Raw genomic sequence first — 115220 nt, forward strand, 5'->3', positions numbered from 1 at the left:
TCATCACGGTTTAATGATTCTAAAAATTTTTGAAAGATCTTGTAACTTTTTCACAGGTATTATTATGTCATTACTTTGTGCTTTGTAAAAAGCATTGCAGCGTCTCGCTTTAACAGATACCACAAAGGTTGCAGATTAGCATAACATTCGAACAAATCTTTTATAGGAGAGTCAGCTTGAAGTATTAAGCGACTAGTTTAGTAAATATTATGAAATTTCAAGTGTGCAAAAATTTCATCTGAAACTTATCTAAGGTCTGCAGCTGCCACGAAACACAGACCATTCTAGTACAAAAGTGCACAACTACATTTAAGTGACAACAATGTCACATTCACAACCAAGTAAAGCTAGGCTATTTTGGTAACAGGCGACTGGTAAAAAAATCAAATTTCACCGGCGTCCGGCAGATTTTCGCTGATGGGTTTATCACTCTCCTTTTGAATGAAGGAAGAAAGCAATGCAGCGGCAAAGTGATTAACGATGAAGCTCATATTCTAGAGGTCTAACTTGACTTGACTTCTATTTTTTGTCCAAATCAATCTATTTTTGATGTAATTTATTCATGAGAAGTGAGAGTTTGGATTGGAGGGGACTAGTTATAAATTAATTTAGATCACTTTAGTATTAACTTAAGGAAACAACGTTATTTTTATTTGAAAAATAACCTTTTTTTCAAATTCACAGTTTAGTTTACTAATTTAATCATGAGAAGGGAGAGTTTGGGTCATAGGGGTTAAGGCAACTGTACAGAAACAGTTTTACAACAAAATGTTTTAGTTTTAAACATACTGGTACTTAAATTGGCGTTTTTAAAATATAAACATGAAATATTTTCAGATTTAAGTTTTTGGACAATTTTTATTAGTAAATTCAGCTTGCTTCTGTAAAATTTTCTTCATGTGCATGTGCAAGCTGACTACACGAGCATGCTTTCTCTGCCTGTTTCCGTACAGACAATTAAATAGATTAACTTTAGATCATTGCATAGCTGGCTAGTCGTATACTGAAGTTGATTTTTCAAATTCAATAACCGCCTTAACCGGCAGTGGGTAGAATAGACTCTGCCCTGAACAAGCTAGTCTAGCTTAGTTTAAACTTAAAGATTAAACTTAAAGTTTCTTTAAAGTCTCTTTATTTAAACTTAAAGTTTCTTCAGGCTTAAGCTTTAACAACGAACTAAACCTATAGGCCTAAAACTAAATGCGTTAAGACAAAACAAACCATCCAAGGGTTAGCCTATCACTTAGGCTACTTGTAAGACTACTCCGGTAGGCTACTTTAAAAGCACAAAACGGATATTACACATGATTACACCACAGCAAACACCTTGGTAACCTTTGCCTACATTATTATCGATATTCGCCACATTAATAACATAACATGTGGCTACATCAAAACTGCTATTTGCATGACCACTGGGATGGAATAAAAAACGGAATTCAGGCAAACTTTTACCATAGTATACTAAAACCATTTCTTCTAGTGAACTAGTTTAATCTAGTATACTCTGCTTTTACAGACTTCTTAAAATACGTAAAAGATAAATATACACGGTTTACTGCAAATTTTTCTCACATTAATTTAGCGAAAAAATATACCATTGTTATTATATATTAGCAAATAAACCAGTTTCATTTCAAATGCTTACAATCTTTTTGTAAGGATAATTTAAATTAGCTGCGATTGCGGACTTTTTCATTTGTTCAACATCTTGTTTTTTTATAGCAATCAACATAAGGACCATTGATTATTTAGGGGTGGCCAACCAGTCAGAGACAAAGAGCCTCATTTCTTACTGTGTTAACCGCAAAGAACCACATCATAAACATTATGATTTATGACGTTTTTCTTATTACGTCATAATACTGCATCAGATATTGTTTCGTTTGTATAATCTTTATTCTGGGTCAAACTCTGATGTAATCAGTCATTATTTAGCAAATATCAGTTGAACATTTGCCAGAAGAGATTACTTTTCTGTATTATTTATCTGCTTAAAATGGGTAAAATGTGCTCTCTTTCGGAGGTTCAATATGAACGAAAGAGCCGCATAATACCGGGCAAAAATCGCGATCGCGAGCCGCGGGTTGGCCAGGCCTGGATTACAATTATTATTTCAGCGCGATTGTTTACAAATTTTTAAACAGTATCAAATAAGTAGTTCCGTTTTGAATCAAAACATTTTTGTTTTATTCAAAATGATTTACAAAAAAGTTTTCGTAGTTATTTCACTTAACTATGAAAAACTGTTTGTACTTTAATTTACCTCATTAATTCCATGTTAAGATCAAGCTTCCAATATACAGTTGTTTTGCACGTTTTTAGTCCGAGTGGTGTTTCCTGCTTTTTTTTAATTTGTAGAATGTAGAGATAACAACAAGACACCACTTTTATTGGCGGGAGGGTCATGATTTTATTTTTGCACAGTTCGTTGTTCGTAATAGTCGGGTTAAAAAACAGAGCTGGATACGTGTTCTAATTTTAATACTCGAGTAAAAGTATTTAGTTTAAAAACATACGAGTACAAGAAACCGGTCAGTTGGCAAGTACGAAATAGTCAGCATAGAACAGGTAATTGAGCAGGCTACTTTATTACATATTAGGCGAATGTTACGATCAAAATGGTAAAAAGCTTTGGATTGATAACAGGTCATTCTGTGTAGCTTAAGAGTATAAACTGATAAGCCTATTTAAGGAAGAGTAATAATATACAATAACAATAACAAAATTAACTATAAAAATTGACAAACAAATATTCTACCCATTCAATCGAGTTGATTATACCGTAACATGTCTCGACAAGCAGGTGTTTCATGGAATACATGGCAGATGTCCTGTTTATGGCAATTCATCAAAACATGAGCCACTGTAGTTTCATCACATTAATATAGTTTGTTAGTTTGATCACTACTACGCTATTAAAAGTGTATTGTTTGGTTTATCCCTTTTTTAAATACTTTGTGAAATAATTAGTTACCGGTTTGCCAATAATAAACTAAAATTATTTGAAAACAATATTTTTATTTTTATCATTGGAAACACTGCATATGTTCGCTGTTTAGATTTAGAATTCATTGCTCGTGCTGTGTTCCCGCGAAACGTGATTGTGTGAGTGCCGTGTTCTGCGTCTTGCGAATCTTGGCAGCAGAAGTTTGGTTGGCGGAAGCGGATAAAGACTTGGTGCAGCCCATATCTAGAACTGATTCAGGGCCCCCCCTAAGTAAAATCGGTTGCCGGTCAGCATATCCATAGTTATCAGCAGTATATAGGCTACTCAGTGATTTGATATTGGTATTTGATAGACCTGTTGCGTACAAAGCGATTTGGTATTACTGTATGATGTTTACGTACTTAAATTTAAGCTTAATCTCACGTAATGTATTTAATAATGCCAGAAGTTTGGAAATGCTTTTCGTGTTGAATTATCACAAAACACGCTATTCCTCCCTAAACCTTTAGCCTTAGGCTGCATTTTAAATTTAATGGATTCAACGTACAAACAGTGGAATGGTTGCAAATATGTTAGTGATTTTGTATAGGCAAACAAAACACTAATTATACACAAAACCCACTAATTATACACTTTTAAAAGCTATAACATTTATGAAGTAAGTTATCATTGCTTATAAAAACTGCAAAAAGTACAAAACCGGAGTCTAGTACACAAGTGCACAACCAGATGACGTCACAATTTGGGTAGTTGGGATCTAGTATTCAAAGGCATCCTGTAGTTGTGCACTTCTATAGTAGACCCCAAAACTGCTGCTTATGTTTTCACATGTACAACAAAATTAGTCAATTTTGTAAACCCCGATTTTAATCACAATGTAGCTATGATGTGTTAATGTGTTTAATTACTGATTCATTCATTTTATTTTTGTCATAAATTGTGTTTAATGCAAATGGAACAGTGACGATGATAGTTAATCACAAAGTAAATGGAAGTCATTTGGTGTTTAGGTAGCACTTAACCGCCGTTTTGATAGTGATTACCACATGTTTTACACATGACATGTTCTCATATTATAGAATAAATATGCAACAAGAGAAATAAAATGTATAATAAGTCTCCATGCAAGTTATGTTTTGAGCTTTGATTATTTGTTAATTTGAGTTGGCTCGGTAGCCTAGTGGTTTGAGTGCTGGCCTCACAACAAATGTGGTTTGTGTTCCATGTTCGATACCCAGTGGCGCTATGCATTTGTAGTGCCCATAGGCAAGGCATTAACAACCCTAGCTCCTGATCAGTGGACCTGGTAGAAAGTTCGAACATTACTATATAAAAAATCAAAAAACTAAAATAAGAATTGTGTGACAATCAGAACTTGCACAAAGACTAGCTCTGTAACCTGGCTTCGAGTGATGACATATCAATGCCAGATTTAATTCGTGCAAAGACTTTCCTCAGTCCGATGATAAAGATTGTCATACCATACCAATTTTTGCAAAAGCAATATTTGCAGGCCATGTTTACAAATGCGGATGACTGAAGTAAAAACTTATGGCAAATTCTTCAAGCTGTATTGATGATTTGATGGCCATATTTAATTTATGTTTCATTGGTTTATTTGGTATAGCTTAATTATAGATTATTTAATACTACTGTCGGATTAATTTGGTTTGGAAATTTACATCAATCTCAAGTCCTAACCATGACTAATGTAAAGCCGGAAGTGAAAATTTCATCGTTTTATGGCGCATCAAAGAAGGCAACTGAGAAGAAATATCTCACACCGCTGGATCGAAAGAATATTCGTGAGAAACTTGAATCTCTAGATATAAAGAAATCAACATTTCATCAGTTATCAGATAAAGAAAATTTGCAAAACAACAAAAACGTTTCTCGAACACGAGGTAATGAAACACCCCACAAGGCTAACCTTAAGCCTAGAAAATCTGTTGATTATTATTCTTCCAGGGACAGCAAAAGCCTTGAAAAAGAAAACTGCTTAAGAACTGGAAAGGGTGTTTTAAACTCTGGTACTTCAGGTGCTTGTGTGGTTTCTAGAAGGAAATCAAGTCAAAAAAACAATACAAAAGCATGTGCCAAGAGCTTATGCATGTCGCGATCACCAACCATAAACTGGGCTCCCTCATCTTTAGGGAAAAGATACCTTTTACCATCTACCTCAAATCGAGCATTGGCATTACCTCCCAAACAGCTAAAGTTAGCAGCAAAAGACTCACTTCATGAAGTTCTAGGCAACAAAACAGCATGTAAGAATGCGTTAGTGGAATCTGAAATCTATTTGAACAGTATATCAGCAAACAGGAAAGCCCTTGTTTCTTACAATATTTCTCATGCAGATGATAAAACAGGAGCTGCCAGAACTACTTGTGGTGAAGCCAGTTCAGTCAGACATATCAGCAACAACACTAAAAGTTTGCTTACGGAAAAGGGTAACCAATCAAATTCAACTAAGTTTATCAAGGAAGCACCTTGTCATTCGTTACGTGAACCTCTGTGTGTTGACCTTGACAACAGTGAATTGAATATTGCCAAAGACCCTGAAGTTTCAAGTACAGATAAAGGCTCACCAAAGTCAAATTACTTTCCAATCTTCAATGCAAAAGGTTCGCCGAAGCAAAATTCTTCATTGCTTAGCTCATTGAAACCAGCAAACTCACCAAGTAGCAGCTCTAGTGCGTCTTCTTCATTTTCAATTTCTCCACAGAATTTGCATTTATCCCTTCCAGGGACACCAAAGACACGAAAATGTGACACATCCAAGGAGAGCCCGAAGACAAAACAGATGATCATTGATGCAGGGCAGAAGAAATTTGGTCCAATCCAATGTAACATTTGTGGAATGGTGTACACCGTAAATCACCCCTATGATCAACAACAGCATGCTATTTACCACAAACGCTTTTTGTCATTACTGAAATTTACTGGATGGAAGCGAGAGAGAATGGTTGCAAGTTTTATGGATGGCAGGATCTTGAAAATCTTTCCAAATGATCCAAAATATGCCATGAAGAAAGTTGATGAAATCCAGTCCATAATCGACACCGACCTTGGCTTCAATGTTGAAAGTTCTGCTGAGAATAGGTCAACGAAAGTAACCTACCTCTATGTGTCTGAAAATAACCAAATTGTTGGTTGTCTTATCGCAGAATCAATTTCATATGCTTACCGCCTTTTGCCTTGTGAAGCTAGTGAAATGGCAGCAATGGCATGCTCGTCAAATGCGGAGAGAGTAGCCTGTGGTATTTCAAGACTATGGACATATTTGCCTTATCGCCATCGAGGGATTGCTACTCGGTTGCTAGATGCGTTAAGAAGCACATATACCCTTGGATTACTTTTAGAATGTGATCAGATTGCTTTTTCTGATCCTACAATGGATGGAAGAAAATTTGCTTCCAAATACTGCAAAACAAAACAGTTTCTCACTTACAATAAACTTGTTCGTTGAACTATGGTATTTTGACTCATGTGTTGGTATGTACTTGTTCTATTTCAAAATAGATTAAGTGGAATTAGGAGTTTGAGCCATTTGTGTGTTTTTATGTTGTTACATTTTGCTTGATTTTATTAATTTCAACGTTTGTTGTTGGTTACATTATAGCCTAAGCTAATTGTTTTACAGTTGTTTTGTTTATTGTTTTTCTGCTTCACAAACTTTTAATGCTGTCAGCACTGCCCCAAATACTACTACATAACAATCTTCGCTACCTTGTCACATCTTCATTCATTCATTCACGCCGTCAAAATTTCTATTCAGATCATCATTTTAGGGTTATGTAGTTTTCTTGTAATTTCAGAATTTCTTTCTTCGCATTTTCAAAAATATGACTTTTTGCTGCTGATGATATTCATGTTTTGACGTGTATTTTACAGCATAGACTGCATGGTAAAAATGAAGTTGTTAGTTAATAAATACTACCAAGAAGATATGTGAATAGTTGTATAAAATGCCAAATGAAATCATCACTCTACAGCTGGGTCACTACTCCAATTATGTCGGCGCCCATTGGTGGAATATGCAAGAGTCCTCCTTCAAATATGATGGCGAAACAGAAATTTCAGAGATCAATCATGACATTTTATTTCGAGAAGGTTGCAATTATCGTGGTGAGACAACTTTTACTCCAAGATTGGTTCTTGTTGATCTCAATGGAAGTTTAGGAACGTTGCCTGTACAAGGAACACTTTATGATTCTCCTAATTATGGAAAAGAAGAAGGTTTGTAGAATGATTTTGTGGTTGTAACTTAACTTTCTTTAACTGGTGGTAAGAGAATGTAAATTTAACATTTTTACTTGTCAAAAAATTATAGGCACCACAAAAGCCAGGATAGCATTGTCCATCATGTGTCTTAGTATAAAAAGACTAAAATAAATGGAAATTTAACGTTAAATCAAATATTTCATATATATAAATTAAAAAAGCAACAAGAAGTTTTTATGGATTGTATATATATAATAAAACATTACAGAAGTATGAATTAATGATCATTGAATTTTTATTGTGTGTCAAACTGTATTGTTAGGACATTTCATGTGGGATGAAAATGTTGATATGCACCAGTCAACATTGGTTCCTCGAAATCAGTTTCTTCGTGATTTGCATGATGAGGATGAACTTTATGAGCAACGGTACAGCACTGGTGCTACAAATGGTAACCATGATGAGTTAAAACCCTGTACGTCTAAATCTATACAAAATGGGGATTGTTCTCCGAGACTTTATGATTTAGACAAGGAGATCCAAACCTGGTCTGACTTTAAAAAGGTCCACTATCATCCGCGGAGTACCCTGCTGATCAAAAAGCACTACCAGAATACCGATGGCGACAGTTTTAACTCATGGACTGCTGGCATGAATGAAGCAAAATCGGGTGTTATATTGGGTCAAGTGGAAGAAGCTGTTAGATCTTACGCTGAAGAGTGTGACTGTATGCAAGGTTTCCATATTTTGACTGACGCCTATGATGGCTTTGGTGGCTTATCTAGTGTAGTAATGGAGTACATCAAGGATGAATTTTCAGGAAAATCAAGAGCATGTTTCCCTACTTTTCCTGTGTTTTCTGAAACATGCAAAGCAGCAAAACTTAGGAGCCGTACAATGTCATCAGTACTTACCATGTCTAGTTTACTGGAAACATCTAGTTTTGTGTGCCCGCTATCTCTAAGCCAAGCTCTTTTTCAAGGGTCTGCGAAGGGTAGGAGCTTTCCTCATCTAATTTATGATGCATCTTCTCAGTATCACACTAGTGCAATTATTGCTGCCAGTCTAGAAGCAGCAACATGTGCATATAGGCAGCGAAGCAATGCATTTTCTCTGTTGAACTTAGTGGAGAACTTAACAAGTGGGAGTAGAAGACTGCTGGAAATGCAATCAGCCCTACCTTTGCCTTACGATGTTGACCAATATTCCGGCTTTGCAGACATGCTTTGTAATTATGTCGATCAAAATCCTTGGCAGCCAATTACTCCAGGTACCAGCTTGAATTCTTGTCAATCCCAAACCACAGAACAAATTTTTTCGCAGGTTGTAAGCCTTAATGGACTTCCAAAATGGGCTGTGCAGCCACAAAGTACCAGTAATGCCTCGATGCAAACCGAGTTGCATAAATGTGTTGATTCAAATTCAATGCTGAAACTTTATATGGATGGCAGATTTCAGTCATCCAACAATATAGTTAATGTCATTTCAGATCCTGTAATGGTTACCACATCATTTCCTCAAATTTTCTCTAATAAAGTTGGTTGTGATGGCATGATTTCAACAAACAAAGTCACAATGAACTATTCAGATCCTTACACAGAACATCTGTTAAATGGTACAGAAAGCTCCAAAGTAAGTTCAAGACAAGACGGTGCCAAAAATAGCAGTTTGGACGCAGAAGTAATTGATTCGTTATCAAGAAAATTGAGAACCTCTTCCTGTACAGCTAAACGTACTCCTAGCATCAGTAAAAGAACGGAGAGTGTGCCAATGCTCACAAATTTCTCCACCTCGTCAAGGCTGTGTAAGTTGTTGGGGCAATGCCATAAGCAAGGAACTGTTATGATGCGTTGGGCTTCAAGATATCAACACAGTGAATCTGGTGTAGAAGAGGAATTACTTGAAGAAGCCATAGAGAAGTTCAAGACGTTAGAACAAGATTATGCATGAATTTGTTGCATGAGAATATTTACCTTTATTTTTTATTTTGTTGAATGAAGACCAGTGCACTGTTTATCTTTTTTTATGTAGTAGTACTGTGCTTGTTTTTGTCTTTCACCTATTCTTAGTTTCTGATGTCTTTGTACAAATTAAGTCATGAATCTGTCAATACATCTATGGTTTATATATGTATACTGTATAACCTTCTTTCCACTGAAGAAAAGAGCTGTGTACCTATTCTATTTTGGATTTAGATAAGGAATTTGTATCAGTGGAATTATCCTGGTGCTGGTTCTTATAAAACAACACAAATTTCGAATTTGGGTTAAAAAACATTTTCCGTAGTTTAATCTACGATAATAGAAAAAACATATGATTTCAAAATAGTAATACATTATTAGACTAAGCCATATGCAATAAGTAATTATAGTAGAACTTTAACAGCAACTGTAAGATAACAGATTTTAAAATTTTTATTACCACTCAAGAAATTACCGCTTTTATCAAAAGCTTAAAATGAAAACAGTAGTAACAGTATAGAAACTTCAAATAACGCAAAAAAGTGCTGAGTCATTGGTAGTGGTACAGTTAAGACATGATGGTGATTAACGCATCTAAAAACTTGCTGAGATCTTCGTTTTTCAAAGTGATTATGGAGGAATCAAAAGATTCATGGGATGTCCGAGATTTTGTTCTTTCAGCAGCATGAAGAAATGCATTCCCAAATAAACTACAGAAAACGTTTACCAATCGGAGATTGAAGAGACCTCAATAACAATGTTAGGCCGTCAAACCTTGAGTATTGTTATTTCCATGAAAAAAGTGAACTTCAAAGTCAGGCTTTAAAATAAGCTGTTAGATCAATGAAAGGGTAATGCGGCCGATATCTCTTTTTAACTTGGGAATTACCCTAGCCGATGGCGTTTTGAAAACTTCCAGGTCAATTACACAAGTCAGTTAAAATGTGACTTTTTAAACCAAAATTTAAGTCTAAAGTTTAGCAAGAGTTCAGGATGTTTGATTTTGTCGGGTTTTCATGAAGTTATAGCCCAAGGCATACTAAAGACATACAAGACATACTTTTAGCAACCTGTATGGGAGCCCAATGTGGTAGTTCTACAGTATCTGTGTTTTTTAGTAATTTCACTGCCAAATTAAACAAGCAAAAAAATATGCAATATATTGAAGGTTTGACGGGTCCTTAAGCATACTTACTTTTTCCGTGACTCATCGGCAAGAGGAGGAATCCCAATAATAATGGTTGTACCATCATCCACGTTAAATGGAGCACAAATGACAAGTGGAAGGTTTTTTGCCCTTTCACGTTTTGTCTTTGATGAAAAAGAAAACGTCATTTTAAACAATCAAGTGAGAAAGCATAACCACTGAATGATAACAATAGTGCCAACGATTGTGAAATATCAAGATGCCAAACAACATAATTTTTTTAAATCTCACATAAAAGTCATGCAATAAACCAACAAAGTTGTGTATTGTACCATGTTATTATTTACCAGTGCACATATATTAATCCACCAAGAGTAACAAATACATTCCTTGATAGAATATAATTAGGACTTACTTTGTTCAATGATCTCACATAAGAATTCAACAGAAAATGTGAAAATAGGTTTAGAAAGATTGGCTTTCCAAAATATTTATAGTCTGGCATTCCCTGCAAAAAATGCCAGCCTTCTAATTTACTTGTTGTTAAAAATAATACTTGATAGAATTTAGAACGATCTTAGAAGCAATGATTAATTGTTACCTCCCTCACAGCTGTATACAAAAAAGGTCCATAACTAAGGATCTGGCCAATGTCAATAAAAGAGCTCACGCTGCTTTTAATTGCTTGCAGCTGGAGCTTGGCAAGTTCTAAACCATCCTGCATTTTAGGAGCAGTAACTCTACAAACAGTAGAATTCAAAGGTTTAAGAAATTATAGTACACCCGGTCAAACCAGGCAGAAGAAGATTATATTTGACAAAGTTGACCGCTGATTGCAACACAACAAAAGGTTGATAAAAACTTATACCTTGACAAACTGTCCAGAGAATCAACAAAATTGGAGTTTTCACCTGCTGCTTGGCTATCCTTGCTATACTGTTACAATAAAGCAAACAATCTTGAACGCTTTCCTCTACTATCTAGCGCTAATAATGCAAACATCATACACCACTGACAGCTGCTTAGGTCATTTAGCATTTTTATACTAACCAGCTTTTCCAGTAGTGCTCCTACAGAATAGACAGCATCACTTGCACATAACTAGATACAGAAGTAAGAGATCAGTATGTTCAATACACGAAATTTTTACTGGAAAATGATATCTTGTAGATGAATGCGATAACACATACTGTGGTATATGATAATGTAGCAGTGAATTGGAGATTGGAGCTTACCCTATGATTATATCCACACTGTGCTGAAAATGACTGGTATTTGATGTTGCGCAAGCCAAATTTTTCTGCTGATTCCTCAACAAGGGACTGGAGGTTATCCCTCATTTTTGTCTCCATAAAGGAATAACTGAATTAAATATGACATGTTTTAGGCAGCGATATGTGATCAAATGTAGAAAAACTAACACAACTTACATTTGTGTCCACGAGAAGTTTAAACAAACATACAGAAAGTATTAAGATTGAATTCAAATGAGACACTTATTTAAGTGGTGAAGTCTTATTTTGTACAACTAAAACACATTGAAAATTCAGCCCAACTCCATTTACCACATACTTTTGTTTACATTGTGTCAGGGGTAGTCCCATTTCCGCAAGGAACTGATGTAAGCGTTTTATTCCCATGTTGGTCCAGACTTTAAATGCTGACGCTGTTGGTAACGAATGGCACAAGCTTTCAAATAAGGACCAATGTCGATAGAGGGCTAAATCTAGGCTGAGTTTATTAAGTTCAGAAAAACTTGGGTAAAGTGTAATAAAGGATGATTAAAACCAGGAAAACTTCTAACATGATGTTTCAACTTAAACATCTGAACACAGTTCCAAAATGTGCAGAATAACAAATTTACTATGCTATGTCTAAAATTACATTGCAAATATTGTTATTGTACAATGGAAGTATAACCCTAGCCTATTCCTTGTCATACAAATGGCTTGTTAATTGAAAGGATACTCATGTTCAAAACTTATTTTAACGGAGTTGACTGATTTAGTATTGTCGTCATCTTCATCTCTATGATTTAATCGTGACATGTGACCCTGCAGCTCAAGTACACTTGACACATACCTAAAACAAAAATATAATTACATATAACATCAGTCTTAGTGTTTTTTCCGTAAAAGTTGAAGTTGCTTACTTGTCTCTGCCAATTTTTTTGTTCTGAAACTGATCGGCAACTCCAGTAATTGCCCACCACAGTTGGTCGTTGTTGTCCTTTGACATTTTCCAAGCTAATTCGTAAACAAGCATGGCTGCCTGTACACAAACAAAGTTAATATACATCATTGACTTGTTGTTTTATAAATTATAAAAGAAGTTAGTTCATAAAGTTTTGGATCATGCCATACAGAGGGGCCATAAAACGAAAATTCTTCATAATCAAAAATTATTTCTTTTCTTTTTTCTTCCCATTTTTTTCTTTCCCTTCTTTTCTCGAGAGTCGCCTGAACAATAACATGCGTTGATAAGAATGCCGCCTGGTAATAAACATAGCATAAAATCAATGAAGTTGATTGAAGCCCACCTCATCAAATCTATGTCGCTTAGACACTTGCTCTGTTTCATCATTTTCACTATCTTCGTCGTCAGACTGCAGAAAACAAATATTAAGCAGAAGGTTCAAAATCAACATCAACACATTCATAATCACAAGCCATGGGTGTGGAAAAACAATTTATTTAAATAAATCATTTATGACAATAAAGTTAAAGCAACAAACTTTAAAGGTTGCATAGTATACAATGAGGACCTTTAACTTACATCATAGTCCCGGTAAATACTGTCATAATCTGGGATAGCAGCGATTTCATCCTCATCGTGTTTCAGAAGCATGTAGATTTGCTGTTCACAGAAAAAGTTGACCAGATCGATTGGCCGATGGCTGTAATGACCAAAGCATGTTAGTCTGTGAAACGTATGTCCTGCTATGTCATATCATTTGACAACATACATATCATTAACCTATCAATCACGTAAAAGGAGATGTCTTCTGATGGATCAAGAATATGCAGGAGATCAATGTTGCCACCACAGTTAAGTAGAACTATATGCTTATACTGTTCTTTGTGTTCTTCAAATTCTTTCTGCGTAATCAGAAATGCAATAGGAAATATAAAGGACAAACATCATGCAAAATAAAAACTATTTTTCAGTAATAGATCTATCAAAATTGCAATGAAGTCCCATTAATCTGTGAATATATTTTTAAACAACAATAAAAACTACTTTCATGCAATCTAAGTGTTATGCTTAACAACTCTGTCGGAAATAAATCTGTCTCACAATTAATTGACTTTTGTTTATCACTGGAACGAGAGTGTATTGGACATGATCACATTTGAATAAGGCTTGCAAAATTTTACATGCACAGAGAGCATCCACATCCAGTGCAACCATCACCAAAACACGCTAAAAAAAGAATAAACTGAAAAAATCCTGGTGTCCTGATATTTTTAATTTTTACAAAAATGAGCAGCATCTGCACATTTTCTTAGAAAAAAATTCTCAGCCTTTACAACACTACTCACAAGTTTAAAATGACTTAAACTTACCTCATGTTTGACTTTATTAAAAAAATCATTTACAGGATCCGTAATAAGCATCTTGCTGCTGTTAGTGCTGTATGGCGAAAAATCTATTTCAACCTCCTTCTAAGAGCTATTTGTTGGTAAATATAGGCATAAGCTAGCCAGCATTGGTATTACAAAATTGCACTAACGAAATTATAGGCTCGGTTGGCGATCGTGTAATTATCCAAGCACAGATACAAAGGTAGCCTGGCACTTTCTTTTATGTCAGGTTGTCAGACAGTAGCCACAAATCATCAATTACTGGTAGCGATTTCAAGTCACCTTAGACAGATAGAGCATTAGGCTACAACCTAGAGTCTTTTAAAAGAATAGTTTAGATAGTTATAAAACAATAAAATGTTGAGTACCGACACACATACCAACTCGGTGTTAATTGTTAGTAAGATTTTCTGGAGCGGTCAGTCAGAATCTGATTTAGGCTGGGTTACCTAAGACTAACATTCTAGCTTATTGTTTATGTTACTTTTTCAACAAAAGTGTTGAAGTTGGCGCGAGTTTCCTTTCATGGACATCTTATTACGTTCAATAATTAATCTTTTGAGCGCTTGTTCAACTAGTACTTGTAGCGCAAACAAATGTCGTAAACTGCTACGAAAAGCTTACAAATAACCTGTAGCAAGTCTGCAAATAAAAAAAATTTAGGAATAATTTAAAATGTACACTTACTACTGGTCAGCAAATCAGTTATGCAATCAACCATGAACCACCATTCCGTGTTGAAAATTGAATCATTTTCTACAGCTGTAATGATTCGACGTTTGTATTGACTTAATTTCAATCATGAGTGTCACGTACAGGTTGATATATTAAAATATAACAACAACAAAAATAGAACTTTGAGTTTTATGCAGGGTTGCAAGTCGTCATTTCTGACTCAAGTCAACTCAAGTCAACTCAAGTCAACTCAAGTCAATGCAGTTATCGTAACTTTGAATTCTGATGTCACACTGCTCGTTGTGGTAATCATAACGCCATGTCTGTCTTTAAATTAGTTTGGTTGATACTTTACAAAACAAAGAGTCAATCCGTATTACTATTTTATGAGCAATCAACACCTGTGCATAATGCAGTAACAAGTAATAACAATGGCTTTTGAGGTATTAGTATTAGTTTTGAGCGTCCCAAGGGTAAATGGCGTAGGACTGTCATCAAACAAAGTCATCACATAAGAAGTGTCGTGCAGAGGTTGAGGCGACGACCCTGTCATCCAATTAATGAGTGAACAAACTGCATTGGTTTTAACAGGAGTTTATCAAACAAGAAAAAAGGCGGTTGTGCCATTTTGAATACACGGCTTCAAACCAAACAACATATATTAACTTATATAAAATCAAAAAGTTTTACAAGTCAGTTTTACGCGAAATGAAAAACACTTTCTTTTTTAATTAATGTTTGGTTTAGTTACTTGCATGAAATATTCAAAATTCGAAATTGAAGCATACATACGGATTTAATTTTTTTCCTGTACATTTCGAACTTTTTATTTTCTTCTTATATTAGTTACTTGGCTTGAGAAATTTTTGTTTGACTTAGTTTTTTTGTTTTTTGTTTTGACATTTCTAATTCGCTAATCGTTTGATCACTGGTTTTTATTTTTATATTTCAGTTTAAAAAATTTCAATTTGTTCAAAATTCTTCCTGGACGTTTACGCATCATACCCGCAACATAATTGAAATTGCTACGGAAATGCCTAGATGCTATATAACAGGAATAAGTTTTTAGGCGATATATGTGTTGTTGTATTTTAACTTTTTGTTTTTAAAACGACTTGTCCGTTTCAACGGCGTCTAAATTGTTGAAATTGGTGAAGGATTTAATTCATAGTATTTTTTCAAATAGTTCCAAGATTTTCTAGGTTGTTTCAAAGCTGAAAACTATAACACAATGCTATATTAAAATTTTCAAATAATTGTGAACTTGTAATAAACTTGAGTTGCTGGTTACAAGTGTCCAGATAATCCAACCATTACCATGTTTATAAGCTTGGTAAGTAAATAAAACGACTGTATAATGAGTCTCGATTCTCCAGTCGTTAATATATTTTCACAGCCTGGTTCATCCGCTGTTGTAAGGATAGTAGATCAATTCCAACAATATTGAAACGTCGGCATCAACTTTCAATTGCGATCAGGTTGCGTCTTATGATAAGATGACTGATAGATCTTATTTCCACTCAGAAACTTTTCTTTCAATGGTTTTATTGATAAATATAGCTTACAGAAGTCTTGATAACTATAGACTTAGCGGAATCAGGACAACTACATGAATGAATATCTGAAAGAATGAATATACTGTCAGAATGTACAAATATATATATGCATACCACAGAAATAATCAGCAAGCGTTTCTCACGCACATCGGAAACTGGTCATAACAATTTGTTTATAAATTTGGTGCTAATTTCCTGACAATGATCGCAGAAAATATACTAAAGCTTGAGAGAGCGTGGGAGATTATAAATTGTTGGAAGTACTGTAGAAGGCTTTGCAATAGTATTTATACATCGATTATAAAAATCCATCAAAGTAAACAAAAGAACGGACCATTCTAATTGGGCCAATTCAAGGATTAAAGGCAATCTTTGGCGTTCCAGTAATGCGTGATAGGTGGAGCGCAGGATACTAAAGAAACAAAGCCAGGAGGAGGCTTGCTATGTTTTTGCATGCTACAAAACGATGACATCGCACGTCTTTCCGTGCTAGTTTACATAGGCTTCTAGGCCTTACCTAATTGTTATAGCTGTTGAATGTGTGAAATTTCACTGAGCTTGCAAGTTTCTTTAATAGACTACCATTTCTAAGAGATAATCGTACAACCTGATAATATAGAGAATTTTTAAGTAGGCCTATTACCGAAACGAAGTGCGTGCAGATTTGAATAGGATAGATTTGTAGATCAACTTTTTGCTTGATTGGTTTAGCTCGGTTTATACTGCAAATTCCTTGACTGCCACTATTTCACTGGAAAATATCTTGCGTTCGAAGCTATTTTTCACTTAGTTTCATGTTAACCTAACTTGATTGTTATATATATAACATAGTAACCTAACCTAAAGCCAGAGGTGGGCAGTCGGTACTTTGAAAGTATACCGTCGGTAACGGTACCGGTACTTGGCAAAAAATGTACCGACGGTTTCGGTATTCGGTACTATTTGAAAAAAGTAGTTCGGTACTTTGTCGGTACCCGGTCCCGGTACGTTTTGTGTAAAAGATGCTGCTGCAAATGCAATGTTTGCCACTATTATGTTCCGGTAAAGGTTACTCCAGGTCAAAACATTTATGATGTTAATCGCTTGCAATTTTACTTGACATTTCTAGATTAAAAAAGATCAACAGATGCTAAAATTAGTAGGTTAATTAATCCTAATCCTATTAAGGATTAATAAACATGTATTTTTGAAAACATACTTGTTAAAATTTTGAAATAATCACGTGAAAAGTACCGAGTACCGGGACTTAAATTTCTTGAAAAATGTTATTCGGTACAGAGATTCGGTACTTTTTAAAAAAATTACCCACGGTACCGGTATCGGTACTAAAAAAGTACCGCGGTATAGTAATTCGGAACTATAGCACCGCTGTACTTTCCAGCACCTATGCCTAAAGCTACCTTCCGATCTAAATCTATCTCCAATAAAACCTTAAATAGCTAAAACCAACTTTTGCATACTCATTCTCCTAACCTAACCGCCTATCTTAACAACAGGCTGCGTGACCTTCATACGGTGAAATGGTCACGTTCAAATTTCTTTCGTCAGCTGTTGCAAAACATTGTTTTGTTAGCTCAACACAGTATACGATTTTCTGGAGAGAAAATTTGACTACAAATCCGGCGCATACGCTCAGTAAGTTATGACTGTATAATCTTCATCCTCGACCGGTCGAATGCATAGTGAAATGGTTGAAGGAACGACCGAACATTAACGATTTTAGGATCTTGTTTGGGCATTTTGTATAAAAAGAGTAAAAGGCTTACGGATATTAGTGTAGTTCTGTATTAGGTATAAGCTTAGAGGTGATAAATAATGAATTTGTGATGATGCCTTTACCATAAAATACAAACGCTACTCTTGATTAGTACTTATAGGCCCTTTCAGATTTTTTTGAGTCTATAGGTTGCAATGGAGATGAAAGGAAAACGGCAGATCTTCTTGTTTTATGCCGGTGTATTCCTTCTTCATGCCGGCTTTCAAGGAGTTTTTGCTTTGGTTTCGAGTCTGAATATCAAAGAAGGCTTAGGTAGCATACGTAAAGCAAAACATAGGCCTATGCATGCATATGCCGGAAACTCACGATCTGCTGTAAAAATATCGTCTAATTTCCTCTCCATTTTCAGGAACTACCTCACTTAGCGTTGCATTTGCCGTATCGTTGCCGGTTATTTTACTGACTCCGTTTCTAAGCGAAGTTGTCGGAATAAAAAGGTTTCTCTTATTATCGGAGATATTTTGTCTGTTGTATGTTATGGCAAACTCAATTTCATGTACGTATTTCTGTTATGTTAAGTTGGTGTGAACGTACTTTGTGACTTGTGCAGCCTATATTCATTTTTAATTTATAAGAAACTTTGGCTTGGAGTTTCTGTTGACCTGGTCTTTAATAGTCTTCCTTATAGTTTTGGCTGTTTCTTTTATCGTGAAAGTTTCTTACAGGGAGTGTCTTAATTGTTCACGGTATAATGGACTTGTTTCAAAACCAAAGTTCGCTGAGCCAAGGTTAAATTTGGCCATAGTACCATACCCATTTCGTAAAGCAAATTTATTTTACCTCCGCACAACTATTCGCCTCCTAATATTTTATGTATTACCCCAAAATTACCCACCGTAATTTTTCCGCACTCACGTCGAAATTTTAGCAAGGTGTATACATGAAATTATAAACGTGCTGATAATTTTAAGTTTGTGACCCCATTGGAATTTGCTTTATACCAATAGTTTCAAAAGATTTTGTGTAACGGATTCCTGGCAAATTTTGTCATGATTTTCGAACCCCTATGATATCAAAAAAGATTTTGCTGCGAGCTAAAATATTATTAATCGTAACAAAAGAAATTTACTATATGCCATATTCTAGCAAATTTGAGTCTAATTTGTATCAAGTAAAAAAATCTCTCTATCCGACAAAAATTCTCAATGAGCGAACTTTCTTCTATAGTTTATACATTCACTTTAAACTCATTCTACTTTTGAATCCGGAAAACTCGCTAACAGTCTCCTGCCGAAGGACTCAAGGAAGGAAAAAATATCTTCCAAGATTATTAAACCAACCCTCAGTTAATTCTGAGTGCTGATCATAGATAAGTGGAACGTGTTCATATAGCGCTGTTGTGTCCAATGTTGTCGTTGTATCCATAAAATCGTAGAAGTGAGTATTTTACCGTAGGTGTAGGTAACGCAACCCGTTTTTAAATATAGGCGGTTGGTTTAGAAAAATAGGCATGTAAAAGTTGACTTCAACTCGATAGCTGTCAATATTTCACCTGAAAAAAGTGTAGGCTGCGTCGTAAGCTATTTTTCATGTTTCTTGAACCTAACTTAAATGTTATAACGTAGTAACTTAAACCTCCATTAATCTAAATCGAATTTCAATTAAACTCTAAATGGCTGAAATCAACTTTTTGATTGTCCATTTCTAACGTAACCGTATATCTTTAGCCTAACAACGAGCTGCGTGTTCTACTTACGTAGTTTGAACTTGATACGATTTGTGTTATACAACCTTAATGTGTTTTCGTAATTTGTGTTGGCTCCCTCGGACATTTGTGTTTGCTAATAACGTGTACACGCTTCTAGTAGTGATTAGCGTGTTTCTGTTTGGTATTTGTCCATTGCGCAAGGATCGTGTCTGAGTTGTGTCAGTTGGAGATCAGTTTTAGTTTTTCCATGTTGGCGATAACAGCATTGTTTCACAGTCTTCCGAATCAAAAAAAGTACAACAGAACTACAATCACTTTGAAATTATTTTCAGCGTAACGTATTGGTCCCTGCTCAAAAAAGCTTGAACACCTTTTAATTAACCGATAACTGTTTTGTATTGTGTATGGGTATTGATTACTGTATTACCTTATACTTGTGTTAGCAATCAGAGAAAATCAAACCAAAAAAGGCCTAACTTTTCAGCGTACTACACATTGATACCTGCAGGATTCCTATTTGGTTTCGGCGAAGCGGTAAGTTGGACCATGATCTTAGTTATCGGTTCTTACTTCTCCCACAAATCATTGAAACACCAATTTGCGCGGGAAAGTCTTCACACGGGTTATCTTTTTGCGGCCACTCAGGGAGGGCGGGTGAGAAATTGTAAATTGTGCTTTTTTTATCGCGTTTTTTAAAGCCTTAGCCAAAATATTTTTATTGTGATTGATTACACTGGTCAACAATTTTTCAAAAATTTTTTGCTTCCGATAAGAAAACAATTGATTCTTATGTATTTTTGGACGCTGAATCCAAAGATGTCGGTTAAAATTGCTGATTAGCTCTAGTTTAAAAGATAAAAATTTTTTTCATTTTTGTATGTTGATCTATATATGGCAAGCCTTGGTGCACTTTATTGAACACAACAGTAACAATCTACAAACAGTGTAATAATTGCATGTGTTTATATTTCAGCACAGCATATGCAACAAATAACTGCCACTTTCCAAATATAAATTTCTAATCTATTTTATCTGTAATATTCCTTTTGGTCTGTAACTCGTATACGGTTAATGGAGCATCCCTACATATCATCCTGCAAAAGTGAGCAAGCATTGATTGATTCTGTTTTCCCTGGTACCTCTTTTCCATTGTAGATATGCATTGGTGAAATCGCTCACCATGCTAATCACTAACATCTCCACAGTTTGGTGGAGAAAATCCAGGTGCGAGTCCAAAAAGTGTATCTTCAGTGACATATTGCACTCCATGCATCTGTATGCTTTAATGAGATTTACACCAATTCTGTGTAGTTGTCAGCTCTTTTGTTCCCCAAGAATTTTGTGGCCAGCAACTTAAACGCTTCCCATGCAATTTTCTCTTTGCCAAATGACACTTGATCAAATTCACCGTCTTCCAAGGTGATGATTCTGCCAGAAGATTCCATAGCTGAAGTCTAGAGCCCAAAAGTTCTGATTTAACTTTAGGTAGTTTCAAATCCTGGATAAGATCGTGCAATTCATTTTGAGTTATAAGGTGTGGTTCTTTGGAAGATAGTGTTTCAACGTAACGTGAATTCTTTAGGTACCTCAGGAACAGGAAGTAATTCTCCATGCGGTACGGGACGAATTGCTTATGGAATATTTGTGTATTGAATACTTTGCTTCTTCTTTCTTGACAAACCTTTACAAACCGGGGGTGGGGGGTCGTCAAAAGTAGCAATCGCTAATGTGGTCAGTAGGTTCTCTCAAAACCATTGGAACAGCAAAGGGTATACATTTTCTTTTTCCGTTTAGCCATTGCCAAAGATTTGCACCACAGGAGTTACAGCATATGTGAGGGGCCCAACTCTTGTCCTGATCACCAACTTTACATCCATAATACAAGTTGAATACAAGGTTTGCTTTCCTGACCACAGCCGTTATACTTCGCTTTTGTGAAGAAAAAGTTATTTCAACACAAATCTAGTAGAAATTGTCTGCATTTTTTATGCATTTACGAGGCATCTGCAGAAAGAGCAGTTCAGACTACACACATGAAGCAAGCAAACAAACCAACTCAAACATACGTCAAAATTAAAATAATATGAATAGAAACGTCATCTACCTTCAAACAAATATATTTAGTGCCCAACTCTATCTGGCAGATGCAAGCTACAAGTTTACAACAGATAAACGCACACTTCTTTCCGCTAGCAAGTAAAGCACATTTTGGCATGGTGCCATATCTCAAAAACTAGAGCTAATCAACAAATTTCAATTTGATATTCGTGACCAGCGACCCCGAATTAGCCAAGATTGACCTCATTCGTTTCAGAAGCAAATTGGCTGTTGACCAGTGTTACTTCTCGTTCTGGCTTCTCATATAGGCTACACCATTGCGTTATAAAAAATAAACTTTGCCTCGGAACTTCTGGTAACTTGGAATTAGGCTACGTTCCTTTAGTTTGAGCACAAGTTTCATGCAATGTTTCTTGATTAAATGAAGACATTTTTTTAAAACATCATTAAAAAGTTAAGGCCAAAGTAGCAGTTCTCAATTGAAAAAAACGTGATTGAAGTTTACTGCGAAGTTTTTTTAGTCATACAAATTTATGCATCACGTATTTAACTTTATGACGTATTTAACTTGCAACAAACAACCGATTGTGCAAAATTTTGAGTTGGGTTGGCCCAACACAAGAGCTCCTTAGATTCTGGCAAAAGGCCTCCACTATGTATAGTTTCTAATTAAGAGTTTCATATAAAAAAGATTTGTGTATTGTTGATGCTATCTGTTATTATTATCAATACTTCAAATATAATTCGTATTTTTCTTTTCTGAACGTTTTAGTGCTTCAGCAACGCGATTGCTTTCTTGTGCCTTTTTGTTGATCGCCAGATATCCAATTCATTCCAGTTCAACCGCACACTCAACTTGGATGTTTGTGGGACGAACGATTGCCAAATTTCCAATATAACCACAGCGAACTTTCAGCAATACACTCCTATACATAAAGCAACCCGTTACGTTACGATTGCCGTTTTCGCTCTTCTCTTAACGGCTTCTCTTTTCACTCACATTTTGTGTATACCGAATTACATCAGTAATCAATTAAGCGATCTGTCCAAGGGCAGTTCCCGTAATTTGGCTGAAAATGGATTGACCGCTGTTATCACACCAGACAATTATGTTAGTGCGGATGGTGATCTTTTAACGAAAAGCTTTGAAGAAGATGCAATCAGAAAACCAACAGTAGGTTATATTATTGAAAATTTGCCATCGTTATAATCGGTAGGGTAGACGTGTCACCTGAAACCAATAATAGCGGAAGTTGTGATTAGGTTTGTTGTACATTAAACAAGGGGAATAATTTATATTTAATATAAAGTATTGTAACTACACCGTCTAATTCTCTAAACAGGATGCTGACGTAAAGATAAAAGCTATTGACCTATTGAAGATGTGCACAAAGTCGATGGTAGAACTTTTTCTTCAGCCGAAGCATCTTTTAATTGTTCTAATGCCAGTATACGTAGGCACGACGATGGCGTTTGTTATGTCTGAATTAACACGATCTTTTGCTTCATGTATGCTAGGAGTTGATAAGGTACGCACTTGCATATAGTACATAGCCTATACAACCGTATACATGCTCAATGTCCTGCTATACTCTCACTACCGTTTATCAAACTTTTATTGCTCCATTATTATAGGTCTGTATCTGCGTGGTGATATTTGCTGCGACCCAGTCTTTGGTATCTTTGCTTACCGGGAAACTGTCGGCAAAATACGGACGCAATCTCCCTTTTTTGACCGGATTCTTGGTGGAACTTGTTACATATTGCTTCTGCCTGACCTGGCTTCCGAGCCAAGACACTACCGCTCTTGTATATGTAATATTTCTGCTGTTTGGAATTAGTAGTGGGATATTGGTTTCTTTAGTAAACGGTAAAATATTGGAAAAAGTTATACTACTGTATACGCTGTAGGCTACAATCTTGAATTTGGTTAACACAAAACTATGCTTTTACTTTATATGAGGTCAGAGAAGTTTTCCTTTGTACTAGGCCTATAACAATCTTTCAAATCTTCAGCAACTTTTGGGCATTACTTATCCGAACAAAAGAGTCTTGCGCTTAATTTTTGGAATTTGTGGATGAATTTAGGATACTTTATACAATTTGCTATAAGTAAATTCGCATGCGTATATGTGAAGATTTACCTGCAGATCGGTTTGTTGGTGACATCGTTCATTGGATATGGTAAGATAGCTGAGAAGTAATGTTTTATGGATTACTGAAGCTGTTAGATATTTGTTGATGTGCTTCGTTTGATAGGTTTCTGATTTACCGCTTTGTTACGTTATTGGATAGGAGAGAGAGTCGGTCATGATTTTTTATGCAATCACAATGTAGATATTCTTTAAGATTTAAGCTACCAAGTATTTTGTTTTATAGGAATTTCCCAAAGAGTTTATTACAGATGATACGGGAAACCAAAGATACAGATTTTAACTATTGACATTTCGTTTTTTTTTTGCTTTTATCAAAAGAGATTCGTTTTGCAAAGAATTAACATAAAATTGATTTTCTTACGAAAATTCTTGTTATAAACGCTGTAACATATTTGTAATTTGTAATATCAAGTTGAATGCAATTCAATTAACAGGAAGTAAGAGCATAAGGTATAAAACGTGAAAGCTGGAATTGAATGTTATTTTTATGACTATTGTTTAATCTTTTTTAGACTTTCTGCGTGGTGAAAAAATCTATCCCCTCATTATGTGACGTAAAAAGCGTAGCATGAGGTCAGGGTAAGTTTTCCGCCAAGAAACTTAGGTGACATTGTACAATATATAAGCCTGGAAACATACACCTCAAAGTAGCGATAATGCCATAGATTTCAAAGATTTTAAGGAGAAATTTTTCGGTATCCACAAATGAGAACAAAAAATGACTTTCGTACAATCTCTACAACTCGTTTGTAGCAAAAGTTAGAGGCAGGAACTCATAGAAAGTGACAAAAAACACGTTTGATATACTAATTCAACGAAAAGAAAGAATGGATTTTGTAGAAAAGAATCATTTCTACGTATGTAGCATACTGGTCCAGACAAAATTAAAGTCACTTTCAGTAGCAGAAATATTGATAAACCTAAATGTTTCAAAACTTGACAATAAGTTAACGCTGTACTCCACAGAAAAAAAGTAGGTAATTGTTATCTTCAACACGATACCGGCAGTGGAATGCATTTAAAATACGAGCCCCATGTCAAATGTTGGGACAGATTGTGCTCAAAATTTGTTCCCACTGGTATGAGACACCTATCCTGCATAAACGGAAACTTGGCAAGAGGGATTTTAAAGAAGTCTGACGTTCTATGTTAGGGCTGGAGTTTAGCGAAGGCTTAACTGGGCTAAAGGGCAAAGGCAAGTGTGTTAAGGTGACTTTTATCCAACGGTGTTAATGAGGCAAAAGCAAATATTGACACTCCTTTAATAAACATACTTAGGCTGTGACGGTTACGTCACGATTCATGGGTTGGATATGCGTATATATACTGTGGCAAGGTTTGAAATCTTTCCTTTACCCTTTTCTTCTTTTAACTTGTTACGATGCGCAATGTAACATTCAGTAAGCTTTGCCCAAAAGCGCAAGCCTTTGTGTCTGATAATAAATAAAAATGGGAACTTTAACATTTAGTAATGTGTATGGACAGAATTTAAGCAACTAACAGCATAGTCACGCCGTTTGAGAAATGGGGACTCATACCATCGAGTCAGAAGCAAAACAAGTTATCATCTTCAATAGTACCTCGCTCATATTGTAACAACAACCGCTAGTAGTCGGTTTTTATGGCGAAGATGTTTGTTGTGTAATACTTCATACAAGTAGTACTACAATCAGTACAATGAAACATTATTTGTCATAAGGCTAACCTAACCTAAGTACATTTTAACAGCTTACTATTTACCTAGCTGTAATTAATTTGAGTTTTTGGCCAGGTGCAAACAGTATGGTAATACTGTTAACAATAACCTACAACTTTGTAACAATGGCATAATTCCAAGCAGAGGTAGCCAATGAAACTTGTAGTCATGTAGTGTCATATGTTCCATCAGAAAACTATATTTCCTGGAAATGTTAGCCTACCCATATGCTGCGTATAGTTTAGTAAGAAACTTTTGTCCGTTACCAGCAGTTAGCAAATGGAAATCAAGCAATCTATGAATGTTCGTGATATAGCTGCAGATTATACTTTCATACAGGGAAAAAGTTTAATTTAACAATTAAACTGTACGAATTAGAGCTATATACTGGTTAATTTTGCAATGCTACTTTCCGCACTTGTACTGGCACTGATTGCGGCTCTTGTTTTGGCATACTTTGCATGGAGTATTGCTGCTCTATTATTTAAGAATTATCAAAATGCAAAGAGCCTAGACGCAATTGCAAAAGGCCCAAAAAGGCATTGGTTTTTTGGGCATATCGGTCAGGTAAGTGGTTTTGTAGCATTACTGTTAATCTTTATCGGGTGGCATCTAATGTTTTCCCATTGAGAATTATTTATAAACTTTCAACAATCAGCGAGACGTTTCAAATATTACAGCAGGCTATAAAATTCATTTTACAGCTTGGTAAATCGAACGAAGAAAGGTTACTAATACTCCCCAAGCTATCGCTTAGCTTTCCAACAATGTTCAACATTTGGAGAGGTCCAGCATTTTCTGCACTCTTATGTCAGCACCCGGATCCGGCAAAGTCTTTTTTTTCCAGTGGAGGTTTTTAAGTTAATATTATTGTGTAATTTAACTTCTTTGCCTTTGAAAATGTTGGTTATGTAATGTCTGTGTTTTCAGATTACATAAAGTGCTAAAATTTTGTAACTTACTCTGTTCCTTTTGAGAGAATATGAGACTGACACTTCGGAAAATCTCTTACAAATTACAATGCATTTGAAATTCTGCAATGTGTTATGCTGCATATTTTATTCATTAAACTGTCTTTCGGAAAACCACATTGTTAAATTTTAATAGCTCCTAAAGATGACTTTGGATACCGCTTTTTAAAGCCTTGGCTGGGCGATGGATTGCTGATCAGTAAAGGAAAGAAATGGCAAAGAAATCGTCATCTGCTTACACCTGCGTTTCACTTTAGTATTTTAAAACCGTACGTACCGCAAGAATGACTTGTATCATAACTATGTAGTATTTATAACGTTTTTAGAGCCACATGGGATCAAAACTAAAGTTAAAGATTTTGAAGATAAATTAGTTTCGTATGAAACTTTTGAATGCATTTGTTTTTAACTTTTTTGCTCAGGTATTCCGAGATATACAACCAGTCATGTCATGTGATGTTGGATAAGTGGGCCAGTTCCGTTGGGAAACCTCTTGAAATTCATACTCCTGTAAGTTTAATGGCGTTGGATACGATGATACAATGCGCAATGTCGACAAAAACAGACTGTCAAAACACCAGGTAGATCTGTAACTAAAGTAGAATGGGGAATAGTCTGCAATAACAACTAGAAAACATTCGTTCTTTTGCATATATCAGGCTATACTGTTTAAGGTATAGAAGATTTCAAAACAAAATATTAATGTTTTTCGACGATAACAATTCAATCAATAAGCTTACAAACAAGCAATAAATTAATGCTCACTCAATATATTAAGAGGTCAGCATCCTTACATTAAAGCAATTCGGGAACTGGGCGAATTAATAGCAGAAAGATCACAAAATCCGTTTTATTATTCCGACTGGATCTATTTCTTAAGCCCGTCAGGACGTAGATTTTCCAAGGCAGCTGATACAGTTCACAAACAAGCAGAAGAGGTAGGCATGAGATGTGGATATTTGTGTTGCGAAAAACATGCTATTTTACAGTAAATAATGAAAAACATTTTACTTTTTGGTAAAACAAGCCATATGCTATACATATATATATAAATATAAGCCTAAAAGTACATATACTTTTTGTTAAGATCCGTTTGAACAACCATATAGCCTGTAAGTTATATTTCCATCTATTTCATGTTTGATGGTGGCACAACCGTGTTAGCCTCCATATAAATAATTACCGCCATGGAATTAGCATCTCAAAGGTTAAGTTTTGTTTACATGCACTATAAAATGTTATGTCACTGATTCAGTTAAGTATTGATAACTAAAAGTTAACCATGGGGTGCCACCGAATTCTGCTATTCCTTAAAATCGTCTAACTACAAGGCATATTTCACGGATTTGAAATGTTTTACCTTCGTGGTTTTAGATAATTGCGAAACGAAGGAAAACTATAGAAAAAAAGTGCGACACGTCAAAATATGAAAACGTTGAAATCATCAAGCAATATGGAGAGAAAAACCTTCTTGATTTCTTGGACATTCTGCTTCAGACGAAGGTATTGCTCAAATAGATGGTAGCATAACATGGCTTCGTAAATGTGCATAAGCCACACTGCTGTAAACACGATTATACTTTAGGACGATGAAGGCAAGGGATTGTCTGATGCCGAAATCCGGGATGAAGTTGACACGTTCCTCTTTGAAGGACATGATACAACTGCAAGTGGTACAGTAAAATGTGATGTTTGTTGGTTCCAATACACATTTAGAAGTAATAATAATAATATATACTGCATATCAGTAACTGCGTATGATATAGGTATGTCGTGGGCTCTGTATAACCTGGCGAAATATCCTGAGTTTCAAGAGAAATGTCGCAAAGAAGTCATGGCCGTCATTAGTGGAAAAGATAATGTTGAATGGCAAGTATACGTTACAGCTTACAGGCTATACACTATACAGTGTAAAAGTTAGCATCAATTAAAAAATAACAAACACTTTAAAGTTTGCTTGTTCTCTCAAACTTTTGCTTCATATTGAATATACGCTCTACAGTCTACACTCTACAGCAGGGCTTCCCAAACTGGGGGTCGCGACCCCGCAAGGGGTCGCGTAACGAACGTCGGGGGTCGCAGAGCGTATACCAATTTTACACGAAGTACAAAATACAATCAAAACAAAATATCGTTCCAGCCTAATCAACATTAAAACCGCCTTGAGACCAGCATTAGCAGATGTTGAGCCACGGCTGGACTTGCTTTGTAGCAGAAAGCAGTCGCACCAATCACACTGAATAAATGTGTGTGCTTTTTTTGTTTCCAGTGGCCTACATATGTGTAAAGTAGTAAGTAGGCTTTGAGTACTGGTTGCTTGAATTCAGTCTTTGCATCTCAATAAATGTCACTAATGACAAAGGTATATTTCGCACTGCTAATCAATTTAAACGTGAAGGGTCGCGGAAAACTTCAGAAGTTTGAAAGGGGTCGCGAGCAAAAAAGTTTGGGAAGCCCTGCTCTACAGTATACCTTTAGTCGGAAACTTAGATTTAAATTTTGTTTATTTCCCGATGACGTCGTATGGTCGGGCTCGGCTCGAGTTCTCACGAAGGTTTTAAGTCAAAGCTTGGGTTCTCACCAACGCAAGCTGTTTGCTTATTTCCACAAACCTATAGGCAAAGATTAACAGATTAACTTTCATTTATATACCTTAAGTTTTTGTTTTGAATTTTCGAGCAGGAATGATCTTCAGAAATTTCCATACTTAACGAAGTTTATTAAAGAAAGTCTGCGCTTATATCCACCGGTAGTGGCTGTAGGTCGAAGATTGGAAAATCCTTTGACAATGCGAAGCAAATTGTTCAAATCAAAAGATGTTGTAATACCCAAGAATTCAAATTTGATATTCAGTATTTTTGGGCTCCATAGAAGTGAAAACGTTTGGAAAAATCCAACTGTAAGAAATAGGTTATAACTAGGGCCATTTTTATTTTGACCTAAAAAAATTTTTTTTTACTTTATTTTTATCAAATTTTGACTTTATTTTGACCTAACGAAATTGCTTATTTGTAGAGGCCACAGTTCTTCCTCCAGTTACCCAAACATAATATTTTGTCGATTTCAGACCCAAACGTAATATTTTGTCGAAAAGTCAAGGTGTTTTATGGATTATAAAAAGTGCGTCGTGTTTTTTGGCGATAGATTTAGGTAGCTTGTGTTATTTTGTTCTTGTGAAAAGGGCACTTTGCCTCGATTTTCTCCGCATGGTAAATTCTAATAAACAGCAAATTAAACAGGGAATGCTTGTTGTTGCTCCAATCCAGCTTGATGGCGTTTACTTTTCCTGTGGCTTTCAACAAAATACTTTTTATCGCACTTCACTATAACCTCGCAAAAATTGCACCTTAAAAATCACCCCCGGGAGTTGCATTAAATTCATCAGAAAAATCTCGACAAATCTGTCTAACTTTTGCTGAAGACGATTTAGCTTGCTTAGGCATTTTTGTATTACAGAATGTCAGTAGGCTATTCCTAAAATCCAAACTGTTGATCTTCGAAAATACCACGTTTATGAAGAGAAAGTGTTTTATAAGAATTATTTAAATACGTAACAATGAATAAACAATGGACAATATGCGATAAAAGTTACTGCTCATCCAAGTGGGCATTGTGACTTATTTCCTGCTTTTATGGGTTATTATGGTTTAATTATGTCGCAGTTCCTGATTTACAATGCTTCCACGAGGATTTTTACAAGAATTACTCTCAAGAAACACAAAAACTTTGTAAAAAGCCATATTTTGACAAATTTTGACTTTATTGAAAATTTTGACTTTATTTTGACCTATAAACTTCTTAGAAACAATCCCCTAGGTGCCGAAAACAACTTTATTCTTTGATTCATGGTCAGACGAGGTCCTTAAAAATTTTTGACTTTATTGACTTTTGCGGGCCCTAGTTATAACAATATAACAAAGGAGTATTAGTTAGCGTATGTGCAGGTATTACTTATATCAAGTTTGATTAAGTATACGATACTCGTAAATAAAGTATTAGATAAATCATCAACGTTTACTTAAGTAACTACATGATATTTCAATTTCGTAGATTTTTGATCCTGAGCGATTTTCCAAAGAGGAGTGCGCACAACGAGACACTTACGCTTATCTTCCATTTTCAGCTGGCGGCAGGTATATATACTGCAAAGAAACTGAAGTTGAAACCGTGTGTTACCCTATTTATATCTCATAGTCTCCTTTATTACACACTATAAAAGTAAAATAAAAAATAAGGTTTTCTTTATATCATGTATAGTATATATATGCATTGAACTAAACGAATTAGTTTGAATGCACGAGCGATAACATGCCAAATCAACAATATACATAGGAACTGTATTGGACAAAACTTCGCAATGAATGAAATGAAAACTGTGCTGGCGCAAACCCTGAAAAGATACCAACTCTATTTAGATGAAGAAACTCCAACACCAATACTACATACCAGATTGATTTTGCAAAGCAAAGATGGAATTTTTGTTAAAATTAGGCCATTTTAAAACAACTTTGAGAAGTTCACTTCAACATTTTAATTTATATAAGCTGCTGCTCTTAACTTTTTGCAAAAGCTGTCTGTTTCATTTCTAATATGTATATATGTAATTTTCAAGAATGGACTATTTCAGAAGTAGTGAAATTTTATGCTAGTTAAAGAAATAAACAAGAAAAGAAGGGCATACTTGTGTTTTAGACAATATAAAAATTTGTAATTTTTTGCTTCAGGTAACTTCCTTATAGGCATGTAATTCTCTCTGCTGCTTTTTTATTCATGTTTACTAGTTTTCTTTACAAGATCATTTTCATTTTTTTCTCCACGGCTGAATATATTTAAAGAACAACACAGAAACTGAATTGGTAAAAAAAACTTTTCTATAAATAGCATATATACAAGCACCAAACAGTGTTCATACAAATATTAAAACGATATTGCTCGGATGAAGAAACAACGATACGCTTTTTAGCATTTTCAACCATATTTCGTAGAGCTATAGTTACATAGAATTGAAAACAGTGCGTTTGTAAGATAATTTTCGATATTGTAAACGTTAAATGTTCGATATTTTTTTTATATGTTTGAAATCAGCAACTCTTTTCGAAGGCATGCTTCTGTAAATTCTAAAGTAATTTAAAAGATCTTCAAAAAGTAGCTGGAATTAATCAGTTTTGAAAAATAGAATTTTAAAAGTTACGTCTGCATATTTCTATCATAGAAGTTTCATTCACACACAAAAAAAGGTTTTGTGTAAAGTGCTTGCATAGAAAACTTTGTAGTTTGATATATACAAAATTTTACAACTCAATCTTTATCATTATATACAAAAAAATATCTACAGGCTAAAGCTATGCTGATATGTGTTCCACTTTTGCAATGCTCAACCGGCTTGACAACATCTTTTAGAAAAATTTTTTTTTGTATTTTGTTTTACAATTCTGTCGTTTATCGGAAAAATGAAAGCTTATTAACAGATACCTTTAATGAACTTTCAAATATAGGAATACATTTCACCGTATTTTCATCGTTAATGTATTCGTGCCTTTAAGCGATTGTTTTTTGTCGTAATTGAATTATTGTCACCAACCCTTTTCACATGACGTGTAAGCGAGTTCCGTGCCGTGTAGTAACAGAACTTCAACGGTGAACACGTTTTAAAAATTGAACTCAATGCAACCAAGCATCAAAGCAAGTAAAATGTTTTTCTCGCCCTTGACACGCTTCGGTTGACCAACCTCGATTCGTTTTAAGCTCGCTCATGTGAAAAGAGTTACTGGTACACTTTTGTTATGCGTAAAGTGCCATTAAATTACAGTAGCTTTATATAGCTTTAAAAACTGCTATCATGTGATATATGCTGGGTATATGACCGCAGACACGGTAAAAGTAAACAATTATCGTTTCCAAAAGCTAAATGTTATGTTTAGCGCACGTGACTCTATGCACCACTGCTAATAAGATAAAAATGATGCAAATATTGACTTTGTTGTAATAATACCTAGCTATTTGATCTAAACTGCAAGGCCTGTAGTGCGCTATAGCTTATTTTGCAAAAATGTCATTAGCGAAATGACGTGAGCTCTGTTGAACAAAGTGCAATCTTTTATCACAAAAATAAACCAATTTTCATTATAAAGTGCTAATTTACAATTGTTTTTATTAACGTTTTACTTGAGAATGTTCAGAACTGAAGTGGTAAATAGCCTTGTAAAGTTTATTGAGCAGTTTTTAATATTCAAATCGTCTCGTTTTACTAGATGGAGATAGTATGTAAGAAGGCCCTTTCAAGGATATGGTAATACTTTACAGACAAGCAAGTGAGAAGTAGAGGTACGTTTTGGCAAGGAAAACTTCAAATTTATCGATATTGATTAGTGCAGTAATACTTTTCTGCTGATGTCTGTATGGATACGTGCTGACGCTTAGAATCTACAGATATCGTAGGTAATGGTAGGTGCTGCGCGTGTCTCCCAACATATCAACGGTAATGGGTTACATCAGTGTATATTTAACCACTAACCATTATATTGTTATTTTTAGATTATAGCTGTGTAGACGTCACAAGAGATTGTCGTTTAAGCCCACTGAAAGTTGAAATTATAAAAAATTTTTGGTTGGCGAATTTCAATTTCGAAGCACATTGTTGCTTTTCCTCATACGGAAAGTTTCAAAACATATCATTACCATACACAGATTTCAGTTGTACACCAGATTGTCTACTGAAAAGATTAATTTATCTGACTTCTGTTAAGTAAGTTTAGCTTTCATAGCCGCACTAATTGTAATCAGCAGTATTATTACTATATTTCATGCACGTTTTTGTCTCATGTATTGCAAGTTTTATCAGATTTCCCGTACATTATATGACACCGTATTATCAACTATACCAGTTATGTCCAACCCGCGGGCTGCATGCTGCCCTTTTAAAGGTTTTGTTCGATCCTAGTGTTGGTATCATTGTATATGTAAAGTGTATGTGTATGAAATAGGCATGAAAGTGTGCCATTGATCATTATTTTATTCATATACAAATTGCTTGCGCGTTAGAATGTTCGTTATTGTGCGTGTTGTTAGTGCTGTAGGCCTACTTGTGTGGTTAGTAGTGTAAGTAAGTTATTCGTGGTGGCAATGTGCGGCCCGAATTGAACTAATGTCGTTATGTTTTGCCCACTGCGGTATTACGATTGGACATAGCTGAACTATACAGTACTGTAGCACTTTTTGTTCTTACCTAGCCAACGACCAAAAGTATGTGAATGAATAGGCTATGCTATAGGAATGTGAATGCATGAGCTTTTCTGTAATACGCCACAGGTCTTTTACATTTTTGTTGAACATTATTGTTTCAGAAAAATTGTAAGATATTGATTGTTTAGTGCTCAAACTGTGTGCCATCGTAATGCTGCTCTCGGTGGTTCTGCTAGAAATTTTTGCGGCTGTTGTGACGCTTTGTTTCGCATTTAATATGCTAACACCACTGATTAAAAGTTATAAGAATGCAAAAAGTCTCGATGTAGTGGCAAAAGGTCCGAAGACGCACTGGTTCTTCGGACATGTTGGTCAGGTTAGTAGTCATGTGCATTACAGGTCACAGGTTATTGTCACACCAATAGCTGCTGCTCTATCTAAGAAATACAAAAGTTTTTTGTGACAAAATCCTTTCAACGGTTTTCTTACTGTACAACCCGTTTTGTAGTTTGGCAAAACAAGTCAAGAAAGATTGAAAAAGCTTACAGAGTTAGCGCAGAGCTTTCCCGCATTGTTCAATGTTTGGAGAGGACCGGCGTTTTCAGCAATTTTGATGTATCACCCGGATCCAGCAAGGTCCTTCGTTACCAGTGGAGGTTTTTAATATTTTATTTGTTTTCGTTAAAATACCAGCTAATACTGTACTAATTTTTATATGTCCATATATACGTATACGTGATCAGATTACGCAATGTAAAAAACATTATTTTTGTGCTAATATTGCGCAATTTTCGCAATAACCTCTTTAACGTGAGTCTAAACTTTTTGCATACTATAGGTGAAATTAGACATTTCGTTTGCTTTGTCTTGACTGGTTGTCTTCTAATGTTTTTATAGCCCCTAAAGATGACTTTGCATATCAATTTTTAAAGCCTTGGCTGGGCGATGGATTGCTGATCAGTAAAGGAAAGAAATGGCAAAGAAATCGTCATTTGCTTACACCTGCCTTTCACTTTAGTATTTTAAAACCGTACGTATTACGGTACTTAGAACTTTGATTCTGCAAGCAAGCCAAATGTGTAGTTTGTGTTGTTTGTAAGTACCGTCTTTCGAGCATAAGTATGGCTTTTTGCTACAGATATACCGAAATATACAATCAGTCCTGTCGAGTAATGTTGGATAAATGGGCCGACTGCGTCGGAAAACCGTTGGAGGTTCATGATCCAATCAGTTTGATGGCGTTGGATACGATGATACAATGCGCAATGTCGTCACGTACGAACTGCCAAAATGTAAAGTAAGAAATTGCGAAACTGGATAGTTTACATTCTTTCGGCAATCCTACAGTTTTTATGCCTTAGTAATAAACTAATATTTATGATATAAGTAAACTTGCTTGTTGTTTGAGCTGTTTTCAGCATAGTCCTTGAATGAGAAGTTTACCTGACCGAAATTAAACCAACTAAACAAGCCTGATGTCTTCTAGTCCTATGTACTGTACATATATATATATATACTATAGTCATAGTGCCTATAGTGCACTCTTTGCTCGCTTCCCTAAGAAATGCGGTCAACTACCTCAAACCTTTATAAAATCAGTATTTTTTTGTTATATGGACCGTGCAAAGTTACAAAATCATGCGGGAATAGATTTATAACCCACAAAATTTAAGCTACTATAGAATTACATCTGTTATAATAAAAGTTTTCACCGGTTAGTCGCTGGTGTTTTTTTACCAAACGACGAATGTTTTTTGAGAAATGGTGCTTATGTTTAGATTACAGTTCATTTTACCTCCGCGATTAGTTCATACGACATCTGCTGGGGCTATACTCTTCTTTTGATTTCCTATTTTTATATACAGTATTATTAATAATATTACTATTATACAATGCAACTTAAACAAAAACACCGATTGTTTTCAGAGGTAAACACCCGTACATTAAAGCAATTCGTGAGTTGGCTGAGTCTGTTGGACAAAGAACACAAAATCCTTTTTATTTTTTCGACTGGATTTATTTTTTAACCCCGGCTGGTCGTAGGTTTTCCAAAGCAGCAGATATAGTTCATAAACATGCAGAAACGGTATAAATTTTTATTAAATTTATAGCTTTTACAGTTGTTTTAATTTATAGCAAATATTAAAAACTGAAATGTGTTTAAGCCGAGAGTGGTTTTAATACCAGCCTATAGCCTATATGGGCTACACAGGCGTATACGTCAAACTCTGTGCACATAGAAGTGTTTTATTTAGCTTATTGTTTTAGATTATAGCTGAACGGCGAAAGGCTTTGGAAGACCTCAAAGCGTGCAAATCGAAATATGAAAATGTGAAAAACAATTGCCAGTATGGCGGAAAGAAGCTTATGGATTTTTTGGATATTCTGCTGCAGACGAGAGTATGACCAAGGCAGTTAAAGTTTTGTAAGCAACCAAAAGCCTGTATGAGTGTGAACATGACCACTGCACGCAATACATTTTAGGATGACCAGGGCCAAGGATTGTCTGATGCTGAAATTAGGGATGAAGTTGACACGTTTTTATTTGAAGGGCACGATACAACTGCCAGTGGTAAACATAGAATCGGAATTGATATTTGTTGAAACTTAAGATTTGACTTTATATTGTGATTTATGCTTCTATAGGCATGGCTTGGGCTACGTACAACCTTGCTAAATATCCAGAATTTCAAAAGAAATGTCGCGAAGAAGTTATGTCCGTCATTGGTGAAAAGGAAAATGTAGAATGGTATAGTAAAACCTAATCAATAAAAAAATAAAAACATATACAATATAAACAATATAAATAAGTTACACGGATTTTTCAATTTTACATATATTGTAGCAAGTGTTTTTATAACTAAATGCAGAATTTGTTAAATTTTCTAACAGGGATGACCTTCAAAAGTTTCCGTACTTAACAAAGTTTATCAAAGAAAGTCTTCGCTTGTATCCACCCGTGGTGTTTATAGGACGAAAGCTGAATACTGCCTTGACGGTGCGAAGTGACGTTTTCAAAACAAAAGAAGTTGTCATTCCTGAAAATTCAAATTTGAGTTTTAATTTATTTTGCCTACACAGAAATGAACACATATGGAAAAATCCTACAGTAAGAATACTATTGCAAAGTTCTTGCTGAAACGTATGATAAATTCAAATGCATTATTCTTTGTAGTTTTTCTACCATGACTTTGGATGGTGTTTCTTTAATCATTGTCTATATACCAACATGACGAGACATTACAAAGATATAGAGCAAGCAGATATATAGGCTTGTACTTTGATTGGTCTCAATTTTAGATTTTTGATCCTGAACGATTTAGCCAAGAAGAATGTGCAAAACGAGATTCATACGCTTATCTTCCATTTTCAGCTGGTAGCAGGTAGGCTATTATCTTGAAGCTTTGCATTATTTGTATTTCTGATAAGATTATTTTTGTGTACGAGATCACCTTAAAAGTATTTACATTGTTTACACTAAAAAGCTTAGAAATAAAGAAAGAATTTGAATTTTTCATTATGATGATCGTATACAGTATTTTTGATTTACGCTAATATGTAAATCTGTTGCAGAAATTGTATTGGGCAAAACTTTGCAATGAATGAAATGAAAACAGTGCTGGCTCAGATATTGAAGAGATATGAACTCTATTTGGATGAAGAAACCCCAACGCCGATAGTAGAAACCAGAGTTATTCTGCAAAGCAAAGATGGGATTTACGTTAAAATTAAACCAATGTAAAATATTTTTAATCTAATCGGTATTAGGCCTACTCGGTCTTTTATGATTTCAATTGAAAGTTATGTTATCTCGAAAGGAAATCAACGAATAAAATCAATTTTAAATATATTTTCTCAAACTATTTTTTAACGTTACAGTAATATCCCGCTTAAGCTCGCACCCGTTTATGTTTGCATCCTGGTTAAGTTCGCAAAAATTTATTACAAAATCTAGATTCAGCTTTTTCAGTAGTTTATCATGTCATCAAAAACATGTCAATTTGTGATAAAAAAAAAGTTAAAAAATAGTTTCACTACAGTTCACAATTTATTAAACATATCATGAATCGTTAGTTGATGCATATTTGAACATATTATTTACAAACTGCGTCTGTTGTACATGCAAAAAAAATCAGCCTAACTTCAATTGAGGCATCCATCGTTAACTTTAGTCACGGCATCCATCAGTCTTGAATGGATACTGATTAGCGCCTTCAGTTTTGCTGATATATACATTACATAATAATACGTCTGTTGCATAGCTACTGTATTTACAACACCATATTTGCTAAATTCGCAGTTTGCACAAACTGCTCAGATTCAAGTCATCAACTTAACCGAGATCTTACTGTACAGACTTCCCAACTAGAAACTATAACAGTGTCTTAAAAGTATTTGGTTCCAGCATTTTATTGATACATATAGTAATGCATAAAGCTAAAAGCAAATGAAGGCTAAAACTCTTTTACATTTATGGGCGCGTAAGTTATGAATACTGGTGTCGTACAAAGTCTGTTTAATTTTGCGTCGTTGGTAAACAACAACATAGGTGTATAAACTATGTGACGGTTGTAAGAGTGGCAATGGAGTTCGATGTGTTTGGTGGCCATGTTGTTACAGACCTTATACTGTTACAGGGTCTTTGTATAGTTACTATAGGTTTATGGTACGTGCTGTGTTGCACCTATTAAACCATCAGTATTTTGTCATTTTTTTCTTCATTCAAAACTCAACTCGACAAACGATCTTAGGTTCAATTTATTGTTCAGTTAATTCATGAAGTGTTTCTTGTGATTATTCTTTATCAGATCCACAAATTGACCAAGTTACAATAGAATTTGCAATGGACAAAACATAGTTAGCTTCTTTATTGAGAACACAAATTTGGGACGTAACCTTATATAAAAAAGAGTGCAATAAAATCCTCAGAGTTAATTTGAAATAGCCTGAACACGCCAGTATTTCAATTGATTGTTTGATAACCTGTTGGTCCTATGCTATCGGTGATGTTTTTTCTTAATGTTTATGATTTTAATTGTCTCAGTGATGACCTCAACAATTGCGATTACTGTTCCTACAACTGGTGATGACTAGGGCAACCAGTTTTTTGACCTAAAAAGTTTAAATTTTGACCTTATTTTGAAAAACGCTATACTGATAGTCTCTACATTGTCTACAGCAACTTTCTAATCTAAAGCTGAATTTAAAATTGACAAAACGCTTTTCTAGTGTTGACTTTTTTTCGTTTCTGCGTATTAAGATTGACAACTTGCAGTTTCAAATGCAATGCCTTCACATCGTGACGTCACCAGACGCGCTGAAAGGCCTTCCCTCTCTTTGTGGCTTTGGTTCTAAGTATAATTTGGGGCACTGGAATTGTTTGCGGTACAAGAAAAGAGAAAAACGGAAGAATAATATTACAAAATGGTTACAAAGTTACAAGTTTAATAGATTTCGACCTAAAAAGAAGACCTAAAGAAACAATTTGACCGTATTTTGACCTAACGTAACATTTTGACTTTATTTAACCTAATAACTTCTATACCACACGTCGTACAAAGCTGAAACTTGTTTTGTACTTGTTTGATAGCATTCTGAGCAGGTTAAAAAAAATTGACCATATTGACTTTTGGTTGCCCTAGTGATGACACTCGCTACGTCAATGATTAACTTACCTCATATGCGCAAGTTTCACACAGCTACGTATTTCATTATAATCAAACCCGCTTGCAAAAACTAATAGAAATAAATTTACTTTAACCTTTGAGGTGGCACCGTTGTTCTACTATTGCTTTTATTATTAACTCTATGTTTTTCCAGCGTTTAAATGTCGCCATACTGGACTTGCCTGACAGTATTTCAGACAAGTAAAGATTTCAAAGGCTTACTTTAACCAGTGGGCTTGGAGCTGCAACTCCATTAGCTCCCACCAATTCACGATTTCGCATACAGTATAACGATATAATTTATTTCGGCAAGTTTGTAATTTTTATATGCTTTTGTTCATGGCATATAGCCTTCGTAACTTTACGTAAGAACATAATAATAAAGACTAACAGTCAACTTTTATATACAACTTGTCCGTCCTATATTCTATCTTTTCGCGTTGCGAAAAAAGTTTTGGTCACATCTTATTGCGAGTAGTTAACAAGAAACAGCTTTGTTAATATAAGTCACTTGCAGTTACAGCAAAAGGGGCAATTTGTAAAACAAGGGTCTTGGTTCCCTTCGTTGCCCAGAAACTTACAGCAGCAATTAATGAACCAAAAGTTTCCAATGTAAAAGATAAAATCATTACTACTGCTGATAATCACTTTCAGACATTAACTGTATGTATTGTATAGCTTACATTACAAGTTAAACATTAGTAGAATGCTCCTTGCCATTATACTAATGCCTTTAACCGCATAATAAACGTTATACTTTTTGTGTATAATAAAACATTTGGTTGAGGTGAGGTGATGACCTTTTTCGAGCAACTTTACTGTTGCTGATAAAAGAGCAAATATTGACAGTGTTAGCTTGCTTAGTGATAAGACCTCGGTTTATCAAACTTTAGTCTTCGAAAATGTTATCAGTATTTCGAGTGGAGACATATTTAAAGTAGGCTTTAACCAAAGCGATTTTTTTATTACAAAGCTTAAACAATTATAGTATATGTATTCAGGGTGATTGTTACACAATCATCCTGAATAAGATGAAAACAGTGGTGGCCCAAACCCTTAAATTTCTACAGCAACCGTTGGCTGTTACTTTGAATTTAAATTTTTTTAGCAAGTTAATGCGTTAAAGTTAATCAGCTAAGTGTTGATAACTAAAAGTTAACCATGGGGTGCCACCGAATTCTGCCATTCCTTAAAATCTTCTAACTACAAGGAATATTTTACGTATTTGAAATGTTTTACCTTCGTGGTTGTAGATCATAGCGGAACGAAGGAAAACTATAGAAAAAAAGTGCGACACGTCAAAATATGAAAACGTTGAAATCATCAAGCAATATGGAGAGAAAAAGCTTCTTGATTTCTTGGACATTCTGCTTCAAACGAAGGTATTGCATAAAAAGATGGTATAGCAAAACATGGCTTCATAAATGTGTATAAGCCACACTGCTGCAAGCACGATTATACTTTAGGACGATGAAGGCAAGGGATTGTCTGATGCCGACATTCGGGATGAAGTTGACACGTTCCTCTTTGAAGGACATGATACAACTGCAAGTGGTACAGTAAAATGTGATGTTTGTTGGTTCCAATACACATTTAGAAGTAATAATATATGGTATATATTGTATAATAATATATATTATATACTGTATATCAGTAACTGCGTATGGTATAGGTATGTCGTGGGCTCGGTATAACCTGGTGAAATATCCTGAGTTTCAAGAGAAATGTCGCAAAGAAGTCATGGCCGTCATTGGTGGAAAAGATAATGTTGAATGGCAAGTATACTTTACAGCTTACAGGCTATAGTGCTATACAGTGTTAAAGTTAGCATCAATTTAAATAATGACAAACACTTTAAAGTTTGCTTGTTCTCTCAAACTTTTGTCTCATGTTGAATATACGCTCTACAGTATACCTTTAGTCGGAAACTTAGACTTAAATTTTGTTTATTTCCCGATGACGTCGTATGGTCGGGCTCGGCTCGAGTTCTCACGAAGGTTTTAAGTCCAAGCTTGGGTTCTCACCAACGCAAGCTGTTTGCTTATTTCCACAAACCTATACGCAAAGATTAACAGATTGACTTTCATTTAAATACCTTAAGTTTTTGTTATGAATTTTCGAGCAGGAATGATCTTCAGAAATTTCCATACTTAACGAAGTTTATTAAAGAGAGTCTCCGCCTATATCCACCGGTAGTGGCTGTAGGTCGAAAATTGGAAAATCCCTTGACAATGCGAAGCAAATTGTTCAAATCAAAAGATGTTGTAATACCCAAGAATTCAAATTTGATATTCAGTATATTTGGGCTGCATAGAAGTGAAAATGTTTGGAAAAATCCAACTGTAAGAAATAGGTTATAACAATATAAAAAACGAGTATTAGTTAGGCCTATGTGGCATAACTTATATCAAGTTTGATTAAGTATTGAACGTAAGCTCAATATAAAATAAAGTATTCGATAAATCATCAACGTTTACTTAACTAATTCATGATATTTCAATTTCATAGATTTTTGATCCTGAGCGATTTTCCAAAGAGGAATGCGCACAACGAGACACTTACGCTTATCTTCCATTTTCAGCTGGCGGCAGGTATATATACTGCAAAGAAACTGAAGTTGAAACCGTGTGTTACCCTATTTATATCTCATAGTCTTCTTTATTACACACTATAAAAGTAAAATAAAAAATAAGGTTTTCTTTATATCATATATATAGTATATATGCATTGAACTAAACGAATTAGTTTGAATGCACGAGCGATAACATGCCAAATCAACAATATACATAGGAACTGTATCGGACAAAACTTCGCAATGAATGAAATGAAAACTGTGCTGGCGCTAACCCTGAAAAGATACCAACTCTATCTAGATGAAGAAACTCCAACACCAATACTACATACCAGAGTGATTTTGCAAAGCAAAGATGGAATTTTTGTTAAAATTAGGCCATTCTAAAACAACTTTGGGAAGTTCACCTTAACGTTTTAATTTATATAAGCTGCAGCACTTAACGTTTTGCAAAAGCTGTCTGTTTTAATTTTAATATGTATACATGTAATTATCAAGAATGGATTTTTTCAGAATTAGTGAAATTTTATGCTAATTAAAGAAATAAACAAGAAAAGAAGGGCATATTTGTGTTTTAGACAATATAAAAATTTGTAATTTTTCGTTTCAGGTAATTTCCTTAGGGGCATGTAATTCCCTCTGCTGCTGTGTTATTCATGTTTACTAGTTTTCATTACAATATCATTTTCATTTGTTTCTCCACGGCTGAATATATTTAAAGAACAACACAGAAACTGAATTGGTAAAAAAAACTTTTCTATAAATAACGTATATACAAACATCAAAGAGTGTTCACACAGTTTTTGAAAAGATATTGCTTGGATGAAGAGACAACAATACGCTTTTTAGCATTTTCAAACATATTTCTTAGAGGTATAGTTACATAGAATTGAAAACAGTGCGTTTGTAAGATGATTTTAGATTTAGTAAACGTTAAATGTTCGATTTTCTTTTAATATTTTTAAAATCAGCAAGTCTTTTTGCAAACATGCTTTTGTAAATTCTAAAGTAATTTATAAGATCTTCAAAAAGTGGCAGGAATTAATCAGTTTTGAAAAATAGAATTTTAAATATTACGTCTGCTTATTTCTATCGTAGAAGCTTCATTCACATACAAAAAAGGTTTTGTGTAAAGTGCTTGCATAGAAAACTTTGTAGTTTGATATATACAAAATTTTACAACTCAATCTTTATCATTTTATATTCAAAAAATATCTACAGGCTAAAGCTATACTGATATATGTGTTCCACTTTTGCAATGCTCAACCGGCTTGACAACATCTTTTAGAAAAAATTTTTCTTTTTTGTATTTTGTTTTACAATTCTGTTGTTTATCGGAAAAATGAAAGCTTATTAACAAATACTTTTAATGAACTTTTAAATATAGGAATACATTTCGGCGTATTTTCATCGTTAATGTATTCGTGCCTTTAAGCGATCGTTTTTTGTCGTAATTGAATTATTGTCACCAACCCTTTTCACATGACGTGTAAGCAAGTCCCGTGCCGTGTAGTAATAGAACTTCAACGGTGAACACGTTTTGAAAATTGAACTCAATGCAACCAAGCATCAAAGCATTGTTCTCACCCTTGACACGCTTCGCTGACCAACCTCGATTCGTTTAAGCTCGCTCTTGTGAAAGGGGCTACTGGTACACTTTTGTTATGCGTAAAGTGTCATTAAATTACAGTAGCTTTAAATAGCTTTAAAAACTGCTATCATGTGATATATGCTGGGTATATGACCGCAGACACGGTAAAAGTAAACAATTATCGTTCCCAAAAGCTAAATGATATGTTTAGCGCACGTGACTCTATGCACCACTGCTAATAAGATAAAAATGATGCAAATATTGACTTTGGTGTAATAATACCTAGCTATTTGGTCTATACTGCAAGGCCTGTAGTGCCCTATAGCTTATTTTGCAAAAATGTCGTAAGCGAAATGACGCGAGCTCTGGTGAACAAAGTGCAATCTTTTATTACAGAAATAAAACAATTTTGATTATAAAGTGCTAATTTACAATTGTTTTTATTAACGTTTTGCTAGAGATTGTTCAGAACTGAAGTGGTAAATAACCTTGTAAAGTTTATTGAGCAATTTTTAATATTCAAATCGTCTCGTTTTACTGGATGGAGTTAATATGTAAGAAGGCCCTTTCAAGGATATGGTAATACTTTACAGACAAGCAAGTGAGAAGTAGAGGTACGTTTTTGCAAGCAAAACTTCATATTTCTCGATATTTATTAAAACAGTAATACTTATCTGCTGATGTCTATAAGGATACGTGCTGACGCTTAGAATCTACAGATATCGTAGGTAATGGTATGTGCTGCGCGTGTCTCCCAACATTTCAATGGTAGGCCTAATGGGTTACATCAGTGTATATTTATTATTTAACCACTAACCATTATAATGTTATGTTTAGATTATATCACTATTAGTATCTTAATTTCAAGGTTTTTTCCTGTTTTCTTTCGTCTACTTCCTATGCATTATGTAAGCTGTGTAGACGTCACAAGAGATTGTCCTTTGGGCCCACTGAAAGTTGAAATTATAAAAATTTTTTGTTCAGCGATTTTCAAATTCGAAGCACATCGTGTGGTATTTCCTCATACGGAAAGTTTTAAAACATATTATCACCATACACAGATTTCAGTTGTACACCAGATTTTCTACTGAAAAGATTAATTTAACTGACTTGTATTAAATAAGTTTGGTTTTCATAGCCACATTAGCTGGAATCAGCAGTACAATATTATTACTATATTTCATGCACGTTTTAGTCCCATGTGTTGCAAGCTTTATCAGATTTCCCGTACATTACATGAAACCATATTAACAACTATACCGGTTATGTCCAACCCGCGGGCCGCATGCTGCCCTTTTGGAGGTTTTGTGCGACCCTGGTGTTGGTATCGTTGTATATGTAAAGTGTATGTGTATGAAATAGGCATGAAGGTGTGCCATTGATCATTATTTTATTCATATACAAATTGCTTGGGCGTTAGAACATTCGTTATTGTGCGTGTTGTTAGTGCTGTACTTGTGTGGTTAGTAGTGTAAGTAAGTTATTCGTGGTGGCAATGTGCGGCCCGAATTGAACTAATGTCGTTATGTTTTGCCCACTACGGTATTACGGTTGCACATAGCTGAACTATACAGTACTGTAGCACTTTTTTGTTCTTACCTAGCCAACGACCAAAAGTATGTGAATGAATAGGCTATGCTATAGGAATGTGAATGCATGAGTTTTTCTGTAATACGCCACAGGTCTTTTACATTTTTGTTGAACATTATTGTTTCAGAAAAATTGTAAGATATTGATTGTTTAGTGCTCAAACTGTGTGCCATCGTTATGCTGCTCTCGGTGGTTCTGCTAGAATTGTTTGCGGCTGTTGTGACGCTTTATTTCGCATTTAATATGCTAACACCACTGATTAAAAGTTATAAAAATGCAAAAAGCCTCGATGTAGTGGCAAAAGGTCCGAAGACGCACTGGTTCTTCGGACATGTTGGTCAGGTTAGTAGTCATGTGCATTACAGGTCACAGGTTATTGTCACACCAATAGCTGCTGCTCTATCTAAGATATACAAAAGTTGTTTTGTGACAAAATACTTTCAACGGTTTTCTTACTGTACAACCCGTTTTGTAGTTTGGCAAAACAAGTCAAGAAAGATTGAAAAAGCTTACAGAGTTAGCGCAGAGCTTTCCCGCATTATTCAATGTTTGGAGAGGACCGGTGTTTTCAGCAATTTTGATGTATCACCCGGATCCAGCAAGGTCCTTCGTTACCAGTGGAGGTTTTTAATATTTTCTTTGTCTTCGTTAAAATACCAGCTAATACTGTACTACTTTTTATATGTCCATATATACGTATACGTGATCAGATTACGCAATGTAAAAAACATTATTTTGTGCTAATATTGCGCAATTATCGCAATAACCTCTTTAAAGTGCGTCTGAACTTTTTGCATACTATAGGTGAAATTAGACATTTCGTTTGCTTTGTCTTGACTGGTTGTCTTCTAATGTTTTTATAGCCCCTAAAGATGACTTTGGATACCGCTTTTTAAAGCCTTGGCTGGGCGATGGATTGCTGATCAGTAAAGGAAAGAAATGGCAAAGAAATCGTCATCTGCTTACACCTGCCTTTCACTTTAGTATTTTAAAACCGTACGTATTACGGTACTTAGAACTTTGATTCTGCAAGCAAGCCAAATGTGTAGTTTGTGTTGTTTGTAAGTACCGTCTTTCGAGCATAAGTATGGCTTTTTGCTACAGATATACCGAAATATACAATCAGTCCTGTCGAGTAATGTTGGATAAATGGGCCGACTGCGTCGGAAAACCGTTGGAGGTTCATGATCCAATCAGTTTGATGGCGTTGGATACGATGATACAATGCGCAATGTCGTCACGTACGAACTGCCAAAATGTAAAGTAAGAAATTGCGAAACTGGATAGTTTACATTCTTTCGGCAATCCTACAGTTTTTATGCCTTAGTAATAAACTAATATTTATGATATAATTAAACTTGCTTGTTGTTTGAGCTGTTTTCAGCATAGTCCTTGAATGAGAAGTTTACCTGACCGAAATTAAAGTAACTAAACAAGCCTGATGTCTTCTAGTCCTATGTACTGTATGTACAGTATATATATATACTATAACTTAGTCATAGTGCCTATAGTGCACTCTTTGCTCGCTTCCCTAAGAAATGCGGTCAACTACCTCAAACCTTTATAAAATCAGTATTTTTTTGTTATATGGACCGTGCAAAGTTACAAAATCATGCGGGGATAGATTTATAACCCACAAAATTTAAGCTACTATAGAATTAAAATCTGTTATAATAAAAGTTTTCACCGGTTAGTCGCTGGTGTTTTTTTACCAAACGACGAATGTTTTTTGAGAAATGGTGCTTATGTTTAGATTAAAGTTCATTTTACCTCCGCGATTAGTTCATACGACATCGTAGTAAAAAATTTGCTCATCAAAATTGAAAGCAAGCACAGGTTACATTTTTATAACGACGCCATAAAGATTATTCAGTTAAGTTATTACCAATTTGTTTCGCCCCACGCCTACTATTTATTAGTTGGTACGAAGCTGCTGGGGCTATACTGTTCTTTTGATTTCCTATTTTTATATACAGTATTATCATTAGTATTACTATTATACAATGCAACTTAAACAAAAACACCGATTATTTTCAGAGGTAAACACCCGTACATTAAAGCAATTCGTGAGTTGGCTGAGTGTGTTGGACAAAGAACACAAAATCCTTTTTATTTTTTCGACTGGATTTATTTTTTAACCCCGGCTGGTCGTAGGTTTTCCAAAGCAGCAGATATAGCTCATAAACATGCAGAAACGGTATGAATTTTTATTAAATTTATAGCTTTTACAGTTGTTTTAATTTATAGCAAATATTAAAAACTGAAATGTGTTTAAGCCTAGAGTGGTTTTAATACCAGCCTATAGCCTATATGGGCTACACAGGCGTATACGTCAAACTCTGTGCACATAGAAGTATTTTATTTAGCTTATTGTTTTAGATTATAGCTGAACGGCGAAAGGCTTTGGAAGACCTCAAAGCGTGCAAATCGAAATATGAAAATGTGAAAAACAATTGCCAGTATGGCGGAAAGAAGCTTATGGATTTTTTGGATATTCTGCTGCAGGCGAGAGTATGACCAAGGCAGTTAAAGTTTTGTAAGCAACCAAAAGTCTGTATGAGTGTGAACATGACCACTGCACGCAATACATTTTAGGATGACCAGGGCCAAGGATTGTCTGATGCTGAAATTAGGGATGAAGTTGACACGTTTTTATTTGAAGGGCACGAAACAACTGCCCGCGGTAAACATTGAATCGGAATTGATATTTGTTGAAACTTAAGATTTGACTTTACATTGTGATTTATGCTTCTAGGTATGGCTTGGGCTACGTATAACCTTGCTAAATATCCAGAATTTCAAAAGAAATGTCGCGAAGAAGTTATGTCCGTCATTGGTGAAAAGGAAAATGTAGAATGGTATAGTAAAACCTAATCAATAAAAAAATAAAAACATATACAATATAAACAATATAAATAAGTTACATGTATTTTTCAATTTTACATATATTGTAGCAAGTGTTTTTATAACTAAATGCAGAATTTGTTAAATTTTCTAACAGGGATGACCTTCAAAAGTTTCCGTACTTAACAAAGTTTATCAAAGAAAGTCTTCGCTTGTATCCACCCGTGGTGTTTATAGGACGAAAGCTGAATACTGCCTTGACGGTGCGAAGTGACGTTTTCAAAACAAAAGAAGTTGTCATTCCTGAAAATTCAAATTTGAGTTTTAATTTATTTTGCCTACACAGAAATGAACACATATGGAAAAATCCTACAGTAAGAATACTATTGCAAAGTTCTTGCTGAAACGTATGATAAATTCAAATGCATTATTCTTTGTAGTTTTTTACCATGACTTTGGATGGTGTTTTTTTAATCATTGTCTATATACCAACATGACGAGACACTACAAAGATATAGAGCAAGCAGATATATAGGCTTGTACTTTGATTGGTCTGAATTTTAGATTTTTGATCCTGAACGATTCAGCCAAGAAGAATGCGCAAAACGAGATTCATACGCTTATCTTCCATTTTCAGCTGGTAGCAGGTAGGCTATTATCTTGAAGCTCTGCATTATTTGTATTTCTGATAAGATTATTTTTGTGTACGAGATCACCTTAGAAGTATTTACATTGTTTACACTAAAAAGCTTAGAAATAAAGAAAGAATTTGAATTTTTCATTATGATGATCGTATATTTTTGACTTACGCTAATATGTAAATCTGTTGCAGAAATTGTATTGGGCAAAACTTTGCAATGAATGAAATGAAAACAGTGCTGGCTCAGATATTGAAGAGATATGAACTCTATTTGGATGAAGAAACCCCAATGCCGATAGTAGAAACCAGAGTTATTCTGCAAAGGAAAGATGGGATTTACGTTAAAATTAAACCAATGTAAAATATTTTGAATCTAATCGGTATTACCCGGTCTTTTATGATTTCAATTGAAAGTTATGTTATCTCGAAAAGAAATCAACGAATAAAATCAATTTTAAATATATTTTCTCAAACTATTTTTTAACGTTACAGTAATATCCCGCTTAAGCTCGCACCCGTTTATGTTTGCATCCTGGTTAAGTTCGCAAAAATTTATTACAAAATCTAGATTCAACTTTTTCAGTAGTTTATCATGTCATCAAAAACATGTCAATTTGTGATAAAAAAAAAGTTAAAAAATAGTTTCACTACAGTTCACAATTTATTAAACATATCATGAATCGTTAGTTGATGCATATTTGAACATATTATTTACAAACTGCGTCTGTTGTACATGCAAAAAAGATTAACCTAACTTCAATTGAGGCATCCATCGTTAACTTTAGTCACGGCATCCATCAGTCTTGAATGGATACTGATTAGCGCCTTCAGTTTTGCTGATATATACATTACATAATAATACGTCTGTTGCATAGCTACTGTATTTACAACACCATAATTGCTAAATTCGCAGTTTGCACAAACTGCTCAGATTCAAGTCGTCAACTTAACCGAGATCTTACTGTATAGACTTCCCATCTAGAAACTATAACAGTGTCTTAAAAGTATTTGATTCCAGCATTTTATTGATACATATAGTAATGCATAAAGCTAAAAGCAAATGAAGGCTAAAACTCTTTTACATTTATGGGCGCGTAAGTTATGAATACTGGTGTCGTACAAAGTCTGTTTAATTTTGCGTCGTTGGTAAACAACAACATAGGTGTATAAACTATGTGACGGTTGTAAGAGTGGCAATAGAGTTCGATGTGTTTGGTGGCCATGTTGTTACAGACCTTATACTGTTACAGGGTCTTTGTATAGTTACTATAGGTTTATGGTACGTGCTGTGTTGTACGTATTAAACCATCAGTATTTTGTCATTTTTTTTCTTCATTCAACACTCAAATCGACAAACGATCTTAGGTTCAATTTATTGTTCAGTTAATTCATGAAGTGTTTCATGTGATTATTCTTTATCAGTTCCACAAATCGACCAAGTTACAATAGAATTTGCAATGGACAAAACATAGTTAGCTTCTTTATTGAGAACACAAAGTTGGGACGTAACCTTATATCAAAAAGAGTGCAATAAAATCCTCAGAGTTAGTTTGAAATAGCCTGAACACACCAGTATTTCAATTGATTGTTTTGATAACCTGTTGGTCCTATGCTATCGGTGATGTTTTTTATTAATATTTATGATTTTAATTGTCCCAGTGATGATCTCAACAATTGCGATTACTGTTAATGATTAGCTTACCTCATATGCGTAAGTTTCACTCAGCTACGTATTTCATCATAATCAAACCCGCTTGCAAAAACTAATAGAAATAAATTTACTTTAGCCTTTGAGGTGACACCGTTGTTCTACTATTGCTTTTATTATTAACTCTATGTTTTTCCAGCGTTTAAATGTCGCCATACTGGACTTGCCTGACAGTATTTCAGACAAGTAAAGATTTCAAAGGCTTACTTTAACCAGTGGACTTGGAGCTGCAACTCCATTAGCTCCCACCAATTCACGATTTCGCATACAGTATAACGATATAATTTATTTCAGCAAGTTTGTGATTTTGATATGCTGTTGTTCATGGCATATAGCCTTCATAACTTTACGTAAGAACATAATAATAAAGACTAACAGTCAACTTTTATATACAACTTGTCCGTCCTATATTCTATCTTTTCGCGTTGCGAAAAAAGTTTTGGTCACATCTTATTGCGAGTAGTTACCAAGAAACAGCTTTGTTAATATAAGTCACTTGCAGTTACAGCAAAAGGGGCAATTTGTAAAACAAGGGTCTTGGTTCCCTTTATTGCCCAGAAATTTACAGCAGCAATTAATGAACCAAAAGCTTCCAATGTAAAAGATAAAATCATTACTACTGCTGATAATCACTTTCAGACATTAACTGTATGTATTGTATAGCTTACATTACAAGTTAAACATTAGTAGAATGCTCCTTGCCATTATACTAATGCCTTTAACCGCATAATAAACGTTATACTTTTTGTGTATAATAAAACATTTGGTTGAGGTGAGGTGATGACCTTTTTCGAGCAACCTTACTGTTGCTGATAAAAGAGCAAATATTGACAGTGTTAGCTTGCTTAGTGATAAGACCTCGGTTTATCAAACTTTAGTCTTCGAAAATGTTATCAGTATTTCGAGTGGAGACATATTTAAAGTAGGCTTTAACCAAAGCGATTTTTTTATTACAAAGCTTAAACAATTATAGTATATGTATTCAGGGTGATTGTTACACAATCATCCTGAATAAGATGAAAACAGTGGTGGCCCAAACCCTTAAAAGATACCGGCTCTATTTGGATAAAGAAACTCGAACACCCATTCTGCAGGCAAGATTAACTTTACAAACCAAAGATGGAATTTGCATTAAAATCAAACCAGATTGAGTTTAACTTGATGTTGCAGAGCAGAGTATTGATTTTATACTTACATTTTAATTTGTTTCGGTATTACATAATAGCACTCAAACACGTTCTTTAGCACGCTAAAAGGACGTTCTTTCATGAATTTTCGCATGCAAACTTGTCTTAAACTTTGCTGTTAACAATAATTGCTGACCACCTAAGCTCTAAGTTGTAGATTGATATTGTAAGCACTCATTTTGTGTCCCATTTAAAGTTTGCTTAAATTTTTCTTATACATTTCATGTAGCCTGTTTTTTGAATTATAAGAACCATGACATGCCACTTGTTTGATGTCCTTTTTCACTGCTTTTATAACACCATGATTCCATGTTTAGGTTATGTTTATAGCTACACAGTTATGAAGTTTTACTTTATTTCCAACGATTTATGAAGTCTTGTTATGTTCAGCTCACTCCTATTCTATTTACTGATATCTTATCTCATTTATATCGTTTTTACCTATTAAAGATACAGTATTACCCTAATACATTATACAAAGCTATCTTATCGAAGTTCAAAGGTGTATTATATTAAATTTTAATATTGTGAAAAAAGTGTGAGTTAAGTTTTTTTTTACTTTTGACTTCTACTGTATTCACTATCTCGCATATATATTCTTTCTTACCTATTAAAGATACAGTATTACAGTGGTCAAACATTTCTTGTAAAAATTTAGTTTCAAAAGTGTATTATTTTAATATTGTGATAAAAGTGTGGACAAAGTTTTGTTTTTAACATTTTGCTGTTATATTATTTGGTCACATATTTCTTTATTTGAGTGATAAGCTTTTGTAGTGAAAAATAAGAACTCGCAAATTCTTTTGTTGTTAAATCTTTTCCCAGCGATTTCAAATGCTCCAGTACTAGTTTGAAAGGCCAATGTAACAAAGTATTGGCAACAGTAGCCTACAACATCCAAGCACGAAATTTGGTTACCAGTTACCACTACCATGATTAGGCTACTTTCCTCAGTTGGGCTGGTTGTGTCTTTTAGATCTGAATGATACGCACAAACAAAAGTGCTGTATTAGTGTTACAATGCTGTGAACCAAAACCAACTTAGTGTGGCGAGTGGGCTCGCCTGCTACTTGATAATTTCCAAAGAGATGCGGCCGACTCAAACCTGGGTAGTTGGTGCTAATGGTCGGTTATATACACTAAAGCTGCGTAGACTTTGTGTTTACGGTGCCATCTCAAAGTGTTAGTGGCAAGCGAACATTTATCATCTACATTTAATAAAAAGTACCGAACTACTTTTTTCAAGAAATTGTAGTCGATCCCGGTACTCGATATTTTTCAACATGATTATTTCAAGGTTTCAGAAAACATGTTTTTCAAATTATGATTTTAATGAAATCTTTATGTTAACTTTTTCCGTTTGTTGTTCTTTTTTAATCTACAGATGTCTATCAAAGCTGCAAGAAGTGAGGCCACATATGTTTTGACCTAATGGTCGAGGAACCTGCTGCTGGACCCGAATTGGTGAAAAAATTGCACTTGGAACAGCGTTACTGGTACCGTTACTGATGGTACTTTCAAAGTACCGACTACCCATCTCTGCATACCTTACCAAACCTCCACGATGACGTCAGTTCAAAGTTAAAAGCAAAGGTTCTTGCAAGCAGATGTTTTGTCAACAAACAGATACGATTTCTGCAGAAACAGCAACTTTCCTTTCAAAAGTTCTTTTTTGTAAAACGTATTATAGGATGTCTATATTTTATATTGCAGCTTTCAGGTTTCTACAAAAAAAAGACAAACGCAATGAACCGTGGACAACAATTTGATTGTGTGAGAGTAAAATTTGAAAAAGCGGGAAACTCAACTTTTGTTGAAGTTCTAGGCTAGGATACGGATTAACCTCGGCTCCTGGGGTCTTGGTCTAAATCTAATCGACTATTTTTCATTGTGTGCTTCATTAGTTTAGTTCTTCTTTCAGCTTTGGACTTTGCGTTTAGATGCTATTACTTACCGTCTACGTACTTTGTAAATATTTAAAGGATGTCAGATCAATGGTGTATGATCAGGGCCGGATTTAGATCATGAGAGGCCCTTTAGGCGGCAGTTAGGCCCCTTATTTTATTTTTGAAGTCAGATTCGACTGTACGTGCAAAGCAACCAATGTTCTTAAAAAAAACAAGACACTATTTGCATGTTCTTAATTTTGGGATGTCTTTGGTACAAAATGGTATACCAAGGTGTCAAAATGCCCAAAAGACGAACCCCTGCCCTAAAAATAAGACGCAAGGTTCTCTAAAGCAATTAAAGCGGCATCAATCCCAAACTTCGAAATTGAATTTCGAGGCCCCTGGACTTTGAGGCCCTAGGCTTCAACCTGCGTAGCCTATTGATAAATCCGGCACTGTGTATGATAGGCTAGCATTGGTGACCATACTTTGTTTTTTTTTCTCTTTTTATTCTTTAAATTTTTTAGTGAGATACAAGCGCAGCATTGGCCTACTCCTACTGGCAGATTATAAAATGTGTAAGTAGCACCATATTTCCCTGTTGTTCGGCGCAGAATTGCCGTTTTGCCCTATATCCTATATAGAATCATTACATAAAATATACATGAAATAGAATACTGTGAGTGTTTTTGTTTGACCAGTTCACAACGAGGTTAGCACCACATATCATAATTGATATGAACATATACAAGTTTGGCACAAAGGCTGATGAACCTCCTGCATGCAGGTTCCACACTTTTCACTATGGCCTGTAACTCAAGCAAGATCTAATTGCGGAATGGAACCCAGTTCATATTCAAAAATTTCATGTCTAGCCGCGCTAGTTTAGTTATCATGCCTACCACCTTCATCATGCATTAAGTTTTTGCTAATATGCCATTTTGCTTGATCTATTGTACTATTTAACGCAATTAATTAATGAGTGCGTAGGACATAATGATAGCAAGCACTGCATTGCAGTGTTCTTTTGTTAGTACAAAATATCTTTCAAACACATGTTTTTTGTACTAAAATGGTGACAGGCCCTCATCACTCTTGTGATGTGTAATTTTGAGTGTAGATGACGATGTTTGTTACCACCATGGTTCTCAAACTTTTATAACTCATGACCCAATTTCACCTTTTCAGGTGAAATCACGACCCATCTTGATCAGTGATCACACAGAGTAATTGCATTTAACAAAAATGGAAATAGTCTATATTGTTGTCCTTTTGCTATATGTTATGTATCATAATTGGACGAATGGGCTTATTTATTGTCTGGAAGTAGTTAATACATTTTTCAGTGCTGGACAAATCACAAGCATGTTAATGTTCATGACTAGTCTAATTCTGTTTTTAATCTAATCCTTTTTAACAGCAATCATTGTGCACATGGCTGTTCAGTCGGAGTCGAAGGATTTTTAAGTCGTTGGAATCAGGGTCTGTAAAATTGTCTTGACTCCAACTAATGATGACCTCTTAAATGTGGTTTGGATTATCTTCTTATTATAATGTACAGCATTTTGTTTCACTAACACTACTTTCAATCTTGACTTTAAACAACTAATGAAAGATCACCTAACACTGTCATAACGTTATTATTACGTTTTTTGACCGTTGTTAGGGAAATTGTAGAGGAGTCGGAGTCATGGCACCAAAAAAAGGAGTCGGAAAGTAGTCAAAGGTTTTTGGTATCGATTCCACAGCCTTAATTATGCAGGTCACATTGTGTACTTGCTTGCAAAGATAAGTGAACGGTTAAGAGTGGACATCAGCGATTTGACGGCATTTTTGATAACTCACTGTATAGTCGATACATTTATCCAAAATGTGTGCAGTGAGTTAAATTTACCAACGGCATGTTTAGGATTGTGTCAAAAGGGGAGCAAAAGTTTTTTAAACTAGGGTCTAAAACTCCCGTGTTTGTCTTCTCGTCCCAAACATTGCTTTAACATGTCTTGAAATGAAATTTTCTTGTCATATTTATATGTACAATACCGGCTAATTTATATTGTACACTTTGTATAGTGATTTAAGACCATATAAAACAATTTTGAATTAAGTAGGCTACCCGGAAATAGACTCACAGGATTGCCACTGGTTAATGTTTTCTCCAAACTAAAAAACAAATTAACTTTTTGAAATTTAAAGGCATACTTGGCAGTTGGCACCCAACAAAACACCCTCGGTTTGAGAGCCACTGGTTTACCATAATCTTATTGCTCTTCTTTACTTTTGCACTCTCGTATCGGGATTGAGTATTGACGAATTATCTTGCCACAGTATCTTTCTATTACCTCATAACTCCCTCCCATTCAGGTCTTCATTAGGGAGTGCAAAAGTAAAAGAGACCTAACTCACTTGATGGTTTAATGACTTGTTTTAATAGAATTTTGTGTTAGTGTATTTATGTTGCTTTTGACTTAATGCAAATATTGGTTTATGAAGATGTGTGGCAGTCTTTTTTTCAGTGCCTGCGTCCAACCATCTATATAAATTCAAACATGTTACTTGACCCAGTAGCTTTATTACCAGCACATAAGAAAGACTAATCACCAGCATACACGCTAAGAAAACACAATAAGTCTACAGCTCGTTAAGCTTTTATTTTTTTAATTTCAGACAACTCATTTAGACCAGGGTGGTCCAACTTTTGGTCTTGCTACAAAATTAATGAATGGGGTTCCTTAGGCCGAGACAAGTTACTTTTAATAGGTTAATGCTATTTAACTTATTTTTCTTTGTTTATCCGTTGGCATTTTTGTTAATTTTCTTGTGGCTTTTGTTGCTAGCCAGATCACTGAAACTGGTAGAGCAGTGGTTCCCAAACTTTATCTACTTGTGTACCATTTTTTTGGTTCATGCAGCGTTCTCGTACCACCTACATTGTAGGTGGTCCGACAAAACTTCAGAATTCAAAAATAAAAAATGATAGGCCAAATGTTTACTAAACGCTCGTGAATATTAAACAAAAATTAGTCGAACTTTTACCGCCCTCGCTACAGTGCTACAGCATAACTAAGGTATTACAAAAACTGACTTCAAGGATTTGTTACGTAGTAATTAATGACGTTGTGTTTCGTTACAAAGAAACCCTGTTTTACAATCCAATGCGTCAATTCCCTAAGGAATTAGTATTCAGTAGGGAATAAAGCATGAAATTCCACGCTCTGCCTAATTTATGTGAATTAAAATAATGCCGACGACAATAAAAGTTTTTGTGATCGTTTGGTGTGAACTTGATAAGTTGCTCGCGTACCACCTGGAAGATCTTCGTGTACCACTAGTGGTACGCGTACCATAGTTTGGGAACCACTGTGGTAGTGCATTGACAGTGGTGGTTTTGAGTACTGTAGTACAAGGAATAACACACAAGGCCTAATAAGTTCAAAAAGGGCTTAAGCAGAAAGGAACCATCACCAATGTTAGGTCATGCAAATATTTTTTATGCCAAAAATAAACCTAAACAGGCTTTAAAAAATGAAGGACAAAAAAAACACAGATTGAATGAACAACTAATCAAGTTCTTGGCGTTATGTAAAAAAATGCTGTATTGCCCTACCAGTACGTTACCTCAAGACAGTTTTAAAAGTTAATGCCGAGTGATACACTAAAGTAATGACTAATGAGTAAGATGTCATGGGCTTGATGGACAGGAATATTGAGCAGAAAAGGGAAAGATACATGAATTTAAATTTTTAGCCTCCTCATTCACATCGTGGATGATTTCAAAAAAACACATTATACTGTATACTGCATATATAGCAATTTAAGTAAGACATGAACGTTGATATTGAAATATAAGAAAAATATAATAATAATTTAATAAAAAATGTTTGATTAAAAAAGAACTTCCATGCATTAACTTAAGATCAAAATTAGTGGGCGAAATAATATTTTGCTCTCTTGATTTTTAACTGGGGGTCTGACCCCGGGAATAGACATCTATGCCTTTATGTCTAAGACTTGTAAAATGTAAAAAAGAGTAAAGTGGGAAAATGTATATTAGTGATATTTGAATTCAAGCAAAGTTATAGTTTGAGTAGCAATATGCAATTTTAGAAGCAAAACTAAAATTAAATGTTGTGCTCACTAGCTTCAAACAGACAACTTAAAAGTCCTTCAACTACAAAACTACAATTTTAGCAATTACATCTATATAGTCAAGTGGGGCAAAAAAATGCAAAATTGACAAACTTTTGATTTTCTCGCTAAAAAATGGACCAAAAAGTCAAGTTTTACCTTCTATTGATCAATATTAATATTCCATTGATGTATCCAAAAAATTGGAGCATTATGTTTATTCTTTTTATTTTTATCAAATATTTTGTGTTGCTTTTTTTTCCCCAGTGTTTGGGGCAATAAAAACCATGCTCGGGGTAAAAAAAAACAATCAATTTCAACAGCAAATTTTGTTTATTAAAAGCAACACAAAGCAGAAGAAATAGCAATATATACAGATGAGGATGAAACTGTAACATCTTGTTCAAACAAACAAAAAAGTTTATGCATTATGAAGTCCATATTTGCTTAGGAACACAAATTTTTCTTTCACTTCCTCTTCTTCGGCAAAACCAAAATATGATTTTGCACGTCCGACAGAAATTAACACTGCGGTTGAAGGACCCCAAAAACAATTTTCAACGGTGACTATATCTATGTCTTCCTTTGTTTGCCAGTCCCAATACACTGCATCTTCTGAAGTTGATTTCTTGTCCCAAAACTTAAATTCAGCTTGCTCAATTTTTCCATCAACCTCGTCTCTGAAGACCTTCAGAAGTTTTCCCCAATAATATGTTTTTGGCTTCTCCCAAAACACTGCAAAGTACTTTCCAACTTGCTTTTTGTTTATTTCCAATTTAAATGTTCTCTTTTCTTTCTTCTGTTCGTTTACACTTTCTTCAGTTACATCTCTTCCTCTACATCTTCCATTCTAACAACTGTGTCTTCTCTTGTTTTGTCATTCATTTCTTCAGATTCATCGTCAGACTCTTCTACCATCTCATCCTCTGTATCTACTCTCCTCATGTCTTCATCCATTTGTCTTTGAATTTTCCGCTCCATCCTTCTTTCTATTTCTTCCTCCTCCTCCAAGTCCAGTGAATTTATTTCTTCATCTTCGTCTGCGTTCCTTTTCCTTCTCCCAGCTTTTCTCTTTTTTGCAATTGTTCCATTTGCTTCAAAGTTTTCAACTTGCTCGTTAAATTCTTCATTTGTTAAAATGCTTCCATTCATCTTCACTCTTTTTTCTTTTTTTCTTCTTGTCATTTGTTTGTCGTCCCCTTGATTTTAACACACTTTCTATCGAAACCGATTCATCTTTTGACACAAAGCCGTATTTCATACTTCATCCCTTCGGGAGCGTGAAGTTGCAACTCATTGATGATGTCCTTTGTTGTTCTGATCCGTGATTGTACTGTGGTGCTCGTCGACGGTGTGGAAACAGCTTAAACGTTGCGGATTGATGAGGTGGATGGCATTTCTTCCACATTACTTGACCATTCAGTTTCCTGTGGACTGGTCTTTTCCAAAATTGGATTGCCTTCTTCATCTTTTGGAGAAACACAATGCTACCAGGACTGGTTAAACTACTACTGAACAGAGACTTCTGAAACTGGTAAATGCTTACAAGAAGGTTAAGCTTTTGAATAGCTATTTGGCAGGAGTTCAACAAAGTGGAATGGTACATAAATCAATTAACTGCAAAGAACAAAACAAAATGATTGGAGAGTAAAACTTAACGCTTAACTTCACTCGCTTAACTTAATTTCAAATGAATCATCAGTACATTAGGATTAATGTATTTACTAGAGATCAGGAAACTGAGACAATGCAAGTAAAGCATTAAAGTGCTAGTTTAATTCCTTATAGCAACCAAAATCGTTCTAAAATGAAAGTTATTAAAGATGGGGTAAAAAAAAACAAGCACAGGGAAAATAAAAACAACTGTCTTTTTTTGCCCCAACACATTGTGTAGTTTTGGGGTAAAAAAAGACAACATAGAATAGAATGAAAGGTTAACAGCAATCAAAATTGAAGTACTGGAGTACAATCATACTAAAATATCATGTAGATACACATAAAAAGAGTGTGATTTTTAACCATCGTTTTCGATCCACAAAAAGTTTAGTAAAGAGCAAAAAAAGTTTTTTTGGACCGTTTTTGGGTCAATTTAGTGATTTGCATGGTTCCTGAAGAGTACTTACCTCTAGACCTGTATTGTATGTTAAAAAACTATGCAAATAAATGATGTTTCTAACCATGCAAAGCTTTTTCAAAAAAATCATTCTTAGGGGGAGTTGGGGGGGCTGTCCTTTTTTACCCCAAGTACCCCTATGTTTTTTTTTGCCCCAACTGACTATATTTTGTTTTTTAGATTTTATGAACTTAGACGTTTTTTATTTTGTTACACGGTATTATTTTGCATAATATGGACATCACTTCCATTGCTTTCGATAGCAGGAGTCTGCCCTGTTTATGGCAATCGCCTGATAGAGACTATATACCTCTGATTAATTATCCAAACAAAGATGGAAATTTTAAAGTGTACGGCTCTTTAGAACTATCATGGGAAGACACTTCTCCTAGCAGTGGGGCCTTGGAAACCTTGATGCAACACGTACGCACCTGCCGAGCAACATTTGAGAATTTAAAACAAAATACTTTTGACAGCCTTGCTAAGCTTGGTAAAGATAATTTTAGTGTTCCGTTACACCCTAAAACTCCTTCTGCAGCTACGAAGACAAAATCTCGCACTCGAGGAATACAGAAAAAGAAAAGTGTGCTTCAAGTACCACCCAGAAGGAGCTCAAGAAGACAAGCAAGAAGTGAAAATAATCCTCGCATTTCAATGGAAGTTATTGACACGTTAACTTCTCTTGGACTTGTTAAGCAGACTAAGAAACAGAAAAAGGTTGACAAAATTTCCCCTTCACAGCCTGAAGAGTTCTCAAAGGAAACAAGTAAAACTGTTACTAACAACACTGCTGTTTTCGAAGAGCACATTAGCCAAACCTCTCCTCATCACTCTCCTAAAGTGCGTCAGCTGATTGAATATCACGAGCATGCTGTTGCTGAGGTTACAGAAGCTACTGATAAACAGCCATATCGTCAAACTGGAGGCTCTGGAACCCATTCGAAAGAAGAGCAACTCGTTGACAAAAAGTCTACTGAAACTGATGAGAAAGCAGTTGAAAGCAGTGTGATGGAAGTGGATGCTAATGATTCATGTAATACTTTGGCCATTGCTGTGGAGCAAGATGAACCTGAAGAAATGGATGAAGCTGCAACAGATGGGCGTGCCTCTATATCACAGATCATAAATTCTGCAAATGAAGAACGTAACAGTTTGAAAAGAAAATCAGAATGCGCCACTTCATCTTCACAAATATCAGCCAATATCTCTTCAGTGTGCTCATCCTCCGCAGCGACGATTGATCTTGATGAATTTGTGTCAAATCAGGAAATCCGTTCCAACCCAAAAGAAGACACCATGGAGCAGAGTGATTTCATTTTTACTCTCTCAGATAAGAGTGATAAGGAAGATGATGAACCAGTTCCAGCTACGAAAACAACATCCATTCCTCCAAAAAAATCATACTCCCTTCGAAAATCCATCAAGAGTACTGCGAGATGTTTAGATGGGCTAGCTGCAAAACGAAGATCAACTCGTCAAAGTCAGCGGCTCAAGGTAATGCAGAATGTCAGTATAAGCTCACTCAATGCAGAAAATACCACTTTGTGCAATAACCTCACCACTACAGAAAAGAGTGCCACAACAGATGATGACACAGAAAGCACTATTTCGCCTATTCAGGAAATCGGTGAGGACAGAGATCAGCGTAACAAAGAAGGTCTGAAAAAGTACATATCCAAACCGAAAATTATAAAACCAATTGTCAGGCCAACTATAAAACGAAATATTAAAAAATCCACTTCTATCAAATCTGCTGGACAGCTAAAGAGGTCTCGAGCTCACCTGGGTAAAGACACCTCGTTTCATTGTGAGAACAAAGCAGGAGGTTTGTCTACTCCAAGTCCGCCTAAACAAAAACGACCTCGTAATATTGTGCAAGTGTCAAAATTCTTGAATCGTTCCACTGCTGCAAGCCGTGCACGCAAAACTCCAGGTCGAGCATCTCCTGTTCCAACACGCTCTCGTTTTGAGTTTCGAATGCTACAGACACCAACCTCCTCAAATATTAACAACACCGTGAAGTCATTCCTCTTGAGGAACACACCAGAAAAAATAAACAAAGAAAATGATGCTTTGCTCAAGAAAAAACAAATGGAGGAAAAAAGACGCAAGGAAGAGGAACTTCAACACAAACTTGAAGAGGAAAAACAACTGAGAATCACAGAACAAAAAAAGAAACGAGAGGAACGTGCAAAGAGAGCTATTGAAATCCGCATGGCAAGGGAAAAGGCAGAAAAAGAGAGAAAAGATCAACTTCAAGATCGATGGGAGCAGCGAATTGCTGATGCAGATCGCAACAAAAATCAGCGCAGAGTCGAAGAGAATGTTAAAATGTTACGTGAAATGGAGAAACAGTCGAAAGCTGAAGCAAAGCGCAAAGAAGAAGAAGAAGAAAAACTCAAACGGATTGAAGAGCAAAAGAATGCTCGTCGTGAACGAGAAGTTTTAAGGAGGCAGAAAAAGGAAGAAGCTAAACTTGCCCGGGCCGAAGAAAAGCGCAAAAAGGAAGAGCTGAAAAAGTTAAAGGAGGAAGAGAGGATTAGAGAGGAGCAACTGAAGCAAGAGGAACAATTGGTACGAGAAAGAGAGGAAGCCAAAAGGAGGGAAGACGAAGAAGCTAAAAGAAAGCAAGAAGAGTTAGAAAAGAAGGCCCTTGAAGAAAAGCTTCGAAAGAAAATGGAAGCTGCTAAGAAGAGAGAAGATTTGAGAAAGAAAGTGGAAGAAGAAAGAAGACTTCGTGAGGGGGCTGCCAAACAAGAAGCTGCCAAACAAGAAGCTGCCAAAGCGAAACTAGTGCCACAGGAAGATGCTGCCTATTACAAAAAAATACGGGAAGCAGAAGAACGGATAAAAGTTCTTCAGCAACAGAGTGTATTGAACACAACTCATACGAATCACGGCACCCCTATTAGAGCTGTTCAGAACACCACATACACGCAAGATGAGACATTGAACAATTATGACATGACACCGCGTGGCCCAGGTCGTCCATTACTCCCATCAACTAGTGAAGATTACAATATTGAAGATTTTCGAAGCGATGACAGCACCGACAATGAAGATGAGCCCAAGAAAGTTGTTCCAAAATGGGCAAAGGGTGCCCAGTTGCAGTCTGCCATTATTAAACAATACAGATTTCCTCCAAACATAGATCATGTGTTTCCCAACTTGCTTGACCCTGTTAATCTTTCCCGCATTTTTCAGAGATACAAGGAGCGTTACTTTAAACGAACCAGCTCTGCACATTGGAACTCACCTGTTATGCCGCCGGGTCACATAAGTTTTACTCAACAATGTAAAGGTTTTGATTAATGTCTGGTTTTGTATGCGATTATCACTTTTTTTGGTAAATGCTACGCATTTGATCTATTATATTTTACTGCTCTGTTTTCCATAGAATTCTTGATTGCTCTATATCAGCGCAAATCATATGGCTTAGATCACTCTGCCATCACCGAGGTTTTTATATATGACTTCTGTTATAGTTTTGTTGAAAACGTAAGTCTGAATTTAGTCAGTGCTTAAATGGGCTTTTTGCATTTGTCCCAAATTTATGCTGTAATGGTAATGATCATTACAAATTATAATTTATTCCTTTCAACTAATGAATTGATACTTTTCGTATTTTGTCATATATGAAAAACAGCATGAAATTCTATTAACCTGTAAGCTCGCTGTAAAAAGCTTTAACTTGAAAATGTTGTCCCAACAACAAAAGAGTTTTAACTGATTTGTAGCATATTTCGCTTTATATTGGCCTGTTTATGTTGTGATTTTCCTTATTATATTTTGTTCATAAACTCTTTCATTCTTAAATTTCTTGAGACACGTAAAATGGCCATTAGAAAGTTTTATTGTGGTAATACTAAACATTCTGTATTGAATACAATGTTTAAAGGCATAATGAGGCTTGCAGCAAACCAATGAAGTGAGGCATGTGCATGACGTGCGACGATTTTAGCTGAAGTGGTTTCATTATTGTAACTTGAAACACGCGTAACGAACACCGCTGCAGAGTTTAATAATTTTTTGATGAAGTTCTTATAACAATTATTCTTATTGCTAGTGCTAGGTTACCGAATATTATACTTTAGACACCAGTTCATAAGTAGCGGGTTTTGTTATCCGGCGCACCAAAATAACGAACTTGGATGGTAAAAACACTATCAATTATTTATTTAATGAAAAAAATGTGGTTTGTAAAGTGTAAACGTTTTATCTGCCATGAAACTCTACTTGAGTTTTTGCAACATTAATCATACCCATTTCTTTATTGGTTCCATGTCAGTTCAACGCCGTTTGAAAAGAACTTAAATTTTGTTTTTTAGCACCGGAGAATAGCTTTTTAGTGATAAGCCAGTCGTTTATTTTTAACAGATACTGAGCCGGTTCGTGCGAACCGGTTGTTAACAAGCGTATGTATAGTAGGCCTATGTGTATATCGGCCCTGGATCAACATTGCATGCTGCTAGTGAGAGAACCGGATATTAAAACATTTCAATCCCACCATTGGTATACCGATATAGGTACCTTCCAGTTTATCGAATTTTAAACATTTGACAGTACATTGAGCACAGTATTCAAATTAATTTAGAGGTATTTAGGCCCCAGCATTTTTTCCAAAAAGGGGGTTGTAATGACGTGGCTATGGTTAGCCAAACGTGGCCGTCTGGGAGGTACACGATTTTGGGGGATCAAACTTGTAATGGGGTAGTGTGAAAACTAGTTAAGAAATAATGTAAGCTGCGGTTTGTAGACTTATTTGAAAAGATTAGGTAGTTGAATGAAAAGTTGACTATATGCCAAGAATTATTATCGTAAGATGTTTACAGGCATTTGACAGTCACGCATTACTGATTTGTATGACGCAGGCGGCAGACAAGAAAATACCCCAAGGCCCAAGATCTAAAATGCTTTATGTCTACTCTACAGGATTCATTCATTTGTCTGATTGAGCAATTTGATTTGACCCTGTTGTACTGTGCTGGGATGATGTTCCAACTCCTATCGCGGACGCAAATTTACCGATTACTGAACTTTGCGCGAGTTCGTGTATTATAATATAATAATGTAATTTTTGTTAGTCTGAGATGGGCTGCCAGAAAATAGGCAGCTTGTATCCATGGAGTTTCAGTTAACAGTAGGCCATAATCAATTAGTCAGATAATCCAGTAGACAGATAATGGAAAATTATTAATGTACAATAAGTTTTATGCCAAAATTTCCAGTTATGGAAATTATAGGCCTAATAAACAAACAACACTGAGTTAGTTGATTGAATGAAAACTGCGGTTAATAAATAAACATAAAATTTCCAATGTATGTCAAACTCTGTGTTTCTACACGCATGTTTCCACTAAAATGAATCCATCCACGAGAATAGTTTCCCGTTCAGGTGGCCCGTTTACGCGGTAAGAATCTTTACACAGGTCGGTTGTGAATGGAAGTAGAAGATGGTCAGACACGTCACTCATGTCCAGCCATTTTAATCTGTTTAAGTTTTACTATATTTGGCATTAACTTTGATATCACAGAAATAGTCTGGAAATCACAGTTTAATTCAACTTGAAGGAACAAACTACAGATAAAGTAGGCAATGCGGAGAAAGACTCAGTTAGTAGTTGTTGTCTTTGTATGGTTTGGCGGAGTATTTTACTATTGGTCCACCTTTACACACCCAGCAAATGTCAATAAGGTATGTATTTGAAATCATCTGTGATATGATCAGTTGAGTCACCTTTATGCAGTCTGCTTTCGATAAATGATAATATACTATGAATACACAACTCCCTTTTGGTTTTATTGATTTTAATTTTGTTGGTGATTATTTCTACTATTTGTTTGTACCAGAAAGACAAGGCATATCATCAACAAGACTTTACCTGGGAAGGTCAAAACACAAACTTTGGTGACAATGTTGCTGACATGGACGACAAAATATTTGGCCATGACAGTATTGAAAAGAACAGAAGATTGGGCACAAATGACCGGGAAGATTCTGATCCCAAAGATATGCTAGGCCATTTACTCAACAGAAAAAATAGCGAAAATGATAAAAAAGTTCAGTTCATACCTGCTAATGACCTACTTCATACAACTAACCTTGATAACCAAATGAAAATTGATGATGATGTAGCCCAGGCATTAAACGGCGTACCATGGAGAAACTTTGATGAAGTCGGATATGTTGGTGCAACACTACTTAAACCTGGGGAAGATAAATATGCTAGGAACAAATTTAATCAAGAAGCTTCAGACAAGCTAAAGTGTGATAGACCTGTGCCTGATACAAGAAATCACAAGTGAGTTACCAACTCTGTTGTACCTACCATTATGTTTCTTTGTCAGTTATGTTACTGTTTTAATAGTTACATATAAATTATTTTTTGGTGTTTTTGATACTTATGCTTACTGTTTAGTTATGAAAATAAAGGTGTCCAAAAGTTATGATATTCACACAGTATTGATAAGCAACCACCCATATTAAAGTGCTTTGAAAAAGTTACCCTTCGCTACTATGTAGGTGCAAGCAAGATAGCTGGGACATTGGAAGACTTAAACCAACCAGCATTATTATAACATTTCATAACGAGGCCCGATCAACCCTGCTTCGAACAATTTGCAGTATTTTAAACCGATCACCTCCGAGCCTGGTCAGAGAGATTATTCTTGTGGATGACTACAGTGACAACCGTAAGTGGACAGTAAACCATACAGTATGCAATAAGTTATGGATGTTATTGTTACCATTGCTGATTATTTTGGGGTTAGTGGGTGATAAGCCATTTGTTATTAACCACCTGTGCCACTTTTCCTTCATGACGTTTGTTATGTATATAACAGCTGAAGATGGCCAGATACTTGCCAAAATTGAAAAAGTTCGGATCTTAAGGAATAAAAATAGAGAAGGTAAGATATATACTCAAGTTTTCAGAGTATATAACAGATCTATTATTTCCCGCTTGTGTTCATAAATTTACCTCTGTAGCTTGAAATGGCTTATGTCAGACTTTAAGTACCTTGTAGTTGCGGTTTTTACAAATAAAGCAGGTAAGCTTACAATAAAACATTTATTTGTGATGTGAGACACTGACTAGTTTTGGTTAACTGCATGTGTCCTTCATTAGAGCAAATTTCAAATTAAACCAAGGTACACAATGAATGGTCACAACAGAAGAAAAAAAACATATGTCCCATTTTTGATCCAATTGTTTGTAACCTGTGTATTGATGGTCTTTATTATAGATCTCCATGCACCCCAGCATGATATGTATTAAAATGTCAATCTAACTGTTTTGTTTTTTCTTCTGTTGTTGTAAAACATTTTTGCAGTTCATTGAATTTCATTTGTAGTTCACTGGAAAGACAGATATGTCATTTGTACTGTAAAATGCAAAACTAAATTTTCATGTCGGAAAATAAATATTTATGAGCGCCACTAATTATTATGAGCCTATCTGCTTTACATGTTATAATTGGAGTTTACTTTTTGTGTTACTTCACATAATGCAATTAATTCATAATGTGCGCTTGTAATTTTTTTATATTGAGTAGTTTATATAAAATACTTGCATATATCCCAGTTTTTTGTGTATAATATGCTCACGTTTTAGGGCTGATGAGGTCTCGTATTCGAGGAGCAGACGCTGCAACGGCTTCGATTTTAACTTTCCTTGATTCTCATGTGGAATGCAATCAAAACTGGCTCGAGCCGCTTGTAGCCAGAGTGACTGCAGACAGGACAGCTGTTGTCTGTCCTATCATTGATGTCGTAAATATGGATAATTTTGAGTATATTGGAGCGAGTGCAGATTTAAAAGGAGGTATGCCTGAATAATAAAGTATTTTATATATGTCACTGTAGTTGCTGAAGAAATTTTTTTAAGCAACTATTATTGGTAGATGATAATCCAGTTTATTTTTTGTGTAGATTAATGTATATTGATTTTATTTTCAAAGCACTGTCAGAATTTTTAATTTTTGTAATCAGGTTTTGATTGGAACCTTGTATTTAAATGGGATTACATGAGTCCTGAAGAGAGGAGAAAACGTCAGGGTCACCCAACTGCACCAATTGCGTATGTTTATGAGTTGTTGACATTATTGTTTATGCAAGGCCTTCAGGCATAACAGTAAAGTAAATAAAGTGTAAAATCAAGCATGAACTGGTTTTGGTCAGGCATATTTTGTCTCTGCTAAAAACATCAATTTGTAATACTGTATAGTTGTTGTTGTTGAATTTTATATTTCAACAATCGCGAACATGTATGTGTAGCTATATCATCTGTTACACACTTGAATTATGTACCCTCGACTTGGGTTGATAAAGACCCTTATAACATCTTAATACAGAGCTGGTTTCCTCTTTCTGAGTCATATGTCCTCAGTCTCAAACTACACTTGACATTAATTGTGTTTACCCATTGCCTTTTCTTTAGGCTGCAGCTTCATTTTTTTTTAAATGACATTGCTGTATTGGATGTCTTACCGTTTTACTTGTCACTCAGCAATGCATAAATGGTTTATTTAAGTATGAATTTATTTTGCCTTCCCCATGTGGAAACTTATTGATATTTTTTTTATTGCCACTTTATTATATATCTTTGTGTTTAAGCCCTTATGAAATAAGAATAACTATAAGCTAATTTTTATCATACTTGAAACATAGTAGGCTATATAATGGAAATTCTGTATGTGTAGACATGTTATCTCCTGATATCAGTAGCAAAGTTTTATCTTTCTTCTACTGCCAGTTGTTTTCATATTTATTTTCGAATAACTCTATGTCATCTGTTGGTAGCAATACATGTAGGGTCTATTCGTCTGGCATGACTGAAAAAGCAAGTTTTGTCTAAACAAATGACACATTTAACTGATAAGGGTGCTCTGTCAACATACAAGTAAGCATAGTGGTCTTACAAGGGTACATATTTCACAGTTTGACTCTGGTGAAGTCTGGGAAAACTGACTCATGTTTTTATGTTAAACCACGTAATTCTCGCTTCAAGTGTCATAAGGTTAAAAGTTTTAAAGTTAACTGTGCAGTGCTGTGCTGGTGTGGGCCTCGGTCTGGATATTTAATTTATGTTAAAAGCTGTTGTCGCTTTGTCAGTACTATTTATGCTAGAACACGTCCCTTATATAGGTATTTTTTCTACAATAATACACACACTTTACAAGGGATCAAAAAAGCTATCATCCCTTTTAGTCAAGCGTAAATCCACTGAGCTTTAGTTATAAAGACACGACATTAAAGCAGATTTGCATTGTCATGGTATAGCAACTTTTGAAACTCCTGATCAGAACTGTTCAAAACTGCTGTAAAATTGGAAATAAGTTTAAATGGGCCTATTATCTCACTCATTTTTAAAAAGTTAACCAAAAATTATACAAAAAGTTTAAACTTTTGTTATTATTACAGAGAGTATATTGTTAATTTTCAGCACGCCTATGATTGCTGGAGGTCTGTTCACAATGGATAAAAGTTACTTCAACCAACTCGGCAAATACGATGTCGCAATGGATGTGTGGGGTGGAGAAAACCTCGGTAAATCAAGATTGAGATCGCAGTAACAGTCAATAGCTTGTGATTGTTTCGTTTGCGTGCTTTGATTAATTAACAACCTATAATTGGCAGAGATTTCGTTCCGTGTGTGGCAATGTGGAGGTAAACTGGAAATCGTCCCTTGCAGTAGAGTAGGCCACGTTTTCCGCAAACAACATCCCTACACGTTTCCAGGTGGTAGCGGAAATGTATTTACCAGGTAATTAGTGGTTAGGTTCGTGATTGTAAAAAGTTGCGGAACTTAAGGGTTTTTAATCAAATTCGACTTTGTACAAGTGACGTAAGCGTAGCTTTTTTAAAAAATGATTAATTTGGTCTTTGACATAAATCTAAACAACTGTCTGTTAGCGTCGTGTTCCGGACCTGCTGAAATGGTTATGCAAGAAGTATGCGTCCGTAGTTAAAATCGCATATATTTTGATTTTTTGGAGAAAATGCTGCAGGTTGACGGAAGATTAACCGTTTTACTTTTAAAACTCTTTTTCCGGTTGTTGTTAACAACAATTGATTAGGCAAATGGACCATGTAGTTTTGGGTAATTATCAAAAACTTTTTTCTTAGAAACACGAGGAGAGCAGCGGAAGTATGGATGGACGAATACAAGGAATATTATTATGCCGCCGTACCCTCAGCTCGTCTTGTACCATTCGGAAAGTATGTGCTTTAGAACAACTTTCCTTAATTGCGAGCATGTCTGTAGTTAATTCGTAATCGAGGCGTTTATGTTTTGTGTGAAGTAAGGCAAAGGTTCCACTAGTCGTTTAGACCTGTCTTGGTACAGTTTTGCCCGCCTTATATTTCAACTTTCGTGCGTTCCAATAATTTTTTGTTCGGCGTGAGCTTTAGGCTGCCAGTCGATCTTAACCTGATCAAAATAAGAAATAATTTTGGTGAATAAGATTGAATTTATGTGTCCAATTTCCGTAATTAAGATTGATTTTTTTTTCAGCATACAAGAACGCCTGGAAATTCGAGAAAGAAATAAATGCAAACCATTTAGCTGGTATTTGAAGGAGGTTTATCCTGAACTAAGGTAACCCATTACCAATGGTTAGTTAGTTCCCCTTGCATAAAGCCTGCTGTCGGGGCCTCTTAGTTACAATATTATAATTTGAAACCTGTACTGTATAAAGGTATTGTAATATGTTTGCGTAAACTCGACTGTTCAGTGTTCACATTGTTTTACCCGGGCTGAAGGTGACCTTTGAAAGCTAGACGACAAATTGCGTAATTGTTTGTTACTTCAAACTGATATCGTTGCACTTTGTTGAGGTCGATATATCGATACTAATCCAGCCCACAAGGAGGATAAAACAGAATTATCATAATTGCGTTGTCTAAATTCATTGTTGTTTTCCTGCACTTTCGTATATCTTGATTGGATATCTCCCAAATGAACGATAAAATTCCAGATATACAGCCCTCTAAGATAGAATAACGCCGCTCATGTATAAGATTAGGTAGATGAACAAAGCAGTTGTCTGAATTACATCGATTTTTGTCAATTTTCCAGCGAAGCGGAAAGCGTATTGACTGGATTTTATTGTATTAAAAGCAATTTGACAGCAGGCTGTAAAACACAAGATCGTGATGAATTTATTCCTAGGCTTGTACCTGTTTTCAACTCGTAAAGGAGTTCTGTGGTGTACACTGTACAACCACAAACAGTAAATCACTTTCTACGAAAATCAAATTTTATTTGCGTTTATTTTCGGCCACTTTGTGCTTGATTGCGAAATAACGCGTTTCGTTTTTCTATCATAGCCCGCGTTTCGGAGATACATTTTATGTGGAGTGGTAAACCATAATGCGCCTTATCTGACCTCGGGTGTCCATTTCAATAATGCTCAGGGCAACGAACATCGTACGACATCAAATTAGACAACGTGTTGCAAAACGCCGCTTGTTAGTAATAGCTGTTTTACGGCGACCGGTATCATGTAACTACTGATGACCACTGAAACTAAGTGATGCGGAAGGCGTTTTGACAAAGCATTAGAATGACTAGATAAACAGAACACGTCCTTCATAGATTTTCTACTTTCGTGACTTGCTATTCTAATCGTCGTATATCCGTCTGCAATTCGCTTCAACATAATACAGAAAGCTTCAGCTGTGCCTACGTTGGTAATTGCATTCTGCTGTTGGTTTAACAGCAAAACTAACTCATGCAGCTTTATAGACACAACAAGGCAGTAGGTTTTATGTTCATTTCCCTATTGTAAATATTTTTATGAGATTTTTGACAAAATTTTCTTTCTAACTTTGCATACACATCTTACCCTGACTGTTGACCTTGTTTTTACGCATTTCGATTAAATTTAAAATAAACAAATTTGTCTCAACTACCATAATGTACTGTTTGTTATGGCAAGTACTCGTGTCGTCGTCGTCTTAAATTTGTTAAAATATCTTAATGCTGGAACCCATTATTACCAATAAGTTGCTATGGTACTTACGGGCTGTGTTTTTAAAGGCTTCCAAGCAAGGAAGCGATTGCATTTGGTTCAATCAAGCAAACCAACACCCAGTGCATGGATACGCTAGGTCACGTGCATGATGGTACGATAGGAGTATACGACTGCCACGATTCCGGTGGCAACCAGGTAAATTTAAGTGAACGAGGTCTAAATGAAGAATATAAATCTTTTGATGTGCCCAGTAGAAGATGGTTAAGCTGAACAGGCCCATTAGATTAAATTTAAGTTGTTCAAAATTTGAGTTTTGCGAACTAGCCATGGTTCATATTGCTATGTAATTATTTTTATGGGACCATTTACCGTTATCCGTGATTCCCGATTGTCATCTTTCTCATCTTGACACAGGAATTTTCAATGAACAAGAAAAACCAAATTCGGCATCAAGATCTTTGTTTGACCGCCACCGGAGGCGCACATGAGGGCAGTCCAATCAAGCTGCGTCAGTGCGAAGACAACAATCCTTCACAGGTAGCGAAATATGGTTATGTTCAACCATAAGTCAAACGATCAAACGCCGTCTAAGCTGCAAATTTTAATATACCATTACGTGGTTAGCATAGCCGTTGTATTACGTAATATTATATACAGTACACTCTAGTGTAGGATATTTCGTTATAAGGCCCAGAAATAAAATGCAATAAATTTTTGGCTTTTCTGCCCATTTTCCGTAAAAATCCGACTTGTTTAATCGAAGACAGATGCGTATCGCGTCTAGAATAGTGGCGCCCACCCTGTAGCTGTAGCACTAAGCCCAAGTAGCTTTTGGTTTCCTTACGCCATCAAAAGACCTCCTGCATCGTCCTATACGTGATGCGCATGTTGTCATTTACAGAAATTCGACAACAGCAACAGTCAGCTTCGCCTCGACTCCAGCACTCTATGCATCGACAGCAAGAACGCGAAGAAGGACGGTTTGATGTTGTCCGAGTGCAGCCACGGCCCTACACAGCATTGGAAGTTTGGCATGAGCAACCTAAGGCACTGACCGGTCGAACCGGCGTTTGCCTTTACTGGGTTCGCTCCGGTTTGATGTTATGACGTCATTGGAGATAAGGGCTCGCCTGGGTGAGTGACGTCATCCACGATGGTGTTTTCCGCGGATTTTTACTTTGATGTAAATAATGATCGCGGCCCGTCTTTGCTCATGTTGCTTTCATGTACGTAAGCACGCTATTGCATTTGTGCGTAGGGAGTTTTTATGATGCTTTTAACTGCTTTTTCTAAGTTCTAACCTGATTTGCATTTCTCAGAGCTTGCTTGAACTAGAACTTATTGCGTAATATTAATAGCTTTAGTGCCGTCTCAAAAGCAATGGATAACGAACAATTTTACCAAATTTTAATGTTCCAAGACTCTATTGAAATTATAACGAACAAATTCTAATGCCATTAAAAGCACCTGATAACTGATTGCACTTAATCCCTGTCTTCCCAGAGAGCTTCACTTTTGCAATTTTGCTTCGTTGCGTAATTTGCGGATACCGAAACTAATTGTCCGTAACGAAAACCTGCCAAACAAGCCTATAGCCAATACTCAAATTACAAAGTACAGTAACTCAAACAACACAGGTTGCGACGGAAAACAAGTAGCCATTTTTTAACGCGCTTGTTAAATTAATATATATGTATCTTTATATTCTTTTCTTTTAACTGAACTTAGAGCTTTAAGTTTAAAAATCCGTAATTATGGAACCCTGCCGGCTTTTTTGCTTCAAAAATTTTGCCTGGCTCTTTTCATTTCCCGTTTAATGTGTTTGTTCTGTAAATGTAGATGTTGTGACACGTTTGCAGTGTAGTTGGCTATGGTAGTTTTCAAGCTTTTGGTTTTATTCTCTTTTCAGTATTGCAAGAAATAGTGTTTAACGTCTAGAATTTAGATAAAAACTACAGTATAGCCAGTCATAAGTTTCCTAAATTCTACTGTGACTTTGCCAGAAAGCATTTTTGTGACAATCACAAAAGTACAATAATTTCGTACGCGAACGTCTTTGAATATGATTCAAAATCGTTCTCATCTATTTGGTTGAAAAACTTTGTATTAATTATTTACTGTTTTAAAAAATTCCAATATATTTAAAAAAAATGAGATTTTAGCTTAACAGTCGGATTACGATTTTTCAGTTTTTTATGTGTGGTGAAATTATGCCTATTTTGTGATTCAAGTGTTTGCACCGAGTTTAACAAATTATCACTCGTTCGAAAGTATCCCTATAATAAGCAGTGATGAATATGCCGTTATGTTTCGTGTTTTTCCAAATGTTTCGTTATTCCGTTATTTTGCTTAAAAGCAGTTTTAAACGCAATTACTGTTTTGTTCATTGATCATAATTCGTTGTTACTGAAACGTTAGGTAACATTTCACGCATATCTTGCGTTTTATCAGTCACGTGCTTATTTGCTCACGTGCTTGCGTGAAAGACATCCCCACGATTCCTGTGGTACACAATAATTGGAATCTGTAATATGTTTTATATATGCTTAGGAAATAGACATTAATTTGTGTGCAAAAATTGTAGAAGCCGCCACCTAATTACACAAGCACTGATTGACATTGTTCCAAGCCCATACACTCGTGCAATAATAATTTGAATTTTCCTATTTCTGCTCGTTGCAATAAATTAAATCGTTACTGAACATTTTTAACGGAACAAAATGTTTGCAACGGTACAAATTAGTTTTTCGACTTTTTGGCAATATGTAAGTTTTCGACAAATTGTTAGACACCCGTTTGGCAGTTTTATTATCAAAATGTAATTGCACGCGCTTCGCAATTTGCCGCATTTTCGGTACTGGCTTTGAGAGGTTGCGTTTGTTGCGCCATAAGCTCAGTTTGGGTATAGTACAGTTGAAGCACGAAGTTACCCAATGAAGTTGTTGTGTTCCTTATCATTTTCATATATTTTATCTAAACATCTGTAAATTGTTTGCAGTGCCAAGTTTATTTTTGCTATGAATGTTAAAATTTCAGATGACTAGCGGTACGGTTGTCATGTAGTGATGTGTGTACAAATATGCTTTGATATCGTCGATGCCGGTATGCTTTATTGGACGGATTATTTAATCGCAAAATAAACCTTTTGCAAAGTAAAATGTGCGTTCATTTAAATGCTTGCGATATTATGCGAGTTGCTAGCCGGTATCTCAGTGGTTGTCTGTTGCAGTTGTTCTGAGGGAGAAGTTTGGATTCCAAATTTGTCCGTTTATGCCAAAGATTTTCCGGCTTTCGCGTACGCAAGTTATGAGATGAATGATTCACCTCATGACCTGCATATGCATGATCATGAATCCAGTAAGTTCAAATTAGCAACTTGTACTGCTAACATATGCCTAATTGTCTATAATCGCGTCGCAGAACTTCCCAAATTACATATTGAAATGAGAAGAAGATATATTCCCGCACAGGATGGGTCTGCAAGATATGACCATGACGAACAAAACTGATTTGTATAAACGAACAGAAATTGACTCAGCATATAATTACACAATTTTTAATTGTTTTAAGCAATACAAAATTTGCGGCAGTTTTCATGGTCTGGAGCGGGATAAGCAGTCGTTGACGTCGATGAAGTCAGTAAACGAATCTAACCAAAACCCTACACAATTTCCTTCGTCTTCATTGCAACCCAACCCACGTCTGGCAAATTCTGCCAAAAAGCGCTTCAAAGATTGTTGCACATGCAAGCCTAATCCAACATGAACGAGTTTAATTAAGTTCTCCTATGCGGTGATTTTGGGCGGCAGCAAGACGAAAATGGTCAAACGTAATAACAGTCGTGGTAGATTTCGGCATGTACCGATGTTTTAACAAAATCGTCAAATCCTGATTCTTGTAACAGTATAGCCTACACACAAGACAGGACGAAAGTGTAGATAAAAACTTGCTTATGAAAGTAGCCTAAAAAACGGGCCGAAATTCGTTAAACGCGCGCGTTCTTGTTTTACAGGCAACTGACACAGAGCGTTCAGTTAAACCTATAGCCACTTTCCAACAATACACTGGATAAATGAAAAGCAATTTCTGTATTTCATATTGCAAACAAAATCAATGGCACGCTTGTACCATAACAGTATGAACGTGTAAATAAGAGGTGAAAAAGGTTAAGTTGATTACGCAGTAACCAAAAATTAATGGTATCCTTTCGGTAGGAATAGGAAAAGAACACACTTCATTGCAAGCGGCTCATTTTTATGCCAACAGTGTCACAGCTAATTTGATTCGACAAAACACAACCTGAGAAAAACGACTTCATGTTTTTCCTCTGGTAAAGCAACCGAGTTCGATTTTGTGCTCATAGCATCATGAACGTTAATATGTTATAACTTACCGGCATGTATTGAGAAAATGTTGTATTTATAAACGATTATAATTTATATGCTGATTTTGCTTGTAGAGCAAGTTATCTGCGGTTTAACCTCGATTGGTCAACGCCTGATCATGTGATACGAATGTGTCGCAGTACACCAATCATAGGCAAGATCCTCAGTATTTAAAAGTGTAAAGTAAACAGTGAGAGCAATGTGTGGGAAGTAATTTGCCCTTTTTGGGGAACAAACTATGACCAAAAATTACCAATAGCACAACCACAAAACGTATATTGGCTTAGAAAAGAACCAACTACACCGGTTCGATTATTCATCACGTAGAAAAACCCTATCAAAATTCTTCAGGCACTTCTGAAAAAAAGTTAAGCGTATACGTCGCTGCAACCCATAACAACGATCTTGATGATCCAAGACAGTATGAAAAGAGAAAATAAAAGAGAGATATGCTGATACAAATGGGAGTAATAATAAAAACACTTGGTGATACGTAAAGTCGAAACAGAAACAAAAATCGCCAAACAGATACAAAAGATAGATTTACCACAGCCAGATTCACTTGGCGTTCAGTGAATGGAATGAGATTATGTCTACTTAAAACTCATGCACTTGTTGGCTATGGCGGCCTAAAACGGAAATAGAAAAAGATCCTCTCGGAAAATTGTTTGCTGAAGTCTTCTTGCTTTTATCTCGTCATCATAGTGAGGTTAACTATAAGGAGACGCTCTGAAGAGAAAACCTCGAAACATTTCTCTCATTCTCATGATAAGAACTGGTTTCATCTCGAGAGACTGGTCGCTCTTCGACTGCCCGTGTTCGAAGCAGGGACTTGGCGGCCTTTTCCCCGGCACGTCGCACAGCAGTATCTGATATATTGCTCGCACATGCCCGATTGTAACACCAACTGGCAATTTGCGTATTCTGGAAAGTCTAAACACTGTTCGGTGATGGCGGTGGCCAGTTTTGGCGCAGCCGTCGACGTTAACGTCACTGTCGTTGTTGTTGCTTTGGTAGATGACACTGGTGGTGCAGTGGTGTCTGATGGAACAAGGTAAAAACGTTGAGAAACTTGTTTATGAGGTTCTTCAAGGTTGGAGAACCTCGAACGCAGAATTTTCAATGCAATGTATGCTAACCATGTATTAGATAGATGCACATTACGCCATAGTCTGACTTACAATATGTTCATTATTCTATCACAAAACGTTAAAGATAAATTTATTGTACATTTATAACTGGGAAAAGTCGGGTATTTTACCTGTTAATGATACTTCAGCTGACGCGGAAATCGTTCCACCGCGTTCACTGTTCGCAACACAAGTGTATCTTCCTGCGTCCGCCTGGCTTATTCTCGTGATTCGAACATCTCCCCAGGGTTTAATCAACACGGTGTTGCCTTCGAGATGAAACCAAGAGGTGTATATTACCAAAACTATATGATTATGTAAACTGCGAAGCACCAATGGTAGTAGCAAAATAGAATAGGTCATTTCAGCGCTCAGCACTAAAATGAATAAGCTAATCGAGCAATCAACATGTACGTAACAGCTAAACGACAACACCAGTGATGTGTTAGGTTAACAAACATCCATTTTTGATATTTAATTGTTCATTTCACTTACTTCTACGAAGCGGTTTGCCGTCTTTATACCACATGATGGTGCCCTGACTACCACGGGTGCGACACTTCAGTCGAGCGGTTCCTCCAGGATAAACTGTCACATCGCTGGGTGTCGATCGGAACCTTAGTGTTTCAGCTGAAAACGTTAATAATTTAGTTACTTTTGAACAATTAGAATAAATTTTGTACGCATTTCTGGGTGGCATGGGAGACGTACAATGGAAGAACTGTTTTTTTGTCATCCAGATTAAAAATTTACCTCTTTTGATATTTACCAACTTACAGCAAGCAATGCATTCAGCAGTATACACTACACAGCACACAGTTTGTACATATTTGGTACATCTATTATTATTATCCGATACTGTATTTAAAAATTTGTATTTTTCCACTATATCAAGTAACACTAGTTTGGTCTAACGAGTTATTTAAACCTATGCATAAAACAAAAATTCTTACAAAGAATTGTAAGTCTGATTGTTCGCTGCTGCGGATCACTCACACCATTACTGGCCGAACATACATAAGATCCGGCGTCTTGATGGTCAACTAACACAAAAATCAAGGCGGTACGTTCTTCATCTAAGTGGACTGAAGATCTGAACAATAAGAAAGTACGTTTTCGAAATGAAACAAAGAAATTTTATGTTGATATTCAAACAAGAGTAATATAATATAGTTACAGTAACACCTATAATTACACTACAGTAGCATTTCGCAAAGCACTGATGAGTTACGAAATCACGTAGTTTAAATCAAAATACCTCAAATTATCTGGCCCTATTTCAAGCCCATTCTTGAACCAACGAACGGTCGGTTTAGGATATCCCTCAGCTGGACATGAGATCCTCGCGAAACCTCCTAATCTTGCACTGACCAGTGTGCGCGCAGGCCCGATGCGGACGGGAGCTACAAAAAACATGATCATGTCGTGGTAGTTACAAAATTCCAAAGTTAATGCGAGAAAGAATCCATGTTCATGCTAGAGACATATCGCTGTTTGGATGCCGTGATGCCGTTAACTGAGTAACTAACTGCTGAAGAAGACGTGTGAGGCTCGCACTTGAGACTTGTCTAAGGCTTAAAAACTTGCAGAAAGCATCACGAAACCGTACTTTAACCATAAAGAGTGCTTTTTTCAAATTAGCTGGTTCAATCACAAAACAATTTATGACAGCATCTTACCTGGGCAATCGTCATTTCCGCTATCCGGGGTCACACCGTCAGGACAACAACCAAATTGGTTGTTAACACACGACGGATGCTCGGATGCCCTCACTCTTGCTAAGGCAGCATCACCTGATAAACATGTACCGTTAACGAATCTCTAGTTTTGTTTAATTTCATAAAAGTATTTTCAAAGATGCGTGTATTTAAGAATTTAAATACTAAATAATTATGATGTTTTTCTAAAGTTCATTAAGCTCTTTCGAACATCGTAGCAAACTCAATATATACTCGCAAGGATACAACCGCAGCGAGGATAACAAACTTTAAATTTAACATCCGTTGAACTTACAATCCGCAGCAATAGATCCGTAGCGTCTTGTTCCATCCAGTTCCGTTCCCGACTCCGGATCAACGCACCAGCAAAGAGTCGTAACTCCGGAAACATCACTGATGCACTGGAGAGGTTTGTATCTTCCGGTTGAGCTGTCGCACATCGGGATTCGATCTTCCTTAAAAATCGCCATGATCTGTTTCGTTTCGCAGCGTGTGGGCGCTGAAAGAAAAATGCAAAGGACGGGATATTTTAAATGACGCAAAGAAGTATTTGCTACACTTAACTTTGAGTGATTTCAAGCAGTTAATTCAATAACAAGTTTTATCACGAAACTAGCGGCAATTTACGTCGATGGACTTACGCCTAGTAGGTTTAGTTGTGGGTTCAGGTATTCCGTTTCCCTTGCAAGTCAAATCGCACAGCTCCATGGCCTCAAAGTTATTGCTATTGCCTACACAGCCACCGTAGATGAAACTTTTGCAGGTTTGGTCAATGGGATCGTAATACCAGCGCTGGAACCGCCCCAAACAAGGTCCCTGGCTTTGCGGCAGCAAACATCGTTTAGGATCAGAGCGTCGTAAGACTTTGGCTAACTCAGTTAAACCCATTTCTTTTGGCGAGGCCTTGACGTGCGTTGAGCTCTCAAACGCTTGATTGTCGGAGTCAGTTTCACGGTAGGATGTGGCTATGGTCGGTGGTACAAATATAGCCTCGCGTGTCGGTGTAGTTGTCAAAATGCGAACGGTTTTACCGGAACGTGTTGTTCTGGAATGGGGTCTGTTTGGGGCAGTAGTTGATTGTCTTAAGTTTGGCGATCGTTGTGTTGTTAATATTGTGGTATCCAGGGTGGGTGACGAAACCTCGTCGGTCACTGAACTTCCGTCTCGAACTTTATAAGAAGAAATAGGTGGTAAAGTTGAGAGAAAGCTATGATAACCTTTGTAGCCAACGACCAATCCACATTTGGTCGTTTCTACACCTCCATTAAATCATACATTTTTTGAACTGAAGTCCCACACTTTTTTCTTAAATGCGAATACCTCGATATGCAAAACCCTGATACTGTATATTAAGGAATTGGTATTCGTTGTTAGAGCTTACCCGAGGACATTGAGCCGCAAACAGCTCGGCATTGCTCTTCACTGTCGAAGTTGTTTCGGTTCCCGCCGCAACCACCGTACCAGAAATGTTCGCATCTCATCTCTGATGGACTGTAATACCACCTCGATTGCCACTCGCCACAGAAGGAGCCTCTTGCTGGCGGCGCGTGACAGATTTCTTTGTGAAAAGCAATACTCGTTTTGCAAAGGCAATACACTCTCATAAAGCATGGTGTTGTGTGACGTAGTATGTCAATAACACTTCTAAGACCGAAATGTTTTCGAAATTTCAGCGAATTAGCAAGAAAATGCCTTAAATTAAACTACAAGTACAAAGCGTTGTTATAATCTTATGCCTACCGTGTTCTGGGCAACCAAGGTTATCGGCCCCGGTCGCCCTCTGCACGCCATCTCTGCAACATCCGTATGTGGAGGTGAAACAATCCACTGAGTTCTCAGAGTCTTCTGTGGGACTAAAAGTTAACAGGAAATAACGATGATAACAAATCAGGAATTTTTACCAAAATATTTCAAACGGTGTGCTAATAACTCACTGTTTAAAGCAGAGAGTAAACGTTTGTCAACATAAACTAAAGTAACCCGTTCCAAACATGAGCCGTGTTTTTGGCCGATCTCGTGAAAATATTGATATTAACATTAATAGTAACCTACTTGATATCAATACATCCTTCCATGCGTGGTCCACTTGCTGGAGTTACATCATCAGGGCAACATCCGAATTCCGAATTCCGACATTCTTCTTCATTCTTATCAACTCTTGTTGGGAAGATTGAATTGGATTCAACTAAATTGTGCTCGTAAAGATCCTCCTCTGCTAATGGAAGAGTGAATTTAGAAAAGCGACGATCTTTTAAAAGATTTAGTCAACCATCGGTTTGTCTCTTGTTGGTTCATTTCTTCGTTAGATAACAAAAAAACTTTGAATATGATTTAATCTAAGGTTGGACCCACAGAAAATTTCTTGCAACCAAATTTTACGATCGTGTTAACCACGCATGAGAATAATAGTAATATTAATAATATTATTATTAATCAATACATAATTCCATGCGTGGTCCAAGCTTGAGAACAGACAAGATTGCTAAGCTAAAAGAACGTTAATTCTGCTGGCGAAAACATTCTTCGTACTGTACATCTCACCTAACAATGATTCTGATAATAACATGACTAGCTGCTAAATGAAAGGCGTCCGACTTAGTTAACCAAAATAACAACAGGCTGCTTCGGAGTAATCACCTAATCTCTGGCATGGTTCAAGATTGCAAATCTTCTCTGCGAGTGGTTTCCTTGACAGCAGACACGTTTCTTCATCTTCTGGCATATACGTGAGCTCCGAGAGACACATGACTGATCTCGTCTGAATTCCTCCATCGCAGGATGCAGTGCAATCATCCCAAGGCCCTGGGTTGGATGTTTAGGAGAGGTTATATGCTATTGTGAAATTAAAATAATGTAATAATGAACAAAATTAAAATAAAAAATAAAAAACAAAAAACCAAAAAAAATCGTAAAAAAATTCCGGACATTTGATAGCACACTCCGAAAGTTCACGCAAATGAAGCCGAAATTGAAAAACGTCATTATTATTAAATTCAATGCAAGTGGACATCATTTCAATTCTCTCGCTTATTATCGTTTTTCCCATCTTACCGGTAAACCATGTGGCAGGGCAGCTCGGTTTGGAACAATTCTTCATCACCGGAGGCTTCTCTCTCTCTTGAACGCAATGATCATCCGGAAATATCGTATATGTTGCGTTCCGGAGCACGGCACATACTACCATACGCGTCTGCATGCCTCTCCCACACTGCGCCGAACACTGCGACCAAATAGGTTACTATAGTTAGTTACCGGTAGTTAATTAAAAACCAGAATCAATTGGTGAATACCGAGAAAGTTTCTTAACAGCGAGGTTTGAATTTTACCCTAACGCTGATATATTTTACCTCACTCCATTCTCCGCTCATCCAATGTAGTGGGTCAGTACAATGGGATGTTGAATGGCAGGGTCTATGAGAGTTCGGTTTCGGGATGCTGGAGCAGAGGGGATCAGGATACATTCTTCCTTCTTGACTGGCACAGTGTACCACTCGCGTCTGCATTCCTTCACCACAGCGCTCTGTGCACTGGAAGAAAGATTTGATTTTGGATTTGTTAACCTTAATACGTTGAGGGAATGGTTGTTTTCTGCGGTAATAACGTAGTAAGGCTAAAGCTTCACAAATAAAAGTTTAAAAACTCACAGATTTGCATCTGTTTGCGAAATAGATTAGCGGATTAACATCTCTAGAGATAAAACTACATAAATTTATTCAGGTAAAAAAATTACGCTTTTTTCTAAAGTTATTTCAAAATTGTTCTAAAAATTGCAGTTAATTGTTTTATTTTTATTTATAAAACGGATTCGTTTACGCTCTTCAAAATTGTGTCTGTGATTAAAGAAGCACTTCAGTCAAAAATGCAATTCCAAGAAAATAATTACCTCGCCCCATTCCGTAAACATCCAGTCGATCCCAGTACACGGTCCGAAGTTGCATTCCCGGATGCTCTCCGGAGCAGAATCGGAGGAGCAAGATGAAGGAGGAGAACAATGAACCTCCCTTGTTTGTCGACCGATGCCACATGTCGTTGAACACTGGAGTCGTAATAACAAGTTTTTAACTAACCTATTTACTCGATAGTTCAATTTTAATTGATTATTTCGCATGATAAGTTCATCTTTGCGTTTCGCTTTGTAAAGTTACGTATGGGTTTATATAACTCGTGGATAAAAACGTCTTGACTTACATCTGACCAATTGCCAACTCGCCATCCGGAGCACGGCTGCACGTTGCATCTCTCCTGGTTGATGGGACGGAATGGACTGTCGTCGTCCAGGCACCTGCTGTCTTGCACCAATCTCAGATCACTTTAAAAAAGACAAAAGTTAGGTTAGAAATTCGGCGTAGAGCTGAATGAGATTTTGCTAAAATTTGTGACTAGCTACTGTACTTTCATTTAAAAGTTCACTGAAGTTTACTGAATTTTATACAGTAACGCAGCATAAAGGTTATATAATCTCACCAAAGTTTCAGATATCAAGTAGGCTACCTGTCGGAGTGTGGCGGAGTTTCAGTGCAGTAGACCTGACGAAAGTGTATTCCGCCATTGCATGATACCGAACATATAGTCCAATTTGAATATTGCCACCTGAAAATGAAACATTATTCAAAGCCCCATCACTTTTACCCTTGAAAAGTCATCAGAATTCCCATAAAAAAACAAAAGCTAAGAAATAATGTTTACTCTACCTCGCTTGACAAGGCTGTTCGTTGCAAAGTCGTTTCTTAGTCGGTCGTTGTATGGATTTGCATACTGATGATGACGTTCTTTTGCCATTTTTATGACAACTTACTCGACGAGCTTGGGTACCTAAACCATGAACAGTATAGATTATATCATGTAGCGTTACGCTTTACTAACCAAATTCCAGTAATCAGAAAAAGTTTAAATAGAGTTAATCGCACACAACAGCAGGTTAAACATGCGTTGGCTTATTTTCTACTCAAGCTTGTATAAACCTTATCACACATGGAAATTTCTTTCGTCAAACAAACAATTAGCATGGGAGCAAAGTATATTGGGGGTTACCACTTACACGCAGCGCAAAAATGAAAACGAAAACAGCGGAAAATCGTGAAGCAAAAAGCCAAAATCGTGTTTTCCACAGTCTTGGTTATCATTTTTGCTCTACATAAAAATTAGCATATCACAAAGCTAACATATACAATAATTCAAGGACAGTTATTTATCAATACTATCATGAAAAATACATGGTATTACCGGTAACCTAAACTAAACTTGATACCGTCCCAGCGCGCTTAAAATAGTACATCTAAACCCACCTCTACCACAGTCTCGATTACATTTGCCCCAGTCGGAAGTCACCCATTCTAAATCACCTCTGTTTGGGTCACTTATGCCATGGGGGAGGTAGAATTTATAGCGGATTCCTTTATTTCGCCGTTGCTGTACCATCAGCTGTTTACGTAGAAGCAAGAGATAAAAGGAATTTTAACGTTGGTAAGATCCTGTTGAGTGCATATCAATTTGTACACTATAGTATGTTATCGTTCCTTCGACAAATATACACAAATGAAATATAATAGAACGGTTTCTAAACCTAAAAAAATATACTTTTAATATGATCAAATAACTTCTAGTCTGATATATCTTTGTAAATTTAACTGTTATTATTAAACGCGTCAAATATCACTAACAAAGTAATTAATCTAAATATACATTATACAACTAATGAAGAGGCATCAGGATTACGCCGATTTACTGAAGTTGATTACCAATATGATTTTCTGTGTATGTTGTATGTTGACCATTTTAACATAATAAACACAGAAATATGCGAAACTTACGTCGACAAAAAGATCTTCAGTTGTTGGTCCAAGGGCTCGAATACTCTCGAGCGCCCTCTTACGGTCAAGTTTTCGTTGATAATACAAAGTTGTTCCGGCCACTTCGATATCCTGGGAACGATTGATCGTCCAATCCCCATTCAGAACATATTCCCCGGCTGCTTTACGTACAGCTAGTTGAAGAAGTTTTTAAATTAAAAATACTTGAATTTCAACACGTGGTTTTTATACTGATTTGTTATTACATAATAGCAAGAAACAAATATTTATTGCGAAACGTTCAAGTCATAGAATAATACACAAGCATGCTCAATTACGTCGAAATACCAACTTGTTTTGTAAGTATTAAAAAGTATATTAATTAGGAATTTACCGAGGAAATTTCTAGAAGCTCTGTTTTCACTTATTTCTATGTTGGTTGCTCCAGTCGGAATCACCAACATGTCGTTGTATCCTTAACATATCAATATGAATATTTTAAATAACATATTAATGCTTCAGATTTTCATGAAACATAAACTCAATGTGAAACATTGTTTTATAGCACTTATGCACCAATTATGTGCAAACAAAAACCGATTAATGGCTAATTATTAACCCTAATGTTGTGCTATATGTAATGGTATGTGGTAAAAACAACTTTAATTGATTAAATCAAAATAAAACTACTGAGCAAAAAAGTAAGATGTATACAGAGGTGGGCAGTCCATACTTTGAAAGTACCGTTGGTAACGATACCTGTACTCGGCAAAAAACGTACCGACGGTTTTGTTATTCGGTACTATTTCAAAAACGTAGTTCATTACTTTGCTGGTACTGGGTATCGGTACTTTTTAGAGAGCGGACCAGGTTGCAAGTGCAATTTATGTCGATATTATGATCCCGCTTAAGGTTACTTCAGGTCAAAAACTATGTGAACTCACTCCTTGCGACTTTGTTACCCACTTGTAGATTAAAAAAGAACAAAAAGCGCTAAAATTGGCATTAAGGTGTAAGTAAAATGAAGTTTTTGAAAGTAATTCGTTATTTTTTTCTAAAAGTACTGTCGGTACCGGTATCGACACTGAAAAAGTACAGCAGTACTGCCTACCTCTGGAAGTTTTCAAGCCTACGTATATTATCAAAAATGTTAATTGCACTGTGGAACGTGGCTCTCGGCAAAATTAAACGTTTCCTTTGGAAAGGAATTTATTAGATTAAAAAGCAGACAACTTGTCTCAACTTTGAAGCAAATCCATGTGGGCGATGGGCGAACAATGCTGGGTCATGTGCAAAATACTTTTAACTATGAGGTTGCAGCACCACAATACAACACACCGACAAAATCTCAAAGCCGCAACCAAACAGATCGTTGTTATTAGGCGTCTGTTTTTGGTTAGTTCGAAAAATATTAAAGTTATAAACTCTCCACACTTGTCTTTATTTGTCAAATACATGTATACAGCGAGCAATTAAGCAATTTTCTCTCTGTTCGTGTCGCCAGTCATCATATTAAGTAGCTGTCAAGCACATGGCGCTGGCTTGTAAGTAACATAACAAATTCAACTCTGCTTGATTTTAGCTAACACAGGACCAGTTAAGATGCCAGGCAAAAGTGAGTCAACAAAAACATAAGCGACCGGTACAAGCTACTAGATGAAACCACGGTTCAACCTAAGGTTACTTTTGTTGTCAACATATGCAGCGAATTGGTTCAAACCCAAAGGAAAGGTTTTTAACTCACAGGACATTAACAACATGACAAGGGTATTGGTAGGTCATACAGACCAAACAGACAAAAGCGTACAATCTATTTACGTCTGGATAAGTTGCCAAAACAGACGTGTTAAAAGTGTAAATTAGCAGGCTATTCTGTCTTGCCCCCTGACCCGGTGGGTGGTATATTTAGAAGAAACATCGAAATGTGTTTACAGAACCGTAATACAGTTACATCAGAAAAACAGTGCCACGGCAACACGACAGGCTGGCATAAATTATTCTATAAAATGTATAATAAATATGACTTGGCGCCATCTCCCGCTGTACGAAGTCAAGGCGCGGATGTTAGCAACAGTGCGCAATCTATGTGTTTCATTTTATACGCATTTACCTTACGCAATAGAGAGACTATTAGGTTGCAGTAAATCGGAACAACAAGCGCGATTATTTGTATAATTGTGAGCAAAATAGGAAGCCCACTTGTATTAGTGAAACCTTATCCTTTAGAGTTTACAGTAGAAAAAAAAGGTATTTGTCTAAAGTTAAAAACAAAATTAAAAACACAAAAATGCGGAAATTATACTGTAAATGGGTCCAGATACCTTGGTCGGCAAACTGCTCATTGAAGATGCCATCGATCAAGTAACAGAAACTCCCATCTCCACCGCACTCCCTACATTTATCCTCCTCTTGTTTTGATCCCAGCATCATATCGCATCCGACCTCCTGAGCGTAAAGAATTGTTGAGGAATAATCGAAAATTAGTCGCTTTAGGATGTATTTACATTTGAGCTCTGACAATGACATCTGTGTTCTCAGTCATGCTAATATTGTACGCTAAGAAATTTAAAAACAAACGAACCACGTAAACAGTTGGAGATAACCAAAGTAATTTGTTCGAAGTTGGCTTGTTGATTTTTAACTTTCTGGCGGATCAATTACTGCGTCAAATGTCGAGTGTCAAATAACACTTGGCAGGGGAAACCACACGGAATTTTAATCCAACAGCAAATCCGAAAAGACAACAGCGCAGTTAAAGAGTATAATTCGCACGAGCGACTGCATGGCCGAGGAATCACCCAATAAGCCTGGACTAAGAAATTTGATCAATCGTCGCTAAAGACCGTCGAAAAAATCTTAGTTTGGCGGTGAAACAGGAACTCAGCGTCGGCCAAATACAAAACAACGCACGTTTTTAACACAAATGTTAGTGAGTTTGGCCGTTAAAGGCGTTGAAGCGTTAATTTGATGATCGCAAGAACAAGACTGCAGGCTGCGAAGTGAGATTCGCGTATTGAGCGATTATCTTTTTACATACGGGCAATTGAACATCATACTTTGCTATAGCAAAAAAAACGGTGCGGAGTCTGCATACTTGCACGTGAAACAATTGCGATCAATTATATGTTTTATTAGTCGGGCCTACCCAGCTTATCCCACATCATCGTCAAAAACGTCAAAAAAGGATGATACTTTTGCCAAATATAATTTGCCTACATAAAAAATTAACTACCACTATATTTGGGCATGATTAGGGTGAAAGTAATTTGGAAAGAAGAAAAGAAATATAACACCCAAAGCGTCTGTCTAACATATCGTGTTTCTGAAGATTAACTGAGATAAAACTGGGGTTAATGATGGTTAAAACTTAAATTTTTGCAGGTTTGACTTTTACCGATAAGTACCAGTAGCCCTTCTGGAGTTATGGCAATTAAGTTGGCTTTTCCACAACAAAAAAGCTACAAAGGGCACCAGAATGTTTGTATGACAGACGTACCTCCCATAACAACTTTTAAAAACAGAATGACGCGTTAACCGCAAAGAATTGAATAAAGTCACATAAGAATTAAGATTTGAAATATGCGTGGGCTCTTCCCATTTCACCTGCTAATTACATTAACGAATGAATATACTGTATACAGTTACCCAATACCACATTTGGGTACCGTGAATTTCAACACCGGAACGTAACCAGAGCCAAAATTGCGTTTTGGTACCCAGATCAGTAAACAAACGTTCCCTTACAAAGAATACGGGCTCGTGGTTGACAATTAGGGCAACATGTTAATTGACTTCCCAATCAATTATAGCATAAAATTACAAGTCGTCCACTAACGTATAACAAAGGCGTTTCATTAAGCAGAGCACGAGCGGAAGGTAACGTAAGACTCGCGAGAAATTATCCCTTGATAAAATAAAAAAGTTGTCGCCCTCAACATAAACATCATATTAACTTGTGCGTGACCAGTAGGCAGGTTAAAACACCTCGTATCACTATACTCTCAAACTAACTAACTTACTATATTCTTCTTAGAAAAGCAAACAATTGTCCGTCAACAAGTACAGCATTTCGACTTTTTATCGCTTAAACAACATGCACATATTAGGTGAAAGATGATCTTTTTAGTCTCGTTTCAAAGGATGCAATTGTTCCAATAATCTGGAAGTTTATAATTATGGTCTTAAAACTTCCGACACGAATTAAAGGAAATTGATTAGTCACAAGAAAGACAAATCACGTACCTTGACGTCATTCAACTGACTGTCAAACCAAAAAGGAAATTGAACTTACGTATACAGACATCGGTCTTAAAGTTAACTCACTACGGACCATCATAAGTATAGTCGTCACGTCAGTTACTTATAAGTGGTTCACCACTTGGCGGCAACGTGTCGCTACAACTTAATTACGGTGTAACACTGGCGGCTTACATTGAAACATTTTATACTTACGGTTGTAATTATATCTTTTAAAGCTTACAAGTATATAGACAAACTTGTATTTAACCGGGGCTGCGGCTACATCTCATAATGATAGAACAGGACAGTTAGGTTTAGTTGATTTCCAAGCTACCAGCGGAGTTTTACTTTTTCGGCTGCTCTCAGTGAACTACATCAAACTAACTTGGGGCGGGGTCCACTGTTGTGTTTGTTTAGCGACGCACAAGAAGATTAAACGTATGGGCAAGGTGCGTAGGATTATATGTATTGAGCTTTTTCATCTGCAAATGAACCATCCCCGAATACTACCTTCGTTTTTGGCCCAAGAAAACCTTCAAACGGATAAGCTTCCGTACATATTATATACAGTTTCTTTAGTTTGCGTGAAGTGCTCTGATTTTTTCAGGCACGTGTTTCAATCTGTACAAGAAAAGCAGGTATGTTTGTAACGTACTTTATTCACAAACTGTCCTTTTTCAGAGAAATGCAAAGGTAAGTTCATTAATTATACATACATTGGTCCAATATACGTGTCTGAAACAATAAGTTTAAACCAGTCTGCAAGTATGTACTTTACGAACATTTCTGCTTTTGTTACACTGATCCACATCATTAAATCAGTTTCAACATTACCTCAGTTATACTACTTATCAGGTTTACGCACTTCCTCTATTCCAAATTTAAAGAATTTCTAAACCGGTTCTTTTTTGACGAGAACTCTATTATCATTATTAGAATTAGACTAAACGCATTGGTTGGAGTTGCCTTAATTTGAATCACCAGCTGCCACAGCGATAAAATTCAATCCAAACAGGTTTTAAACACTGGCGCGACAAAAGGGCTGGTTGTGTGTTCGGTCTTCAAACATTGAATGAATGAATTTACAAGGTTTTAATTACACGTTAAATAGACTGTTAAGAAATGGCTCAGTTAGAAACTAGTTAAATTTACGGCGATGTTTAAATATTTATTTCACAGAAACTATCACTTCTAAATGGTATAAATGTAGTGAATGTCAGATGTGATCATGAAAAAAGGCACTTTGTGCATGCCTTGTACAGTATGTTTTACGTCACTGAATAAAAAATGATATATTTAGTCAACCCGCTCAGCCAATAGGACCTTATGGGGTTAGCGAAGATCTTTACGTAAAGGAAGTTTTCAATATTATGAGGGATAACAAACGTAAAAGAGAAACTGAGTTCATGATACGTCCGTAGGTCAACTCGTTCTGGGCTAGGTTCGCAAACTAACCGTGGGAATAAAGAACATCGAGTGATTGCGATACCTGTGCTGGGCTTCATCGTTTTCGCGAAGGTTCGAACAAAAGACACGAAGCCAACGTTCCCATTTTTCTTTTTTACAAGCATAAAAGTATCACTGTTATATTGAAAGAAGTTGAAATTGTCGTGTAGTCACTAGTTTTGCGCTATCTTGAGCGACAGGAAATCCATTACTTAAAAACATAGTAGTTTGGTAAACCGAGCGACTTTAAAGTTTTATTGAACTCGATTTGGGACGTTCAACATTCAACCTAAAGCGAAAAGTGTCGCATAACTGCTATCATTATCCGGTAATAACTAGTACGCCCGCAAACATCAGACTTAATCAATAAATCAAGAAACCAAAGACACCCCTTATAAATTTCAATCTGATTTCAATAATTCTGATATCAAGGTGTAGGAAAAGCGATAATTAAACCGTAATAATCATAATTACAAGTGAAATGGCCTCTATAACAGTAAGCCGTAATTGTGTAATTTGATAGGAGACCGATGTGCTAGAGTGTGCAAGCTTATTTCACCTGCGAATTATATGGTCCAAATTAAACATTTGTGGCCCAGCAGCAACACAATTATCTGCAATAATAGGCGCTAATAAGCTATAGCTACGTACACATATTGTCAAAGCGAAAAAAAGATCGTGACAATAAATTAGAAGTAGTTAAGCAGATAGTCGCACCAAAAACAGATTGGGTAATACATATCTTATCTGATTTAAACTTTCCTTGTGTTAATTTATTTTACCGCTATTGACCAACGCTCTATAGCTTATTACGGTTATGAAAATAAAGCTTACTAAAAACTGTACCAACCTTCCGAATATTGCTAATTAAAAGTCTACTTTTTTCCACGTTTGGGTGTGGGCCTCCCGCCCCAATACTGGAATATGCTTCGCAATAAATCGGAAAACTTTGTGGTCTCCTAAGTATTTAACTGAGTAAACATCCATCGACTGCTGTCGTAGTTGATATGATTTACTACTCACGTAGTCCACACATCGATGGTGTTTTCAAAACATTGTCAATTACGTTCGTATACGAAATGAAAACAATTTTACTTAATGAGAATTTTGCATATTTTATGTAGAATGTAGCACGCCTGTCTTAGAACGACACGCGGAGAAATTTGTCTGTGGTAAACAGCTTGATAAAAATTGTAAACTTCTATAAACCAGCGAGTCCTAGCGTAACCGTTTCCAGGAATATAAAATTCGAGGCAGCAGACTTTACAGGTCAGCGACAATGGAAGCACTTTCGCATAGTTGGAAAAACATACAAAGCAAAACAGTGGTAGTTGTCGAAAAATTCACAGCGAATTACCCTATTGACGACATCTAAACCACACCGGGTATGCTAGTCGCATGCAACTTACGCTACCAAGACCGAAAGGTTGCACGTAATTTGTTGTCTCACCAAACAAGAGCAAGAGGTGCTTCCAGAACAAAGCAGACCTCAGGCGCCAGACATAACCAAAATTCAAACAGTAGTTGATATACCCAAGCCTGTGAATAATTTGACGACGTTGGATAATTTTACCTGCTAAACGGCGTATATTAAAAGATGGTTCGCGTGAACAAGAAATAAGTGTTGTTTATTTAATGATCGCGCGAGGCAGAAAAAATTAAAATCAAATCAATTATTGTCACAAAAAATTAGATCAAAACCGCACGATAAAGATTGAAAAAGTGTAACAACCTGGTATTATGCGCTTGCAGTCGGTCGTAAACGAACCCCAATGACAGAGAAGATTACATCTACGCGGAGCAAGGGTCGTTTCGGGTCAATAGATTTGACGCCTGGGCCGACGCCAAGCACAGAGAAAAGTGCGATAATTCAATTCTTGCGGCGAATATTAGCACGTGTTTGTGAAAATTTTTACAGAATTTTGTCATGGACAGATTTTGCTCGCACCGAACTGAATGCGGCCACGCGACGCATATTGACAGAATTAGCACTTGCTGAAAACCTGGTTTTGTGAAATGCTTAATAGGCAAAAACTTCAGTAAGCACAGTTCTACATCAGCTGATGTTGTTATACCGCCACAGAAAGCGAAACTACAGCCTTGATCACAAATACATCAGCATTATTTGCATTAATATTGTTGCTCAATGTAAAGCTCAATGTCAGCTAAACTCAAAGGGAAGACTTTAACATTTAATAGGGCAATGTAAGAATTTATGGCTCTACCTGACAAGTTCCATCGACGCAAACGTCGTAAGAATCTCGATGACAACGGGTTCCGTCAATTACCTTGTCCGCTTGTTTGACGAAGAAACTACCGTCTTCTGGTTGGCAATGCAACTCACATGGATTTGAATCTAAGTTTTTGAAAATTAAAAAAATTATCGACGAAGAAATTGGATTGGATAAATTGAAATATTTTTACGAAAAAAGGTGCTTTTTCTAACAATAGCTCGAATAAACAAACAAAAACTTCGACAAAATTTCAAGATTATCGCACAGTAACCTAGTATTTGCGCGGTGCAGCTAATAAAATAATCGTATGTTATAAATACTCCACTAAACAAAAGTGAACAAATTAGAGTCAGAGAAAGTCCAAGAAAACATGACATTACACTTAATTGCATGTGAGCAAATGATATTTGCTGGCAAAACTAAACAAAATATTAAGTTACTGGGAACCAAAAGTTTTTGTTCTGCACGAGTAAACCACTTGGTCAGACAATTGAGACCTACACTCGAAGTAAAGGTGGGTCACGGGGTTTAAGTCGGTTGATTGGTATGAGCAAAGTGACTACAATAAGTGGCTAATGAATTAATTATTGACACTTGGAGCTGTTTGCCACGGTTCTAGTTTCTCAAGCGAGGTCGTAGATATACCACTCCACAAAAACGTTTGAAACAGTATTTGGATAATCTCGCATGTGATAGTATATCGTATGCGAAGAATGCGGCAATGCGTGTTTCTCCGACAGTGAATCAAGTGTACAAAGAATATGTTCCCACGCTTAGCGCTATCTTATACCTGGCTTATACCTTATACCTCCCAGACAATAATTTTATTACATCACGATCTCAAACTGCAGAAAAAAATCCAGGTCGTCTGGAGAGTGTGACCCGGCTCTAAAAATAGAACGACGGTTCAAAAATCTTCGGGTTCTGCGACTGCCAAGTGTTCCTTGGGGATTAAGCACGGACAGCTTTCGCCCACGACATGGACATGCCCCATGCAGTGGACAACGCTAAGCTAAAGAGGGTAAAAATACACCTTGGTCGAGGTCCCTGAGCAAATATTTACACCATTGCTGGGGATTAAAAAACCAACAACAATGCTAGTCACGCGTTAAAGCGGCGGAGGCTTTAGCAAAACCAGAACAACAATTCAAGGTTATAACAGATAAGCAAACAGTAACATAATTTACAAGGACTTTGCGAAATCTCAGCTAACAGTTGCATACTTTCTAAATAAGGCTTCCATACGTGGGTACGGTCGTCGTAGGTGTGATTGTTAAAAGAGGAACACTGCTCTTGACGAAAGTCTATAGAACCATCTGGGCAATCCTGAAAAAAAGATATTGGATAATAATATCTAAATTAGATATAGATAATTTTATAAAAAATTTATAGTTATTAATTAAATATAATTATGTAACCAAGTATATAACTTTGCCGCTGGCAATAGTGTACAAAGCATTATTTTTATGTAAGATTTACTCAGTTTTCAAACGCAATTCCCTGTAACACACAAGTCATACGTTAACATAAACTGCAGATTTCATAAAAATGATGTTTGGCTACTACGACAACCATAGGTCAGCTTGAGCTAAGTTTTGAATTCTTCAAATAGCTTTTTAGTAAAAAGAGAAACGAATAAACAGATTTCAAGTAAGATGAATTTTAAGGGCTTATGGCCCTCAAGTATTGGCCAAACTGGAACTTGAAAAGTTTAAACAGTTAATTTCTATCCAATCTAGGCGTATCAGCAACCTGTTGACAGCTCCTGGTAAACGTAAAGGTGATAAATGAACGAGCAGCATACCAACAAATTCACCTCTTTTTCGACCAGTGATAAGCATGCCGAGGATAAGGGCAAATCAAACAAGATTTAAAACTCTCTCTGGAATCAGTTGAAAGCGTTAAAGCAACCACATTACCACAGATTATCGTACCCCTGCAGGGGCAAAAACGTTCGGGGTCACCAAACAAACGAATTACAGCATAATTGATTTATAACAAAAATTCCTCTCCATATTGTTAAAAGGTTTTATTATTGTGGTATCGGCATTGAAATCGTCAATGCCGGAAAGAACGCCAATTTGCAAGCTGCATATATTTATTCTCCAGGCAACACTAATCACTTCTCTGTCAGATCATATTACAAGCAAAAGGAAAAACAAGCGCATGACTGTAACAGCCCCTTGACTCTTGAGCAATCCATCATTCAGACAAATATGCAATAAATCCTTAACTCGCTGTGTTGCCGCTCTCATGACTGACAGCATTTGTTAGCACAAATTCTAGAAAAATGAAACAAAAACTACAGCAAAGGTGGAATTTAATCAAACCAAAGAGGCTGCGATATGATATTGGTAGTGGTTATACAATTTACAGTGGAATGGTTGAAGAAATCGTACTTTTTCGTGTATTGCTTGGCTCTGAGGTAACTAGTTGCATTACCTTGTCTAAATTCCTAATTAAGTTTGCGATGATCTTGGTGCAGAGGTCACGTCTTATAAACGAAGCACTTCATCTCCTAACAGATGTTCGGAAAACAATAATCGGCATCCACAAACGGCAATATGCCGGAAAGTGATAAAACATTTCTGGGTTCCTTAACTGGTAATGGGTTTAAAACATTATAACCTTTTTGGTTAGGTCTACAAAAAATTCACAATATATCGTTTCATTTCCAAGTATAAACTCCCTTTTATTTCAAACTTTTTTATCTTTGATTTGGAGTTACCAAGCTGCGCCTGTCAACAGTCGGAAAAATCCCTTTCAATTTGAAACAAAACCTATTTGTAAATGGGGCCACCAACCTTCCTAGTAATAACTTTTCTCGAAGATTCTGATAACAAGGCGAGAAAAGACCACCTGTAATGCGTACATTTAAGTTAGGGTTAGATATTTGAAAGTAGCGTAATTTAAAAGAAAGTTTTACTCAATATAGAGTGTAGACGGACAGAAGAAGTGAAAAAGTGGCGGTACTTTGACACGGTTGACAGGAACAAACCGGCTCAACGCGTGTGGTCGAAGTATAGTGGTCAGTGAAACTGGGTAAAATACAACAACAAGCCCCCTGTGTAAATGTGCTAGTATACAGTCATACAATTTAAAGGTAGAAACGCGTCAAAACAGTCGAATATCCTAACAAAATCGACAAATGATTTAACGATTTATGCTACAGAAACACTCGAAAGTGCACGTGCCCAAATTGATCGTCAAAGTCTTTAACTCAAGTTAAAATAACCACGTTTTAGAGAGAAGGGTGTTTTTGTATAAGAGAAAGTTTTTAATGTATGGATTTCCATTCCTGTCCTTGACACATTTTATATAGGAATTACTCCCACTTGCTCCTTAACCTTATAAGCAGTGAAATCCCATTGATCAATCAGTCTGACGAAATAAAGACTGACAACTTTAATTGGGCGGAAATAACACAATATTGCTTTTCTTCGCTGCGGTCACTGAAACAAACGGCCACAGTCTGACTATAAAGCTCATTCAAGACATTTCTATCATCTCTTTTAACTGAACGTCTACATCATTGTCACACGCGAGTCAGCAAGGGTTTCGGTAATGGAGGTAAGATTCGAGAAGGAAGTGGATTGGCCCTGTGGAGGCACTTTGAGACCTAAAACGAGACGGAGATCAAAGAAGGATTTCAATGTCAGTCAAGTGTATGACTTCGTCAAAACAAAAGCAGCGTTTTACGGATACAATCAACACTTACAAAAAATCAGACAATTTAAAAAAAAATTATCTTCCCTTATCTAACGCTAGTTTTTGTTATATAAAACGAATGATGTTTTATAAAACATTGTTTTTTCACATATGGGTACAGCACTAATTGTTAATGTAACACAAAATTAGAATAAAATGTTGAAACGTAAAATACGTGCACAAAAAAAAATTAAAGTTACAAGTACAGCAGTAGTAATGATAATTAGACAATAACGGACGGCTGACCTGTATAAAGCAAGAGATATATTTTCTGCTTGGTCCGGCGCAGTCTGGTTCTTCGTCCTCCCTGAAAGACAACGTACGACGTCATTCACAAGTTCACAACTGATGATGAAATAGCTTTAATTAAGAAACATTCAATTTGGAAATCATGTTTTCCCTCTGACTCATTACAAGGTCAAGATAAAAACAAAAAACATGATGATTCAGGGATTCAAAGCAGGATATGTACATTTCATACAGACATATGAATAACAAACAGTGGTATTTCGTAATGCCTAAACCGCCAACAGCAACATCAACAGCTCAGCTGTTGAGCCGCACTGAAGGGAAAAACCGAACCGTCGATTTTAGCTCGTTACACAATTTTGTTGACGACCGTATCCTATTAGACGTTTAAAGATGACTGTACTTTCGAAACTGTATAATGCGACTGCTTGCCCATGACAATAGCATTTTCCGGCAAAATACTAAACTGCGAAGTCGATTATAACCGGAGAACGCCACTGCAAACATTACACATCAACTGTAAATTATTATCGGATCCGGAAATTGACAAACAAAGCTTTACAATGACAACAACTTGCAACGAACTGAAAAAATTCCGTATCAACGAAACGGCTTTAAATTCAGTTTCATTGCCTTATAAGAGTGCATTTTTTGTGTACTAAACTACAAATATTCTGCATTTTTGAATTAGAGGTATGGGAGAAAAAGTAGCCCTGCTTTATGGAATTATTTATAATAAGTTTCAACTTTAAACCGACCTTTGAGCAAATGTCAACTTTTAAGACGGGAATTAGTTAACTGCATAGAACAGGTTCGTTGAACCTTGTAGGATTCTTTACTTCGGCGTGTTAGACTGCGTGGTGATAATATGGCATATTTAAAGTGAAAATATTATCTTTAAATACGACCCTTTTCAAGAACGTGTGAAAATCAGGCGAGCACAAATAAACTAAACTTAAGATTCCGGCGAAGCACATCGGCAATGTACTTTCCAGTGCGGGGGTAGAGAAGTTCTAATTTCCCACGTATGCACAACATTACACCGATGCGACATATGACACCGTCACCAACTTGTTACCACTTATAGAAACAAAAAGATACAGAAATTGGGCGTACCTATAAACAAAAAGCAACCGTTCCACCTGGTAATCATGAGATAACTCTATCCCCTTTATTCCAATGCAGACGAAAAGATTACGTTATGGCGAAAGATTTGTGAACTTTGTGGTGTAATATTTGTGTATCATCATTGCCTTTATTTCTTGAGGCGCTTAACGTTACAATCGCAAACTTTTTAGCCGTTTTTGGTGTCTAATACCAAATTACCGCATAAGAGGTGTCAGCGTACATGGCCGTATCTATCGGTAAATAAACGTTTACATGATGACAAGCTAAAATACGATTCGGCAAACGAGAAAAAGAAGTATACTGAGTACAGGGGGTATGATACATAGGTTTATTAAAGTCTGAGTTATGACGTAAGCTAAAAGGTTGTTCTCACAAACCACATGGTCGGAAAGATGAAAGACCAGTATAAAAGATATTCTTCCTCTGAACCTTGATATAATGGTCGTTTTTTACAAGGAAGATGAGGGTTTTGACAAGGAGTTTTCTAGTCTTTCCATGCGCTGCTCCCTTAATTTGTGCAGCCTGCTGTAACCAACTGTCATTTACAACAGCTCCTACAGATTTCGAGGGAAAATACCCCAGATGACCAACACAACCCAACACTAAAATGTGACAAGAGGGTAATGCAGAAAAGTGATTGCAGTGTAAAGGTTTTGCAATGTTCGTCCACGTTTGGGCGAAGAAAGTCCCGAGGCGAAGCAAACACTCGAAGACAAAAACGAAGCTTCCGTTGGTTTCCTGTAGTATCCAAGGTTGGATTTGCGACCCAGGGAGACAGATAAAACTGTGAAAAGGCCGTCTTTATATGGCAGGCAACTCGACCAGGAAAAGTGTCGGCGCGAAAGTTTTTGTTTGCTTTTGTTTTCACTCAACCTGTCACCGTCAACAAACCAAAAGGGCTTGCCAATGTCTGTGGCTTTAGGTGGGCACCAACAAAGCAGGCCAGGCCAGCAGGCAAGTGACCCGTACGGCAGCTAACGTGTTTGGTATACAGTTTTCGCCACTATCATCAAACAAATAAAGGGGATCCTCTCTTTGACGATTTGTCAATCAAAATTAAGCAACTTGAGGGGCCACCTATGTGAACTCTACAATTTCTCACCAAGTTCGATAATAAAAATAAAGGAATGAATTTTATAACGTCGTACCACGTGCCTTAAAACTGCATCAAAGTTAAGAAAACTCAATGAAAAATTTGTTGATTTCGACAAGTTGATTCGACTGAAACATTGAGCACGAATTCGCTGCATTCCTCCCTGTCGCTGTACTATAAACTACCCGTACGAAAGGAATTCACATTCATGTTCTTACAGGTCAACAACTGTCAAACTTGATACTGTTTCACAGATAGCGGGATGTATTTGATGCTGACGTAAATTTTGACTACGGAATGGACAAAAAAGGTTTTCGGTGTGATGTTAGCTTTGTACAGAAATACTTGTTGCATTTTTTAAAAGCAATTTGACACTACTTTGTTATCCCAAGTTTTACACAGTGTGACGCACGATACAATTTCGGTTCCTTACTTTGAACTTTTGCAAGGGTCGGAAAGGAGTGTAACGTTTGTTGCAACTGTCGTAACGAAGGTGCTATCGTCTTATAGAAAGTGAGAGGTTTGATGTGGTTTTAGCACGGAGATGGCACCGCCACAAAATAGACACCAAAGTTGCTGTCTGATAAAATAAATTCTCATCATCTAAGTTTTGTGTATGTAGTATACACCGTAAAAAACACTGTGCTTTTGCATTTTCTGTATAAGTATATATAAGTTTATTCCATTTTTGTAACTCGTGTTACGCATATGAGGCCACTATACAGTAAAAAGATCTTCACCCGCCATGGTCAGAATGCAGAACACCTCGTATAATAAAGCTGAAAACCGACTTTATTACCTATGGCACGTAATGAGACAGCTCTTGAAGAATTTGGTGCGAAATCATAGGAAAAACGTAGTAGTCAAATTTAAGATCATCAGCACAGGTCACTGACACCATCGTCAAACGTCACAATTGCCGACTGTGCAGAAGAAGCAGTTATATACATTTTTACGACACCCCTGTTGTTTGCAGACAAATGTTAAAATGTTGTGTTCGAACAGCAAAGCGTTTTATGCTGCATGTTCATCTAATCACGATACAATTATCTGGAACTGATTTACGCTGAAGTAATTACTGTGGCAACAATTGTTAAACTTACGGCATTTTTAATAATGGCTTCTCGTTAAAAAACTCATCGTGGGTGTAGGGTAATGTGAATGTTGCATTTAAAACGTCAGCTTTATAAGAAAAAAAATTTGACTTTGATGGTTTTGGTAAGAAATAGCCGCAACATGGCATAATATCTCTAATCGCCATATTTCATTTTCAGACCTTCACAAAACTTTGACCCGCAGCGTTCCCACGATTTCCAGATGTATTCGCATGTAGGCAGGAAGACAGAGCTTTAATTGCCAAATCATCTGGTTATTTAGATAGACTGGTGAAAGTAATGAGAAAGGAGACCTATTCAAACACGACTGACTATTAACTCAACAAGCAAGTTGTTCGAAATCCGACGAACATTGTTGTCCTAGACGTGGCAGGAAAACGTTTAGTCTGGTACTGGCCGTGACGTACACTTAAGAACGATTTCGGTGAAATAATAAACAGTTTTAACACTATGGCAATGAGTGATACAATAATTACGCTCGATGCCATAATGAAATGATAACATAAAATTTAATAAGCCATCTATGGTGTAGCTTTCGGCCACACAAGTATTTCTATGGAACAGTTTATCTAATGCTGACGTTTGCTGACAGGTTAGGGCATTTTGTTTCTGCCAGAGATGACAAGCTTGAGCTTTGATGTTTGACCATTCGTTTAGAGAGATAACAACCAAAGGATTTTTGCGCCATCAAAGGAGGCCGAATTCTGGTGGCATGTATGTAACTGAATAACAATAGAGCTCTTTACAACATATTACGTGCTATCAGGCCAGTACAAAAATATTTAAAAATCACTTTTTCCAAACAATTTCACAGTAACAAATATGCGATATCAAATCAAAACGCCAGCCTACGGCGCTAATTAAGTTATTTTAAGTAACATTACAGCTAACATCTTCCACGAAGGCAGTCGCGCCGAAAGTTATACACGCGTAAGATGCAGTAAATAACCAAATACCTAGCTTAAAGGTTAACAGATGAAAAAGAAAATTTAAAAATCGTCTCATTTTCGAGACGGTTATATTTAAGGAAACGTTATAAAGACCAGACGGTATTGCAAGAATTTTCGCAACATGCAGTTAAACGCTTGAAGACCAAGCGGTGCGTTTAGGAGAAAAAGCCGGTCTACTGCATGATCACTACACATGATAACATACAGGTAGTTTAAACCGCTGTACCTGAGCTACGGGTTGCTGTCCTAAAGTTACACAAAATTTGGAGTAAACGTATACCTTGTTCTTAAGCAGTGTCGAAGCATGTACGTTACTCCGCCGCCACAACTACGGCTGCAGGGTTGCCACTCCCCCCACACGCCCCAGCCAGCATCTTCGTCATTGTTATTTTCTTCTTCGGACTGTAGACTCTGTAATAATTTAATAAGAATTTATTGATGACAGCGCGGATTTATTCCGAGTGATATCTAATTAGACAGGACATTTCTCCGTTTAGGTTTATTAAGGATTAGCGCCATATTCTACTGGAATACTTCTTGTTTTTAATCATTGCGATAAGAAGGTTTGGATAGTTTAAATGGGTGTTAACAGCTGCCAAAATTGCTTATCTGGCTGCCAGATAAGTATTTTAAGACTCTTTTTGAATACCTTATAAACCTCAGTTTATTCAGGTGACTTGGTGACGTCATATCGAAAACATTCGTAACGATAATTTCGTCACACTGGGAACGGCTGCGCAAACGCAAAGCTTAAACTTTCATAGGGAGATGTATAAATAAAAATAACTGAAATAGTTAACGCTTGATTCGTGGTGATGAAAAACTGCCCAAAGTACAAACTACTTACCAAAAGCAAGAAATTGTTTTCATGTGTTTCTGGTATAGGCTAAAAATGACTATTATCACATTTGCGGCGTTTAAGCGTGAACAAATAACTTCAAAAAAATTTAAGGCAAGCCCTTAGTCAATTGAATGATTGACAGGTCACAAATGCAGCTGTATAATCTTGGTCAACACGGGCACAAAAAAACAAAAATCCAGGGGAACTGTGTACAAAGGAATAATCTGGAACCTAAATTGTAGTTTACTTCGTTATAAGCATATGTAATCGACTTACTGCACCGGGCAATAAAGTTAAATTCGATATCACGTTTGGACATTACACAAATCTGGAAAGACTATTTCCTGGTTGCGTACTGATAGAAACCCCGATGTTTGAGAAAAAAACTACAAAAAACAAACCCTTTGAAATCGAGTTCCTTGTGCTCAGTAGTCGAAACAAAAAACTCCAATGCAACGTTAGCATGACAAGCCCACAAATGAAAACCGACACCGTTCCAAAGGGACATTGCTTTACTCAACGTCATCAATGTCAAGGGGTTAGAAAGCGTATACGCACGCGACTAAAGAAATTGTACAAGAATTTCAAGAACTTGGAAGTCCTGTTTCGTAAACCCGGTGCGCAAATTGCTTCTGCTCAAATTTAGTTGGTTTCCTTGCACGAAGCGCAGCATATGTGGGCCCATATAAGAATATGGGGCTTTCTATACAAGGAAAGCAATAACTTTCACCCAAGCGGTGACGAACAACAGCGCTTAGAAGTCTCACTCTTTTAGCATTTAGAAAGTCCTCGGCTACAACATAGTAAAAGGTCATATAGTACACAGCTCATGTTTCAACGTGTGGCTAGTGACCTACTTCATTAAACGGCCCATTGCCCACCAGAATAGATGCAGTCCACAAAGATTTGGTAAACTGGTTTGGGGCTAATTGGCTTTAATTTCAACACCCTCGAATTCCTTGGTGTTCAGTAAAGTATAACTCGCTCTTTTAACAGAGACGTAGAGTGGCTAAAACAAACCAAGATAAGCCACTTACAGGCAATAGTCGCATTGCTTATCTAGTGAGCACTGTTCGCATTGCTGAGCCTTGCAAATATTTGCATAGCTCCATTTGCTCCTAAAAGGCGATCATGGGCAAAGGCGGTGAGCTGTTGAAAGAATTGGTTACAAGTTCGGAACGCTGATAGAGTGCGACGCTTTCGTGTTGGAAGAAAATTAATTCAACATTTGTCGTATTACTTTCAACTTGGGCAAGACACGTCTCTATTGCTGAGGAAACACAACGCACTCAAAAAAGCTTTCAGTCGCTGCTATTTACAAGAGCAGATAATACACACGTCATTTTACATGTATACCTTTTGATAGGGGCCTAATGCAAACATGCGTTGACAGATCTACAATAGAGAATGTTCAAATAATAGCGTTCATTCCATCGGCTCCGGGCGGACTTGTAATGATGCAAGCTTTTGTCATGAAAAGATTTTTATTCGTACGATTCTTCCACAACCTTTGCCTGTTATCGACTCGTGATCTTAGGACGTGGCGGCGGCAGAAGCTGGCAATGCAAATGTTGTGATCGCCCAATCAAACTGAACAAGAAGCTGGTGGACAAACAAACGAAACAAACTATAGTTGTTGATAAGAATTCCACATAACGTTAAAGTTCGATGCATGTTCCAAAGAAATAGCAGTGAATTTTGTCAATATTGACAATATCGACAATTATGCGAATGTTGGTGATTACTGAAGTGGCTGTTGTTATTGAGAGGAATATTTTCGGGGTGTGGTAGGCTACTGCTACATTACAAAAGTCACGTGGAAACAGTGTAATCGTTTTCAACAAACCTTTGTTATCGAAGCTTGCTGTACAGTTCATTGATCGAGAGTTCCAACAACTTGCAGAGACAAACAAGTTTCAGGGGAAAATTAGAACTTTTCAGAGATGTTATTGTTGGCAACACATGCCTTCATTGACCCATCCTTCCTCTTACTGTCTATACAAACAGTTAAAAAATGCCTAAAAACTCTTCGCCAGGTGTGCCGTCGTGTGCAAGCCTTTTCACAACACTTACCAAAGATGAAACGGCTACGATAGGTCAATGCTCGCACGCTTTGTTTGGCGCTAATTGCATCACGCCGCCATTGTTCCAGTCAGTTGGCATTCATAACACGAGAGAAGCAAAATAACGATTTGTTACAAATTTCATTGGCCTGAATCACAACCACACTGTTTTTCAGTTAAGCTGCTACTTTGGAAAAACCATAACGGAGCGCTTTGATTGAAATAAACAATGCAAGAGATTGTAAATTTAATAGAAAACTCAATCATATTTAAACCGACATAGCGATTCTGTCATACACAAACATTTCAATGCTTCAAAACGTTTCTCCAAGACACGTTTCAGAAATCGAATGTACTTATGTTCTCGACTCGGGAAAGTATCACAATTTGAGTTCACATAACGTCAGCTTTTGGATCTTAGTTTTGACACCACAAAACATGGGTTTAAGGGAGTCTTTGCGGTTTATATAACCTTCTATTAAACCGTTTTGATGTTAGATGTGGCTAAGCCCAGATTTTAGACATGAAAGGCTATCCGTGAGAAGCAATGAGACATTGAGTTGCTGGAAAATCAAAAAGAATTCTTGTACCATAAACCGCAAAGACTAGAAGTGTTACATTTGTCAAAGCCCAACAATAAAGTTGATAAACCGATACGCGATATTTAAAGTTATTTGTGTTTTAAACCGATGCAAATAAATGTTTTAGTGAACTCGAATAGCAAAAAACACACTTTTGTTTAACAGTAGTTAAACGTAACTAGTAAAGAAATTGACATTTGAAGAAAACCTTCGCATACTTCCTTTACCGGTCATGTTTGAGAGACGTTTCATAAAACAAGATATATACATAGAGCATAAAATAGAACATATCACAAACTATCACTCATTTCAAACACGACCACTTTTAACTGTAAACTATTATTTGGTGTAACGAGGCTGAGAAATAAATAATCAACCTATTAGCGGTGTCGTTTCACCGACCAGGTGTCCTTGTACTGTGTCAGAGAAATTGGACAGGATCCACCCAGAACTCGGATAAACAGGAAATAAGACCCTAAATTACCCTGCGATGTCATAGATACTACGGTAAACGCTGACCTCAAAGTAAATTTATAAGTACGTCATCAATTTAAACCCATGTAATGACAAATAAGAAAGCTGAAAGCTTGCGAAAATTGTAAACCGTAAATTCAATTCATCATCACTCAATCACCGTTATATTAGGATGGAATTCTGGAAGTGGTTTAAGACGTTTCGTTAATTCTAAAACATTATACTCGCTGTGGAAAGACTCAAAACACTGCGCCCACACTCGTTGGTCTGAGCTGAAGGCCAGTCAGCTGTCAAAATGAGAAACGTCTTGTGTCATGGCATTGACATGGTGGTTAATTGCGGAAACATAACGTTGCATGGAATTTTGGTAAAGTGTAGTCTATCACGCCAAATGCTAAAAAGAAAGACAACAAGCAACACCGCAAACACGTGTATACGTCAATGGAATAATCTTCTGAATGAAAAAGGTAACAAAATTCAAAACAAACAACTGTTAAACTTGAAAGCGAAAAAGACATCATTTTTCTCCTTATGAAACCGACACTATAGCATGATGATTCAATTTCGTCATGTATTCATATGCGCCACGAAACTGTAGATGGATGTAGACTAACTGTGGATGTAGATCAAACTCATATCAGTATGAGAAGGATGCATCATTATCTCGTAGTCCTCGTCCCCAAGGGAGCGCGCATTTCCGGTTGGTGATACGCCTTTTGTGGTCAGAGGTAAAGACCAACGCGTTAAAAGTCAACGGAAATGGGCGCAGATATGGAGCAAGCGGCCTCGTATTTGCTGGCGGAAACCAAAACCTAGGGTTAGATGGCTGTCAGCTCTAACTATCTTTGTGGGCAGCTTGAGTTCACTTCGTTCCAAACTGGAATCAGATGTTTATATGACAATGACGCACGCACCGACGGCAGCTTATCGTGAGGGAAAACCCGAGTATTTGATGCAATTAGCAATCATATAAACATAGAAGATATTTAAGCACCCGAAAATCAACCGTCGTAGTTTAAGAAATTAACAAGCAAATTTATAGGTAAAAAATTATTAAATTCCACACCATTTGACGTAAATATAATTCTATGACCATATCGTTCCTGTTAAATTAAAGTATCAATTGTTTCTATAAAGTACTTTTAAAATTGCAGGTGTGAGAAAACTGCAAGTGATGGCAAATTTCGATAACGCGAACGTAACATCGTAAACGCATGTTACTGATCGAAAATATCACAAAAGTGTACGTTGTCATGATCTAAATTACAGGTGTTACAGCCGGTTTCAGCAGACAGTGTGAAAGACAGGCTCATAAGTTAAGAAAAAAAAGGTTAGAGGAACGTCTGATCCGTAGGCTGAAATTCCTACTGAATAATAATCTTAAAACCAATAACCATGTTCCATTGTGACTTTTTTACTTAATTACAAGTACAACCTCCACAAGTATAATTATACCGACCAACTCGTCAAATGTTACATGTCAGAAAGATTTTAAGTCTTTTTAGAAGCAATTTGACGGCTATTTCCTCGCAGAATTAACCCGTAAGAGCTGTGTACATCGTCACCCCTTTGCGTGCATTCATATTGCTTATAAACCCATGGCATGTCCACTCTTTAAAAATAACATTCTTAGGTGGTCCGGGATAAACAGAAATTTTAGCACGTGGAGGAATTTTAGACTGTACATACTCTGTTAAAACTAACTATAGGAAATGCAACACATCGCTTTTTGTGACAGATGTGCAATGCATAAAAACCCATCTTTCAATAGGTTGCAGCCAGAAAACTCTAAACTGGGCATAAGTCGAAAGTCTGTGATTATTGGTTGACTCTCACCAGATTTTTCAAAACAAACACAACAGCAGCGATAGCGCACTTGCGGTTTCGCACGCGGGGTACCAAGGCATTGACATAATGTCAATAACATTTAGAGTATGTGAGAGTTTAGCTTTCAACAGACGCATACCTCGACCCCATACCACCAATGCGTACTGTAGCAACTGTACAATTACAGGCAATCAATTGCTCTTGTAACATTATACTGCAATGCAGCATAACCAAGACACAAAATGCAATGACCCGTGATTTTAACTTCGTTAAGTAATCAAGACACATAAAAGTAAAGTTAAATTAGCCGGTCGTCTTTTTTATGCGTCTGTTTTAACCAATCTATATTGGTTAGAAACATTAGTCTGACGTAATTCATGAACATTCACAGCAGCAAGATAATGAAGGTGGCAACGGACGGTACTTTGTAAACATTTAGTCTGGGCGGCAACTCTGCTCTGTTTGCAGTTTCACACTGGCAGCGAACCCTTTTCAGGCGATTCCTTGGGGTAAGAAGCACTTGGAACGCTGTGGTTGTATTTTTCAGCGATAAAAATTAACTGAGTACGTTGTTTGGAAGGATAACGGCAACAGCTATGTCCTTTTTAGCGATATGTAGATATTGTTTCTGGGAGACTTCTACAATGATGTACTGTTACTCACTGCTACTGGACGAAAACAGCCTCTTGTTCGAAACACCAAGCGAGCCAGTATCATGTATGATTTTATTCCTTAGTTTCCTGGTCAATGAGTCAGTTAACAAAAGGCGACCCGAGTCCTTCAAGCTTAGATCGCGCGTAAAAGTGGGTTTATCGTAGTAAATAAACACTATGATTCACATGGTATACACCGTGATTTTTGGCGAATATTCTTTAAACATTTTATTTTCGTAATAAAACGCAAGTTTTTGTAAAATTTATCATTCAATTATAGAAGATTTATACCACGCTGTCCAATAGCCTAATAGTCAGTAATTTACCTTGTCTGAAAGTTAAACATTTCTGCGATAAAGAACCACGCTTTAAAAGATGCCTTAAGCAAACAAAAGAGCCCAACAGCCCTGTTCACGCCCAAAACAAAGGCTGAAGGCGATGCAACAACCAGTAAATGACACCAACAGGTTGTGCATTGCAGTCGCTTATTGAAGTAGCAAAATTCGCTAAATCATTACACACACTCATTACATATTCAAAAACCTTCAAAACCTCAGTGTGGCTGAACAGAAACTTACCAAAATGGACAGGGCAAATGAAATGTTGCACAAAGTTAATACTCCAATAGTCAATAGAATAATCCCTCGCATATTAATATCTTGGTCACGGCTATATCGAGGTTGGTTTTCCGCAGTGCCTTTTCGTGCTACGCAGCTTTAAAAACTACGTTATGCCGCCGTCTATCACTCAATTTGTTCCAGTCGACTAAGTATGTAACAATCCTAATGAGATCAAATCAACTGTTTAGGTAATTCAGTACTGGAAACGAATTGGTCCAAGACCTCTCTAAAGTCAGTCAGCCTGATCAGAACGATGGGCAATTTAAACTTTTTTCTGCCTCAAAACGTCGTTACCAAAAGTGGTTATCATTCTGCACCATTCCATTGACAAGCGTGAAAAAACTCTCGTTTAATCACTCTGGAAGCGCGATGTGTAACTTAGCTGAAACTGTTTTATAAATAAGTGGCCAACCCAGCGTGCAATAAGAAATCTACCATGACAATAAGATTCTGCACTAAAGCCAGCAATCGGTATAACTTTAGCGGCACTCCTCTTTCACGGCTGTTCGTTTGCTTGAACTAGCACAAAAGCCTGCTCTGAACTGACTGTGAGTGAACCGCGGTTTTAACTGTCTGGTAATTCCAACAAACCTTTTTCTCCTGTCTGAAGTCGTTTGTATTTGCGACCGGTGAATACGTATAAACTATAAACATAGTCTAACAGATTCAACGTGCCTTTTGGCTTACACAGTAGCATAAGTTGTTGTCTATGCTTACGTGCCCAGCATCATAGAAACTTTAGATTTCCATTGATAAATCAGTTTGCGGTGACCTCCTTTAATAAGGCACGGAATGCTTTTTTTTTTGTTTTGAAAAACCTGTTTTTTGCTTTTTACCGCGGCAGCTAAACGCCAAATGGCCTTGGATGACATCACACGAGCGTGGTAATATTGCACATTTGTGTAAAGTATTTGCGTAAGACAGTCCAAACGGATATCAGCTCGTGAATATTCCACGATCGTTTTCTATAAACCCCAACGACCTGTCGATCCAATAAAAATGAATATGAGCAGCCAGCCAATTTCTGCGGGGTTTGAGTAACTGTTTTATAAGTAACCTTGACGCATTTTGCCCTGGTTCCATTTAACACGAAATTTATGGGTGGCTTAAAATTCGGCACCTTATTGACTCAGACCATAAATCATTGTAAATATCTCATAATTGCAGTTGTGCACTGTAATTTTCAGGCAGACAAGAAAGGCTGACGTTGGTTAGAGTCGCAAGATTTGTTTAAAATTGCCCACAGGTGCTAATTTAGAATTTGGCTACTTTTTATTACCTTTCGTTCATCTGTACTTAAGCTAATGTAACCAAGAGGTGGGTTTATATTAATTCAATATGTGCCGTTTATTTACAGTGTCAACTACCACTGTCATCATAATTCATTCTAAGATCGTCCAGTTAGAAGAACAATAATATATAGTCTAAGTTGTAACACGAAGCCTGTTTTTCATTTAACGGATTATACCCTCTGCCATTCTACGATTTAAATTTAAAATCATATAGCTCGCAATATTGTACATTCTGTACACCTGGTAAGTGGTCGGTCATCTACACTATAACGTAACGGCTACAGCCGTTATAAACGTAAACATAAATTACCGGCCTGCTGTTGTGAAAACGCATCATGCATTGGGTCGGCTGCAATATGCATGATGAGCTTATTTAAAATCAGTTGGTTTTAACCATACTGTTAGTTTTACACAACTAACACAGTTTCGTTCCACAAAATACCCTAACGGGAAGGATATTTGCGTTACTTTTTGCATGCTGGCTAACATACCTTCTGCTTCGGGCTACAGTTCCCATATTAGAACAAAACATTGACAAAAGCAAACTTGCAGAAGATTAATTTCTGATGCCACTCAACATCATCAAGTTTTAAATGTCTCAATGGATACTGTCACGTCTTCAGCATTTTTGTGGTTGCTGAAAGCTCGTCTGTTATAGTGTTAGTGATTATATCAAGCCTATACTTTTTGATAATATCGACATAACTTGAAAGCATGATAAGATGCTAGATCTTTAGTATGGTTATTGCCTTAAACGCTTTAATCCATATTGAACGCGGTTATCATACTGATCTAGCTTCATATTTGGTATTCTGTTTTGAAGGCTTGGCTGCTACCAGCAGTGGGTAACATCGTGTCGTCAAACAAGATTAGATAAAACGTTTTGTAAGATGCAGCCACTGATAAACACCTGTGGTTTGTGCATTCATGTTATGATTCTGTTTAAGACTAGGATCCCTGCTTTCGATATTGTAACAAAGCAATTGAAGGTGAAGACGAAAAATATGCTAATGGTCTGGGCGGTTAACCTGAGCTAACCCATGCAGCAAATTAGTCATAACTTTAAAACGTTTGTGGAATTTTCTAACGTTCTTATTTTGCTTTATTGCTAATTGAGTAACATGGAATCAATGCCTTTAACAACAATAAGGTTGCTATGATACTAACCATACTGTAGTTATAGTTACTATAGCAAGCTTTTTGTCACAAAAACACCTTTTTCTTAGCAGATGTCTAAGAAAAATTAGGCACATTAGTGCTACCTAACGGACAAAGCGATGTTTGTATTTCATTGCCAACCAGCAAACATGTCCAACTTTTTTGTCTCGATTTTGGTAGCTCAGTTAAGTGGAATGAAGCGTAAAAGTGTCATTAAAAGCCTGACCAAATTATTTGGGGGGCAAGCATCAGAAAACCAAAGGTTGCATATTGCAATAGAATCAACGTATAGCTTACAGGAATGAAACCAAATCCGGAAAATAGACCAAGGCTTACTAGCAAAGAGTTATGTCCATGGACACATTAAAAAACGGAGACATTAATATTGCTGTTTAGTATACCGGTAAGCCTGTTTCTTATTTAGATGTAAATTTTATAAACCTGCATGTTTCAGTCTTGCTTTGGTTATTTTTCCAGGGTGGCAATAAAATTTGAGTGGAAATTACATTCATAGCGTAGAAATAAGGCTGTAAAAAGAATTAAGTCTATATGTTAGCATTGAACATTTGAGCATGTTAATTAAAGTTAAAATCTAATTTCATTTTTGGTAGGCTTATTTTTTATTTTGATCGAAATCTTATAAGCTTACATGTTGAAATCCTCGCTCGGCTGTCTTCTTTTCATGATCTTTAGCAGAGGTAGCCCGTCGGTAAAAGTACTTGGCAAAAAAATGTACCAACGGTTTCAGTATTCGGTACTATTCTAAAAAAGTAGTTCGGTACTTTGTCGATACTCGATACCGGTACTTTTTGTGTAAAAGATGCTGATGCAAATACAATGTTTGCCACTATTATGCCCCGGTAAAGATTGTTCCAGATCAAAACATATGTGACGTTAATCGCTTGCAATTTTACTTGACATTTCTAGATTAAAAAAGATCAACATATGCTAAAATTAGTATTAAGGATTAATTAACATGTATTTTTGAAAACATACATGTTAAAATTTTGAAATAATCACGTAACAATTATCGAGTACCGGGACTGACTAAAATTTCTTGAAAAAATTCGGTATAGAGATTCGGTACTTTTTTCAAAACTACCGACGGTGCCGGTATCGGTGCCGAAAACGTACCGCAGTACTGCCCACCTGTGATCTTTAGGATAGCGTCGGTGTTAGGGGTGGTGTTTCTGTCGCACTATGCAATCTACAGTAATCTTATTAGACTACCGTATAATGTTTATAGAAGTTTTCCTGTAGATAGCAAGTTTTATAAAACTTTTTACTGTGAATTTTATTAAGTTCGCTATAGTCTAGAAAACTACAGTAATACACTAATTTTTTACTGTTACACTTAGGCTAAATGATTGTGAAGCTGTTGCATCCCTGAAAATTAATAGATTGCATTAACGCTAAATTCGTGCCCTTTTGTAAATTTCGTTTACCCCTTCTGAACTGAAAGCTAATTATGGACCTGACTGTCCTAGCATGAAATCAAGTTGTTTATGACTTGCATATCAATAATTTTTATTAAGCAAAGGTTTATGAGATCTTAAAGTGTTTATTTGGTCCTAGTCTTCCAAGGATCACCCTTTTCTTAATCCAGTGTTTATAAATTTGATTCGCAAATCGCCACCGAGATATGGTAAAGATCGGATTAAGACAAATTAGAGAAGGTTGGCTACACAGCATAGGCCTATCATCATTAATAATTTAAGTTGAAATTCACCGTATCAAACTTACGTTTGTTAATTAATGTTAGGTCACGAAAATATAAGGTTGAGAACTGTTGCTTACATCTCCCAAATTTATACTAACATCTCAAAATTGTTGACACATTTAGATTTTATTATGCTATCTTTTGTAAATCGGCAAGATCCCAACCTATTCCGATTTGATTTTGTAGTCCATACGGGATGTTTGCGATCAACACTACACGCTTTGATTGAAACCGACCGCATTAAACCTAAATCTAGCGCCAGATTTATGATCTAATTTTTCGTTTACTAAGAAAGGAAACAACTTGGTAATGGGCTGTCCTCTATACCAGCGACGATCACGGACCCAGAGATGGCATGTTTTACTGGAGCCAGAGCTGGAGTTGAAAATATGGAAGTAGGAACAAGGTAAGTTATCATATTTTTTTTGCAGTAGAAGCAGGATCCGAAACTGAGTTTATCGGAAACGGAGCTGAAGCACGAGTCTACAGACTTCTCCGTCTCATATACCGTGATGTTGTAGCGTCCAGCTCACAGTAGTTTTATGACGAAAAGAATGACGCCGTAACTTCATTCAGATTTAAAACTATTACAATTGCTGTATTAATTTTAGCTTTTATTGAGAAACTACGTAATTTATCTTACCTTGACGAATTCAAACTTCCATGTAACCAGTGGTTTACATTTGTTCGTCATAAAAATCTTATAAAAATATGACGACACCCGTGTCAGCAGAAAAAACGCTACGTGTCGATGTGTTAGACTACATGAGAGAAAGCATCCTATTGTAAACTTCATTTTAAATTGCCGCTTTCCGACTTAAACTGACAAAATAACAGTTATAACTACAAATGTATAGAATTTTTGTGCTTGACGTCAATATATGTTTTATTATTCATACATTATAATGAATTCTTTCAATTTTTAGAATTAAACGTGACGTGCATGTTTTCTTATATGAAATGCTCTTTGATACATGATTCACTTTATTAAGATAAAGCTGCTTTTACTTAATTGAAGCTGTAGGATAGGCTCGGGCATGAGCATTGAGCACTTGCCAAAAGCAAGTGACTAATGTTAGCATGCAAGGATTGTAGGGGGATTTACCGGTAAGTAACAGAAAGATTGCCAAGAGGAAGAGCCTGAGGTAGACGGAATTGTTTCGAGAGTTCTTTTATCCGTTTCATTTATAGACTACCGGTAGTTATGATAAACTATTGTACAGTATGTTGTAGCCTGCATTAGCTTGAAAGCCTAACAATGTTTGAATTCCGGCTTAGGCAGCTAAACTAGGCTATCCGACTGGAAAGTACGGCAGTTTTCTACAAGGAATTGTGCGTGCAAAGACGCAAATTTTGATGTGATAGTATGAAATGAAACCTCAATTCTTTGTTCATTTCTTTATTACAAATTGGCGTTCAAACAACCAGATTTTCTTCGTTTATTATTAAACAGCATGAAGATAAAAAAATCGGCGTTCACGTTGATCAATCTCTGGTGTGCAACGGCCACACTTCCTACTATGGAGAAACTACACATACTACTTTCAGGTCTTAGCCTTATAAACGTTTCCCGCCCTAGAAGCTCTCCAATCGACTGACTTTCGGACTGGAAGGGATGGCCGTTTTCAGCAAGACCTTGGGTTTGTCAAACAACCAGAAATGACAAGTGCAGTGCACAAAAATGCTCAGACACAATGGAAGTGCGAAATTATACAGTAATGTCAGAATTTACACAGTTTGACTTATTCAATCTTTAAGTAAACTGAAAATTGGGATCCCAGCTACTCAAATTGTGATATCATCTGGTTGTGTACTTCAGCACTAAGCCTAGATACGAAAATTGAGTGCACAGAAGTTCTGTCCAAGTCATTAAGTGTAAAATTACGCACCTTAAGTGCGGCACTGAAGCTCATGAAAAACCGTATTGAGTGCGTCTATGCCAAACTCTGCAGTCTAGCGCTAACTGACTGAATCCAGTCCCTAGGGTATCGTAGTCAGCATACGCCCAGGGTACATTCCACATGAGCTACACCGAAGATCTCCGGTGTGACCTACGATCAAGCGGCGTAAACTTGGTTTGACCTCAGCGTTCACTGAGCCAATTCACGTTTTGACACAACCATGACAAATTTTTTCTTTGTAATAGTGTTGTTTAGACAAAGAAGAGTACAGTGTTTCTCTTTTAGAAATTGCCGTTGACATAATGTCTTTGTAATGATTTGTAATGCACACCGAAACGATCTTCGCCCTATGCATTGTACGGAATGCACCCTGGGTGTACGCCATAGTGGAAAGTGCAGCACCTACATACACAAGTTTTGTCAAAGTGCACACCAAGCTTTTATATCTTCACGCCGATTCATATAAATAGACAAAGAGTTGAAGCTGTTGTGCATGCCATCACACCAAAATTTGGGTCTATGCACGCAAGAGTTCTTGTCAAAAACATCCCTACTCTCTAGTCGGAAGTGTTCGGAAGTACCCAGTGTCTGAGTTTTACCAAAATAATCACTGCTTCAAAGTTAATTTTAGTCCAATTTCATGGAGCTTTTGCATGTAGTAAGCTTGTAAGCACAATTTGTCTCAATGCACCTGCAAGGTTCACCAACATGCACCTCGAATGCTTTACTCATCTTAGCGATATATAACAAACAAAGAATTGAGCCTTTAGTGCACTCCTCCCAAAGTTTACATGCATAATACATGCATAATTTCTCATCAAAAACTCTCGTACTTTCAATTTGGAAATGTAATTCCATGTGATGTGGGTTTGATATAAACGTGTTTTTTAAGCTGATAACAATGGTCAATGAGGCTGTTGACTGATGAGATAATAGAGAGACTCATACTGATATGCCTGGTTGGAATCATAGTGTCGTAATTTGCTTCAATTATGTTTCTGTTTATTTTATAGCGTAACCGATGTACGTTTTGAAAGTGGAGAGTACTCTCAAACTTGAAAATAGAGAAAACTCTTCTACATCGGATTCCATGAAATTCATAACAGTTACAACAAATAATGATAAGCAATTATTAGGCCACAGTTAGACACGCGTTTTACAATACAAATTTGCAACATAACGAATGCGTTTGGTTTTCAAAAATGCTCAGACTGAAAACTTTTAAAACTAAAAAGAGCGTAAGCTTAAGTGGAAAAAACAAGCGACATTTTTTTTATATAAGAGCGAAAGCAGAAGCGACCCCCCCTTTGTTCATTGACATGTGTGATTTGCGCTCTTTTTAAAAGAGCTGTTGCCCAGTTCTGCAAGTCTTCATACAATATATATGTACTTTTTAAGTTCCATCTTGATTGACAAGCGA

The 115220-nt window shown here is 36.4% G+C and overlaps 10 protein-coding genes across 17 annotated transcripts; 8 read left to right on the top strand and 2 right to left on the bottom strand.

Annotated features, from left to right (window-relative positions):
* The first annotated feature begins 3082 nt into the window (after positions 1-3082).
* On the top strand, positions 3083-6844 carry LOC143462870 (N-acetyltransferase ESCO1-like). Its single transcript, XM_076961175.1, has one exon. It carries the CDS (start codon positions 4653-4655, stop codon positions 6417-6419), a length of 1767 nt encoding a protein of 588 aa, XP_076817290.1. The 5' UTR covers positions 3083-4652; the 3' UTR covers positions 6420-6844.
* A 62-nt stretch (positions 6845-6906) lies between these two features.
* Positions 6907-9352, top strand: LOC143462869 (protein misato homolog 1-like). The gene is made up of 2 exons (XM_076961174.1): positions 6907-7189; positions 7497-9352. Exons 1-2 carry the CDS (start codon positions 6919-6921, stop codon positions 9122-9124), a joined length of 1899 nt encoding a protein of 632 aa, XP_076817289.1. The 5' UTR covers positions 6907-6918; the 3' UTR covers positions 9125-9352.
* Positions 9353-9434: 82 nt separating this feature from the next.
* On the bottom strand, positions 9435-14205 carry LOC143462871 (cell division control protein 45 homolog). Its single transcript, XM_076961176.1, has 16 exons — positions 13849-14205; positions 13580-13705; positions 13259-13380; positions 13058-13178; positions 12822-12887; positions 12646-12741; positions 12435-12553; positions 12251-12364; positions 11855-12013; positions 11518-11644; positions 11333-11383; positions 11151-11218; positions 10884-11022; positions 10698-10790; positions 10331-10446; positions 9435-9845 (listed from the first exon to the last, which is right to left on the bottom strand). Exons 1-16 carry the CDS (start codon positions 13897-13899, stop codon positions 9704-9706), a joined length of 1710 nt encoding a protein of 569 aa, XP_076817291.1. The 5' UTR covers positions 13900-14205; the 3' UTR covers positions 9435-9703.
* Positions 14206-16284: 2079 nt separating this feature from the next.
* Positions 16285-24411, top strand: LOC143461838 (protein unc-93 homolog A-like). 4 transcript variants are annotated; one of them, XM_076959736.1, is made up of 9 exons: positions 16285-17732; positions 18003-18126; positions 18224-18370; positions 20007-20176; positions 22353-22754; positions 22924-23109; positions 23216-23450; positions 23597-23764; positions 24249-24411. In XM_076959736.1, the coding sequence occupies exons 2-9, from the start codon at positions 18009-18011 to the stop codon at positions 24287-24289; spliced, it is 1467 nt and encodes a 488-aa protein (XP_076815851.1). In that variant the 5' UTR covers positions 16285-17732; positions 18003-18008; the 3' UTR covers positions 24290-24411. The 4 variants fall into 4 exon arrangements, with proteins under 4 accessions (XP_076815851.1, XP_076815853.1, XP_076815854.1 ...); XM_076959738.1 differs by lacking the exon at positions 18224-18370 and having other exon boundaries at positions 16286-17732; XM_076959737.1 differs by lacking the exon at positions 24249-24411 and adding an exon at positions 23960-24211 and having other exon boundaries at positions 16287-18126.
* Positions 24412-25690: 1279 nt separating this feature from the next.
* On the top strand, positions 25691-37435 carry LOC143461837 (cytochrome P450 4F1-like). 4 transcript variants are annotated; one of them, XR_013118096.1, is made up of 14 exons: positions 25691-25999; positions 26137-26284; positions 26540-26672; positions 26826-26984; positions 27182-27341; positions 27778-27906; positions 27989-28076; positions 28170-28272; positions 29086-29302; positions 30454-30536; positions 30736-32727; positions 32938-33148; positions 33747-33961; positions 34094-34233. XR_013118096.1 is itself a non-coding variant. In XM_076959735.1 (13 exons), the coding sequence occupies exons 3-13, from the start codon at positions 33797-33799 to the stop codon at positions 37325-37327; spliced, it is 1557 nt and encodes a 518-aa protein (XP_076815850.1). In that variant the 5' UTR covers positions 30914-32727; positions 32938-33148; positions 33747-33796; the 3' UTR covers positions 37328-37435. The 4 variants fall into 4 exon arrangements, 1 of the variants encoding a protein (XP_076815850.1); XR_013118094.1 differs by having other exon boundaries at positions 27989-28272; XM_076959735.1 differs by lacking the exons at positions 25691-25999; positions 26137-26284; positions 26540-26672; ... (5 more) ...; positions 29086-29302; positions 30454-30536 and adding exons at positions 34483-34615; positions 34724-34882; positions 35512-35671; ... (4 more) ...; positions 36886-36968; positions 37159-37435 and having other exon boundaries at positions 30914-32727; positions 34094-34241.
* A 2847-nt stretch (positions 37436-40282) lies between these two features.
* On the top strand, positions 40283-43088 carry LOC143462184 (cytochrome P450 4A14-like). Its single transcript, XM_076960239.1, has 7 exons — positions 40283-40294; positions 40505-40633; positions 40718-40805; positions 40924-41026; positions 41377-41593; positions 41760-41842; positions 42042-43088. Exons 1-7 carry the CDS (start codon positions 40283-40285, stop codon positions 42208-42210), a joined length of 801 nt encoding a protein of 266 aa, XP_076816354.1. The 3' UTR covers positions 42211-43088.
* A 661-nt stretch (positions 43089-43749) lies between these two features.
* Positions 43750-50901, top strand: LOC143463153 (cytochrome P450 4F1-like). Its single transcript, XM_076961549.1, has 12 exons — positions 43750-44028; positions 45132-45346; positions 45480-45627; positions 45868-46000; positions 46109-46267; positions 47042-47201; positions 47384-47515; positions 47600-47687; positions 47760-47862; positions 48006-48222; positions 48413-48495; positions 48681-50901. Exons 2-12 carry the CDS (start codon positions 45182-45184, stop codon positions 48847-48849), a joined length of 1557 nt encoding a protein of 518 aa, XP_076817664.1. The 5' UTR covers positions 43750-44028; positions 45132-45181; the 3' UTR covers positions 48850-50901.
* Positions 50902-59694: 8793 nt separating this feature from the next.
* Positions 59695-63414, top strand: LOC143463464 (uncharacterized). The gene has a single exon (XM_076961942.1). The coding sequence runs from the start codon at positions 59745-59747 to the stop codon at positions 62820-62822; it is 3078 nt and encodes a 1025-aa protein (XP_076818057.1). The 5' UTR covers positions 59695-59744; the 3' UTR covers positions 62823-63414.
* Positions 63415-64441: 1027 nt separating this feature from the next.
* On the top strand, positions 64442-74644 carry LOC143463465 (polypeptide N-acetylgalactosaminyltransferase 2-like). Its single transcript, XM_076961943.1, has 13 exons — positions 64442-65205; positions 65361-65812; positions 66034-66203; positions 66354-66419; positions 67124-67333; positions 67501-67588; positions 68954-69057; positions 69148-69274; positions 69637-69729; positions 70025-70108; positions 71552-71681; positions 71901-72023; positions 72388-74644. Exons 1-13 carry the CDS (start codon positions 65107-65109, stop codon positions 72538-72540), a joined length of 1899 nt encoding a protein of 632 aa, XP_076818058.1. The 5' UTR covers positions 64442-65106; the 3' UTR covers positions 72541-74644.
* A 911-nt stretch (positions 74645-75555) lies between these two features.
* LOC143461727 (papilin-like) lies at positions 75556-107955 on the bottom strand. Of its 2 annotated transcripts, none has more exons than XM_076959566.1 (27): positions 107688-107955; positions 100951-101081; positions 96382-96442; positions 93651-93753; positions 92419-92549; positions 86830-86953; positions 84903-84983; positions 84530-84702; positions 84005-84140; positions 83411-83531; positions 83211-83309; positions 82908-83028; positions 82603-82755; positions 82067-82246; positions 81771-81939; positions 81357-81521; positions 80772-80934; positions 80460-80572; positions 80101-80277; positions 79361-79888; positions 79015-79218; positions 78681-78794; positions 78260-78404; positions 77955-78094; positions 77497-77631; positions 77133-77270; positions 75556-76912 (listed from the first exon to the last, which is right to left on the bottom strand). In XM_076959566.1, the coding sequence occupies exons 1-27, from the start codon at positions 107757-107759 to the stop codon at positions 76653-76655; spliced, it is 4137 nt and encodes a 1378-aa protein (XP_076815681.1). In that variant the 5' UTR covers positions 107760-107955; the 3' UTR covers positions 75556-76652. The 2 variants fall into 2 exon arrangements, with proteins under 2 accessions (XP_076815681.1, XP_076815682.1); XM_076959567.1 differs by having other exon boundaries at positions 80772-80931; positions 107688-107953.
* Between the last annotated feature and the right edge of the window lie 7265 nt (positions 107956-115220).

This window comes from Clavelina lepadiformis, chromosome 6 (assembly GCF_947623445.1).
Source record: "Clavelina lepadiformis chromosome 6, kaClaLepa1.1, whole genome shotgun sequence".
In the NCBI taxonomy this organism is placed as follows: domain Eukaryota; kingdom Metazoa; phylum Chordata; class Ascidiacea; order Aplousobranchia; family Clavelinidae; genus Clavelina; species Clavelina lepadiformis.

What these genes read in the sequence shown, in the direction of transcription:
- LOC143462870 (XM_076961175.1), top strand. Translation starts at nt 4,653, where the DNA reads ATGACTAATGTAAAGCCGGAAGTGAAAATTTCATCGTTTTATGGCGCA.
- LOC143462869 (XM_076961174.1), top strand. Translation starts at nt 6,919, where the DNA reads ATGCCAAATGAAATCATCACTCTACAGCTGGGTCACTACTCCAATTAT. An exon ending in TAATTATGGAAAAGAAGAAG is followed by an intron (nt 7,190 to 7,496) that starts GTTTGTAGAATG and finishes CTGTATTGTTAG; the next exon opens with GACATTTCATGTGGGATGAA.
- LOC143462871 (XM_076961176.1), bottom strand. Translation starts at nt 13,899, where the DNA reads ATGCTTATTACGGATCCTGTAAATGATTTTTTTAATAAAGTCAAACAT. An exon ending in GTATTTACCGGGACTATGAT is followed by an intron (nt 12,888 to 13,057) that starts GTAAGTTAAAGG and finishes TGTTTTCTGCAG; the next exon opens with TCTGACGACGAAGATAGTGA. An exon ending in AGTGTGGATATAATCATAGG is followed by an intron (nt 11,384 to 11,517) that starts GTAAGCTCCAAT and finishes TTCTGTATCTAG; the next exon opens with TTATGTGCAAGTGATGCTGT.
- LOC143461838 (XM_076959736.1), top strand. Translation starts at nt 18,009, where the DNA reads ATGGAGATGAAAGGAAAACGGCAGATCTTCTTGTTTTATGCCGGTGTA. An exon ending in GTATGCTAGGAGTTGATAAG is followed by an intron (nt 23,110 to 23,215) that starts GTACGCACTTGC and finishes CCATTATTATAG; the next exon opens with GTCTGTATCTGCGTGGTGAT. An exon ending in ATTGGTTTCTTTAGTAAACG is followed by an intron (nt 23,451 to 23,596) that starts GTAAAATATTGG and finishes TCAAATCTTCAG; the next exon opens with CAACTTTTGGGCATTACTTA.
- LOC143461837 (XM_076959735.1), top strand. Translation starts at nt 33,797, where the DNA reads ATGCTGCTCTCGGTGGTTCTGCTAGAAATTTTTGCGGCTGTTGTGACG. An exon ending in GCACGATACAACTGCCAGTG is followed by an intron (nt 36,158 to 36,231) that starts GTAAACATAGAA and finishes ATGCTTCTATAG; the next exon opens with GCATGGCTTGGGCTACGTAC. An exon ending in ACATATGGAAAAATCCTACA is followed by an intron (nt 36,695 to 36,885) that starts GTAAGAATACTA and finishes TCTCAATTTTAG; the next exon opens with ATTTTTGATCCTGAACGATT.
- LOC143462184 (XM_076960239.1), top strand. An exon ending in ACATTCTGCTTCAAACGAAG is followed by an intron (nt 40,634 to 40,717) that starts GTATTGCATAAA and finishes ATTATACTTTAG; the next exon opens with GACGATGAAGGCAAGGGATT. An exon ending in CCATTTTCAGCTGGCGGCAG is followed by an intron (nt 41,843 to 42,041) that starts GTATATATACTG and finishes CAATATACATAG; the next exon opens with GAACTGTATCGGACAAAACT.
- LOC143463153 (XM_076961549.1), top strand. Translation starts at nt 45,182, where the DNA reads ATGCTGCTCTCGGTGGTTCTGCTAGAATTGTTTGCGGCTGTTGTGACG. An exon ending in ATATTCTGCTGCAGGCGAGA is followed by an intron (nt 47,516 to 47,599) that starts GTATGACCAAGG and finishes AATACATTTTAG; the next exon opens with GATGACCAGGGCCAAGGATT. An exon ending in CCATTTTCAGCTGGTAGCAG is followed by an intron (nt 48,496 to 48,680) that starts GTAGGCTATTAT and finishes AATCTGTTGCAG; the next exon opens with AAATTGTATTGGGCAAAACT.
- LOC143463464 (XM_076961942.1), top strand. Translation starts at nt 59,745, where the DNA reads ATGGACATCACTTCCATTGCTTTCGATAGCAGGAGTCTGCCCTGTTTA.
- LOC143463465 (XM_076961943.1), top strand. Translation starts at nt 65,107, where the DNA reads ATGCGGAGAAAGACTCAGTTAGTAGTTGTTGTCTTTGTATGGTTTGGC. An exon ending in CCTGATACAAGAAATCACAA is followed by an intron (nt 65,813 to 66,033) that starts GTGAGTTACCAA and finishes GCTACTATGTAG; the next exon opens with GTGCAAGCAAGATAGCTGGG. An exon ending in GAGTGCAGATTTAAAAGGAG is followed by an intron (nt 67,334 to 67,500) that starts GTATGCCTGAAT and finishes TTTTGTAATCAG; the next exon opens with GTTTTGATTGGAACCTTGTA.
- LOC143461727 (XM_076959566.1), bottom strand. Translation starts at nt 107,759, where the DNA reads ATGCGAGGGATTATTCTATTGACTATTGGAGTATTAACTTTGTGCAAC. An exon ending in GCGTCGATGGAACTTGTCAG is followed by an intron (nt 86,954 to 92,418) that starts GTAGAGCCATAA and finishes CTTTACGCTCAG; the next exon opens with GAGGTCGGATGCGATATGAT. An exon ending in AGCTGAAGTATCATTAACAG is followed by an intron (nt 76,913 to 77,132) that starts GTAAAATACCCG and finishes TTGTTCCATCAG; the next exon opens with ACACCACTGCACCACCAGTG.